This window comes from Sciurus carolinensis, chromosome 15, assembly GCF_902686445.1.
Source record: "Sciurus carolinensis chromosome 15, mSciCar1.2, whole genome shotgun sequence".
Taxonomy (NCBI): Eukaryota; Metazoa; Chordata; class Mammalia; order Rodentia; family Sciuridae; genus Sciurus; species Sciurus carolinensis.
Window position 1 is genome coordinate 54,132,646 of NC_062227.1, and position 144,179 is coordinate 54,276,824.

General features: G+C 39.7%; 2 protein-coding genes, 2 non-coding genes and 1 pseudogene across 8 annotated transcripts; 1 reads left to right on the forward strand and 4 right to left on the reverse strand.

Moving 5' to 3' along the window:
- Positions 1 to 15,621: 15,621 nt before the first annotated feature.
- Positions 15,622 to 100,856, forward strand: Ark2n (arkadia (RNF111) N-terminal like PKA signaling regulator 2N). Of its 5 annotated transcripts, XM_047526334.1 has the most exons (6): positions 15,803 to 16,384; positions 19,505 to 19,656; positions 59,467 to 60,251; positions 81,387 to 81,557; positions 92,889 to 93,015; positions 100,259 to 100,856. In XM_047526334.1, exons 3-6 carry the CDS (start codon positions 59,537 to 59,539, stop codon positions 100,446 to 100,448), a joined length of 1,203 nt encoding a protein of 400 aa, XP_047382290.1. In that variant the 5' UTR covers positions 15,803 to 16,384; positions 19,505 to 19,656; positions 59,467 to 59,536; the 3' UTR covers positions 100,449 to 100,856. The 5 variants fall into 5 exon arrangements, with proteins under 5 accessions (XP_047382291.1, XP_047382290.1, XP_047382289.1 ...); XM_047526335.1 differs by lacking the exons at positions 15,803 to 16,384; positions 19,505 to 19,656 and adding an exon at positions 15,622 to 15,791; XM_047526333.1 differs by lacking the exon at positions 19,505 to 19,656.
- LOC124965378 (zinc finger protein 133-like) lies at positions 48,947 to 51,192 on the reverse strand. The gene is made up of 2 exons (XM_047526226.1): positions 51,187 to 51,192; positions 48,947 to 50,215 (listed from the first exon to the last, which is right to left on the reverse strand). The coding sequence occupies exons 1-2, from the start codon at positions 51,190 to 51,192 to the stop codon at positions 49,109 to 49,111; spliced, it is 1,113 nt and encodes a 370-aa protein (XP_047382182.1). The 3' UTR covers positions 48,947 to 49,108.
- Positions 66,081 to 66,154, reverse strand: Trnaa-cgc (transfer RNA alanine (anticodon CGC)). The gene has a single exon. It is a non-coding gene; the product is annotated as a tRNA-Ala (tRNA).
- Trnav-cac (transfer RNA valine (anticodon CAC)) lies at positions 94,075 to 94,148 on the reverse strand. The gene has a single exon. It is a non-coding gene; the product is annotated as a tRNA-Val (tRNA).
- Positions 100,857 to 102,321: 1,465 nt separating the features above from the next.
- On the reverse strand, positions 102,322 to 107,164 carry LOC124965379 (magnesium transporter NIPA2-like; annotated as a pseudogene).
- Between the last annotated feature and the right edge of the window lie 37,015 nt (positions 107,165 to 144,179).

Here is a 144,179-nt window from a genome sequence, read left to right on the forward strand (position 1 = left end):
TGTGGAAGCAGTGCAGGGCAGAAGGCCCTTCCCTCCTTCCTAGTGTTTTCCATTCTCTGCTTCCCTCAGTTTTATCCTTTTCCTCTGGCCTCCTGGGGTAGTCAGCATGCAGTGCTTTGCTTCTTCAAGTTGTCAGTGGGCTGGGGGAGGACTCTTCCTGCTGGTCTTGACCTTGGCACTCAGATGGAAGTTTTGGTAAGGCTAATTGCCTATGGTACACACTTGTAATCCTGCATACCTAGGAGGCTGAGGCAGGAGCATCACAAGTTGGGGGCCAACCTCCGCAACTATCAAGGCCCTTTCTCAAATAAAAATTAAAAAGAGCTGGGGATGTGACTCAGTAGTTGAGCACTTTTGGGTTCAATCCCCAGCCGAGGGGGAAGTCTAAGTAAAAGTATCACATGCTGCTTCTCCACTAGTGCTTAAGAAAGCCCAGGGACCTGGCAGATGTAGCTCAGTGGTACAGGGCTTGCCTCCTGTGCTGCAAGGGCCTCGGTTCAGTCCCCAGTCCAGCACTGGAAATAAGAAAGAAAGCCCTGGGGGCTGTGGGGGTTGCTTCTGTGTAGAAGTCTTGCTTAGCATATGTGGGGCCTTGGCACAACCCTCAGTATCAAAAATGAAATCAAGGGCTAGGGTTGTGGCTCAGTGGTAGAGCACTTGCCTCTTGTGTGAGGCACTGGGTGTTGGCATGAAATCTGCTGTTTTGCTGGTGCCATTATTCTGCCTCCCCTACACCACTTTACAACCCAGGTTTTAGCCTGAGAACCTCTTCGCCAGCCATTGGTCTGTTGTTATTAGCCCACTACTTAAGAATAGCTCCCCCGCCATTCTCTCTCTCCTCCTCCTCCTCACTTTCATTCTCTCTCTCTCTCTCTCTCACCCTGTAGGCAAACACTCTGCCTGTCTGCTTAATGAAATCTCTTGCATGAGTCCCGCATCTGGAGTGGTTTCTGGGTACTATCACTGGGTTCAATTCTCAGCACCACATATAAGTAAATGAATAAAACAAAGGTCTACTAACATAAAAAAAATTTTTTTTAAATAAAATAAAAGCTGGGCCCACTGGCACACACCTCTAATCCCAGTGGCTCTGGAGGCTGAGGCAGGACGATCACCTATTCAAAGACAGCCTCAGCAACTTAGGGATGCCCTAAGACACTCAGGGAGACTTTGTCTCAAAATATGAAAAAGGGCTGGAGCTGTGGCTCAGTGGTTAAGTGCCCCTGGGTTCAATGCCTGGCACAAAAATAAATAAATAAATAAATAAACAAATAAAATGAAATAAAAATTAATTAGTTAAATAAAGCCCAGACTTTTTTTTTTTTTTTTTTTTGGCAGTGCTGGGGATCGAACCCAGGGCTTTGTGCTTGCAAGGCAAGCACTCTACCAACTGAGCCATCTCCCCAACCCAACCCCAGACTTTTTATGCTCACATTCAGACCCTGGACTTCCCTTCCAACCTTCTCTTTCCTCCTATTAGGGGATAGACAGGTATAAGTGAAGGGAACACAAGATAAAGGGAATAATTGCATAAAATGTGTCCTCTGTGCTGACCCCCACATGCTTTATTTTCCAAGAAGCAATTTACCTGCTGCCCTGCCGGGCTTAAGTGGACAGGATATGTTACATTCTTCAGCAAACTGGCCTGTAATCTGCAGGAGAAATGCAGACCGGAAATAATGTTTTTTTTTTTTTTTTTTTTTTTTTTTTTTTTTATTGTGAACAAATGGGATACATGTTCTTTCACTGTTTGTACATAGAGTAAAGGCATACCATTTGTGTAATCATACGTTTACATAGGGTGATGTTGGTTGATTCATTCTGTTATTTTTTTCCCCTTCCCCCCACCCCTCCCATCCCTCTTTTCCCTCTATACAGTCCTTCCTTCCCCCATTCTTGCCCCCCTCCCTAACCCTCACTCTAACCCTAAAACTAACCCCTCCCACACCCCATTATGTATCATCATCCACTTATCAGCGAGATCATTCTTCCTTTGGTTTTTTGAGATTGGCTTATCTCACTTAGCATGATATTCTCCAATTTCGTCCATTTGCTTGCAAATGCCATAATTTTATCATTCTTTATGGCTGAGTAATATTCCATTGTATATATGCCACAGTTTCTTTATCCATTCATCAACTGAAGGGCATCTAGGTTGGTTCCACAATCTGGCTATGGTGAATTGAGCAGCAATGAACATTGATGTGGCTGTATCTCTGTAGTATGCTGATTTTAAGTCCTTTGGGTATAGGCCAAGGAGTGGGATAGCTGGGTCAAATGGTAGTTCCATTCCAAGTTTTTTAAGGAATCTCCATACTGCCTTCCAGAGTGGTTGCACTAATTTGCAACCCCACCAGCAATGTATGAGTGTACCTTTTTCCCCACATCCTCGCCAACACCTGTTGTTGCTTGTGTTCTTGATAATTGCCATTCTGATTGGGGTGAGATGGAATCTTAGGGTGGTTTTGATTTGCATTTCTTTTATTACTAGAGATGTTGAACATTTTTCCATATGTTTGTTGATTGTTTGTAGGTCTTCTTCTGTGAAGTGTCTGTTCATTTCCTTAGACCATTTGTCGATTGGATTATTTGTAGTCTTGGTGTTGAGTTTTTTGAGTTCTTTATAGATTCTGGAGATTAGTGCTCTATCTGAAGTATGATTGGCAAAGATTTTCTCCCACTCTGTAGGCTCTTTCTTCACATTGCTGATAGTTTCCTTTGCTGAGAGAAAGCTTTTTAGTTTGAATCTATCCCAGTTGTTGATTCTTACTTTTATTTCTTGTGCTATGGGAGTCCTGTTGAGAAAGTCTGGTCCTAAGCCGACATGTTGAAGATCTGGACCTACATTTTCTTCTATAAGATGCAGGGTCTCTGGTCTGATTCCGAGGTCCTTAATCCATTTTGAGTTTAGTTTTGTGCACGGTGAGAGATATGGGTTTATTTTCATTTTGTTGCATATGGATTTCCAATTCTCCCAGCACCATTTGTTGAAGAGGCTATCTTTTCTCCATTGCATATTTTTGGCCCCTTTGTCTAGTATGAGGAAATTATATTTGTTTGGGTTTGTGTCCGTGTCTTCTATTCTGTACCATTGATCTACCTGTCTATTTTGGTACCAATACCATGCCGTTTTTGTTACTATTGCTTTGTAGTAAAGTTGAAGTTCAGGTATTGCAATACCCCCTGCTTCATTTTTCCTGCGAAGGATTGCTTTAGCAATTCTGGGTTTCTTATTCTTCCAGATGAATTTCATAATTGCTTGCTCTATTTCTGCAAGGTACATCATTGGGATTTTAATTGGAATTGCATTGAATCTGTATAGCACTTTTGGTAGTATGGCCATTTTGACAATATTAATTCTGCCTATCCAGGAACATGGGAGATCTTTCCATCTTCTAAGGTGTTCTTTAATTTCTTTCTTTAGTGTTCTGTAGTTCTCATTGTAGAGGTCTTTCACCTCTTTTGTGAGATTGATTCCCAAGTATTTTATTTTTTTTGAGGCTATTGTGAATGGAGTAGTTTTCCTAACTTCTCTTTCTGAAGATTCATCACTTATGTATAAAAATGCATTGGATTTATGAGCATTGATCTTGTATCCTGCTACTTTACTGAATTCACTTATGAGTTCTAAGAGTTTTCTGGTGGAATTTCCTGGTTCCTCTAAGTATATAATCATATCATCAGCAAATAGGGATAGTTTGAGTTCTTCTTTTCCAATTCGTATCCCTTTAATTTCTTTGGTCTGTCTAATTGCTCTGGCTAGAGTTTCAAGGACGATATTGAATAGGAGTGGTGAGAGAGGGCATCCCTGCCTTGTTCCAGATTTTAGGGGGAATGCTTTCAGTTTTTCACCATTAAGAATAATATTAGCCATGGGCTTAGCATAGATGGCCTTTACAATGTTAAGGAACGTTCCCACTATCCCTATTTTTTCTAGTGTTTTGAGCATGAAGGGGTGCTGTATTTTATCAAATGCTTTTTCTGCATCTATTGAAATAATCATGTGGTTCTTGACTTTAAGTCTGTTGATATGGTGAATTACGTTTATTGATTTCCTGATGTTGAACCAACCTTGCATCCCTGGGATGAAACCCACTTGATCATGATGCACTATCTTTTTAATACATTTTTGTATGCGATTTGCTAAAATTTTGTTGAGAATTTTTGCGTCGATGTTCATTAAGGAAATTGGTCTGAAATTTTCTTTCCTCGATGTGTCTCTGTCTGGTTTAGGTATCAGGGTGATATTGGCTTCGTAGAATGAGTTTGGGAGGGTTCCCTCCTCTTCTATTTCATGGAATACTTTGAAAAGTATTGGAATGAGCTCTTCTTTAAAGGTTTTGTAGAACTCGGCTGAGAAACCATCAGGTCCTGGACTTTTCTTTGTTGGTAGGCTTTTGATGACTTCTTCTATTTCATTACTTGAAATTGGTCTATTTAAATTGTGCATGTCCTCCTCGTTTAGTTTAGGCAATTCATAGGTCTCTAGAAACTTGTTGATATCTTCGAAATTTTCTATTTTGTTGGAATATAGATTTTCAAAATAGCTTCTAATTATGTTTTGTATTTCAGTCGTGTCTGTTGTGATACTTCCTTGTTCATTCCGAATTTTGGTGATTTGGGTTTTCTCTCGTCTTCTCTTTGTTAGTGTGGCTAAAGGTTTATCAATTTTGTTTATTTTTTCGAAGAACCAACTATTTATTTTGTCAATTTTTTGTATTGTTTCTTTCGTTTCAATTTCGTTGATTTCAGCTCTGAGTTTAACTATTTCCTGTCTTCTACTACTTCTGGTGTTGGTCTGTTCTTCTTTTTCTAGGGCTTTGAGCTGTAGTGTTAGTTCATTTATTTTTTGAGTTTTACTTCTTTTATTAAATGCGCTCCATGAAATAAATCTTCCTCTAAGTACGGCTTTCATAGTGTCCCAGAGATTTTGATACGATGTTTCTTTGTTCTCGTTTACCTCTAAGAATTTTTTAATTTCCTTCCTAATATCTTCTGTTATCCATTCCTCATATAATAGCATATTGTTTAATCTCCAGGTGTTGGAGTAATTTCTGTTTTTTGCTCTTTCATTTATTTCTAGTTTCAATCCATTATGGTCTGATAAAATACAAGGAAGTGTCTCTATCTTCTTGTATTTGCTAACATTAGCTTTGTGGCATAATATATGGTCTATTTTAGAGAAGGATCCATGTGCTGCTGAGAAGAAAGTGTATTCACTCTTCATTGGATGGTATATTCTATAAATGTCTGTTAAGTCTAAATTATTGATTGTGTTATTGAGATCTAAGGTTTCTTTATTCAATTTTTGTTTGGAAGATCTGTCCAGTGGAGAGAGAGGCGTGTTAAAATCACCTAGTATTATTGTATTGTGGTCTATTTGGTTTCTGAGATTGAGAAGGATTTGTTTGACATACATGGGTGAGCCACTGTTTGGGGCATAGATATTTATGATTGTTATGTCTTGCTGATTTATGGTTCCCTTAAGCATTATGAAATGTCCTTCTTTATCCCTTCTGATTAACTTTGGCTTGAAGTCCACTTTATCTGAAATGAGGATGGATACCCCAGCTTTTTTGCTGGGTCCATGTGCATGGTAAGTTTTTTCCCATCCTTTCACCTTTAGTCTTTGGGTATCTCTTTCTAAGAGATGAGTCTCTTGCAGGCAACATATTGTTGGATCTTTCTTTTTTATCCAATCTGCCAGTCTATGTCTTTTGATTGATGAATTCAGGCCGTTAATATTCAGGGTAATTATTGAGATATGATTTGTATTCCCGGTCATTTGACTCATTTTATTCATTTATTTGCTTATTTTTGACACGACTTGGTTCCTCTTTATTTGAGAGTTCCTTTAGGATATCTCCTCCCTTTGCTGATTTGCTTCTTTGTTTTTCATTTCTTCTTCATGGAATATTTTGCTGAGAATGTTCTGTAGTGCTGGCTTTCTTTTTGTATATTCTTTTAGCTTTTGTTTATCATGGAAGGATTTTATTTCATCGTCAAATCTGAAGGTAAGTTTTGCTGGGTATAAGATTCTTGGTTGGCATCCATTTTCTTTTAGGGCTTGAAAAATGTTATTCCAGGCCCTTCTAGCTTTTAGGGTCTGGATTGAAAAATCTGCTGATATCCGTATTGGCTTCCCCCTGAATGTAATTTGGTTCTTTTCTCTCACAGCCTTTAAGATTCTGTCTTTATTTTGTATGTTAGGTATTTTCATTATAATGTGCCTTGGTGTGGGTCTGTTGTAATTTTGTGTATTTGGAGTCCTGTAAGCCTCTTGAACTTGATTTTCCATTTCGTTCTTCAGATTTGGGAAATTTTCTGAAATTATCTCATTGAATAGGTTGTTCATTCCTTTGGTTTGTTTCTCTAAGCCTTCCTCAATCCCAATAATTCTCAAATTTGGCCTTTTCATGATATCCCATAGTTCTTGGAGATTCTGTTCATGATTTCTTACCATCTTCTCTGTTTGTTCGACTTTGTTTTCGAGGTTAAATATTTTGTCTTCAATATCTGAGGTTCTGTCTTCCAGGTGTTCTATCCTATTGGTTGTGCTTTCTATGGAGTTCTTAATTTGGTTTATTGTTTCCTTCATTTCAAGGATTTCTGTTTGGTTTTTTTTCAATATCTCTAACTCTTTATTGAAATGGTCTTTTGCTTCCTGTATTTGCTCTTTTAACTGTCTATTGGTGCGTTCATTCAATGCCTGCATTTGCTCTTTCATTTCATCGTTTGCTTCCCTTATCATGTTGATTATGTACATTCTGAACTCCCTTTCTGACATTTCTTCTGCCATGCTGTCATTGGATTTTATTGATATAACATCCAGATTTGTTTGAGGCATTTTCTTCCCTTGTTTTCTCATATTGTTCAGGTATCAGTGGACTGCAGAGATGTTGCAGATTTCCTCTATTGACTTATAATGTCCCTGAAGATTGCTAGTGTATCCCCTCTTATCCTTCAGTAGCCTGAAGTCTTAGAGGAAGTTGATACTTCGGTGTTCCCCTAGGTAGCTGCCTCTCTAGGGGTGGTGGTCTTCAGGTGGGGTATATTCCCTGCTAGAGGGCAGAGGTGCCTCTACTTGTTGACCAATGGTCATCCAAAGGGGAGCTAGACTGCGGGCTAAGGCAATGCCTGTTTGGGCCTGTGTCTCTGGTTTTACTGTCTTTGTGGGAAAACCTCACTCTGCGGGGAAGACCCACCCGGTGGGGAGGTCTCACTAGTCCGTTCCCCTCCTAGAGGTTCTCCTCAGTCCACAACTACCGCCTGTGCAGGGCAGCCTTCCCAAGCAGCGTTTCCAGGGGCCTGGACCTACCTCCTGGGCTTGGGAGCCCTGCCCTTCGCAGACGAGTCTCCTTTGGTGGCCCCTCCTCAGAGAAGCTGCCCACAGTCCTGGAACCTTCGCTCCACCCCTCAGCTGGTCTCTGTGTAGCTCTTTCAAGAAAAGGTGCTTAGATCCCCGGCTCAGACCGTGCTTTGCACCTAATCACTTGGCTATGCGACCCCTCCTCTGAAGAGTCACTTGGAGCCTCGTACATATGCTCCAAGCCCCAGTGACCCGTCACTCGTCTCTTCCTCCAGGCAGGTGTTCTGTGTGGGCGCTTGGAGACCAAGCCACTCACTGCGCACCTCCACCTCCTCAGGACAGCCCCCTCCCCGTTGTTCAGGCAGTTGCTGAATCCAAATAGTTCGCCACCCAACTCTTTCTCTGGCAGCCCCCGGAGCCCTGGCAGATTGGTCCAAAAAACCAAAAAACCAAGCGGTGTGCTGCTCGGCCTCCTCTGCAAGGTCTCCCACTTTCCGAGCTCACTGTTCCAATGAGGGTAGATGTGTCTTACTGCCTGGGCAGGGCAGCCTTCCCAGGGGCCCAGACCTACCTCCTGGGCCTGGGAGCCTCACCCTTCGTAGACGAGTCTCCTTAGGTTGTCCCTTCTCAGAGACGCTGCCTGAAGTCCTGGAACCTTCACTTCGCCCCTCAGTTTGTCTCTGTGTAGTTCATTCAAGAAAAGGTGCCTAGGTCCCTGGACCGGACCTTGCTATGCACCTAATCGCCTGGCTATGCGACCCGCCCTCTGAGCAGTCACTTGGAGCCTCGTACATATGCTCCAAGCCCCAGTGACCCGTCGCTCGTCTCTTCCTCCAGGTGTGGGCGCTTGGAGACCAAGGCACTCACTGCGTACCTCCACCTCCTCTGGGCAGCCCCCTCCCCGTTGCTCAGGCGGTTGCTGGATCCAAACAACTCGCCGCCCCACTCTTTCTCTGGCAGCCGCTGGAGCCCTGGCAGATCGCTTCAAAACCAAGCAGTGTGTCGCACAACCTCCCTTGCAAAGATCCCCGCTTTCCGAGTTCACTGCTCCAGCAGGGGAGGTGTGTCTTGCCGCCTGGGCAGGGGCATCCTTTGCAGGCAACGTTCCCAGGGGCCCGGACCTCCCTCCTGGGCTTGAGAGCCTCACCCTTCGCAGACGAGTCTCCTTAGGTTAGAGAATCTGCCCGCGGTCCTGGAAACTTCAATCCGCCATTTTTCGCTCCGCTTCGCTGTCCGTTTTTACCGCTCCGGCGGGGGAGGGGCGACCCGCCGAGTCACTGTACTTCACAAAGTTCTCTGCGTTCCAGGGCTACTGCCCCTTCGGGGACGCCTCCCCTATGGGAGAAACTCCCCGGGCGGCTTTGAGTTGGTCCCAAGTCACTATCTCCTCTTTTGAATCTTGAGTCCTGGAGCAACATGAAATGCAGCCGCCCTCTAGTCCGCCATCTTGAACCTCCCTCCGGAAATAATGTTGATAAGAGGAAGCTAAGTCCAGCTTCCAAAACTCAGGAAGATAAGGATGATTCCTCCTAACCACACAATCTGTAAGAATTTACGGTTCCAATTAGAACGGGTCAGTATGAACCAAAGTGACCTAAAGTTGTCAGGGCAGTGGGTATTTGAAAGTCTGACGTCACCTTGCTGTCAGTCAAAAGTTAAGAGGTGGTCCTGGGCAGGACACTGGAAAACTTCTCTAGGATCCCAATAAAACTGGAGTGCAGGAGAGGCATGTGGTCCCTTTCCTCTCTGAGAGGGTCCCTTCTTTCCCTTGAGAGCGTCCCCTTCCCCTTCTCCTAGCCCTTCAATAACTCATTCCTGTTACTCTGAGCAACACATCTAAAATCTTTCTGACTTGATCGCAGTAAATGGGGTTTGAAGGGGGATTCTTCGCTCTGCCTCAGTTTCTCTGCAGGTCCCAGCTCTGTAACACTGGCTCTGCTGCTCCACCATGGGCAGCCTGGCTCTTAGGTCCTTGTCCTCCAGATATCCCAGGGGCTCTTGCTGCCTCCTAAAGAAATCAGCTGCTCTGCACGTGTGTTCCTCCATCATGAGTTTAGTGTATCCTTTCCACCAGGTCCTGTGCTGCACACCTAGGGGCTGAGGAGGGCAGAGTCCCCTCCTCCTTTTTAGACACATTTAATCAGGTGGGTCTACCCACACTGCCCCCACCACCAGCTTCTCATCCACTTGACACCTGGCACTGTCTCCTTGCTTTGACATTCTTGGAGTTTCTTTTTTTTTTTTTTTTTTTTTTTGCAGTGCTGGGGATTGAACTCAGGGCCTTAGTGCTTGTGAGGTGAGCACTCTACCAACTGAGCTATCGCCCCAGCCCTCTTTCTTTCTTTCTTTCTTTTTTTTTTTTTTTAATCCCTTGGAGTCTCTTTTCTTCCTTCCTTTTTTTTTTTTTTTTCTTTTATTTTGCAGTACTAGAGATACATATCAGGCAAGGCACTACCACTGAGCTGCATTCCCTGCCGTTCCATTTTTATTTTTATTTATTTATTTATTTTATTTTTTTATTTTTATTTTTTTTGCGGTGCTGGAGATTGAACCCAGGGCTTTGGGCTTGCAAGGCAAGCACTCTACCGACTGAACTAGTTCCCCAGCCCCCATTTTTATTTTTGAGACAGGGTCTCACTAAGATGCCTAGGCTGACCTAGAACTTGCAATCCTCTTGCCTCCTGCCTCTGTCCCCTGCCGTGGTGCCTGGCTCCTCCTTGCAGGTTTCTGAATCTCCGACATATTTCCTTCACTCACCAGATGGCCACCTGTGTTCTTGGGGTCATGGTATGAAGGCCAGAGCAGGACAACAGGCTCTGTCTTGTGTGACTGTACCCTGGATGTCATATGCATGAGAAAGGGTATGCCCCCAGGGAACACACGAGGGGGGATGTTAGGGGATAAACACAGGGGTGCTGTGATGGGTAGTTGGGTGCTAGTCTGGATGGGACATCAGGGGTCAAGCACCTTATCACATAGGGTGACCCTTTCATTAAAATATATGAGAGGAAGCCAGTTACGGTGTTCTGCATCTATAATTCCAACTTCACAGGAAGTTGAGGCAGGAGGATCTTATTTGAGGCTATTTTGGACAATTTAGTGAGACCCTGTCTCAAAAAAAAAAAAAAAAAAAGTGTGTGGGCACTGGCAGTACAGCTCAGTTGGCAGACTGCTTGCCTGGCATGGACAGGCACTGGCTTCAATCCTCAGTACTGTCAAAAAAAAAAAGAGGCAAAGCCAAAAGAGAGGTGAATTCATACTTGTCGATTCATTTATAACTCTCCTTTATATTTATTTTTACCTTTATTTATTTATTTATTTATTAGAAATTAAAGACTTTTATTTATTTATTTTTTAGAAATTACAGGTGTGGCAAAAGTATGCCTGTAAATCCAACAACTCCAGAGGCTGAGGCAGGAGGGTTGCAAGTTCAAGGCCAGCCTCAGCACTTAGTGAGGCCTTAAGCAACTTAGTGAGATCCTGTCTCAAAATTAAAATATAAAAATGACTGGGGATATAGCTCTGTGGTCAAGTGTCCCTGAGTTCAATCCCAGTACAAATAAAAAAAGAAGAAGAAGAAGAAGGAAGAAGAAGATAAAGACTTTCTATATGTACCAGGAGTTAGGGAGATCCACTGATTGGAAAGAGGACATTGGAGCTGGGTCCCAGAGCACTTTACCCAAGAGAGCAGAGCCACCATCATCCATCCCAGAGGACAGGAGAAGCCCAGGGAGATGCTCTTTCCAGCCACTCTCAACCACCTTCTGGCTCCACTTTCGTGACATCTCTTTGCCTTGTTCCATTCTGGTTCTGGTTCTAAGGGAACTTATTGCTCTGGAAAAATGAGCCTGTAGCTGGGCACAGTGGTACAAGCCTGTAATCCCAGCAGCTTGGGAGGCTGAGACAGGAGGATGGTAAGTTCAAAGCCAGCCTCAGCAATTTAGTGAGGCCCTAAGTAACTAGCAACGTAGTGAAACTCTGTCACTAAACAAAATATAAAAAATGGTTGGGGATGTGGTTCAGTGGTTAATTGCCCCTGGGTTCAATCCCTGGTAGAAAAAAAAAAAAAAGAAAGAAAGAAAAATATGAGCCTTTGGGGATGGAAATGTCCCAGTATTGGGGCAATGAGAGTCTGTGTGCCTAGGTGGGTGATGTGGAGCAGTACCACCAGGACAGTCCCATCTTACAGCGTTCCCTCTGAGCCAGGAATTGTGGGAGCTCCCCACATGTGACTCATTGTACCTGCCCTCTCCGCAGAGTCTGCAAGGGAGTGTTAGGGGTCATCGCTGTTTGATAGGCAAGGACACTGAGGCTCAGTGAAGTTACAGAATTGCCTGAAGGTTACTCTACCAGAGTGAGGCACAACTAGGTCCAAATTCAGCTCTGTCAGATGTCAGGGCACCTGGTTCTGACCACTCTCTGACCTGCCACTACTCAGAATCCTTTGACTGATGTTGGGTGGTCTGAAGGAATCCTTTTAAGATTGAATACTTAGTCCACATTCATTCATTCACTTGCTTTAAGACTAACAATTGTGACTTTTTTTTCAGTGCTGGGGATTGAACCCAGTGGTTGAGATATATCCCTAGCCCTTTTTATTTGAGACAGTGTTCTGCTAAATTGCTAAGGTTGGTCTCAAACTTGTGATCCTCCTGTCTCAGCCTCCTGAGTAACTGGGATTATGCAGGATGCAGCTCAATTCTGTAGAATGACACTGTGAAGCAAAGCAAGGAAAGTCAACTCTGGAAGTGGTGACTTGTTTGAGGTGCAGAGGCTGCTGTAGTGCAGAGGTTCAACATGTTCCCAGAATCCACTGCCCTATGGCAGGGGCTGGGTAACTGGAGTGAATGAGTGGATGTGCGTCCACTGGTGTGAGCCTGTGTGTGTTACCCTGAGGCCAGGGGAGGGTGGTCCAGTTTTTAGCAATCTGAGAAGAGAATGGCTCAGAGTCCAGAGATGAGGGGCTCCACTTTCAATCAAAACAGCGGTTCTATGGGCTATAGTTGTAGTTCAGTGGTAGACTGCTTGCCTAGCATGTATGAGACATTGGGTTCGATTCTCAGCACCACATAAAAATAAATAAAATAAGCGTATTAACAAAAGTGATTCTAATAATAGCAGCCTTTTTTTTTTTTTTTTTTTTTTTTTTTTGCAGTGCTGGGGATCGAACCCAGGGCCTTGTGCTTGCAAGACAAGCACTCTACCAACTGAGCTATCTCCCCAGCCCAATAGCAGCCATCTTATAGTGCACATCACCATGGACTTCTGCTTGGTGAGGAAGGAACAGACTACAAAGTCAGAATCTGATGGCCCAGGCCACCTCGTCTAACTGGCACTTGCTGCAGCCCATTACAGATGGTGCATCAGGTGCACGAAATGCTGTTGAAGAGTGACTCTGGCAAACTTGGTTCTGACAGAAGTCGAGAGGACCATTGCCATGGTTCAGCAGTAACAACACAAACAGGTTAAGGGGTGGGTATTTTGTTGGAGGACATCTGTGGGCAGAAGAGTCTTGACAGGGCATGGGTAGCTGGGAAGGAGGGGGCAGCAGAGGTGGTGGGGTCAGGGGAGAGCTCCGTGTGGAGCTGGTTTTATGATAGAGATGACACTTCAGGAGCTTAAAGAGCTGAGTACTAGATGCACAGGAAACTCTAGGAAACAATTCCAAGGCAGAAATCGGATCAAATGGCTGGTCCTTCCTGTTCCCACAGAAGAGGAAGAAGGCGGCAACGATCTCACTTAATAATTGGTAGTAGGGCTGGGGATATAGGTCAGTGATCGGACCTAGCACGTGTGAGGTCCTGGGTTGGATCTCTGTAATAGGGATATTAGGAATTAGGATATTTAGTAGTTCCAGAAATATGCAGTCTATTCACTGAAGAGCACTAAGATGTTAGTATCAAACAGGAGAGGGAACCAAGATGGTTCAATGTCATCAAGATCCTACCTCAGTATTTCTGCATCATTGGTGAGACTCAAGGAATTCTTTTAAGACTGAATGTTTGTTTAGTCCAGAATTTACTCACTTCAAGACTAACATTTTTTTTTTTTTCAGTGTTGCGGATTGAACCCAGGGGCTGAGATATATCCCCAACCCTTTTTTGAGATAATGTGTTTTGCTAAATTGTCAAGGTTGGCCTTGAATTTGTGATCCTCTTGTCTAAGGCTCCTGAGTAGCTGGGATTGTAGGCATGGGCCATCAAGCCTGGATACAGCTGTGATTTTTGTAGTTATTTTCTTTTCTCATTTTCTCCTGAGCCTGGGCCTTTGTCACTACCCCACAACTTCTCAAATTCCTTGAGGACTAAGGCAGCAGAAAATGAATGAACAAATTCATGAAATAACACATAAGATATTTATCTGGCACACACTGGCACATAGTATGTTCTTAGTGAATCTCAAGAAGGCAGTTCATGATTGTAGTTTAAAAAGTGGGCTGTCTATGTTGGAATTCAATTCTGACATTTACCAATGTGTCATCTTGGGCAGGTCACTCAGTGCTTCAGTTTCTGTCTTTGCAAACTGGGATTAGTAATAGCTTCGAACTCACAGGGTTGTTATGAGGATTAAATGAATGAATTCTTTTTTATTGTTGTGGTAGTGCTGGGGATTGAACCCAAGACCTCAGGTGTGCTAGGCAAGTACTGTACCACTGAGTTACATCCCCATCTAAGGTAGAATAACTTCTAATGTTTTGTAGCACAGAAGTATAACTATGATTGACAACAAGTAGTTGAATATTTCCAAATAGGTAGTAGAAGCCAATGAGCAGGCAACAGGTAATCCCAGAAAATGGGGAGGCTAAAGCAGGAGGATCAAAAGTTGGAGGGTAGGCTGAGATGGTGGTCCACACCTGTAATCCCAGCAGCTCAGGGGGCTAAGACAGGGAAGATGGCAAGTTCAAAGCCAGTCTCACCAACAGTAGGGAGGTCCTAAGGAACTTACCGGGACTCTGTCTCAAAATCAAAAATAAAAAGGGCTCGGGATATGGCTCAGTGGTTAAGTGCCTTTGAGTTCAATCCTTGGTACTAAAGGAAAAGAAAGTTGGAGACAGCCTGGGTAACTTAGTTAGATCTTGCCTCAAAAAAAAAAAAAAAAAAAAAAAAAAAAAAAAAGTCTGGGGCTCTGGATTCAATACACAGTGGTGATGGGGGTGGCAGTGGTAGGGAAGGATCTCAAAATAGCTAGTGGCAAAGATTTTGAAAGTTCTCAACACAGTGATAAGTGAAGTGGTGGAGATATGATTTACCTGATCTGATCATGATATACTACATTTTGAAATATTACACTGTACCCCATAATACAATTATTATATGTTAATAAAAAATATACTTAGCTAAAAATATATTTAAATCCAGCTCACTGGGGTGAGATGGGGGTTCTGAAGGGGCAGGTCTAAAGGGGAGACTGTCAAAGGGGCTGTGGGACCAGTGTTGTGGAATTTTCACAATCTCCTCCAGGGAGTCTCCCACAAGGCTCCAACACAACCCACTGACACCCGGTACTGGGGATGAAACCCAGGCCTGCTCTATGACTGAGCGACAGTGCCCTTTTTATTTGAGGTACTGGGGATTGAACTCAGGTCCTTGTGCATGCGAGGCAAGCACTCTGAGCTATCTCCCCAGGCTATTTTTTTTTTTTTTTTTTTGAGATAGGGTCTCACAAAATTGCTCAGGCTGGACTCAAACTTGGAATCTTCTTGCCTGAGCCTCCCAAGTAGTTGGGATTACAGGCCTGGGCCACCGCATCAGAATCAAGCATAGCTATTTTAAAGGGAAAGATATGAATGTCGAAACAAACTTCACAACTATTTATAATTACAATGCACTAACAACAAAAATATCAAGGTAGGGATAATAAATGTAGCAGAAAAATATGAATAATAATTAAAAAAAAACGGTAAAGACTCTTGACATTTTCTCCTACAGTCTTTTTTTTTATTTTGTCCCCCTTTCGGAACCCTGCATTGCTAGCAGGGAGCCAGATCTTGAGCTGTGAGGTTGTGCTCCGCATCTCCTCCTCCTCTGGAAGCCCTCTACCCTCTAAATAGCTTGTGCTCGCCTCACCTTTCTCCGGGTCCCGCATCCGGAACGAATTTCTCCCCCGCCCTCCCACCTCCAGAACGGGCCTGGAGAACTCAAACAGCGCCGTTGCGTCACTCTTCCCAGGGCGAGCTGCTAATCCGAGGAGTGACTCTGCAGAGGTGGAATTTGGGGCGTTTGGAACGCGTGTAGGGGGCGGAGCGGGGTCTCCCTGGCAGACCCCGTCCTACCAGCAGGTGGCGCGCTATCTGCAAGGCTTGCAAGGTTCCCGGGAAGAAACTTGAACAGGATGTTGGTGCCACGGCACCAGAGGAGCACTGCCTGGTCTCCCCAAGCTGAGTTGATGACTTCCGAGGAAAAGTGGGTAGAGAAGGGAGCAGGCTCCCTGCTGGAGTAATTCAAGGATTCAGACTTCGAGAAAGGGAAACCTTCGGGTGGGGGTGAGTACTGAGCAGCGCGCGGGGAGGAAAACGCCGTTCTTGGCTTGCACTGATTGGCTTTTCTACCCGCTCGGGAAAGACGTTTCTGGAAGGGAGCTGCCTGTACAGAACGGGGGCACGTGGGAAAGAAGCCCAAGCAGCCGGCACCAGCGCGCCAGCACTCTGCAGCGGGAGGAGAGCAGGTTCCCTCCCGCCAGATGGCGCTGTCGAGCTTTCCCCTGGCCTCCTACTCCAGTCCTCAGAGGCCCCAGCCGCAGCGGCCGCTCTAGCCGACCTGCGCAGGCTCTGTGGTTCCGGGCGGAAGTGAGGCGCAGAGCGGAACGGCCTCTGGTGACATTTTCTTGGGGCGGCGCGGACGACTGAAGGGAATTGGTGGTAGAGGCTGCGGAGGCGGCGAGGTTCCCTTGGCCCCGGCGGGGGCGCTGACTGCGACCCTCTGCTGGTTGCCGGGGCTTGTGCCTAGGAAGAGAAGGCGGCGGCGGCCGACGCGTCCCTAGTCACCGCGACCGGGAGAGTCCCGGCCCGGTGTCCGTGCGTGCCCCGACGGGGCGCGCGGAGCGGGCGAGGAGGTACGGCGCAGCAGCGGAGTGCAGGTGAGGCGGGAAGGGGCGCAGGGCCGCGGCCTGGCTACTTGTCGAGCCGCTGCGCTCGGGCTGCGTCCCCGGGAGGGGTCGGCGCGCGGCGGAGGGTTGCGAGCGCGGGTGAGGGCTCTGCGGCGTCCTGGTGCGGGGTCGTGACGGGCTGGATTGGGGGACACCGGAGGCTCGCTCTGGGACTTGGTGGGAAACGCGGCCCGTACAGCTTGACCCGGTGGTTTGCCCACTGCTGGTGACCCTCGCGTCCTCCCGGCCTCGCCGAGTCGCCCTCCGCGGCCGCTGGGGCTGAGGGCAGGCGGGAGGGGGCCGCAGCCCCCGGGCCGCGTGGGGAAGCGACTGCACCGCAGGAGTTGTCTTCACGTAACTTTACGGCGCCCGGCGGGCAGGGGAAGCTGAGCCGCAGCTCCGCCAACTCCGCGAGCTGGAGTCTGAAGCCGACACCTGCCCCTGCCGCGAAGAGTCCCGCGGCCTCCCCGGCGCCGCGCTGCCGTGGCCTTGGAAGAGCGAGAAAGGACTGTCATAGGATTGGGGCTGCCTGCCTCTGGGCGCTTCCACGACTGTCGGACGACAGATGCCAGGGATCTGTGAGAGAGATATATCAGACTCCAAAATTGTCCTCGTCCTGGGAGTTTGTCGACTTTCTTTAAAAGCCGGTTAAGATGTAAACTGAAGATCCCCGATTTTAAAAACTTATTATCTTGCTGGGTTTCCCAGGGTTCTCTTCCTTTCCACAGTAGCATTTCATACTTTTTCTTATCTTAATGATCTGTGTATTGTACGGATTATCTAGCAGCCCCTATTGGAACCTATTCTCATTTTTAAATTACTCTGTCCTGGTTCTCAGGTTGAAGGAAAAGAGGGCTTTACTGGCCCTCTCAGATTCTTCACCACTTGGGCAGTTTATGCTTAAGTGTGCTTTTTAGTTTTTGGCTGAGGTTTTGCTTTCTGAATCCTTCCACCCCGTTGGATGAAAATCTTACTGATGATGCTTTATCAAGGTTGGACTTCTTCATACAAATGCATCTGGCAGTTTTGCTTAGGATATTATTGTGTAATATCCTTGGGCACATGCTAACTAACAGTTCGAATCACTCCCTTTCTTCTCTTGGGATATTTTAAGGATGGAGGCTATTAACTTTCTAATGTCGTTTTGCTGATCCTGGCAATCTGAATTTCTCCAGTAATCAGAGCATTGCCTTTTAGTTTAACAAGCATTTTTACAGACCAACAGGATAGTTGTTACATGATGTCCTGAGGAATCACAATGATAACTTTTTTCTTTGTAGTAGAAAGTATAATATTTTGGCTGAGTAATATGCCCAATACAATGTCTAGTTGAGTGCTTCATGTACAGTAAACATAGTTATGAATTATATTTGATTCCAGGAAACCAAGGTGGAATTCACTGTAATGAGCTGTATGCTACTTTAAAAAGAACCTGAATGAAGTTTTTAGGCAGATTCATTAAATGAGAAATAAAAGCACTTTAACAATTCATTAATTACCCCCCCCCACACACACACCCCAATACTGGGGATTAAATACGGGTGTCCTGCTTGCTATGTAAGCACTCTAGCCCTGAGCTACGGCCCCAACTCTTGCTTTTGTTTGTTTGTTTGTTTTGGTACTGGATATTGAACCCAAGGGTGCTTTACTACTGAACTACATCCCCATCCCTTTTTATTTTGAGAAAGAATCTCCCTAAATTGTTGAGATTGGCCTGGAATTTGCTATCCTCCTCCTGCTTCAGCCCCCTGAATAGCTGGGACGACAGGCATGTACCACTATACTTGGCTTAAATCTGGTTCCTTTGGAGTGCTTTTCACTGACACTGAGTTCTTAAGCTTCAAACTGTGTGTTTTCTAGAATGTTAATGTGTAGATGTAAAGTTCAGAATATCTGAAAGGCAAGGAGACACTAAGGTACTTATACTTAAAGGACCAACTAAATCGGAATTTTTTTTTTTTTTTTCTTTTTGGTACCAGGGATTGAAACCAGGGGTGCTTAACCACCAAGTCACATAGCTTGTTTTATTTTATTAAAAAAAAAATTTTTTTCTGGTGCTGGGGATTGAACTCAGGGTCTTGTGCATTCGAGGCAAACACTCCACCAACAGAGCTATATCTCCAGCCCTGTTTTATTTTTTTGTTTTGAGACAGGGTCTGGCATAGTTGCTTAGGGCCTTGCTAAGTTGCTGAGGATGACTTTGAACTTGCAATCCTCCTGCTTCATCCTCTCAAATTGCTGGAATTACAGGCATGTGTGAGTATGCCTGGTCTAAATCATATTTTAATGGGGATTTTTTTTTTTTCCCTGAACTTTTTTGTGGAAAATGGGGTGGACTAGATTTTGGAACTGGAAACTTATTTCCCATTGTTGGCTTCATATTAAGTTCATATTGTACTTGTTATGTTACTCGCCAATTCAGTTTATATTATTCTTTCATCCATTTATGTGAGAGTTACTGTCATAAAACTGTTTTATAGTTTTTATGATTTATTCAAGACCCATATATTGCTGGGCATAATGATGCACATCTGAATTGTAGCTACTTGGGAGGTTAAAGGAGGAGGATTTGCAAGATTGAGGCCAGCCTGGGCAGTGTAGCAAACCCCTGTCTCAAAATAAGTGAAACCTGTCTCAGAACCAACGTGCTTAAGGGCATGGTGGAGCATATCTTTAATCCCAGCAGCCTAGGAAGCTGAGGCAGAAAGATCAAAAGTTCAAGACCAGCCTCAGCAAGTTAGTGAGACGCTGTCTCGAAAATTAAAACGGGCTGGAGATGTGGCTCAGTGGTTAAGCACCCCTGGGTTCAATTCCAAACAAACAAAACTAAACTAAAAAATCAAGGGACTGGGGATTTTACTCAGTGATATGACACCCCTGGTACCCTCTCCCTACTACCCTCCCTCCAACAAAAGACCCTTATGTTAAAGATAAAATTCAGCTTTAGGTTTTAATGCAGTTCTGCTAGAACTGCATGCTAATGTATTTCTGTCAAAAGGTTGTTTGCTTTTAATATTTATATTGACATTAGTACTTTAAAATCTCTTTACCATATATGACTGGTAATTTCTTTGTGATTCCCAATCTTATGGGTGTTTTTTTTTTTTGTAGTGTGATTGAACCCAGGTGTGCTTAACTGAGGATCCACATCCCCAGCCCTCTTCTATTATTTTGAGATAGAGTCTCACTGAATTGGGTAAGACCTTGCTCAATTGCTGAGGCATACCGGAACTTGTGGTCCTCCTGCTGTAGATGGTATTAAGGTGTGTGCCCCCTTGCCTGGCAAATATTTTTTATTTTCTGGTTCTGGGAATTGAACCTATACTCTTGAGCTTGCTAGGTAAATATTCTACTCTAGAGCCGTATTCCTTGTCCTTTCCCTGTTTTTTATTTTTTGTGGTGCTGGGAATTTATTTATTTATTTATTTTTGGTGGTGCCAGGGATTTGAACCCAGGGCCTTGTGCTTGCAAGGCAAGCACTCTACCAACTGAGCTATATCCCCAGCCCCATCCCTGAAGTTTGGAACTAGTATGCACTAGAGACCCAAAACATACACACAATAACTTTGATAAATTAGCTCACACTGTCCTCATTTTCTTGCATGTAACTAGGGACATGAAAATAACATTATGTTGTGTTTGTGAATTGACAATGCTGAGAACACCTATAACAGTAAAAAAAAAAAATTGTATTTATATTATTTTTAAGGAGGCCTTTATCCTCCCTCCCCGAATTTCTTGCTTAGCTATAAATGTGTAAGCAAAATGAAATAGACATATGATAACTTCAGTAAAATGCTGTGAGACTATAGAAGGGGTAATAGCTATTGAGAAAGCACAGAAGACAAAAATATTCATGTGAAACCTCTTTATTTTCACAGCTCTAATTTATTGATTCCCTATTGTGTGCCAGCAGTGCTGTAGTTGCAAAAGCTATGGAGGAAATTAAGACCCAACAAGGTCCTGTGACTCCAGAAACTTTAGCATTTAAACCTGAGATTTGAGACCAGTTTCTGGATGAGCATTCCAGGCTAATGAACAACCTAGGTAAAGCCATGAATATAAAGCTTTTGAATAAGCCTTGTAGGGCCAGTGCCTTGAATTTTCAGAGGGGTAGATAGGGTAGATAGAGGTAGGGCCAAGTTGTGAAGGTACCTTAGTCTGATAACAAGTTTGAATTTTCTTCTTTTAGAGAACTAAAAGTCAGGTGGTATATGAAGGTTGAGATAGGCTTTTTTTTCATACTGGGTATTGACCCCAGGAGCACAAAACCACTAAGCCACATCCCCAGCCCTTTTTTATATTATGTTTAGATACAGGGTCTTGTTGCTTTCCATAGGTCCTCTCTAAGTTGCTGAGGCTGACTTTGAATTTGGGAGCCTCCTGAGCCCCTGTGTGTGCCATAGCATCCTGTGAGATAGGCATTTTAAATAGATTTTTCTTTATTCATTCTTATTTAAGTTCAATGAGTAGAAATTGTACTGGTCTTGTTTTTATGTAGGGAGTGTGTGTATGTGCATATATATATATATATATATATATATAATTTATTTTTTGTGGTGGTTGTTGTTGCTGGGGATTAAATTCAGGTCTGTGCATGTGCTAGGCAACTTATCACTGAACAACACTCAAGCCCAGGTCTTATTTACTTATTTTGATTTTATTTTTTATTTTTTATTTTGAGACAATGTCTCAGTTGTTTAGGGCCTCACTAAATTGCTGAGACTGACCTTGAACTGCAGTCCTCCTGCCTTAGCCTTCCCACTTGCTGAGATTACAGGTGTGCATCATCATGCCAGACTTAGTTGGATTCATGATCACCAGATTAAACTTGATACTCTCCCACCCTCCACTGTATACTGGATTGAATCCAGAGGTGGTCTATCACTAAACTATATCTCCTGTCTCTCCACCACCACCCCTGCCCTTTTTTTTTTTTTTTTTTTTTTTTTTTTTTTAAGATGGGGTCTAGCTAAATTGGGGAGGCTGCCCTTGAATTTGTTGTCTCCTAGGGCTGGGGAGATAGCTCAGTCGGTAGAGTGCTTGCCTTGCAAGCACAGGGCCCTGGGTTCAATCCCCAGCACCACACACACACAAAAAAAATTTGTGATCTCCTGACTCAGCTTCCCTAGTAGCTGGGATTAGTCATGTACCACTGTGTCCAGCATCTTTTATCTTTAATCCTACCCACTTCCCTTATTCTTTCAAAACTTTTATTGAGCTTAAGGGAAAGAAGCAAGTGTTTTCTGCTTCTGTGTGGGCAGCTTCTCTCTTAAGTGGGATTGATGTTTAGTCAGTCAGTTTTCACCACTTAGCCTCACGGGTCCTTGTAAAAGGAAGGAGCAGGGTGAAACCAAAAGGTGATTTGCTTGTTTTTAATCTATTCCTGAACTGCTTGGAGTGGAAACATTTTGTATATACTATAAACATTTATCAGTACATATTAGTAACAGCTGACAATAGTAAAAGTGATTTAAAAATACTCCCCTTTTTTTGTGTGTGCTAGGAATTGAACCCCAGGACTTTGTACACACAGGTGAGCACTCCAACACTGTTATATCCCCAGTCCTAAAAATATTTTAAAATCGCTAATGACTCATATTTAATTGGTTTTCTTATTTAGAATTTGTGCCTTTAATTTACAGTGTTTGTTGTAAATTTTGTTTTTCATGTCTTTATTCAAAATAAGGAATCTCATTTATGTTTGCTTAGTCTGTCACTTACAATAGTAGGTAAATGATGTAAATCCCTAAGTTATTAACTGGACTTTTTTGTTAGTGCACTTTAATTATACAGAATAATGGATTTCATGGTGGCATAGTCATACATGCAAATAACATAATTTTGATCATATCTATCCCTCAAAAAGGAATACTTTTTAAAAGTTTTTTTGTGTGTGTGAATACTGGATGTTCTGTCCCTGAGCTACATCTTCAGTGCCCCTCCCTCTTTTAAAAAGTTTTTTCTTTTTTTTGTGGGGTGTGGTGGTGCACCCCTGTAATCCCAGTGGCTTGGGAGGCTGAGGCAGGAGGATTACAAGTTCAAAGTTGGCCTCAGCAACTTAGGCCCTGAAGCAACTTAATGAGACCCTGTCTCTAAATACGATATGAAAAAGGGCTGGGGATGTGGATCAGTGGTTAAGTGCCCCTAGTTTCAATCCATGGTATTTAAAAAAAAAAAAATTTTTTTTTTCCTTTTTGAGATAGGGTCTTGCTGAATTGCCTAGGTTGGCCTCAAACTTGTGATCTTTCTGCCTTAGCCTCCCAAATTACTGGGGTTATACGAATGGGCCACTCTGACCTACAACATTTTTCTTAAATGAGTTCTCTAAGCTTAAAAGAAAATGACTGGAGACTTGAATGTGAATGTTCTTTTTTATACTGCCCATTCATTTCCAAAATACTTTTTTTTTTTTTTTTTTTTTTGTTGAACCCAGATTGAACCCAGGGATGTTTTACCACAGAGGTATATCCCCAGCTTTCTTTATTTGAGACAGGATCTCCCCAAATTGCTGACTCTGGCCTCAAACTTGTGATTCTCCTGCCTCAGCCTCCCAAAAGTTGCTGTGATTACAGCCATGTCTACTGCACCATCTCCAAAATACTTTTTTTTTTTTATCTGAAAATCAAGTCCCCATATTAGTTAATTAGTTCTGATTGTTTAAAGAGCAATAAAATTAAATCTGTTAAAATTTATGTATTGGGAATTGTTCAAGATGCTGCACACCTACTACTCAGGAGGCTGAGGCAGGAGAATTGCAAATTTGAGGCAAATCTGGGAATGTGACCAGACCCTATTTCAAAATAAAATTTAAAAAGGTGTTGGGAATGTAGCTCAGAGGTAGGGCATCCTGAGTTCAAATTTACATTTAGCTGTTATTCCTAAGAAAGCATATAAACTAGAATTGTCCTTAGGTAGTCTAGATATTAAATTTTTATTAGTGTGGTTAACATTTGAGAAACAAACTACTGACCAAAGGAATCAGAAGTTTTTTTTTTTTTTAAATTGTTTTGTAGTTGTGTATGGACAGAATCCCTTTATTTTGTTTATTTTTATGTGGTGCTGAGAATTGAACCCAGTGCCTCTCAAGTGCTAGGCAAGTGCTTTGCCACTGAGCTGCAGCCCCAGCCCAGAAGTTACCTTTTTATTGAGTTGTCTGGTTTTAAAAAATAATGTTCCTGATGTCTGGAGTCACTATTTTGTTAAGTTTCTTATAATTAGAGAAGAATATTGTTGGGGATAGGGAAGTTGGGTGTGGACTAACTCTAGGAAAACCTGTTTTTCTTTCTGTATTAAGAACAAAAACCTCATGCAGTTTAGTTTTAAGCAGCATCCTGTCTGCCTTAGTGTAAAGCTAGCATAGAAACAGGTTTTTGTTCTCTTTTTTTATCCCATGCTAAGGGTTGAACTCAAAGCCTCCACATGCTAGGCAAGAGAAGCAAGTTTTTTAGTTTTTTGGTGGTGTTGGGCATTGAACCTAGAGGCACTCTATCACTAAACTATATCCCCAGCCCTTTCTATTTTATTCTGAGGCAGTCATGCTAAATTTCCCAGGCTTCTCAGGTACTTCAGTGATGCCTGTAATCCAGCTGCTTGGGAAGCTGAGGCGGGAGGATTGCGATTTTAAAAGCCAGCCTCAGCAATTTAGTGAGGCCCTAAGTAACTCAGTGAGACCTGTCTCAAAATAAAAAATAAAAAGGACTAGGGATGTAGCTCAGTGATTAAGTGCCCCTGGGTTCAATCCCCAGTACCAAAAACAAAAAGAAAAAAATATATATATACGTGTGTATATATGTAAATATAAATATATACATATATATTGCCCAGGGTGGCCATAAAGTTGAATTCCTCCTGCTTTAACCCCTCCAGTAACTGAGGTTATAGGTGTGTACCACTGCACTCAGCTGAGAAGCATGTTCTTAAGTCAACATTTTATTAAGTGTTTCACTTTATTTTTTTTATTTTGCAATTTCTTGTGTGTGTATAGTGGATAGATTTTTGGCAACATTTGTCTTGGGTACTTCAGGTTCCAACATTTGGTGACCCTTCTTTATGTGAATTCTCTTCTGAGAGGATAGAAAATGACCAGAACAGAAATCTTGGAGAAATTTAGACCCTGCATCTTAAATTATTCTTGATTTACACTATTTTTTTTTTTTAATTTTTAAGTTGTTGATGGACCTTTATTTACTTATTTATATGTGGTGCTGAGAATTGAACCCAGTACCTCACACATGCTAAGCAAGTGCTCTACCACTGAGTCACAACCCAGCCCTCACTAATGTTTCTGAGTAATGGTTTTTAGAGGGTTGGTCATTAGTCACAATATACTTTTTTTTTTTTTTTTTTTTGCATTTAGTATAACTCACTTGGATTTTTTTTTTTTTAACTGTTTGAAGAATTTAATTCATCTGCATTTAAAGTAACTGTATGTAAGGACTCACTTGGATTTTTGACGTTAGTTTATTCACAGTCCTGGTGCTAGGCCAGGTACATGCTAGAAGTGGTAGTATCTGCAGTATGAAGTGATTTGAGCAGCCATTATCACTTTTCTATTTATAGAGCTTATATCAGTAGAGAAAAGGTTGGCTTGCAAAAAAACAAAGCTGCTCTCTTCTTATAGTAGCAGTCTCACAATTTATATTTCAAGTTCTTGGTTGGCCTAATCAAGCATATATACTGTGGGCAGATCCATTTAGCTTTATTTATTTTAGCATTTCCTTACATTGGCCAACTTATATTGTTATATCGTATGTGTTATATAATAACAAACTCTACTATTATGTACAACTGTAATACACCAATAAAAAATATGGAGAAGAAAGGAAAAAAAGTTTTTAGCATTCTCTTTATGTACTTTACCCCTTTAAACCTCTTCTCAGTCACCTTCATTCCTCCTCCCCCAGCCCCCTTTGGTACTAGGAGTTAAACCCAGGACCTCATGCATGAGTTCTCTACCATTGAGCTACAATCCCAGCCCTTTTAATTTTGAGACAAGGTCTTGTTTCTTTGCCAAGGGTGGCTTCCAACTTGTGGTCCTTCTCCCTTAGTTCCCTGAGTAGCCAGGATTCAGGTCTGTGTCTCTGGGCTGGGCTCAAATTCACTTTGTTTTCCAGTACTGGAGATTGAATCCAGGATCATTCCACCACAGAACTACACCCCCAGGCTTTTATTTTTTATTTTGAGACAGAGTCTTGATAAATTGTATAGGCTGGCCTTGAACTTGCAATCCTTCTACCTTATCTACTGAGTAGCTGGGATTACAGGTTTGGCTGCTGCGCCCAAGACAAAATGGTTTTAAAGTATAGGTACTTATATACAGTACTAGCTGCCCCTGGGGCTAGAGATGTAGTTCAGCGTTAAGAGTGTCTTGTCTGGGATGTGAGACCCTGGGTTCAGTCCCTAGCAATGGGGAACGAAAGTATTACAAGTCGATTAAGTAAGCTAATGTTTATATACAGACATTAGAAAAGAGATTTTTCCCCCCACCTGTTTCAAAAGATTCAGAAACTCAAGTTGTGGTGGCCTGCTTCAGCACCTTAGTGAGGCCCTAAGCAATTTAGCAAGACCCTGTCTCAAAATAAAAAGGGCCTTGCTCGGTAATCCCAGCAATTTGGGAGACTGAGGCAGGAGGGTCTCCAGTTCAGAGCCAGCCTCAACAACTTAGTGAGACTCTGTCTCTAAGTAAAATATAAAAAATGACTGGGGATGTGGCTTAGTGATTAAGTGCCTCTTGGTTCAATCCCTGGTACCAAAAAAAAAAAAAAAAAAAAAAAAGAGCTTTTGCTCAGTAGTACTCTTCACTTGTGTAGAACAATATTTACATTACATAGAATCGGTGTGATTTCTTATAGTGTAACTTCCTTTGATTTTACCTTTTTACATAAAACATAAGACAAAAAGTGACATAGTTGCTAATAACCTAGTAAAGCTGTTTCCTTACAACTAGAATACTATAAATAAAGTGACTGCATATTTACGCATAAAGCAGAAAAAATCAGATACCACAAAACTAAATACCTTAAGCCACATGGCACAGAAATAGGGTAAAAATAGTATCTTGTTAAATATCAAAGTGAAGTCCCTTCTTCTCAGGTTCTAGGGAGAGAATTCATTATATCCATAACTGCGATGGTCCTGAATCTTTGTACTGGGGATTAAATCCAGGAATGCTTAACCACTGAGCCATATCCCTAGCCTTTTTATTTTATTATTTTGAGATAGTCTCTCTGAGTTGCTTAGGGCCTCACTAAGTTGCTGAGGCTGGGTTCGAATTGGTGATCCTCTTGCCTCTTAGTCTCCCTAGTCACTGCAATTACAGGTGTGTGCCACTATGCTGATTGCAAACTTTTTTTTTTTCCATTAGTGGCCATAGTGTTTTCTTTTGTGTGCGTTTGGTGGTACTGGGAATTGAAACCAGGGGCACTCTACCTCTGAGCTACATCTCCAGCCCTTATTGTATATTTGAGACAAGATCTTTCTAAGTTGCTGAGGTTAGCCTTGAACTTGTTTTATGATCCTCCTGTGTCAATCTCCAGAGTAGGTAGGATGATGTTTGTGCCATCAAGCCCATCTGGTCTTGGTAATTTTTAAATGATGTTCATTTGATCAATTCAACAGATATTAAGTATTTATTATGTATTAGGAACTGTGAATGAACTGAAAAATAATATGATCCTTGTTTTTATGGGAGATTATAATGTATTGGGACTGAGGAGATGAGAAAAACATTAACACAAATAATTTGTTTCTTTTTAAATGCTTTTCTCATAATGTGCTGTTTATTTTCCTCCTCCCCCATGTATAATCTTTTTCCCCCCTTATTGTGGTTCTGGAGATTAAACCAGGGATGCTCATAACACTGTGTTACATCCCCATCCTCCTCTTTTAAATTCTCAAATAGAATCTCACCAAATTGTCCAAGGGGTTCTCCTGCCTCATCCCTTGGGCTTTGCCAGGTGTGGTAGCACTCACCTTTAATCCCAGCTACTTGGGAGGCACACACTATAGGATAGCAAGTTTGAACCTGGGCTGCACAATTTAGAGAGACCATGTCTCAAAAAAGGGCAGGGTTGTGTCTTAGTAGTACTAATGCCTAGCAAATTGAAACCCTGGGTTTAAACCCCAGTATTACAAAAATAAAATAACATAAAATGATAAATAAATTCTTTTTTTTTTTTTTAAGTATCTTCAGTGTTTGTATGTGTCTGAGTGTTGACATTGACCCACAGTAGCCATGTTAGGGTTTGTCCTTAGTCCTCTACAGCAGTGATGTACTCCTCTAGCATAGTATGTTCCAACTTTATCATATTCAACTATACACTGTATTTGAAGTTTTTGTTTTTTCCATTTTTTTTTATTGGTGCATTGTAGTTGTACATAATGGAGTGATTTGTTTTTATCTATTAGTACATGCACACAATGTAACAGTTCATTTGGCCAATTTAATTCCCCTGTATTTCCCCTTTCCCTGCTGTCCTCCCTGTCCCTGATCTGTTTACTGATCTCCCTTTGATTGTATTTGAAGCTTTAAACTTCATATCCCACCAGAACTAGTTTTAGGAGTCTCAAACCAAGCTGTCTATTTGAATGCTTCTGACACACTCCTCTAATTTTGCTATATCTGTCTCATCATTCCAAGGTTCACATCTGGTGGGAGGGAAGATTTGGTAAGAAGTGAAGTGTAGGGATTTTTTGGCTTTCTTTGACTCATGCTGTACAAGGCATTCTTCCTTTATCCTCCTGCTTCTTTGCTCTTCCTCAGATCCGAAGAGACCAATATCATCATCATCTCAACTGTCGATGGCTCCACATCTTGTGTCATCCAAATGGCAGAGCCATGCTTGCCTAAAGCTTTCTTCACTCCTGGAAGACTGACCTTTTCTTTTCACAAGATTTGATGTACTTATATCAATGTAGGCTGTGAGGGAAGTGAGCAACTGATAGGCTGGAAACGGCTTCAGATATTTCCACGCCTGCTTGTAATGGCACATACCCCTCTGTGTAGCTCTTGTCTGCCAGAGAATTGCTGAGTAACTGAAGGCTGGTAAAACTTTTCATGTCTCCAAAACCACTGGCTGTGGCTGTATCTGGGTGCTGGGTAGCAATGGAGGGAAACAGTGTAAGAAATCAGTGACCAGCACTAAGAACAAAAAGGTACTCTTTTTTTGTTTGCTTTAAAAGTAGCCTTGATGGGCATGATGACATACACCTATAGTCTCAGCAGTTTGGGAGCCTGAGGGAGGAGGATGGCAAGTTTGAGGGCATCCTGGGCAACTTAGTGAGACTGTCTCAAAATAAAATATAAAATGGATTGGGGGCGTAACTCAGTGGCAGAGTACCCCTGGGTTCAAATGAAGAAAACAAAACAATCCCTTTCATACAGTAGGCAGTGAAATATATTTGTGTGCTATGGTCAGAAAAATCAGATAATAATAGTTGTTAATTTTCTTGAGTGGTTACTAGTATTGTGAGTCTCCTGCACCATTATATTTCATAGTACTCATTCTGATAGCTAGCTTATCTAACACTGAAATAACAATAACTTTAAAACTTTTCAGGACAGTTGGCTAAAACCAGCAGGAAGTAGACAAACAGTACTGTTTGAAAGCTTGCATCTTTCTTATTTTCATGTTGCAATTTGTCTCTTGCTTTCCAGTCTGCATGTTTCCTATCCCTAGTTTGTTTGTTTGTTTGTTTGATTTTTTGGTACTGGGGATTGAATCCAGGGGTGCTCAACCCCCCACATCTCCAGCCCTTTTTATATTTTATTTAGAGACAGGATCTTACTGAGTTACTTAGGGCCTCACTAAGTTGCTGAGACTGGCTTTGAACTTGTGATCCTCCTGCCTCAGCCTTCCAAGCTTCTGGGATCACATGTGTGTGCCACTGTGCCAGACTATTTATGTTTAAAAAACAAAAATAGGTAGAACTTCAAAATGTTTTACCTTGGTTGTCCATTTTTTTTGTTTTGTGTTTTTGTTTTTGGTACTGGGGATTGAACCCAGGGGCACTTCTACCACTAAACTATATCCACAGCTTTTTTATTTTGTGTTTTGAGATAGGATCTCAATGCAGAAGTTGTCTTGATGCAGAAGAAAGAAACTGCCCTTGTTTGCAGTCTTTCTGCCTTAGCCTCCCTAGTTGTTGTGATTATAGGTTTGCACCCCTGTGCTGGACTTGAGCATCTTGAGCATCTTTTTTTGTTTTTAAGCATCTAGGTATAGTGTAGGCACAGTTGAGCTAAGAGTTTAGCTAAGGCAAAGTCGTTAAATAAGTGATTTTAAAGACCCACACCATGGATGTGTAGCTCAATGATAAGGCACTTGCCTAGTGGGTGAGAAGTCTTAGGTTTGATCTCCAGTGCTGCAAAAAGAAAAAAAAAAAAAAACCAAAAAAACCCCAAAAAACAGAATCCTTGTCTTCAAAGACAACTGATTGTTGATGGATTTCTTTTTTAAAAAAATCTTGATCCAGTTGGGTTATGGTACTGCATACTTGTAATTCTAGCAACTTGGGAGGATGAGGCAAGTTTGCAGTCCACCCAGGCAATTTAGTAAGATCCTAACTGAAAATAAAAATTTAAATAGTCTGGGGCTGTAGCTTAGTGGTAGGTAGAGTACCCCTGGGTTAAATCCCCAGTAAAACTCATACACGCAGTATCTGGGTCCCAACTGATAGGGAAATTACTAATTTTGAAAAATGAATTAGCAGTTAGCTGAGTGTGTTGGTGAACCTGTAATTTCAGGTACTGGGGAGACTGAGGCCACTTGGGCAATTTAGTGAGATCCTGTCTGAAAATAAAAATAAAAGAGCTGGGGATGTACCTCAGTGGTAGGACCCTTCTGGGTTCATATCCCCAATACTAGGGGGAGAAAAATCCATTCAAAATATGGATGTTGTGTTTTGGGAGAAAGTTATGAAATCAGCAGCATAACTTTTAAATTCATGAAGTGACTTGGTATTCGTTGTTAATATGTAAGTAGAGAGTACACGCCTATAATCCCAGGGACTCAGAAGACTGATGCTGGAGAACCGCAAGTTCATGATTTTTTGTTTTTTCTTAATTTTTACAACAGGGATTGAATCCAGGGGCACCTAACCACTGAGGGCAAATCCCTAGCCCTTTTTCTTTCTTTCTTCCCTTCTTTTAGTTTTCGAGACAGGATATTGCTGAGTTGCTTAGGGCTTTGCTAAGGTGCTGAGGCTGACTTTGAATTTAGGATCCTTCTGTTTTAGCCTCCTGAGTGACTGGGATTACCGGTGTGCGTCACTGCACCAAGTGAGAATCTCAAGTTCTAGACAAACCTTGGCAATTTAGTAATACCATATATCAAAATAAAATACAAAAAAAGAAGGACTGGGGGTATAGGTCAGTGGTAAAGTGCTTGTGGGTTCAATCCCCAGTATGGGGTGTGGGGGAAGCATTAGTAGATTGAGCCATAGATTTTTCCCTCTGCTGTTGTACTAGGGATTGAATTTAGGGGGTGCTCTACCACTGAGTATATCCCCTAACCCTTTTTAAATTTTATCTTGAGACAGGGTTTTGCTAAATTGTCCAGGATTGCTATTCCCTTGCCTATAATCCCTGAGTTGCTGGGATTATTGGTGTACACCACCATGGCTGGCTTGAGCCATAAATTTAAGCAAGGATATGGCATAACTATGTGCATATCCTGTGGCTGCTATTTTAAAAAATATTTATTTTTATTCTTTTTAGATATACATGATGATAGAGTGTATTTTGACATAGTGTACTTATATGGAGTATAATTTATTCTAACTAGAATCCTATTCTTGTGGTTGTACATGATACGGGGTTACACTCACTGTGTATTCATATACAAGCATAGGAAAGTTATGTCTGATTAATTCTGCTGTCTTTCCTATTCACTGCCCCCCCTTCATTTCCCTTAGTCTAATTCAGTGAACTTTGGTTCTTCCCTTCCCTACTCTTCCTTGTTATGGGTTAGCATCCACTTATCAGAGAAAACATTTGGCCTTTGGTTTTTTGGTATTAGTTTATTTTTATTTCACTTAGCATTATAGTCTCCAGTTCCATCTGTGTACCAACAAATGCCACAATTTTATTCTTTATGGCTGAGTAATATTCCACTGTGTGTATGTACACACACACACACACACACACACACACACCACCCTTTCTTTATCCATTCACCTATTGAAGGGCACCTAGGTTGGTTGCATAGGTTGTCAATTATGAATTGAGCTCCTATAAACATTGACGTGGCTGCGTCACTGTAGTATGCTGATTTTGAGTCCCTTGGGTATAAATCGAGGAGTGGGATAGTTGAGTCAAATAGTGGTTCCATTCCTGGTTTTCTGAGGAATCTCCATACTGCTTTCCAGAGTGGGTGCACCAATTTTCAGTCCCACCAGCAATGTATGAGTGAACCTTTTTCCCCACATCCTTGCCAACATTTATCGTTACTTGTATTCTTGATAATTGCCATTTTGACTGGAATGAGATAGAATCTCAGTATAGTTTTTGATTTGCATTTCTCTAATTCTGTGGCTGCTATTTTGGAAAAATAATTCATTTCTAAAGGCTTTTATCATTATTATATTCTTCTAGAAGGCTCATGTTATGTTAATAATGCATCTGTTGCTAAAGTGAGATAAAGAATAGCTGTTTACTTGTAGCAGAGTTTGTCTTTACAATTTTTAAGTAGTTTGGGAATTAATAAAGTGAATATGTATAATAATAGTCTAACATTTTGAAAAATGTCATCATAATATTTAAAGAATCAAAACATCATAACAGCTGGGCATGGTGGTGCACACCTGTAATCACAGTGGCTCTGGAGGCTGAAGCAGGAGGATCAGGAGTTCAAAGCCAGCCTCAACAATTTAGCAAGGCCCTAACTCAGGGAGACTCAACTGCTAAATAATATATGAAAAAGGGCTGGGGATGTGGTTCAGTGGTTAAGTACCCCTGGATTCACTCCCCTACCAAACCCCCCCCCCAAAACCAAACAACAACAAACCCCCACCACATCATAAAGAATCTCTTTTAATAAAAAAAATTCTTTTTATTTTTTTTTTCAGGGCTGGGGATAGATCCCAGGGCCTTTCCACACCCTAAACAAGTGCTGTAGCACTGAGTTACATCCTTAGCCCTAATTAAACATTTTAAAGAAACCAAATGTCTACCAGGCATAGTGGTGCATGCCTGTAATCCCATTGACTTGAGAGACTGAGGCAGGAGGGTCACAAGTTCAAGACCAACCTCCTCAACTTATTGAAACTTATCTCAAAATAAAAAATAAAAAGGTCCGGGGATGTAGCTCAGTGGTAAAGGACCCCCTGGGTTCAAGCCCTAGTATCAAAAAGCAAACAAATGAAAAACCAAATGTATGGTGCTTCACATCTACAAGGCGTAGCAGAATGTCTTATGTTTAATACTTTCTGTTGTTTGCTTGGGGTTGAACCTAGGGACATGGATTCTGTCACAGATCTACATCCCTAACCCTGCTTAATTAAATATATCTTGTTCATCAGATATTAAAGGGGTCTCTATCTGGGTATTTTTCAGTTGATTCAGATGAGTAATCAATGAGACAGAATCTCTGTTCAGTTGTATCTTATATGTTGCAAGGCATATAGAAGTAGTAAACTAATCACAAAATTATCACAGTTTTTATTTTGGGAGGGTGAGTACTGGGGATTGAACCCAGAGGCACTTTACCACGGAGCTACATTCCCAGTCCTTTTAATTTTTTATTTTGAGATAGGGTCTCTCTGAGTTACTAAGGGTTTTGCTAAGATGCTGAGGCTGACTTTGAATTTGTGATCTATCTTCCTCAGCCTCCTGAATCCCTGGATTAATAGGTGTTGTACCACTGTGCCTGGTTCAGTTTTAAAAACTTTTCAAAACTAGAGAATAATGGATTTTGAGCAAGAGGAGGCATTTAGAGTATTTAGAGAAGACCTTTAGCCTATGGTCTGAATATTTGTCTCTTGCAAACATGTATATTGAAATCCTAACCCCTAAGGTAAGATATCAGGAGGATTGGGTGGTGATTGGGTCGTAAGTGCCTGCCCAAAGAATGGCATTAGTGTCAGTGTGAAACAGTACTAAGAGAGATTTCTTACCCCTTCTACCATGTGAGGTTGGTCACAAGATTGAAGTCAGCCTTCGCAATTTATCGAGACCCTGTCTCCAAAGATAAAAAAGGCTGTTGATGTAGCTCAGGGATAAAGCACCCCCGGGTTTAGTCCTCAGTTAAAAGGAAAAAAAAAAAAGGGGGGGAGCAGTCTCTGAACCAGGAAGAGCACCCTCGCACCCTCAACATGAACCAAATCTACCAGTACCTTGAGCTCTTCCTAACTTCCAGAACCATGAGGAATACCTTTTTGGTTTTAAAGCTATCCAGTCTTTTTTCCCCCCTCTATACTAGGGATTGAACCCTAGGGTGCTTAACCACTGAGCTATAAGAGCTCAGCCTCAACCATTTTTTTATTTTGAGATACGGTCCTTTGAAGTTGCTTAGGGCCTCACTAAATTGCTGAGACTGGCCTTGAATTTTTGATCCTCCTGTTTCAAGTGCCCCCTGCAGCTGGGATTACAGACATGTACCATAGGGCCTGGTAGGCTGGAATTTTTGATCATCCTGGCTCTCGGATTATAGGCATGCAACCCTGTACCTGGTTAAAAGCTTATTTTTTAAGTGTACAGTCTAATTTGTCTTTTGTAAAGATTTAGATTTTGCCAGACTGGTGGCACACACCTGTAATCCCAGTGGCTCGGGATTGCAACTAAGGCAAGAGGATCCCGAGTTCAAAGCCTGCCTCAGCAACTTAGTGAGGCCCTAAGCAACTCAGCAAGACCCTGTCTCTAAATAAAATATATTAAAAAAAAAAAAAATAAAGAGCTGGGAATGTGGCTCAGTGGTTAAGTACCCCTAGGTTCAATCCCTGGTATTAAAAAAGAGAAAAAAGAAAAGATCCAGATTTTCAGAATTTTTATGTTTGGTTAAAGAAGGCTACTTTGTAGCATGATCCAGTCTTAGGCTAAGAAGCAGGCTGGAAATTCAGAAAGTGTTCTAAATATAGCTTTCTAAATATATCATGGCCATTGACCTACATATTCTTTTCTTAGAAATGAGAATTATTCATTTTAGGTTAACTATGAGCAGTAATTAATAAAAATAATTAAAATGTTCCTAAACGCTAAATAGAATTTTGTTTAGTTTTCAGTGTGGGTAGGCCATTTATCTTATGTAGTGCTTTGAAATTAGTTTTTTTTTTTTTTTTTTTGCGGGACGAGAGTGGGCAGTATATGAATTGAACCTAGGGCCTTGAACATGCCCTGGGCAAGCACTCTACAACTGAAGTAAATATTCAGTCCCTTTTTAAAATTTTTATTTTGAGGCAGGGCTTTGCTAAGTTTCCCATACTAGAACTTGGGAACCTCCTGTCTTCGCTGTACTAGTATCTGGGATTACAGATGTATATACCACCATGCTAATTTTTAAGTGCATTTTAAAAATGAAATTGCCTGTGTGTGTGAATATATATGTGTATGTGTATATATACATATTTAAATAATTCTTGGCACATTGAAAACATTGAGGTCTTGGCTGATTCATGATAAGATTATTTAGGTTGAACTGGGTGAGGTGACACATCCCTGTATTCCCAATGGCCCAGAAGTCAGTGGTCAGAGGATTGCAAGTTCAAAGCCAGCCTTAGCAACTTAGCAGAGGACTCTAAGCAACTTAGTGAGACTCTGTCTTTAAAGAAAAAAGGGTTGGGGGTGTTGCTCAGTGGTTAAGTACTCCTGGTTTCAATCACAAAAAAACGTTATTTATGCTGTGTTTGAAATTTACCAGGACAGGAACAGGCTACCAGAAGCTGATACCTTGTAGTGCAACTTGGAATCACGTTTTTTGGTACCACGGATTGAACCCTTGGGTGTTTTGCCACATCCCCAGCTCTTCTTACATTTTTTAATTTGAGATATGGTCTCACTGTGTGGCTTAGGGCCTCACTTAGTTACTGAGATGACTGCATATTGCTTTTGGACTTTATTTTCAGCCAGACTTTCCTTTCATGAGGCAAATTTGGCCCCCAGTAGATCCAAGGTAACAAGTTTCCTCAGCATTTTGCCCCAGATCCTGCAACTCCTCCTTCTGTTCTACTTCCCAAGGTGGTAGTTTTGTTTTTTCAGTGCTAGGAATTGAATCCATGACCTTGCACATGCTATGCAAGTACTCTGTCAGAGATGAGTTCTCATTAAGTTTTTCAGGCTGTCCCGGTACTTTTTTTCCTGCCTTAGCTTCCTGAGTTTCTGGGATTGCAGGCATGGAGCCATGATGCTTAACTTTTTTTTTTTTTAATTAGATATTATTTTATAGAGCAGTTTTAGGTTTATAGAAAAATTAAGGTACAAAACTCGTATTACCTCCTTTCCCCTGCCCACTTTGCCTTTTTATTAATTAATATGTTAAAAAAAATTTTTTTGGTACCAGCGATTGAACCCAGGGATGCTTAACCATCAGCCACTGCTTCAGTCCTTTTTAATTTAATTTTATTTTGAGACAGGGTCTCGCTAAGTTGCTGAGGCTTGTCTTGGACTTGAAATCCCCCTACCTCAGCCTCCAGGGTCCTTTAATTACAGGAGTGAGCACTACATCCCATACCTGACTTTATTGACTTCTTAACATTAACTTGGTACTTTTGTTTTAGTTCATGACCCAATATTGATACATTATTACAGTACATAGTTTACATTAGGGCTTGACTCTTTTTGTGTTCAATAACAGAGATTCTGTGTGGATTAACTGTTAGAGTTTAGATATGAGGTGTCCCCCAAACCTTCGGTGTAAGACAATGCAAGAACATTCAGAGGTGAAATGATTGGGTTATTAGAGTATTATTCTAATTAGTGTATTAATCACCTAATATGAATTAACTGGTTGTAACTGTAGGCAGGTAAGGTGTATGGAGGAGATGGGTCACCCAAAGGGTGTGCCTTTGGGGTTTATATTTTTTCTGTGGTGAGGGAAGTTTTCTGTAGGCTTCCTGATTGTCATGTTCTGAGCTGCTTTCTTCGTCCATATCCTTACCATCATGATGTGCTGCCTTATCTTGGGCCTAGAGCAGTGGAGTTGGCCCTCTATGAACTGAGACCTCAGAAACTGTGAGCACCAAATAAACTTTTCCTCCTCCAGAATTGTTCTTGTCAGGTCCTTTGATTGCCACAACGAAAAAGCTGACTAAAATATTAGCACTGAATAAACAGTTCTGTGAGTTTGGACAGTGCCTAGTGTCAGGTATCAACATCTCCCACCACAGTGGTGCATTTGTTACAGTCTGTGAGCCTACATTGACAAATCTTTGTCTCCCAAAGTCCATAGTTTATATTAGTTCACTCTCAGTATTGTATAGTTTATTGTATAGTCTTGGTATTGTACAGTGTGAAGAGGGCTATCATGACATGTATCTACCATTAAGGTATCATACAGAATAGTTTCTCTGACTTAAAAATGGACTCTTATCTCTTCATTCATTCTTTTCCTGTAACTGCTTGCAACCACAGATCTTTGTTTGACTGTCACTATATATATCTAGTATGGCATATAGTTGAATTTGTATAGTATGTAGCTTAAGATTGGTTTCTTTTAGCAGGGCACATGTCTGTAACTCCAGCTATTTGGCAGGTCGAGGCAGGAGAATTGCAATTAGAGCCAGCCCAAGCAGTTTAGTGAGAACCTGTCTGAAAATTAAAAAAAAAAAAAAAAAAGGGTTGGGATATACATCCATGGTTGGGCAACCCTGGGTTCAATCTCTAATAACTAATACACATATGTGCGTGTGCACACGATTAGTTTCTTTCACTTAGTAATATGAATTTAAGTTTTCTTCATGACTTTGTGACTGGACAACTCATTTCTTATCACTGAATAATGTTCCATTGTTGGGTTATTATTAGTTTATCCATTTACCAACAGAAAGATATCTTGGTTGCCTCCAGTTTTTGACTGTGTATTTTCAACATTTTTGATTGAAAATCACAGTCTTAAAAGAGAAGAATTATTTATAATAGAAACACCTTTTCTTTTGACTGTTATATCAGTAGCAAATATTTATTGAGCAATTCATGGTTGCAGTAAATAATGTTTAGTGGGATGCGCTGCAGAATGGAGTATGGTTAAGAATTTTGACTCTGATACCATTTTGGTTAAAATCCTGATTCTCTCATATTCTGGGAATTTGTACAGATTTCCTCACCTCGAATCTTTGGGTATTTAAAGTTACCTCAAATAGCATTTTGAAATCTTTTCTTGGTTGACTATGAACTTTCTTGTTTGTCTCTTTTTTATTTACAGTTTTTGGGATTGAACCCAGGGCTTCACCCATGCTAGGGAAGCACTCTATCACTGAGATATATCCCCAGTCCTTTTTTGAAATTTATATTTTGACCGGTTCTCTACGTTGCTGAGGCTGGCCTGGAATGCTAACTTAACCTCCTTAGCTTCCAGACTAGCTGGGATTTCAGTTGTATGCCACTTCCCCCAGTTCTTGTTTCTTTGATTTTTCTTACATCTCTCGTTTTGTAATAGAGGTTTAAGATTCTGTAGTTGCACATTAATCATTTCTGTTTGCTTATTTATTGCAGTGCTGGGGATGGAACTCAGAGCCTTATGCATGCTCTAGGCAAACGTTCTGCCACTGAGCCATCCCAGGCCTCACCTTCCTTTTTATTCTTTTCCACTGCTGACTCTCACCTTCATTTTTTTTTAAACTTATTTTTATTGTAAACAAATGGGATACATGTTGTTTCTGTTTGTACATGGAGTAACAGCATACCATTTGCGTAATCATACATTCACATAGGGTAATGAGGTTTGATTCGTTCTGTTATTTTTTCTCCCCTCCCACCCCTCTTTTCCCTCTATACAGTTCCTCCTTCCTCCATTCTTGCCCCCCTCCCACCCTCCCCATTATGCATCATCATCTGCTTATCAGTGAGATCATTTGTCTTTTGGATTTTTGAGATTGGCTTATCTCACTTAGCATGATATTCTCCAATTTCATCCATTTGCCTGTAAATGCCATAATTTTATTATTCTTTATAGCTGAGTAATATTCCATTGTATATATATATACCACTGTTTCTTTATCCATTCATCAATTGAAGGACATCAAGGTTGGTTCCACAGTCTGGCTATTGTGAATTGAGCAGCTATGAACATTGATGTGGCTGTATCTCTGTAGTATGCTGATTTTAAGTCCTTTGGGTATAGGCCAAGGAGTGGGATAGCTGGGTCAAATGGTGGTTCCATTCCAAGTTTTCTAAGGAATCTCCACACTGCTTTCCAGAGTGACTGCACTAATTTGCAGCCCCACCAGCAATGTGTGAGTATACCTTTTTCCCCACATCCTCTCCAACACCTATTGTTGCTTGTGTTCTTGATAATCGCCATTCTAATTGGGGTGAGATGGAATCTTTTTTTTTTTTTTTTTTTTTTTTTTTTTTTTGTGGTACTGGGGATCGAACTCAGGGCCTTGTGCTTGCAAGGCAAGCACTCTACCAGCTGAGCTATCTCCCCAGCCCGAGATGGAATCTTAATGTAGTTTTGATTTGCATTTCTCTTATTACTAAAGATGGTCTCACCTTCATTTTTAAAAGTTAGCTTAGTTAAGGATAAAGGATTTGCACTTTTGTACTTTCTTTTCTTTCTTTTTTTCTTATTTTTCTTGGTATGGGGAATTGAACCAAGGGTGCTTAACCTCCGAGCCCCATCCCCAGGCTCACTGAGGGTCTCACTGAGTTGCTTAGGGCTTCGAACTTGTAATTCTCCTACCTCAGCCTCTGGAACCTTGGAATTACAGGCATGTGCCACTGTGCTCAGTTAGGATTTGCACTTTGACTATGCTGTGCACAACTGTCTGGCCTTCTTTGTTTCTGTTGAAAAGACAGTTATAAAATTTTTGGGGTTCCCATGCAGGTAATGAGTCATTTTTCTCTTCCTGCTTTGTAAGATATTTTTCCCTTGTTTTTGACTTGCAGCCTCCCTTTGGTGGGTGGGTGGGGTCACCCATATTTGAGGATTGAGGCCAGTGCCTTGTGTGTGCTAAGCAAGCACTCTACCACTGAGCTATGCTGCCAGCCCTTTTTAAAAATAATTATTTTTGAAATAGGGTCTCACTAAGTTGCCCAGGCTATCTTCAAACTCTCGATCCTCCCACCTCAGCTTCCTGAGTCCTGGAGTTTCAGATGTGTGCTACCAAGCTCAGCCATATATATATATATTTTTTTTTTTTTTTTTTTTTTTTTTCCTCTCTCTCTTTTTTTGGGGAGGTGGGGCATACCATGGATTGAACTCAGGGCACTCAGGACCACTGAGCCATATCCCAGCCCTATTTTGTATTTTATTTAGAGACAGAGTCTCACTGAGTTGCTTAGCACCTTGCTTTTGCTGAGACTAGCTTTGTACTCTCCATCCTCCTGCCTCAGCCTTCTGAGATGTGGGATTACAGGCATGCGCCACTGGCCAAATGTAGTTTTTAGAGGTAAATTTTTAAAAAAATTATGAGATAATATAATGAGAAATGTCTCTTCTTCATATTCTAAATTTTTTATTTTCCTGCTCTCCACTATTGATTTCCTTTTTCCTTGTAATTTTGTAAAATGCACAGATACACTTACGTTTCCCTCCATTATTACACAAATGGGATATTGTACACACTTCATTTTCCTTAAAAATGAACCTGTGAGCTAGGCATGTTGGCGTGTACCTGTATTAGGCAGTTACTTGGAAGGTAATACAAAAGGATCACTTGAGCCTAAAAATTTGAGAATAGCCTGGACAACTTAGCAAGTCCTGTCTTAAAATAAAAATAAAAAGGACTGAGGATATAGTACAGCGCAGAGATCTTTCCTAGGATGTATGAGGTGCCCTGCATTTGGTACCTACCAGTGGCATAGATTTGAGAATGTCATGGGAGTTGATGAGATAGAACAAAATCCAATTTGAGAATTGCCTGTAGTTAGTATTGGTGATGTTCTTCCTTGTCTTGCATTTCTAGACTACACACCCTCTTTTGCTTTCTTAATATTTGTGTCATCTTCTACATTGTTGTCATAGACTTTTATAATGTGTCAGTTGACTTAGACTGTATTGCCTTTCCCAGAATTCCCTTTCCTGTTTCTAAAAAGGTTGGGCACATACGGATTAGTGTATGAGATTTGGAGGGCAGAAATGAAGCTGCAACGATTTTGTAGTTTATGCATATAGTGCCTGTCTGATGACTCACCTCTTTGTAATGAGCTACCTTCTATGATTGCAGCTCTTCCACCTTCGTCTTCCTTCCTCAGTTTGCCAGCTTCTGGGTCAGGCATGTGTTTTATCTGTTTGACAGGGTCTTAGATTTTCAGGACATCTATATTATCAAGGTGGCAGGGCAATAAAACCCACACAGATTGTAGTGGCACTTGTCTGTAATCTAAGCTGTTATGTGAGTTTGAGGCAAGAGGATCCCAAGTTCAAGGCTGGCCTGGGCAATTGAGCAAGTCCCTGTCTCAGGATTAAAAAAAAAAAAAAAAGCCTGGGGAAAGAGCTCAGTGGTAAAACCACTTGCATAGCATTCATGAGGCCCTGGATTCGACCCCCAGTGCTGCAAAAGAAAAGGAAAGGAGAAAAAAAAAAAAAGGCCCTCTTTTTTTGTGTGCAGTTTGCCAGAGCTAGCACTTTAGTTAAGGAGGGAAATAAAGTAGTCTCAAGTAACTGCCACATGAGTGATATTTTAGTGTCACTTTAGTGATTATAGAGAGGGAAGAGAATAAGTATATTTGGGTGGAGACATTAAGTTTGTTTTTCTGTTGGAGACTCTGAAATAGAAATATCTTGGACTGGGTTGTAACTCAGGGATAGTGCTTGCCTAGCATGCACTATGCCCTGGGTTTAATCCCCAGTGCCACAAAAAAAAGGAAATGCCTAGATTAGGGTTATTTTAGATCTGGTTATGTCTATTCAATAGGAAACACTCAGGGAATACTATTTTACTTTCACAGAATGACTAAATGATTAAAGCAAACACAAGAACAATGCTGATACTCATGAAGATGTGGGGTGCGGAATTTCTCATTGTTGGTAGAAAGACATATATATATATATTTTGGCAGATCTGGGGATAGAACCTAGGACCTTGAATATACTACACAAGTACTTTGCAAATGGAGGGAAGATTTATACAACCATTTTAGAAAAACTTCTACTGAACATTCTATATTGCTCATGGCAACACAAACTGAAAACCAAAATGTCCATCAGAATAAAATGGATAGATAAATTATGGTCTAGTCATACAATGGAATACATTGCAGCAATGAAAATGAATTACTGGGTAAAAGATTGAATGTATATATGAGATGTGATGTTGAGCTAAAGAGGTTTGACACAAAAGAGTATCTGTTATAGCATTCTCTTTAGGTCAAAGTCAGGAATAGGCAAAACTCGTCGATGATGATAAAGTTCAAACAGTGCTTGTTTTGGGGGGTGGGTAATTGTTTTCAGCAGCCTACCCCAAGGACCCTGCTGGAAGCCCTGCTGGTTGCATTTGGCTGTCCTCAAAAGAAATAGACAAAATGATGGAAAAGGAAAAATGAGTTTTATGTAGTTTGATCAAACTGGGGAGAAGCAACTCAATTGCTTTACCTACAGTCCCACAGAAGTGATTACAATTTATGGAAACAAAAGCCAGGTGGTAAACATATGTAGATCCACCTAGGCTGTGCTGAACTGTCTGTGGTGGGGACAATCTCCACTCAGTGTCCTTGGCATCCCCTAGGCCAGTAGGGGCAGCCTTCCAGCCTTTACTCTCAGTATGAGGAAATATGGGATGCAGAAAAAGTTACAAGGAAATTTTCCTTAATTTTAGTCTGTTTAGTCTGTTTTATAATGACTAAACCAGGCATGAGAGATACTTCCGGAGTGTTGGGAATATTCTGTATCTGTATGGTTATTGCATAGATAGTTCATTTTGGAAAAAAAAATACATCAAATTGCACAGTTTTGTAATATGTACTATTCTCTGTGATGATATTTCAAATTAAAAGAAAAATCTGATTGTTCTGATTGATTTAAAGAGCAGCAAACTCAGCCCCTTAAGTTTATTTTTTGATGGTTTGGCACTGCTTTTGAGAGTTTTGGCATAGAGTGTTTTGGGGGGAGGTTGTGGGTAAAGAATTTAAATGTTGAAAATAAGGATGGACTTACATGAAAGGTTATTTGTAGAGTTTTTCTTACATATATCTCCCCCCTCCCCTTACTAGGGATTGAACCCAGGGTTACTCCACCACTGAACTACATACCCAGTCCTTTTTATTTTTTGAGACAGGGTCTTGCTAAATTGTTGAGGCTGACCTTGAACTTGTGATCCTCCTGCCTCAGCCTCTGGAGTAACAGATTGTAGGTATGTGCTGTTGTGCCTGGCTTCTTGTGCTCTTTTTGTGTTCTGTATATTTTGGTTATAAATGTAGACAGAATTATTAGTATTGAGTTTAAATAAAATGAAAGACTGCAGTAATTTTGGCAAAAACAATCATAAGTTTACTCAGAACACATTCTTTAAGGGGGGATTGGTATAAACCATATCACTTGGTATTTGAAGTTAGAGTAGATAAAACAGAAGGTGTGTTGTATGGACAAGTCCTGCATTGAAAAGGCATAGACAGGATCAATTTTTTTTTTTTTTTTAAGTGTAAATTTCTGTGACAAACTTTGGTGATGGCACACATCTGTAATCCCAGGGACTCAGGAGACTAAAGCAGGAGTATTGCAAGTTTGAGGCCAGCGTTGCCAATTTAGTGAGGCGTGAGGCCTTAAGCAATTTGGTGAGACCCTGTCTCAAAATAAAATATATCAAGGCTAAAAGGACTGGAGTTTCAGTGGTAGAACACCCCTGAGTTCTTTCTCTAGTATGACAGGAAAAATATAGCTTCTTGAGTAGTGGGCAAAAACATTCTTATTTTGTCAGTAGAAAATTGGCTCTTTTTAAAGCTTTTTTTCCCCCCTGTCTAAATAGAATGCCATATTTAGTTTTGTGCAAAAGAGCAAAGCTGGAATTCCTGAATCTGTCTAATGCTGTAACTTAAACATATGGAGGAGCAGTAGTTAATTGGTTCAGGTAGATCTTGTTTGAGACAGTAGCTGCTTTTATTTCTTACAGTTCTAAAGTAATGATATATAGTTTCAAGAGGGCTAGCAATTAGAATGCCCTGTTTTATGACTGGAGCAAAATTTTGCCTAAGAAACCATATTGTTTGTTTATCGTAATGCTGGGGATAGAACCCAGGGCCTTGTGCATGTGAGGCAGATACTCTACCACTGAGATGCATTCATATCATTTAATGGTCTGTGCTTGTGTCAGCTTGTGGTTTAAACGGAAAAGTCCCTGTGGCAACAGTCAACTTGTAACACCAAATGATTTCAGTTTGCATTTTGTCACCAGAAAGAACAATAATACAGTTTAGTTTTCTCATTTATTTTAATGGAACTCTCATGTCATTCTTATGAAGGATGGTTAATGATAGTTGTTCATAAGGGTGTAAAATTGACAGGTATAAAAGGCAAGTCTTTTTTATGTTGAAGACTTAATGATTTTATACACTGCTATGTCAAAATCCCCAGGAAGGTTTCCTGTAGTAGTTGGTCTTGGGTAGGACTCCATTAATCATGGTCCTTTCTCACAATTCTAAGTCTACAGGAAGCTGTTAAGCATTGAAGAAGAGCATTTAGAGAAGGAAGGCTTCTCTGTGTTTTATGGATGTCTTTATATCTTTTTTTCCTCCAAACATAATTGTCTACCACCTTATACTTGAGAGCAACTGGTTCACATTTTTTTTTTTTTTTTTTTTTTTGTGGGCTTGGGGTTGTGGGGAAGGTACCAGGGATTGAACCCAGGGGCACTAACCACTGAGCCACATTCCCAGCCCTTTTCGTATTTTATTTATAGATAGGGTCTTGCTGAGTTGCTTAGGGCCTCACTAAATTGCTGAGGCTGGCTTTGAACTCATGATTCTCCTGCCTTAGCCTCCCAAGCTGCTGGGATTATAGGCATGCACCACCATGCCCAGCTTGCCATCTCTTTTCAGTGATATGTACTTAACTGTATGCTTCTAAAACATTGAGAGCACAACTTTCTAATGTTAATGTCTGTTAAAATTTATTTTTTTTGAAGGTTGTTAAAATTTCTTATTCTATGCTTTCTCACTAGACATTTTCTGCTATCTTGTATTGATGGTGTACAAATCTGTATTTCTTTATTTTTGCACTGTGCTGCTATTCAAGCTCTGTACCATTGAACTCTATCCCTAGCTCCATTTGGTTTTCCTTGAGACTTGTATTCTTGTGAGCTAATATCCAATTCAAATTCAAGGTGATTATTCCTCCACCACCAGACTTTTTACGTCTTCTGTAGGCTATTCATAATCACCCAGGGAATGGTCTTCAGTCCCATTTTTTTCTCATTGAAAAAACTATCTGTTATGAAGTCGTGTGTGTGTGTGTGTGTGTGTGTGTGTGTGTGTGTGTGTGTGTGTGTTGGGTTCTTTTTTTTTTTTTGGGGGTGCTGGGGATCGAACCCAGGGCCTTGTGCTTACAAGGCAAGTACTCTACCAACTGTGCTATCTCCCCAGCCCCTGTTGGGTTCTTTTTTATTCTTTTTGAAGCCTTGCTTTAACTGGGGATTGAACTCAGGGGCTTTTTATCACTGAATTACATCCCTAGCCCTTTTTGTTTTTTGAGACAGTGTCTCACTAAGTTGCTTATGACCTAAGTTGCTGAGGCTGGCCTTGAACTTGTAGTCCTCCTGCCTTTGGCCTCCATAGTCACTGGCATTACAGGCATGCATTGCCATACCTGGCAGTCTTCTCTGTCTTAAATCTCTCTCAAACCTGTCTTTACTGATATTGTTGTGATTCCATTTATGAATAATATGTCAATTCATTTATTAGACATTAAACACAAACAGAATCACTGTTTTACTGGGGATACTTAAAACATCTTTGTTTAAGGTACTCACAGTTTAGTATAAGAGATATCCTTTCAAAAATACAAGTATGGGGCTGGGGAGATAGCTCAGTTGGTAGAGTGCTCACCTCACAAGCACTAAGGCCCTGAGTTCAATCCCAGCACTGCAAAAAAAAAAAAAAAAACAAGTATGTATATGTATTCAGGGAGCATTTAGTAAGTGACGTGAAGACTGGAGTGTCCATTTACTTGAAAAATAGCTATTTCTTACATGGTTATGAGTTTAGAGAATAGTGGGAGATATTGTTACTGAAATCAGATATCTGTATTGCTTATCACTTGAAGTCATGAAAATTTGGGAGACAGGAGTTGGTGGAAAGGAATCAGGTTATTCAAAGCTGCTCTGAAAAAGAAAGAAGGACTATCTCTTTAGAGTTCTAACTTGGGAGTGGAGAGGATGGAGGGGTGAGAGAGGCTTTTATGGGAGGGAAAGGAGGTACAGTCAGGCTACAGACTGACTGGGTTCTTCATCAACCGTGGCATAAGTCTTGTCCAGAAGGTCTGGAATCAGCTTCTTCATTTTCTTTTCAGACAGACACATTATTCTGTAAGTTAATTCATATTCCCCTCAAATCCCCTCCCCCATGCTTTTGTTTCCAATACTGGGATTTGAACCCAGAGCCTCCCACATGGTGGTCAAGTGCTTTACCAATAAGTGGCCATATTTATTTATTCTTTGTTTGTTTGCATTCGTTCGTTTGTTTGTTCATTCGTTCATTCAGAGATGTCTTGCTGAGTTGCTCTGGCTAGCCTTCTTGAGTGGCTTGGATTGCACATGTGGGCCATTGCACCTTGTCTCATATTTTTGTTGTTGTTCCTGTATACCTCCTTTTCTGCCTCTTTTGGTGACTTTTTTTTTTAATACTAGGAATTGCACCCATGGGTGCTTAACCACTGAGCCACATCCCCAGCTCGTTTTATTTTGCAACAGGGTCTTGCTAAGTTACTGAAGCTGGCTTTGAACTTAGGATCCTCCTGCCTCAGCCTCCTGAGCTGCTGGGATTACAAGTGTGTGCTACTGTGCCCAGCTTGGGGGCTTGTTTTTTAATCTTTAAAAAAAAAATTTTTTTAAAGCTATTAGTGACTATATCTGTATCTTTATCACATTCTTTTACAAATTAATATTTCATTCCAGTAAAGTATGAAAGCATTTCTCCAGTATAATGCCATCTGCTCCCCATTTTTTTGTGCTGTATTTCATATATTTTACATTATGTATGTTTTATTTAAAATTTTTTTTTTTTGGTACTAGGGATTGAACCCAGAGGTGCTTTACCACTGATCTACATTCCCAGTCAGATAGATAGATGTGTGTGTGTGTGTGTACATGTGTGTGTATTTAGGGCCTCACAAAGTTGCTGAAGCTCACTTTGAACTTGCACTCCTTCTGTCTCAGCCTACTGAGTCACTGGGATTACAGGTGTGTCCCTGTGCCTGGCACATTATGTATATTTTAAAGCTAATAATACAGCATTGTAACTGTTGCTTTAATCTTACATATTTAAAAGAAAACAGGAGAATAAATAAATTATTTATAGACTTTTCTTTTTTGTTTTTTTGAATAGTTGGAATTGAACCCAAGAGTGCCTTACAGGAGCTGCAACTCTGACTTTTTATTGTTTGAAACTGAGTCTTGCTTATTTGCGTAGGGCCTTGCTAGGTTGCTTAGGTTGGCCCTGAACTTTGAATCCTCTTGCCTGAACCTCCCAAGTCACTGGGATTACAGGTGTGCACCTGGCTTATAGAATCTTAGGTTAACTACGTATTTAACAATTTTGTTGTCACTGTTTGTTTTTGTGAGTTCACATCAGAGTGTGATGTCACTTTCTTTCAGCCTAAAGCTTTCTTTTTGTATTTTTAAAATTATTTGTTTTTTCGTACAGGAGACTGAATCCAAGGACACTTTACCACCAGCTACATCCTCAGTCCTTTTTATTTAGTTTTTTGAGACAGGGTCTTGGTAAGTTGCTGAGGCTAGCCTCAAATTTGTGATCTTTCTGCCTCAGCCTCCTGAGTCTCTGGGATCACAGGCTGTTTTTGCTGTTTTCTTGTGTGTGTGTATGTGTGTGTGTGTGTGTTTATTTTTTTATTTATTGGTTTTTATTAAAATTTTTATTTTTACAGACTGCATTTTGATTCATTGTACAGAAATGGGGTACAACTTTTCATTTCTATGGTTGTATACAATGTAGATTCACACCATTCTCATAATCATACTTATACATAGGGTAATACTGTCTGTTTCATTCTATTTTTCTGTGCTCCCCCCCATTTTCCTCTACACCATCCAAAGTTCCTTCATTCTTCTCTTCCCCCTGCCACCCCCCATCGTTATATGTCGTCATGCACTTATCAGAGAAAACATTCAGCCTTTGGTTTTGCTTGGCCTGTTTCACTTAGCATGATATTTTCCAACTTCATCCATTTACCAGCAAATGCCATAATTTTATTTTTCTTTATGACTGAGTAATATTCCATTGGACTGCTTTCATTTTGAAAGAATAGCTTTGTTAAATATGAAGTTTTTGGTTAACGGTTTTCTCCCTTAGCACATTAAAGAAGTTTTTCTGACCTCCAGTGTTTCAGATGAGAAATCAAACTGAATTTTTTTTGTGTGTGTGTGTCTGTAGGATGAATTACTTTTGTTGCTTTCAAATATTTGTATTTCATTTGTCCATGATGTGACTGTATGGACCTCTGTGTGTTTATCCTGCTTGAAAATTTCATGAGCTTCTTTGATTAATTAACGTTTTTCATCAAATTTGGACTACTACTGCTATTTTTTTTTTCATACTGGGGATTGAACCCAGGTCCTCACATTGTTAGGTAAGTGCTCTTAGCACTGAGTACATCTGCAGTCCTTTTTTTTTTTTTTGCAGTGCTGGGGATTGAACCCAGGGCCTTGTGCTTGCAATGCAAGCACTGTACCAACTGAGCTATATCCCCAGCCCTGCAGTCCTTTTTAATTTTAGTTTGAGATTGGGGGTCTCACTAAAATGTCTGGGCTGGCCTTGAATTTGTGATCCTCCTGCCTCTGCATCTTAAGTACCCAGGATTTCAGGTGTTTGCCTTCACAGTGGCTGTATGATTGTATTTCTGATGTTGTCTCATTAATCTCTGAAGCTCTGTTCGTTTCTTTTTCTAAATCTTTTTCTCTCTCTTCTTCAGATGGGACATCAAGTTCATTGGTTATTCTGCTGCTTGAACTTACTGTTCCAGTGAAATATTTTGTGTTTCAATGTCCACAATATCTGTCTGTTTTGTTGTGGGGATTGACTCCAGGGGTGCTTTATCACTGATTTACATTCCCAGCTCTTTTTATTTTTTAGTTCCCCAGATTGGCCTCTTGTCTCAGCCTCCTGAGTTGCTGGGATTATAGGCATGAACCACTACTGCACCACTGTGCCATAATTTCTGTCCTTTATTAAGATTCTGATTGATTCATTATTGTCCTACTTTCCTCTACGTTTTTTTTTTTCCCAGATTTGTAAAGAAGCAAAGTTTATTAGAACAAAAGGCCACAAAACATGGAGATTGACGGGGGAGAAAGTACACTAAATTAATGTCCTTTGATCACTTATGGAATGCATTTTTCTATTCCATTACATGGAAGTGTAAAGATTTTGACCATTAGTCCTCTCCACCATCTTCACTTTCAAAGAGAATACAAGGGATCAGATTGTCCCAAGCAGGCCTCAGAGTTGGGCTGGAGTGTTGGTTTGTGGTGGACGCACTTTATCTTCCTGTGTCTCTTGAGCTGAGACTTCTGCCTAAAGCTTTGTCCACAGGCCTTGCACACATAAGGCTTCTCCCCTTTGTGTGCCATCTGATGTGAGGTGAGGTGTGACTTCTGGATAAAGCCTTGGCCGCACTCTCTGCACACACAAGACTTCTCTTCTGAATGTACCCGCTTATGTGTGATTAAAGCTGACTTATTGCTAAAGCCTAGTCCACACTGCCTGCACATGTAAGGTTTATCCCTCGAATGCTTCCTCTTGTGCCTGATGAGCCCTGCCTGGTGGCTGAAGCCTCGCCCACACTCCCGGCACACATACGGTCTTTCCCCTGAGTGTGTTCTCTGGTGTGCAATGAGGTTTGACTTCTGGCTAAAGCCTCGTCCACACTCCTCACACACCATAGGCTTTTCCCCTGAGTGTGTCCTCTGGTGTCTGATGAGATTTGATTGCTGGCTGAAACCTCGACCACAATCCTTGCACACGATTGGCTTCTCTCCTGAGTCAATGTTCTGATGTCTGTTGAGGTGTGACTTCAGACTAAAGCCCCGCCCACACACCCCACACACATACGGCTTCTCCCCTGTGTGCGTCCTTCTGTGAGAGATGAGGGTTGAATTCTGGCTAAAGCTGTGCCCACATACTCCACACACATAAGGCTTCTCCTTTGAATGTGTCCTCTGGTGGTTGACAAGGGTTGTCCTCTGCCTGAAGCATCGCCCACATTCCTTACAGGCATAAGGCTTCTCCCCCGAGTGTGTCCTCTGGTGGGAGATGAGGTTTGACCTATCACTGAAGCTGAGGCCACAGTCACTGCACACGATGGTCTTCTCCTCTAAGTGCGTCCTCTGGTGTCTAACCACAGCTGACTTCTGGCTAAAGCCTTTGCCACACTCCCGGCACACATAAGGCTTCTCCCCTGAGTGTGTCCTCTGGTGTATGATGAGGTTTGACTTCTGACTAAAGCCTCGCCCACACTCACTGCACATGTAAGGTTTCTCGCCTGAGTGTGTCCTCTCGTGATTCCTCTACGTTTTTAAACATATTTTCCTTCTGCTCTGTTGGCTTGTTTTTTTTTTTTTCCTGTGCTAGGGATTGATTCCAGGACCTATGTGCTAGGCAAGCACTCTGTCACTGAGTTCTTTCGTTTTCTTCTTTGAACATATTTTTAAAAGTTTTGAATTCTTTGCTCAGTCTAACACTTGAGGACACTCATGTTTTCCAGTTACAACTTTTTTCTTCTATGAGCAGGTCACCGTTTCCTGTTTCTTTGGAAGTTTTCATTTTTTATCATTAAAAAGGGGGCATTTAGATAAAGTATTGTAACCATTCTGAATTTTGATATTTTTCCCTTTGAAAGCGTTATTGCCATTTCTTCCCCTGAGATCACTAGGACAAATCTGTGAAATATTTCTACTGCAGTGTATATTTACTTGTTTTCTCTGCCCCGTTAATATATTTTCCCCCCTTCCTTTCTTCTTTTTAATCCTAAACTTTACTCTTTAGAGGTTTCTTCTCTAATTTTTTACAAAGTTCACTAGATTTTCAGAGCATCGAAATGGTTTGTGAATTTTAACTTGCTTTATGATAGTATTTTGGGGAGTTTTGCTGACCTTAGTACTTGCCCTTAGAATTCCTGCTCTTCCAATACTTGTGCATGTGGGGAGATGGTGGTGATGGTGGTGGTGGTGGTGGTGGTGGTGGTATATAGGGTATTGAATCCAAGGGCATCTTACCACAGAGCTACATTCCCAGCCCTTTTTGTTTTTTATGTTGAGACAGGATCTTGCTAGGTTGCCCAGACTGGCCTTGAACTTGAGATTCTCTTGCCTCATACTCCTGAGTTGCTGGGATTACTGGCAGTTTGCTGGAATTACAGGTGGGCACAACCACTTCCTGTTCTCCTAATACTTTTAAAACTCTATATTCATGATCTATCACAATTTCTCCACTTACGGGTAGCCACTATTCTGACTGACATTTGGGTACCGCCTCCCACCCCCATGGTACTAGGGATTGAATCCAAGAGCATTCTACCATAGAGCTACATTACCAGCTCTTCATTTTTTATTTTGAGACACTGTGTCAATAAGCTGGGAAGACTGGCTGGCCTGGAATGTGTGATCTTCTTGCCTCATGTTCCTCTTTACCCACCCCAGAAGCTGATGCTCCAGGCCTATGCTTAACCCACTGGCTTACCATTGTTTTTGAAATTCATCCATTTTGATTAATTGTTCTTCATTTGTTTCCCCTTTTTCATTCTTCTTCATTGTAGTAATGTACCATAGTTTTTCTTCTTTTTTAGTACATGTTTACTTTTGTTTATGACAAAACAAAGATGCTATATGAACATTATTTTACTTGTATGAGTTTCTTTTTTAGTACATGTTTACTTTTGTTTATGACAAAACAAAGATGCTATATGAACATTATTTTACTTGTATGAGTTTCTTTTTTAGTACATGTTTACTTTTGTTTATGACAAAACAAAGATGCTATATGAACATTATTTTACTTGCATGAGTTTCTTTTTTTTTTTTTTTTTTTGGTGGTGCTGGGGATTGAACCCAGGGCCTTGTGCTTAGGAGGCGAGTACTCTACCAACTAACTGAGCTATCTCCCCAGCCCTTGTATGAGTTTCTTTAGACAGTGTTTTCAAAGGTTAAGTTGCCACCTATTGGTTGTGAAATCAACTTACTGAGTCATGATCTGAGTGTATTACACATGTAAAGGTATGTTTTTGTTTCATTAATATCACCAGAAGCCCCACACTTTTAAGATACCCCCTTTTTCATGTACTGTAATCTCTAGAGAAAGCATTACACTGTCCCTATTGTATCTTTCTTTCTTTCTCTGATGCCCTTTCATGTTGCCCAGTGAAGTTCATCATCTGCAAAATCATCAATACTATATTTTCAACTTGTTCTCAACTTTGCTTTTACCTTCTTACGCTACTAACAGTGACCTAATTTCCCCTTGAGAACATCACTTAACTTGCTAGTGGTGATTTGTGTTTTTTTTTCTCCTGCAGTCTTCATCTCCTCTGGCCTGGAGGGGAGGGGTAAATGGTTTTCTTGTTTTTCATTGCCATTTATTTCCTCCCTTCCCTTCCCTTCCCTCCCCTCCCCTCCCCTCCCCTCCCCTCCCCTCCCCTCCCCTCGTTTTTCATTGCCATTTATTTCTTCCCTTCCCTTCCCTTCCCCTCCCCTCCCTTCTCTTCCCTTCCCCTCCCTTCTCTCCCCTTTCTTTTCTTTTCCTTTCCTTGCTTCCTTTCTTTCTCTGTCCTCCTCCTCTTCCTTTTCTTTCTTTCCTGTACTGGGGCTTGAACCCAGGGCAGTTTATCACTGAGCAACATCCCCAATCATTTTTTATTTTTGAGTGAGTTCTCACTAAGTTGCTGAGTCTGGCCTTGAACTTGCAGTCCTCCTTTAGCCTTCCCAGTCCCTGGGATGACAGGTGTGTACCATTGCGCCCAGCTCCTCCTTGATATTTTCTGATTATTTTTCTTTTGCTCTTTAAAAACTCTATTTTGAATCAGTTTGTATCATCCATTTGCCTTGTTTTTACTGTGATCTATTGATCACTGGTCTCCATCCATGTATTACCTGATTTCTGTTACTTGCTTATTATCATCTTGCCCTTTTTTAATCTTATATTAATTCATGGTAATTTTAGTACACATACAGATAATCCTTCTGACACTTCCCATGCAGTTCTGTGAACAGCTCTCCTGCAATAATGATGTTTGCCCTACTACCTCAGCCACCTACTTCATGGTCATAGTTTAGCCAGTGCTTCTTGAAGTATCCATTGTAAAGGACCAGTATATTTTTCTTTCCAACCCACCCTGGATTAATTCTTTTGTAAAATATAGTAAAAATCAGTTATTAGGAAATTGAAATTCTGTTCAGTTGTCACAGCCATATCAAATTGCTGTTAAATTACTAAACAATTATTCTCAATTTCTGTACTACTTTCATTGCAGATGGACATTCACAGATAAAATTCTATGTAGTGTTGTTTTAGATCCTACTGATCCTGTTGATTACCAATAACTGTAATCCTTCCCTAATCCTAGTTTGATTCACTCTTGAGTTCTATCTTTGTAGCTCATTCTCTGTAATACCCTAATTCTAGCTTTCTTTGACTTCACTGGGGTGTTCATTTCGTTGGTTCTACCACTTTGTTACTAGCCTGTACTTAACTGATGTGATATTAAATCATTTTCTTGCTGCACATACTCTTTCTTCTTTTTTGCTTTGTTCTACTTGCTTGATAAAAACTACAGTTCTGCTTAAGTCGAAATTCTGCCACCTCTGAACTTGGTTTTTATACAGCTGGAATTGAGAAAAACACATCTACTTGTATTAGTCTTTAAGTTCATGCTACAACTTTTAGAGTGAGCCTTTACTATTGCCTTAAAATCATTTACTATACTTTGCCTAGTTTATTCACTTTCCCACTACTGTTTCATACCTGGTTCTCTGATTAACCTTCATGCACCTGTGTTAGTTAGCTTTGTACCACTAGAATGAAATACCTGGTTGCAGACTACTTAGGAAGAAAAGATGTTTATTTAACTCACAGTTTGGAGTCTGAAAGTCCAAATGGCCTAACACAGACTCAGTCAGAGCTGTTCTTTGACTGTATTTCCTCGTGATATGGATAGCAGTGGTGGTAGAAAGCTAGCTAGTAAGAGTCAAGAGCTGGGTGGGACCAAATTCAGGCTTCTATAACAATCTTCTCTTGAGAACTACCAGAGTCCCAGAGAACTGCTTTCTGAGTGCTCACTCTCCGTGAACTGAGGACCTACCCCAGTCTCTCTACTCATAGCACTATCCTGGGACCAAATCTTAAATCGAGTTGGACCCTTAGGGAACTCTCAGACCATAATTAGACTGTAGCCCCACCTCCTCCATTTTCATCCTTAACTAATAATCTTGCTTTCTACTTTCATGGGAAATTTATAGTCCAGAGAAAATTTCTAGGGATTTCTATTTTGTTTATCATTAGGCAGTGAAAGATTAGATTAGGTTTCTGTTGGCTTGATAATAGGTTTTGCCTTAAGGCCTGCTTTGCTTGTTGAGTACAGAGGTAAATAAACTGGGGCAGGGGTTGAGTATACAGTTTTTTCCCTTAAAATTAATATATGTTCTTATAATTGGGTGATGGACAGTATAAAATTGTACCAGATGCTGTGAAGGAACATAAGGTGGGTAATATGCATATAGTAGGGGCAATAGTCTCTACTGTTCTGATTTCTGTGAAAAGTAACCACCAAGAGAGCAAACACAAAATGAGTGCAGAAGGCCAGAGATCTGAAAAAATAGTTTCTGTGACATTCTTATAGCTGGAGAAAGCTAGGGTGTGATGCCCCAGAGAAAACTGGAGAGGTGAGCAGGGGAAGCAATCACATTTCCCCCTTAAATTTATGTTAATGGTTCCTGTATAGTTTGAAAACTGAGTATTGTGAATTGTTCTTTTTGACTCTATATTAATTAATCTACTCAGCAGTTTTATTCTGTCAGATGTTGTGATTTGTCCCCTCCCCCCCTTTTTTCCTCTCCTCTCTGAGCCTTTCCCCTTTCCCCTCTCTTTTTCCCTCTCCAGTGTTGAAGATGGAACCAGGACCTTGTGCATGGTAGGCAGGTGTTCTTCCACTGAGATACATCAGGTTTCCTTTTTCATGTTTTACAAACCCCCCACGCCTGCTTTTTTTCAATTAGCCACTTTAAAAATCACTATATAATCACTATATAATTAGCTGCTTAAAAAAAAATGTATATTTGAACAGAGGATCTTGCTAAGTGGCTAAAGTTGACTTGAATTTGGCTCCTTCTGTTTCAGCTTTTCTGAGTAACTGGAGTTATAGGTGGGCACATGTTCTACTCAGCTAATAGATATATTTTTTGGTACTGGGTGTTGAACCGAAGGATGTTCTACCACTGACCTATACCCCCAGTTTCCCCCACATTCCTCTTTAAAATTTTGAGGTAGGATCTTATTGAGTTGTAGAGGCTGGCCTTGAATGCGTGATCCTCCTGCATCACTGTCCTGGCGATGTGGCTCAGTAGTAGAAACTTCACTTAGCACAGGGCCACAAATTAGATCCCTGTACCATACACACAGGTGCACGCGCACACACACACACACACACACACACACAAAAATGCTTGGGTTGCCTTTAACTTCCTCTCTTGGTCATTTCTCCTTCATCCAAATCTTATAGGCATTTATTTATTTACTCATTTATTTTGTGGTGTTGGGGATTGAACCCAGGGCTTCCTGCATGCGAGGCAAGCACTTTCCCACTGAACCACATTCCCATCTCCTTCTAGGACATTTAAAAATATCTTCTTATATAAAGATGTAATTCCTTGTGAAAGTATTGTCCTGCCTGTCTTATGAGAACAGATTCACAGGTAGGACCAAGATAGAAGGCGCATAGAGAGGGACAGAATATTACATCATTACTTTCTTTGAGAAATAACTGACAGAGGTTCTATCTAGGGTGATAAGAGTAGACATTTGATACTAGTGGACAGGCTAGAAAGCTATTTAGGATTAGTCAACTTGAAGCGAACATTAGAAACCCTTTCAAAATGGAGTTTATTTGAGGGTAGTAGGAAATTATATTCTGGATATATGTGCTGTGGAGGACCATAGGTACATCCAAGGGGGTGGTGGCAAAGAGGAAACTTTTAAAGACAGAAACAAGAAGTTTATGTAAACTGTTTTGAAACAGAGACCACTGGTTATAGACTTTCATTGTAGGAGTTGACATTAGCTCATTGGTAGAAACAGTATTGTCATGGAAGTATCCTTGTGAAAGGGCCTTATCTGGAATACTTTGATTTTTGGGAATTCTTTGCATTATTCCCATCATAAGCACATATGAAAGAGGGGTCTTCCTTTATGTCCCCACATAAGGGACTCCATTTTGATATTGATAACTGTCACATTTCCCCTTTTGATGAAGAAATTTCTCTGAAAGGATTTGCTGATCAACCATTCTGAAATTAGGTTTGATTGTTTTTGGGCCTGTCCTAGTTGTTCTTATCTTCCATTGGAGGCTAATGGCTAGCCATTAGGAGTTAATTTTAAAACACTGTCACCACATTAGAATAGGAGACTTCAGAAAGAGAAGCTCTCAGGCTAGTCTGCCTGGATTTTACTGTTAAGTTTAGTTTTATCTGTTCTACTATCATTGTCATTTGGCTATCATTATAAAGTGTTTGGCCATCACTCTTCTGTTAGTAGTTGTACTTCTTCAGAAGTTTGACAGGCAGCCAGGTACCATGGACAATGGTAGAGCACTTGCTCTGGCAATGTACCAGGCAGACCTTGAGTTCAGTCCCCAGTACCACAAACAAACAAATAAAAACAACAAAACAAAAGAATAAAAAAAAGATCAAGGGAGACTGAGACTAGTAGCTATGTGCCTTGTTCTTTTATTTTGTCTATTTGGGTCTTATCTGGCCTAAAGGAGTGATCCTATGTACAACACATAGTATTAGCAATAGCATAGACTTCACCTTGGTCAGCCAGTAAATAATCATGAGCTGTTCTGTTATCTGAATCCACTCTAGCAAGAGAATTGAATAAGTGCTGCTGTGCAGCAATAACCAATAACCTTTGCTCCAGATTCCTGGAGCTGGGTGCAATGTTGCACACCTTTAATCCCAGCAGCTCAAGAGGCTGAGGCATGAAGATTGCAAGTTCAAAGCCAGCCTCAGCAATTTAGTGAGGCCCTGTCTCAAAATAAAAAATAAAATAAAACTGACTGGGATATGGCTCAGTGGTTAAGCAGCCCTGGATTCAATCCCAGATAAACCCCCACCCCCCAAAAAAAAGATTTCCTGTAGTAACAAACTAAATTCCTTAATCATTTCTTCTTCTTTAGTTGCTACATCATACCATGGTAGAAAAGAAGCCTCTCTGCAGTTATATGCTCCATCAGGTAGATCAGGTTTGAACCTTTGTAGTGACAAAGGGTTAGTCAAATGATTACCCAGTGATCAGTTTGGGCTCTTTTATGTTCTGACAACAAAATACTGAAATATCTTGTGCAAGAAGGGAGTAGTACCCAGAGAAGGAGATATGAGATTGAACTGGTGGTAGGAAAAGAGTGGTCCAGTTGAGTTTAAGAGGTTTGTGAGAACCAAGTAACAATAATGTAAGATTGTAGGGAGATGAGAAATTGAACTCTAATATCCATAAAGGAAGGGGTGCTTCCTTTAGTTTGATGGGAAGAATAACATCGGAGAAAATGCTGTTCTAATAAGAAAGATGTTACATATTTAGAAATTCATTGTGAACATTAATCCAGAAAGTTTGAGAGCCTTTTATTCCATTTATCTGATGCAATTCCCATTTGATAATTTTATCACTTTCTGTTGCCAACTACTTGACTATCCCTTCCAAAAATAACTCACTCCCCTCCCCCCAACCAAAACTGATTTGTGCAATAAGTAGTCTGGTGGTTGGGAAAAATTAAACTTTAGGTATGACATCTTTTCCTCTTGTATTTAGGGAACTTCATTTGTATTGCAAACATACTTCACTTATGACACTTCCAATTTCTTGGTTTAACTTTTACTGCCTCTCCGTTGGCTTTCAGAAATGTTACATTCCTTTTGGAACAATGTTAGGAAAAACATTTATGCTTATTTTAATTTAGCTGAAAAATTAGTAATGATACAAACATGCTTATGAAGTAGGCTACCCACGGGAGTATTTTAAACCTAATAAACGTTCCAGTAGCTATGAATGTTCTTTTTTTCCCCGCAAATGTATTAAGGAAACTTATCAGAATTCCTGTTATACTAGCAATTGAGAACAGGACTATGAAAAACAAAATCAGGTATATACAATATCCGTGTTTGTATTAACAAAAAGGCTTAGCCTGTTAAACCAACAAAAAATTTTTTCAGATATTTTCTAGTTATCTTCTATTGTAAATTTAACCATCAGGTAACTTGATAAGTCAACTGATAGAGATGGCATAATGCACCTGACTAGCATTAGATTAATGTTTGTGTCTGTCTGTGATTTATGGAACATCTTGGTAGTTGCCTTCTGTAATGTTACATGTGCAGGGCAAGATATTGATTTGTGTTGCACATTCTTAGCATCCTCTTAAAAACTGCCAGTTAATGAAATCTGTACTGTATAGGTCACAGACTCTTGTGGTTAAAGATTATTCCCTCCCTTCTTGTTTCCCTGCCTTTCTTTCTTCCATTCCCTCCCCTCACTCCCTTTGGACTGTTTGCTCATGATTATTTAGAGTTGTATTGTTCACAGTGGTGGTGCGGATGTTAAATTCTAAATTGAGCATATAAGGTGTAAAACGTGTGTAGGATGCTTTCTCTTAAACCCATTAGCATAATTCAGAGAGTAGGGTTTCCTGGGTTCACAAAGTAGTTGAACTGTATTCAGGGGTCATTATTTATAAAACAAAACATTCCCCTACACACTGTATTCAACATTATGCATGAGAGAGCTTTGGGAACTAGGAAGGACTGAGGGAACAGCAAATCTAGCCATTCCTCTTAATGCTCCTTTTGAGCAATCCTATTGAGGGGGGATGCAAACAGGTTTGTTATGTACACTTTGGTCGCTCATTTGCCAAATGCATGTAAAACAATGGTTTACATTACTATTTCTTTTTTGAACCTGCCACCTGTTTTCTTGGAAAATTTGAGTATAGAAGTAATCAGTTAATTCAGTGCTTTCTAGACTACTTTTCTTAAAGTGTTCCTTTTCATTTAAAGTCAAATACACATATTAAGTATATCAGTGTTTTGAAGATCCCTTTCCTATTTAAAGTTGTAAACTTGAAAATCCTTGTTTATTTACTTGCTGGCTTTGTAAGTTTAGTAATAGAGGAATAATGTGCCCTTTTTAGTAGCTGAATCTGCTAGAACTTTGCTGATATTAAGCTCTTTGAATTTTCAATCTGTTTAAAGCAAGTGGATAAGAATATACAATATTTTAAAGGCCTTTGTAGTGGCAATTTTTGTTTAGAGAACCTGCTTAGAAAAGTAGGCATGTTTATTGAATAAATAATCTTCCATTCACTTGGCACAGATAGCTCTAGAATGTTTTCTGTGATATGTTCTATCATCACATAACGGAGCAGATCAATAGAAACACTGGGCTTATAATTTTGTGTTGCTACATATCCAAAGAGGAACAAAAGAATAAAACAGTTATACAATTAAAAAAAATAATAATAATCTTCCATTTTTTTGTATTGATTTTGTGTGTTTTTGTACAGGTTGCTTTCCTGTTGCATCTTTGATATCATTTCCTAGACACTGCTCCATGATTTAACTTGAAATTCTGAAATGAAGATGGAAGAGGCAGTGGGAAAAGTTGAAGAACTCATTGAGTCTGAAGTCCCACCAAAAACATCTGAACAAGAGACAGCCAAGGAGGAAGATGGATCTGTAGAACTGGAATCTCAAGTTCAGAAAGATGGCGTAGCAGATTCTGCAGTTCTTTCTTCAATGCCTTGCTTGTTGATGGAACTGAGAAGAGACTCTTCTGAGTCTCAGTTAGCATCCACAGAGAGTGACAAGGCGACAACTGGTCGAGTTTATGAGAGTGACTCCTCTAATCATTGCATGCTTTCCCCTTCCTCTAGTGGTCACCTGGCTGATTCAGATACATTGTCTTCTGCAGAAGAAAATGAACCCTCCCAGGCAGAAACAGCAGTGGAAGGAGACCCTTCTGGAGTGTCTGGTGCCACAGTTGGTCGTAAGTCTAGGCGGTCTCGTTCTGAAAGTGAAACATCTACTATGGCTGCCAAGAAAAACCGGCAATCCAGTGATAAACAGAATGGCCGAGTTGCCAAGGTTAAAGGTCATCGGAGCCAAAAGCACAAGGAGCGGATTAGATTGCTGAGGCAGAAACGGGAGGCTGCTGCAAGGAAGAAATACAACTTGCTGCAGGACAGTAGTACCAGTGACAGTGACCTGACTTGTGACTCAAGTACAAGCTCCTCAGATGATGATGAAGAGGTTTCAGGGAGCAGCAAGACAATCACTGCAGAGATACCAGGTAGAGGATGTTTTTTAAACTGACTGTAAAGCAACTGATGGCATTTCTCAGCTGTCAGGCTCAGTTAGATGAATGACACTTGAAAAAATCCAGGAGACCTGCAGCTCTTGAGTAAATTTGAAGACTGCAGTCTGTTAACAAGATGTGGCCAATTTAAAAAAACAAAACAAAACAAAAAACACCAAACCTTTTCTGAGGTTTCCAGTGCACTTTAGCACATCAGCAGAAAAATTACTTAAGTTGTTACTGGTAGAGACAAGATTATTTTTAAGTAATGGAATTTCTCACAAGTCTCTTTCTCTGTAACACATTACCTGAACTCCCATCATTGCCTTTTTAGCACGGCTTAGATTTAATACTCACTGTTCAGTGTTAATACGAAGTATGTTCTCCTCAGGAATAGGCATCTGGCTTTATTATATAGTCACTGCACTTATGGTGTCTAAAATGACACTATCTTTCATTAAAGTTTTCTAAGAACTATTCCTCCTAAAATGATAAGTTTGTGTTTTCCCCCAATTCAGTGAATGATAAACTAATTATCTTTATTGCTTACTCATATTGGACAGATTTTTTGTTTTTGGTTGGGGAGGGGGTCAAAATTTCTTCTTAGTCCTGAAGCTTTAAAAAGTTTGTTGGAAATTTACTTGTTCCAGCTGTCATTGGTATAAGGGTCTGTAATTTATTACATGTTTGACATACCTGCTTTCCCTGTATTATCACATCTGATACTGTGTACTGTGACAGAGAGAGTGTTGAAATTTCATAATGGAAGAAAGATGATATTTGAATGGTTCTTAAGTGGGAAATTCTCACTGGTGAAGACTCTTAATGATTAGGAAAATTTTGTAAACTACCTAATGTTTAATAGATCATGATAATATTGTTTATTGCTGCATTAAAGAGAGGGAAATTTTGGTTTTCTAAAGTTTTATAGGTGACTATGCTTTCCCTCCTAGTTTTGTGAAAGTTTTGTTTCTACACACAAAGACAGCATATTGCTGATGTACAAAGGATATTTCAAGAAAAATCATATTGGTTAATTAAGCCTATAACTAACCAAACTCATTTAAACTCATCAGTAAGAATGATTGGTTTTAAAAGCACTTTATAGGTGTTCAACTTACAAATGAAAGCCTCATCCCTATAGAATATTAAATATGAATTTTAAACAGTCTTTAGAAATGCTTTTTATTCTTTGAATATCTCGAATTCATTTGGTAGTTTCTTGTATTAAAATCACTGAGGGGATTTACATGAAGCTCACTAGAGAAGCAGACTTCAGGGTTGTTCTAAGGCAGGTTCTAGGTATATTTCAATTTTACAGTTAGTAGTATTTTTAAAGAAAGCCTTATTAATGCCTATAAACTTGTTCATGCATTCTTATAACCTGTTCTAATGTATTAATCAAGATCACGATGGCTCTCTTGAACAGTACTTCATTCCACTAACTATAGTTTTTATGTAACTACTCAATATGTGACCCTTTTATGGAAAGGGAGAAGATGGGTGGACAGAATTCTCTTTGAAGGTAGAAACTCATTGTAGAAGTGCCATGAGAAATATCTTCATGGGTAATTCTGTTTGGCTTATTTAAATAGGTTAGGTATTCTTTAGTCATATTTGGCCACCTTGACCGTTGTTTAAAACCTCTAAAATGCCAATGGTCTCTTTATCTATTCTGAATTGTATACTCATCAAACACCAAAGTAAATTAATTTGAATCTATAATTTAATTTCTATTTTTTGTACTATTTGGTGAGTTTTTGGCTTTTGGAAATATGCAGAGTTTTCTAAGGTAATGATGAAGGATCAAATGGCAGTTTAAGGTGCAGACCAGTGAGTATGACTATGTAAGTTGGGCACTGCATAGTTTTGGGGCAGTGCCATTCACATGAGACAACTGAATGATTTTTTCTGTAATTATGCAAAGCAGCAAAGATGGAACAACCTCGAGTTTAAATATTAGAAACTTCAGCTCAACTGTCTATATTGTTATTTCTGAAAAGAATGTGACATTGTGCATTTTTTAATGTAAGTTAGGTACACTTTAGTTTCCTGAGTCAATTATGACTTCGGGCAAGAGGAGAGACACATTTAACCGTATAGCAAGAGCGTTGTTGAAAAACTATGTTTTATGAACTAACTTGAGTGAATGACATGGACATTCAGGGAAACTTAAACTGGATGTGCCTAAGAGAATAATACCTTGGATGTTGAAATTTGCATCCAGCTGTTTACACAGAATGGAAACCAAGGGAAAAAGTAAAAACTTCTTACTCCATACTGTTTCTTCAAGGTACTACCAACTCGATAATTCAGAAAATGCTTTACAAGATTTTGGTGGCAGCATAAAAGTTGAAGGAATTATCCTGAATGTACGCTTATGCCAACTAATATAACAATTAGTGCATTTTCTTCTAAAAAGAGAAAAGATGTAGACTAATATTGTGCATGATCAGGCTTAATAATTTATTTTGATATCTGGGCAACATATGCTTATTAAGTTTTTTAAAAATATTATCAGTTAACTGACAGGCAGCTTATTATGAGCATTTTATCATTTTCTTCTTGAAGGTTTTGGAAATGTGAATGTTTAAGAATCTGTTTGGAGATATACAGATAATTTTGGCAGTACTTTCATTTGAGTTACTTAGAAATGAGCCAAGAGAGTATTTTATAGTAAATTTTGTAGTTTTTGTAGTGAATTAATGTAAAAGTGGTTATTTAAGACTTTTACCAAGTGTCTGATTTATCTTTATAGATTTTTTTTGTGCGTGTGTGTTTTATGTATTTCCTTTGCAGTTTTATGATTAGAACATTATTTTTCACGAGGTGGGGCAGTTTCTCTGTAAAATCACTTTTTAGCTCTATATCATCTGTTGGAGGGATTTTGATTTTTTAATATGAATAATGGGCATTAGACTTCATTCAGTTCAAGAAAGTCATTCTCTGAATAGACACGTACATCAGTGTGCATGGACAACAGGAAAAAAGTTTTCATAATTAACATAGGGTGAACCCCAGGTAGCTTTATCTTGTCTTGGCTATAATTGCTTGCTTTTGTGTGGTCTAATGGTCTGCCAGATAAAATACCTAGAGTGGGGTTCCAAAAATGATACCCATCATAATGGTTAAGTCAATTGTCTCAGTTAGTTTCCTCTTTTGGAGAATGTCAGAGATATTGTTGAGGACAGCTTTTTAAGAATATCTGAGTTCTCAATCCACCTGACCACATTAGAGTAGCTCAGTCTGCTGAAGCTAGGATACCAGCACCTATTATTCACCAGACATACTTAAGTACTGAATGTATCATGACAAGCTTTCGTCTTACCTTGCAAATTTTCCTGTGGTAGAGATTATTATACTTGATCAATTAACTATGCTTGGAAGTTAAAACAAACATTTCTTTCGAAGTGATAAATTCTTTGTAGAAAGTTTTGGGAATAGAAAACTGTCAAGTAGAATATTAAAGTCACCCATAGATCCACTTTGGTCAACATTTGAGTATGTTTCCTCCCATAATATATAACAAAATTTGTCACTAGGTATGCTTCTGTTTTCCTTTTCCTTTTAAAGTTACATTTTGAATCTTTAACCAAAATTCCGTTATCTAGGATATTTGGATTTTGAATAATTGAGCTAACTATAACTTCTTTACTGTTGGTTATTTGGCCCATTTTTACAGCTTGATGTCATGAGTAGAAGTATGAACACCTAGGGCTCTTGACCTTATACTTCCATACTGCTTTTTAAATGTGTATCAAGTTTAGGACTGGGAATGTGGATCAGTAGCAGAGCATTTGCGCAGCACGCATGAGACCCTGGATTCATTCCCCACTATCACACAAAAAATAAATAAATAATAAAATATATTTTATCCCATTCAGGAGTTTTGGGTGTTTGTTCATCATATTCTTGCTATTGAGTATTTATTTTTAGAAAATCGTGCTGATGAAGTAGAAGAATTGTATCTTATAGAAATTTTGGATTTCTTTGGTCAATATAGTAAAGTTCAAAAATCATGTTTGGCCATTTGTATTTTTTTCATAAACAGTCTATTAATGTTCTTTTCACATTTTCCTCTGGCATGTGGTCTGTTGTTGTTTTTTCCTTATGAATATTTGAGGGTTCTTAATCTATTGGATATTTAATTGTTTGAAATAATTTAGGCAATGGGGACTCATAAGACCCTAAGCCCATATAGGGAATTCCATGAAGCACGTTAATTGGCACTTTCCTAGATAGACTATGAAGTTACTATCTTGGTGACTAAAAGCTCCATGTCCCCATTGTAGGCCTTTTGTAATCTGATTATATTTTGATAACTTTAAGATAATCACTAAATAAATACACTGGTAACAAAACACTGAAACAACAGTCAGATAAGAACTGTCTATTTTCCACTTAGTAAATGCAAACCAGGTGGATAAAATCCATCCACTTTAACCTGGCTGTATGTTAAAATCACCAGGGAGGATATTTAAACTTCTGATATTCACTGATCCCATGCATTAGCATTTTTAAAGCTCCTCAGGTGGTGAAAATAAGTAGCCAGGACTAAGAACTGCTCTCAGTTAAATGAAAGGTGAGCTGGGCACTGTGGCATGTGCCTATAGCCCCAGCTGCTTCGGAGGCTGAGGCAGGAGATCCCTTGAGCCTAGGAGTTCAAGCCCAACCTAGGCAACACAGCAAGACCCCATCTCAGAAATTAAGTAGAATGAAATAAAGTGATATGCCAAGTCCTCTCATAGCTAAAAAACCATTGTGAAAGTGGTAGTCCGGTTTACTTAAGTTCTCTTACTGCTAATGGGTATCAAGTTCTAAACAACAGTCTTGTTTTTTGAAATCATATTGATCATAAACTATGCATTGTTCTATATTAAGAAGCATGAGCATCTTTTGATTCTATTTTAATGAGTATTTTAAAAGCATGAGTTTTTTAAATGTAGTTTTCTGTATATTAAAACATGGATGTTAACTTCATTTACAAGCTTTTAAGTCTTACTGATGGGTATCCTACCTTTGGCAGTTTGTTGTGTTAAAGCACTTAAGATACTATTTCGATTTACTTTTCCTACCTTATTTTCTAAAATGAGCGCCTGTATTATTTGCATATATAAAAGCATAAATGTTGCTTTTAATATGTCTTTTTCTTAAAATAAGATATATCACTTTAATAAAGTGACCTGTGTGTCTTTAAGTTGAGAATATGGCCCCTGTAAATTTTTAATAGACCTTTTAAGAGCAGTTTTAGGTTTATAGCAGAATTGAGCAGTTTCTGTATTCCCCTGTCCCCCATAAACAGCCTTCCTCACTAGCACAATCCTGAACTAGGGTGTACATTTGTTACATTGTCACCCAAAGTCTGTCCTTTACTGTTTGGGTGCCCTCTTGTTCTGGAATCTGTGGGTTTGGGCAAGTAAGTTCCTCTCTTTAAAGTCTCAAAATGTCTTGGTTATCAGTGTTTATTGCTGGTAGTCATCTTTATGAGTCTGCAACTTATCTCACTGCCCCCAGCATAATGTGTTCTTATACCATTTTCTGAATTCAGCAGGGTTTTCTATTTGTTTGTTTTAAAGTCAAGACAACATAGAGTAAGGAATAAAAGTAAGAAAAAGGAGTAAGGTGAAGTTAGAGAGGCAGTAGGGACAAGGCTTTCTTGAGATTTTTTTTTGCTAGATATAATTGGGCTAAACAGTTGTGCCATAGCCTTTTAGGTACAGACAGTGGGTGATGTGACTGATTAAAATATTCTTTTTGTCCCTAGCTATTCCCCCCGACCCCCCAGTACCCATACTTCCATCTGGGACAGATTTTTTTTTTTTTTTGCGGTACTGGGGATTGAACCCAGGGCCTTGTGCTTGCGAGGCAAACATTCTACCAACTGAGCTATATCCCCAGCCCGAATATTTTGGTTTTAAAAAATTTTTTATTATTTAAAATTTCCAGCTTTATGTTTTGATATTTAAAAATTTTTTTCATACATGTATATAGGTTAATAATGTCTGTCTCAATCTACCGTCCTTCCTATTACCACTGTCCACCCTTCCCCTCGCTCCTCTGCACAATCCAAAATTCCTTAAACCCCCCAACCCCCACATCTGTGTATCATCATCTGCTTATCAGATAAAACATTTGGCCTTAGGTTTTGGGGGATTGACTTATTTCACTTACCTAGCTATTCTCAATAATAAAGAGGTTGATATTAAAGCGTTCTTTTTTATCTTTGTAAACAGCTACTGTGTGATAAATAAGTCATCTTTTCAAAAGTACCATGAGGTAAATACATTAGAGCATTTCATAGGACAGTTCTTCATAAGACTTATTTCTTGCTGGGTGTGGTGGCACACACCTGAATCCCAGCCACTCAGGAGGCTGAGGCAGGAGGATTTCAAGTTCAAAGCCAGCCTCAGCAATAATCAAGGCCCTGAGCAACTCAGCGAGACCCTGTCTCAAAATAAAAAATGAAAGGGTCTGGAGATGTGGCTCAGTGGTTAAGAACTTCTGGGTTCAATACCCGGTACCTTCTCCCCACCCCCAAAACAACTTCTTGATGTAAGCAGGTAGTATAAGGCTAAGACTGATTGTTTCCATTGATCATTTATTCATTGAATTTTTGTGTACCGAGTGTGCAGCATAGGGATTGACTGGGAACACAGTGGTCAAGAGTGGTCTGAGGAATGAATGCTTTTAATAGGTCCCTGACAATGAGGAGTTTAATGTTAATTTTGTTAGGAACCTAAACCAAATATGATCTAGCCTAGCTCAAGGATAATAGTATGTGCTTAGGATCATATCCTAAATTAGAATCCTATGAAATCACTCCTCTACTCGATGTTAATAGCTACATACATATTTGCATATTTGGAACATGCTGCATTGTATGTAAACAGGTTTTCTTTTTACAGGACAATTCAGAGCCATACCTCTCTACAGGGGTAGGATATGATTTGTATCATATCCCAATTAACCATAAAGCTTTTTGATGGCATATAGGGCATATAGTACCTTTAACATATTGCACATAACAGGACTTCTGTAAAGCTGACCCAGAGGTATACATGGATTCTGTATGTCTTTTATGTGTTTTTTCCATAGGTTTTTAAAAAATTTTAAATGGAACTTTTGATGAGAATCAGTCAGCTGTATAATAATTTGTTTACAGGTCAGTTGCCAAAATAATCCTTAAGAATTTCACAGAGCAGTTAAATATTCAGGGATATAGTGGTTCTGGACCAAGACAGAACATTAAAATCATCTAGGGAGCTTAAAACAAAACAAACCTCAGATACCTTGGATCCGTCTTAGGTTTTTGTATTGTTAAATCACTCCAGGTTTTGAAGTTCAGCAAAGTTTGAAAACTACTATTATAGATTAAGTCAGTTGTATAGTAACAGAATACACACTCCCAGGCCCAATCACTGAAGCTATGAAAAATGGTAATGTCATCTTAGTCTTTTTATTATTTCACTTGGAATTGGTTACTTTCATTTGTCTAATGAATTAAATGCTATTTATCAGTGCTGTATTTATCAGGCTTTTCTTAGCAACGTTTATGCTTTTGTTCTGAGTAAGCATGTTTTAATAAAAATACACTTTACAGAATTAATACTGTTTTATCACATGACCTCAATGTCTTTAAAGCTGACTTCATTTGTGCTGGGGAAATTCCAGGATTACTTGATGTGGGGGATACTATGTGTGATAGGAACTGCATAGGCAGTATCCTAGAAGAGGCCACGCATGAGCCGTTTTTCCAAGATGCAGAAGCATACAGAAGAAATTCTGCATATGGATGGAAAAACTAATTCATCTTGTCGCTGGTGAAGAGATCAAGCAGCTGCTGGAACCCAGGGTACCTAAAAATGCAACTAGTTGGTCAAAGTATTTCCCCTATCATCCTTCAGGTGACATCCACTTACGGTGGATGCATGGTTCCCAGTACAGCACTAACAACCCTTTGTTGATTTATATGATTTGCTGAAATGTGACACTAACATAAGAATTCTTAGTGACACAACAACTCTCCCGTTAACATTACTGAAAATGGGAATATTATAGAACAATCTAAGGAGGGTCTATCACAAAATTGTTAACTATCTGCTTTTTAGATTGTATGAGAAAGAATATGCTTTTGCCCGTTGTGAGTTTCATTTCATAATGTTTTGAAAACTAAGGTAGTAAACGGTTTATTTAAAGCATTTTTAAGGTAGTCTCACTATGTTGCCCAGGCTGGCCTTTGAATGAGATCCTCCTTCCTCAACTTCCTGAGTAGCTGTGGTTATAAGCATATGCCACTGTGCCTTGCTAAGAGTTTCTTTTTAAAAAATCAGGTATTCTCTTTCTCTCTCTCTCTCTCTCTCTCTCTCTCTCTCTCTCTCTCTCTCTCTCACGCACACACACGGTGCTGGGGTTCAAACCTTGGGTTTCATCCCCAGTCCTCAATTTTAGTTTGAGTTTGTTACGTAGGTTGGAATGTAAAATCATACTTATATAGTAATCAGAGTGATTCTCACCTTTGTACTTGTTCATGCAAAAAAAAAAAATTTAAATTGGGAATTTATTAAAGTCAAATAGGAAAACAGTTAATAATATGAGAATCTTTTAGCATTAATTCTCTACATACACTGAACTCCTTTCTGATTCAAGTCTTATAATTCTGTAAAGATGAATGAACATTTTTATCAGTTTTACCAGTGTCATTAATGAACCTGTTTGTTGCCAGTCTTTAAGAGTTAAAATATAAATAACATTTGTACATAGGAAGAATATATTACATTTTTGAGCAACTACTGACTGTACCTACTGTGTAAGATATTGTAAGGAAAGCAGATTAGATTGCAGTGTGATTTCATGTATAAGAAAAATAGTATAGTGTAGTCTTCCCTTATTGGCAGAGGATTCCAACCCTCCCAGTAGGTGCCTGAAGTCGTGGATAGTTAAAAAAACAAACAGACAAAAACAAAACAAAACCCCCACAAAAAATAAAATCATATATATACCATATTTTTAAAATTATTTTTTGGTTATATACTATATTTTTTCCTATACCTATTATGTTAATTTCTAAATTAGGCACAGTAAGAAGTTAATAATAGAAAAATCAATATACTGTAATAAAAGTTATGTGAATATGTTCTCAAAATATTTTTTATTGTACTCATCATTCTTGTGATGACATGAGTTGATAGATAAAATGCCTTCATGAGGCAAGTGAGAGGAATGCTGTAGGTGTTGAAGCCTAGAGTTGGACTACTATGTAAGGGTGATGTGAACAAAAAAATTGTGATACCAAGTCACTCAATTTTATAGCCAATATTGCTACCAAGTGACATATAGACGGGTAGCATATACATTGTAAATGCATTGGACAAAGTGATGATTCATGTCCTGACCTGGATAGCAGGAGACATTATTATACTACTCAGAATAGTGCACTATTTAGAATTTATGAATTGTTCATTTCTGTAATTTTCCTTTTACTATTTCTGGACCATGGTTGACTACAGGTAATTGAAACCATGGGTGAGGGGAACTACTGTATTTTTCATTGCTGGATGGATTAACTAACTTGAGCTTAAACTTAAAGCCCAGTCAGTACCTGAGGTAATAACCTAGCAGACATCATCCAGTGGAATTTTCTGGTACCATACTATAAAGGTACCTCCAGAGGATAAAGACAAAATGGTTACTCTATCAATTGTATGTATTGAATGGGTTTTTAAATTGCTGATGACTAAATTTGTTAGCTTTCAATCTCTGTACTGAAAATAAATGTCCCTTAGCTATGTTAAAGACGTATGGAGTGTGACAAAGGAAAGAAATATCACAAGATTGAAAGTTGCAACATGATATGTTTTTATTTGTGGCTTATAATTGAGAAATATTGGTATTTTTTTTTTCAGGATTTGTAGGAATGTCATAAGAAACAGCTAAATTAAAATGAAAATTTTCAATTAGCATATGTAATTTTGCAAATGCTAAACTGGCTATAAGTTGTGCTTTGTGCTAATTTTACTTACAAGAGAAACTTGGCCTTTCTCTTTGCATTTGTAATTTAATGACAGTATGAAAAACATGTTAATTTTATTACTTGATGAAGTTGCAGTTACTGAAAAATCTAAATTGGTGTTTATAAGAAGATAACTGGTGTATTTAGAGTGTAATGTAAAAAGAAGTTTTTAATTTTTCTTAGTATTTTTTAGTAATTGTACTCAGGAAAAATGTCAGTGCTTTATTTCTTTCCTCCTGAAGTTGAACCGACCACCTTTTATGAATGCTAAGCACATATTTTATCACTGCACTATCACAGTCCTGTCACTTTTTAATTCAGTTCTATGTCCAAATATTCACAGGTTGTAAATTAACAGTAATAGACTAAGCCAAGTTTTTTCCTCTTCTGGTTTTGAATTGAAAAATAACTGTGATTTAGTTTTTTCTTTTCAGAACTCGATGCATGACAATTGGGAGTTAACTTTGGGGAAGACTTATTAATGTGCTCACTTGTTTAAAATATATGCATAAATTGATGAAGCAGACTGGTGGTCTCTACTTTTATTGTGTAATGACTTATCATATTTGACCAGTAGACATAAGGTTTTAACACCAAGACTTTTCACCCTAAAAAATAGAAGTTATTATAACGGATGGGTTTTTAATGATAATACAATCCCTGTACTCTATATCAGCTCGTTTATATGTATTTTAAGTTTTACATCGAAAAGAGTATACGGGTTTTGGATGGACTGATTTTTAACTAATCTGCCATCTTAAAGTTGAGATGCTTTCAGGAATTTACCTTTCTCCTGGGATCACAGATTTTATTAGACATGAACTTTAAGACATTAGAAAATATTACTTTAATTTCAGCATGTTAGTATGACATTAAAATGACTTTTAACATGCATGTGTAAACTGCTTCAACCACTTAACAGTTGTTTTTTTTTTGTGATAAAATATTTAATATATTAAGCATGTCCTGAAGTGCTTTTTATTTTCAAATTATAAAGATAATTCATCTTTTAAGAATAACCTGAACAAATTATTGCTAATATTGTATTAATGATATATTCTAATTTTTGTTATTGCATAATTGGGCAAGAGTTCTGTAGATTCTTTTTTCTTTAAGAAAAAAATGAATACAATTTCAGTGGAATGAAATTTAAAACATTTTAATATTAGATATTCCAGGTAAGAATAGCATTTTTAATATTTTACAAGGTTAGTGAATACTTGGAAGCCTTTTCTACACAATTTTGGGTAAAATCTAAAAACAGGTTTCAGTAGAAAGAAGGAGCATGATAATACATTGATTTTTAATTAATAGAATATGTGTCAAAATATTAAAAATTTATTCTAAAGTAAAATTGACATTCTGTGGTTTGGAGTTTAACCTTAAGAATAAGTTTATAGCAGAAACATATAAAAATTCTTTATATATATATATATATGAGAAATACAACCCTTTTATATACATAAAATAATTTATTATTTCATTTTGTACAGTGCCTTAAAGATAATGTTATTGTTTTAAAGATTGTTGTTTTGAAAAACGGTACACTTTGCTTAAAAATGATAACACTTTTTCCAGATTGCACAATTAAAAATTTTTTTTCTGCAAAAATTTGTTCTTGTATTATGGACATTTAAAGAGGTAATGTTGTATATTATCAAATTCTCCTTCACTGAGGCAATGTCTGTATTCCTAAGATTACAAGTATACTACTCTTGAGAAAAACTTGCATTATGTGATGAAGACTCTTTAATTTAGGTATTATTTAAGTGACTAGTGGTCCTTCCTTCATTTCTCTTGAATTTCTTTAGTGTTTCTAGAATTTTAAGTAGGTTAAAGAGTGTTTCCTGTTTGGATTTATTTACAGTCTATCAAGGGCTAATACTGGCAGGAAACATCTTTTATCCTACACACTAATCTGGACATGGCTGAAGTGCTTTCTATTTAAGAATAAAATATTGTATTCAGAGTGTTTCATCTCTCTAATGTAAGCATATGGAATTTTCTTTAATCTATCAGAAGATTATTTTCACTTGTAGCTTTTTTCCCCCTCATGGAATAGAGAATTAAATGACTTAAGTTGCAGACTTAATAGAGTTGCTGCATTAAAAAAAATTACTGAATTTTTAAAGAAATGCTTGAGAGGTGTTTGGAAAAAAATATAGTTATAACTGTTACTGGCCGTTAAAATTTATGGATATTTCCTTGTAGTATTCTTGTAGTATTTCTCTTTAGTTGGTAGTATTTAGATGGCATTATCCCCTCACCAAAGTTAAATATATTTTTGCCTAGTTTTTACTAATTTGTTGTTCTAGAACATTAGATACTTAATCATCTTAATAGACTTTAACCAGCAGATTAGAATGCTCTGGTTATTTGAGCTACTTAAGTATTAATAACTTTCTTAATCATATTAATGCATATTTTATGTGCATTGTTAAAATGGAGTGTAACTTCAAATGCTCAAATAAATGTAATTTAGAACACAAAATGATTAAATTAATAGTTTAAGACTGAATATTTGTATATATTTTTTAAAATTAGAAGCTTATCTGTTGTTGTTCTCAAATCAGAGAAATGAGCCTAATCTCAGGGATTTGTATATGTGAGTCTGTATGCACTTGCATACCCATGATCAGAAATCTGAAATAATTGGCATTTGCTGTAATGTTATGTTTGGCAAGTACTGTACGCTGTTAACTATGCTAATGGATTCAGGTCACTAGCATAGTATTCATTCCCAAAGGTATGTGGGTAAAAAGAATTGCCCTCATGTAAACCTAGTTATGGTAATTAAACATGAGGAAAGGGTTGGGGTTGTAGCTCAGTGGTTGAGCAATTTGCCTGCATGTGTGAGGCACTGGGTTTGATTCTCAGCACTGCATATTAACAAATAAAATTTAAAAAGATCCATTGACAACTAAAAAATATTTTGAAAACAGGAGAAAAAAAGGGCTTTTAAAAAACCAAATATTTTGAACTTAAAAAAATTTTTTTTATTATCAGATTGAATAGAATAATATACGAGAACCAATTTATTTTCTTGTGTTTTTCATTTCCTTCCTAATTACATAGACTTAACAGCAGATTTATAGTTGTCTCAGTTGACATGTAAAAGCTGTATGCAAAATCATTATTTTATTTTGAGATAGGATCTTGCTCATCTGCCAAACTGGCCTTAAACTTGTGATCCTTTTGCCTCAGCCTCCAAGTAGCTTGGATTACAGAAATGTGCCAGTGCACCCTGGCAGTGATATTTCATTTTTAATATATAGTTGACTTTGCCTAATGATATAGTTAATTTAAAATTATAAGAGAGAAGGTAAGCAGACTTAATGTTATCACTTTGTTTAGACTAGAAAATTATGACAAGTTACTTTAGTAAAATGACATTTTATTTTGGTTGTAGTACTGAGGATTGAATCCAGGGGCACTTTATCACAGAGCCTCTTTAATTTTTTTAAAATTCTGAGATTGTGTGTGTGGGAGGGTGCCCCGCAAAATTGTTTAGGGCCTTCCTGAATTGCTAAAGCTGACCTTGAATTGGGATTGAAGCGGGAGCCTCCTGAGTCAGTGGGATTACAGGTGTGTGCCACCACACCCAGCACAAGGTGACCTTTTAAAGTAATCGTACCTGTTATATTTTATTGAGCTCATGTTGATTTCCTTCTTCTTAAAGTTATTTGTATAGTACATTGTGGGCATGGTTAAAAAGCTTTTGCAGAGTGCCACATGTCAGAAACAGCATCAAAATAATTCCAGCAAGTTTATTAAACTTATTCATTATATGTTTATTAATGTTTTTTGAAAATTTGATTATTCTTAAATTAAAATTCTTAAAGTCCTTTTCAAAAATGGCATATAGGTGCATGCCTGTAATCCCGGCAACTCAGGAGGGTAAGACAGGAGTATTTTAAGTTCAAAGCCAGCCTCAGGCAGATTAGTGAGGCACTTAGCAACTCAGTGAGACCCTGTCTCTAAACAGAACATATTTTAAAAAGGGCTGGGGAACGTGGCTCAGTTGGTTAAGCGTCTTGGGTTCAGTCCCTGGTACCCAAAAAAATAAAAAGGCATATATACTTTAGTCATTTTTTAGAGATAATATGTCATTTTAATTTGCTTGGAAGTTTTATGAACTTTTGAGTTGTAAATAACATGAAAAGCTTTAGAGTTTCTGTACTTTTCATTTTTTTTCTTGCTTTCTGTTCTTATTTCCTCAGAAGTTTAGGATAGTTAGTGGGAATAGGCACCAAACTAGTAGTTTATAATTACTGAGTAGATATTTTCATCTTGTATTAAATTTCTACAGTGTAAAATAGAGGATGTCATAAAAAAACGAAGGAATGGTCCATTAAGAAGTGTATTTGGTGATGAAGTCTTATTACAACTTTTAAGATCCGGGAAGCATTATCAAATTACTGTTTCCTTATATCTTCTACACATCTGTGCATTTGAAGTGTACCTAACCTAGATAAATAAAAATTTTGAAAAAGAAATGTTTCTTGTTATTCTGTTAAGGACAATGTCTTTGTTTATATATATTATATATATATATTATGTGTATATATATATATATATGTATATATATTTATTATTTTTTGGTGTGGTGCTGGGAATCGAACCCACAGCCTTCTGCTTGTAAGGCAAGCACTTTACTGACTGAGCTATCGCCCAGCTGTCTTGTTATATTAGTGATTTCCTAAAAGTAGTTAACATTAGGTGTTCCTGAGTAAAGAAACCTTTTCTGTAATGAAATAAATGGCATTAGTTCATAATTAGAATAATGGACAATTGATTTAATGTGTGTTTTTAGGTTGATTTTCAGTTTTATAATTTTTATATTGAAAAAAGAAATAAAGCCTGGCATGGTGGCGCATACCTGTCATCCCAGCGGCCTGGGAGGCTGAGACAGGAGGATTGGTGAGGTGCTAAGCAACTCAGTTGAGACCCTGTCTCTAAATAAAATGCAACATAGGACTGGGGATGTGGCTCAGTTGTAAAGTGCCCCTGAGTTAATCCCCAGTACCAAAAAAAGAATTAAAAAAAAAAAAAAAGAAAATATCACCATAAACATAGAAAGTCAATATTCTTTTCTTTTAAAGTATATACCCTACTAAATTGTCCTATTAAAATTAAGGAATATTAGGAAAATGGCAAAAATTAGACTATGGTTACTTCAAGGAGCAGTCAGAAGGCTGGAAAGGATGAATCTAGCAATGTCATATACACAGGAATGTGGTTAATGTCTGATTTCTGTGCTCTTAGGTATATGGCAATGCAGTGCATTTCACTTTTTTTTCTCTGTACATCATAGTTCTCAAAGCAATAGGTCATGGATAGTGATCTCTTCAAATGCCCTATTTCTGTATTTCTTATATATCCAGATATATTATTTAGTTTTCTTTTGAATAACCACTTGATTCAGAGCTTTTCTAACTTTGTAGCTTAGTGGTGAAGTATGTTAAATTGTCTTTTTCTTTTCATCAACTTTTAACTACTCTGAAAATCTTGAGTCTTTTCATTTTACTTATTTGATCCTTTCAGAATGGTAAATGAACACTTCATAGAGATCATAGCTTTTCTGGGTATAATAATCAGTTATTTACCATTATGACATAAGAACAAATGTGATCCTAAAACTTTATTTCCATGTTGGAAACTTGATAAAGTTTAAATTTTTAATAGTTGAGATAAGTATAATGGAAAAAGTAGGAAACACATTGATTCGGTGTTATTTTAACAGTGGCTTAACTCCTAAACATGAAGTTTCAGTGCATATTGTTGCATTTCATTTTCAATTACACCTTTGTTCTTGGACATTTTTCTTTTTACTAAAATAGCTTTATGATGATGTTCTGAAGAAAGTATATGCATGTAGTTGGTATTTAAGATTGTTTTTTAGGAGATGGCACTTTTTATATAATAATGTCTTCAGTTAATGTAATTCATTGAGATGCTTTGACAATGACTTCTATTTTTCAGATTATTATGCATGTATTTTCTGTTTGATTTATAGTACTGAAAATGTAGCAGAAGTATTTTTTCCATTTGCAAATATAAATTTTCATTTTACTAAGTATTCTAGTATGTAATGGAAATGGCGTTTTTTTTTTTTTTTTTCTTGTAGTTTTTTCTAAAATGTAAATTCCCTTCTGCATCTCTTGAGATTTGCCCGTTTCCCTCTGTGCTTATGCCCACACCTTGGCACCAGTGCACACGTTTGCACATGTTCCCCCTTCTTAGGTCTCTTGGTTAGGTAATTTCTAAGAACCCTTTTTTGATTAACATTTTTGAATCTTACTATCTAGATGGAGACTGAGGATGATGTCTTTCTCTTGATGTTCTGCGGATAATTAGCCCTGGGCTTAGTTCGTTTGAAGATTAGGGAGGATGAGCCTCTGTAGGGTTCTTCAGCAGCAACAAGATCACATTTTCATTTCCTGATGAGGGGATGGGAGAGCTCATGTATTGCAGAGAGGAAAAAAGGAATTTTCTTGTGACTTTTTTGTACGTTATAGCCATAGAAATGAGGTCAAAGGAACAAACCATTTAATGGTGCATTGCACCACCTTTCCTTAAGCCTAAGATATAGCAATAGGGAAGGAAAAGTGGTGTTCCTAAGTGCCTCTGTGATATAAGAGGAATTCCCATTCTAGATCTAATTAGATTTTATAACAAGAGACCAATAGCTCTTACGTTAGTGAAAGTGTTCTGTAGACAAGGATGATGCTAAATATGAACAAATGCAAAATGGTTTGCTTCTGTTTTTTGGGTGGGACATAGTGTTAATGGGAATTGAACCCAGAGCCTCAAGCATGCTAGGCAGGTGCTCTACCCTTGAGCTACACCCCAGCTCTTTTTAGTTTGAGACAGGGTCTTGCTAAGTTGCCTGTGCTAGCCTCGAATTTGCCATCCTCCTGCCTTAGCCTCTTGAGTAGCTGTGATTTGGGTTGTGCATCAGCATTCCTGGCTTCTATTTGGTTTCCAAGTGCTGGTGCCCCCGCCCCCATACCCACCCCTGTGCTGGGGATTGAACCTTGGTGCCTTACGCATGCTAGGCAAGCCACATCCCCAGCCCTTTAAATGCTTTTATATGACTACATATAGTCTGCCATTTCATTTCAAACAAAAATGTCATATTTGTGATGACCTCATTTTGTTTAATCCTAGCAAAGCATTTATTTAACAAGTTGGGTTTGTGAATGAGCAGTGTAAAGCACCAACCCAAGCAGTGATGTTTCCTCAAGCTTTATGCATGTAGGCTGTATTCAGCAGAGTGTACATGCAAAAGGAAGCAAATACTGAAGTGGGCAAGCTCTGCTTGTAGTGGCTGGAAAGGTAGGGCAGTAGATCCACTATTTGAACTCTGGTTGATCCTGGACTTTCTTAACCCTCATCATAACCTGTGAAGAAACTGAGGAGTGAAATAATTTATCAGAGTCACACAGCTAAAGTGAGGGGACAGGGGAGGGCTTTAATCTGCATCCAGAAATCTGTAGCCCCTGTGCTGTACTTCCAGGCTTTTCCTGTATATTATTTTTCTTTCGACAGCGTGAACAACTGTACTGTTCTGGTTCTGTCTAATTGGAACTCATGTTGCTCAACTGTACAATAGGAATGGCAAATTGTATCTTATGTAGTTTTAAAAGCTATACTTCTGGTTGTCAGACTTGAAAAGAGAAACATGTCATGGATAAACATAGTAAAGGAAAAGTTAGGATTTGTTTTGCTTTGTGTTTCAGGTTTTTTCCACATTAGAACATATTCGATAAGGTAACTGATTTCACTAAACATTTAACATTTGATGGCAATAATGTAGGTTTGAGGTCACAAAAGAGGAACACTATAGGAATGTGTGACAACACAGACCCATATTAGCATTTTGGTATTTGAAAAGTTCAAAGGTATTTTGTAGGCTAGGAGATTAGTAAGAGGTTGCAAACATATGTAATATAATATGTATGAATTGATGTTCTTAAATAAAAAGTAGTTGGTAAATTGCTTGACCCGCCCCCCTATACTTTGTAACAAATAGCAAAAATGATTCCAATTAGAAAACAGTGCCTGGATTAACTATAGATTGAATAGTAATTAACTAATTGTGTTAAATTTACCTTTAGAGAGAGGTGTTTTTAATGATTTAGGAAAGCTAGTAAGTTTATTTACATTTAAGAATTGTGATACACATCAGAGTTGGCAGCTGGGAGAATGTGCAGATTGGGTAACCTTAAATGTTGTAAGCCTGGAATGTGTTCATGTTAATGACTAAATCTTAAATTGGACTTATTTCCATGTAAAATTTAAATGACTATTTTTGATGTTCTTGAAAATCAAAACAGTCTGTTAGTAGCAGTACCAATGTTTTAACAGTATAGAGGAATAATCAAGTGAGAGCAAGGATGGTATCCTCATGTTTGTTCTATCCTGTAATGAACTTAGAACTCCTCCTATCAGTGCTGAGTTTTCCTAGTTACTTCTTTGGGTTTTTTTTTTTTTTTTTTTTCTTTTTTTTTTCCTCTTTTCCTTTAAGAGATACTACTTCTTAAAGGAAGATGAAATCATTACAAAATATTACCTGTGTAGCAGGAATCACCTTTCAAAAGAATGTCACATCTAGGTATGGCACACACCTGTAATTTCAGTTACTCAGGAATCTGAGCCTGGAGGATGACAAGTTTGAGGTCCTCCTGGGCAGCATAGCAAGATGCTGTTTCAACACGCACACAATTTGTCACCTTTAGTTAACTGGTGTTCTCTTACTTGTTCAGAGTATAATTCCTGATGCTAAGTGCTTTAAACATATCCTATTTAATCTTGGTTTGCTAATGATTGGTATGAGATGACTTGGAGTACAGGATCATTAATTGTGGTTTTTCTTTGAAAGTTGGAAAGATAATCATTACCCTTTCAGTGAAGTTTATATAGTATTGACTTGTCATTGTTTGAATATATTGGAAATGAAAAATGACAGTGGTCATAATTTAACTTTTACATGTATTTAAAATATGAAAATTTTGCTGTCTTTGTTTGATAAATGCTAAATTTAAGCTAAGTTATAAGGTATGCTGTTTGGAAATATGGAAGATACAAGAATGAAGCCACATAACAAGTTTTTGCTTGTATTTTCTACTGATGAAGACTTTCAGACAAGTTATTTCCATGGGTAGGTGATGTCACTCTGCATGGATATATACACTTAAACCTTTTTGCATGATTATACATGTAGGAGTGGTACAATTTTGACTTGACTGTTGACCTAGTGCCTCAATTTGGGGTGGAGGTGGGGAATATGAGGACAAGAAGTTCAGAATGGTATTAGTGATAAAATTTAAATCACTAAATAATTTATTGCAAATTCCTGAAAAATCCACAAAGCCTATTTAAATAGAATGCATGGTCAAATAGTCAATATTGTACTTGGCCCTCATATCTTTTGCACCTAAGTATTTGGACATCACGCAGTATCTTGATCCCATAATAATCATTTTGAACTCTGACGAAAACTCCATGAATCATGAAGCTTTCTTTTCTTTCTTAGAAAAGAAAAACCTCAAACAAAAAGCCCAGTTTTTTTCCATTTGAACTAAAATCTATTACCAGCCGATACCAAGACCACGTTGTATGGTCTTTGATGAACTTGATTTACCCTATCAGGGGAACTGGAAATTATTTTGAGTAGCCAACTAAAATTACCATGATCGTCAGAATTTCATATTGTGACATGTATGTTCTTTATACAGTGGCACCTAACAATTCATTTGCTTTATGTTTGGTCACTTTTATTTTAAAGATGTTGCTACATAAACCTATGGTTTATTAGGTGCTTAGTTCGAAGTAATAAATACTTAAGATGTGTTCCATGTTCTTGTACAGTGACAGTTTACACAATGGATGTATGTATTAAAAATAATTCTTCATTGTGTTATATTTTTATAATTCATTGGCATACATTTCTCAGACAAAAGTTTCATAAAGTAGGTGTGTTTAATATTAATTTTTTGGATGATATTAAAAACCAGAAATAAATGGTTTGCTTGCACTTCATAAAGTAGCTGTTGGGGAGGGAAACAACATTCCTTAATTTTAGCTTTATTCTAAATGGGGGTAGTAGAGGGATTTCTTGAATGCAAACTACTTTTGCTTTTGCTCTCATGTTAGGAAAAGGGTAGCATTAGCATTTTAAAGCATGTATCTCTTTTACAAGCATGAATATTGAGTTATGTTAGCATGAATTGCTGCAGTGTAATTTCTTTGAAATTCAGCTGGGTTTTTCAACTAGTTAGGGTGAATTGGGGATGGGAGAGATCTCTTACTTTTCCAGTAAGAATTTTTATGTCTTTTTCTAAAATCATTCATAAGATTGCATATCATTTACTTGGAGTGTGAGCTAGTTGTCTTTCTCAGGAGCTTTATATAGGTATGCGTGTGCGTATTTTTTGCTTTAGATGAATTTTGCTTTAGATGTCTTGTAAGGAACATCTGTTATTATTAATATCTCTTATCAGACATCTAAAGCAAAATTCAGAAAATGAATTGTGTAGGTATTGCCTTTTTGTAGAGTGTTGTAGAGTATGTATCATCCCGTTACTATAAAAGTGCTTTACTAGATAAGGAGCTGTAGTGTTAACTTTATTTCTTTAGTAAGTCGGAAAATATATATTGATTTTCTTCACTGAATCTATTAGTGTTTTAACTACAAAGAGAAAGAACGAGATTCATTTTCTTAAAATAATAAATTGTGTTTTAATAGTTTACACCAGATTTTTCCTTTAAAAAGTCAGTATCACTTTCTTTGTGGAGTCATCCCTTTTTTCTTAATCTGTTGCTCTTTAGGAGTCTGACAGGAATTCAGTGTAACATTGTTCAGTATAGTCTTGTCTTCTGTTCTTCATAATAACACTCCTTTTCCTCCTTCCAAAATGTGTCCTTCATCTTTGTAAACTTGAATTATCTTTTTCACTTTCACATCATGACAAAATATTAGATGTGTAAAGTTTAGCTTTTCTAGTCAGATAATAATACGTTAAAGGTAATTGACATTTAGAGGATTCTTGTTTAGTTTCAGAAGTGTTTTTCTCCCCACAAGTTAGATACAAGTATACATTTTCTTTCCTCCCTAGATGGACCTCCAGTTGTAGCTCATTTTGATATGTCTGACACCAGCTCTGACCCAGAAGTGGTAAATGTGGACAATTTATTGGCGGCTGCAGTAGTTCAAGAGCACACTAATTCTGTAGGCGGCCAGGACACAGGAGCTACCTGGAGAACCAGCGGGCTGAATGCTGAGGCAGGTTGGTCTTCCCCCTTCTCTAATGATGTAACATGCATGTGTCCTGGCAGCTGTATCTCCTGGTTTTGGATCCTGCTGAGGAGAGCAGGCCATACCAGAACCATCTAGCATCAAATGTTTGTGACTAACCAGGCTGCCATTGATAACTGAAAAGATTGGGTAGCATATCATCTTTTGTAATCAGAAGGAAGTAAAAATAAAAATGTATAAGATGTTAATTATAGGCATCAGTAGATTTCAGTAGGCATATTTCTTGAGTTAAAAATGCCCAACATATGTAAAAAAATCCGGGTACTCTTATACTCTTTGGCTAGTCTTTTCGTCACTTAACTCTGGATAGCAACCTGCAACATTGGTAGGAAGCTTTTCATCTGCAGTGCTATCACCAGTTCTTCTGTTTGATGTTCTGTTTTGTCTTGTCTAACCCTTTCGATTTCTGCCTCTGTTATTTCAGGAAAAAAAATTTCTTCTCCTTGTCCTTGTCTTAAATTATTTATCTTGGTTCTGTATTATTATTAAGAGTATTTTTCACTAAAAAGCCCACTGCTGTTTCCTTTGGAAACTTCTCACAGTGCCTCCATGGTTCCTTCAATATCTTCCTCAAACATTCATTCTAATTTAAACCTTTTAAAAAAACGTTCTCGTACTTAAGTTTAAAAAGGGGAGGGAATGAGAAAACAGACTGCTTATATATAGTGTGTATTTTCTTCAGTGCTTTTGGAGGATTATGTGCATTGATTTATGTACTAAGTCTTTGTTAGTTTAATCATTATCTAAAATATTTTTATGGAAAATGAGTTTTATATTTTTACCCCCAAAATGAGTAATAGTTTGGAATGCTCTATATCGTAACAGTATGCCTTTGATCATTGTCCTGAATTCTTCCTCTTATAATCTTTGTTGACCTTTTGATTAAGTTATTGTGTCCGATTTTGAACCGGCACCCAGATTTAATTTTGGTTTTGTTTTGATTGCTAACTTGCTTGTTTGATCTTGGACCAATCATTTCTTCTCTGGACTTTGGTTTTTATATGTATAAATATTTTTGTGTCCAAGAAGGGTCTTTTTAAGGATTTACTAATACAATGAATACATAGTACTTTGAAAAGAATTAATAATACTTTACGTCAAAGGACAGTAGGTTGACTCACATTTTGTACAATGTGTGTTTGTAAGCTATATAATTTGTTCTGTTTAGTAGATGGTTTATTTTTGTTCTTTATCCATTGATGATTCAGTCAGTTTCTTCTTCAGTTTTATGTACCTGTTCCCTTAGTTTGTCATTTAATATGGACCATGTTATAGTAAATTCTTGTAGGAAAAAAAAAAATGAATGATTCTCAGCTGGGTGCAGTGGTGCATGCCTGTAATCCTAGTGACTTGGGAGTCTGAGACAGGAGGATTGCAAGCTCAAAGCCAGCCTTATCAAAAGCAAGGCACTAAGCAACTCAGGGAGACCCTGTCTCTAAATGAAAATACAAAATAGGGCTGGGAATGTGGCTCAGTGGTCAAGTGCCCCTGAGTTCAATCCTAGGTACCAAAAGGAGGAAAAAAAAAAAAGAAACAAACAAAAACCAAAGTGATTCTCAATGTTTTGCTTTTCATATAGAGAATTTTAATAGTAAGTTGAACCAATATGGAATTATTTTGATCTATTACAAACCTAGCAGTTTCATTTGCTTCAACCAAATAGTGAAGGTTTGAGGTCTTAAAACATCTGTAAAGTTACCATTATCAGGGATAGCATTTACATTTTCAGATTCAAATACAGTCCTTTAGTATCTATAGGAAGTTGGTCCCAGAACTTTCATGAATCTCAGAATCCAAGGATGCTCAAGTTCTGTATATAAAATGGTATAGTATTTGCATATAACCTGTGCATAATCCTCTGTATACTTTCAGTAATTATAATCTCTAGATTACTTAATACATTATAATACCTAATACATTATAAGAACTTTGTAAATAGTTTTTATAGTATATTGTTTTGGGAGTAATGATCTGAAAAACATTTGTATGTTTAGTACAGTCACAGTCCCCCATCCCTCCAACATTTTCCATTTGCATTTGCTTGAATCTGTGGATGTGGAACCTGTGGATATGGAGGTCACACTGTAATTGTTAGCTTGTTTATTTAAAACATCCTACCCAGGGACCTACCATTGTTTTTAAGAACTGTACCATTGCAAAAGTGTGTAAGGAGGGAAGTACCAATGTCTTTTTTTTTTGCAGTACTGGGGATCAAACCCAGGGCCTCATGCTTGCAAGACAAGCACTCTACCGACTGAGCTATCTCCCAGCCTAGAAGTACCAATGTCTTGAACTCTGTTCTTCCTTTTTCCCCAGAACCATCCTAAATTTGACATTTAGTGTTTGACATTCTTGTGTATTTCTTTGTGTATTTTTACTTTGTGTGTTATGAATCTGTAAACAAGTGTGTTTTAAAACTACTTGGTATTCCACTCAGGTAATCATTTGAAACTTTCTTTTAGTTCATCATTTTGTTAACTTTGAGCTTGTTTTATGTGGATCTAGTTCATTGGGTTTTCCCTGCTATTTAGTATTGCACTATATGAATATATCCCAATATATCTCTTGTTGGATGTTTGGGAGCTATTTTAAATGATGTTGTTAACATTTCTTGTATGGGTCTTTGATATATGTTTGTGATAATTTCCATAGGGTATAATATAGAGCACATGTCTATATTGGGCCATTAATTGTGTGTAAATTTTGTTTAGGATATAGGATGTAGCCACCATTGTTCGTAGGTCCTAGTAATGTTTTCTAATGAAGGCATTTATATGCTCTTTCAAATAAATTGAAATCTGATGATGTAGGTATGTGAATAAAATAAAACTGGATATGTTGTTATTCACAGTGAGAATCCATCTTAAGAAGCTGAGTATACTTAGTCTTACAACAAAATGATTAGAATTTATGCTTGATTGCCAGTTTATAATTTCAGTATTTGGCCTATTCTTGAGGTTTGAATTCAATATAAATATTCTAATGCTTAGTCTGGATCCTACCTTTTCCCTTCACAATGAAATAAAATCCTAGTCACTGAACAGACTATCTGTGGGTTCATTTTAATCCATAGCAGCATCTACAGCCTGCTCCGATAGACTAACTTGCTGCTTTTTCAAAGCAATTGGATGAAGTTTTTATATCCAAAATAGTTGCAACTACAAAATAGTTTTAATTTTAACCTAGGCCAAAAAAGTTGAATAACAAGCAAATTTATAAAAATAAGTTGAAATCAGGGAAGCACCTGATCAACAAAAGACCTAAAGTTTCTGTTTCAACTCTTGCCATCTGTATACTTTTTCTTTACTTGATGCTAGACTTGTATGGTGTAGGGTGTGGTTTTCAACAAGCAGCCACTTAGAAACTGTGTGACCTTACTTAGGTAAATTGTGTGCAAAACTGGGATAAGGGGTTCGGGATATAGCTCAGTTGGTAGAGTGCTTCCCTTGAATGCACAAGGCCCTGGGTTCATTCTCCAGCACTAAACAAACACACAAACAGAAAACTGGGATAAAACTAGTATCTATTCCAAAAGATTATTGTTGCTGTTAAGTGACATAATGTAACAGTGTACTTAGCATGGGGACTAGTACACAGTAGCAGCTGAAGCCCTCCTGAATGCTAACCAGCATTAGGTTAATAAATACTATGCTGAAGTAGAGTGAGTAAGAAAGGGATCGATGGGTCAGTCAGTAGATTTCTAGTTCACTCCCCTGCCCCGGCATGAGTTGTTCCTGCTATAGTATTTTTTAAGTTTTGCTGGAGCCTAAAAATTACCCAGTATTCTTTAAAAAATTCAGAATCTTTCTCTTCTCCCTGAAGTTTTTATTAGTAGATATGAAATGGAATCTGGGAATCTCTTTAATGATAATCCCCAGGTAACTCTTGTGTTTAGCATGTTTAGGTAATATACCTGCATCTCTGAAAAATAGCTTTATTTTAATTGTTAGTAATGGCCTGCTATAAACATAATTGTAGTTGGGGCTACTAAAAGGAGTCAGAGGTACTCTTGGTAAGAAAGATCTATAGTTGTGATAAACAGAATTTGTTGGTTTTTGTCCTGGAAAATTATAAATTCTAAATATCTCCTTTTTTCCATCATGCCTTTCTGGTCAAAGTTAGGTAGACTGTGAGCATTTTTCTATCCTTAAAATAGGGATGGTAGGTAATCTTGGCCTGTCCATAACAGAAGCACAATGGCAGAGAAACAAATCTTGAGTTACCTGTCCCTAATGTAGGATTTTTTAATAGTCTGACCAAAATGGCCCTGTTTTTGTTGCTAGCAGATCAGAGACACTGTCTTGTGAAGGAGGTGATGTACTCAAGCCCCTTTTATTTTCTGGCTCCTTCTTAAAAGTAAAAGTTTAGGTATTCATTTCCCCTTATCCCATCTTATAAGGTTGTGTTTAATGTTCTTGTTGAAAGAAGTAAGCACATAGTAATAATTTGCATGTTTTTAAGACTGAGTAGTGATTTAAGGTTGTAATCTTATTTTACCTAGCCTGCCCTGTCATCCAGTATTTTGTAATGCTTTGCTTTAATGTGATGCAAACAGGCGAAGATCTAGTGCTTATCCATTAGACTTACAACATGAAAAGTAGCTGCATTCTTTCTTTTGAAGACAAAAAAGTGTTCAGTTCACCATGGTATTTTAGTTACTACTTTTCTTTGCTGTTGCTGGTGCTCTTTTTTAAACCCTTTCTTAGTAACTTTTATTTATGTCTGTAGTGGGAGGACAACATTTTAGAATCTTTTCAGAGTGAAAGAAATTCTTCCAAATATCTACAAAGGCAAAGTCCTATAGGGAGACAGCCAGCTGCCACAATAAATATGAGTACTCTGCTTTTTTTCAGTTTATTATATGGTAATCATGGTATTCATATTTTTTGCTACAGGATTTATTCCTGTCTTAGAACTGGAAAAGATAGTACCACTGGCAGTATGTGCAGAACCTCATAGAATCTTTGTTGTACTTTTGTTTTTGTGTATGCTCTAGATGCTCTTCTGCCACTGAATTCTTGAGATAACCTACAAGGGAGTTGGGTAGGGGTGGAAGCAGAGGTAACACAACAGGCTCCATGCAGAGCTCCCAAAGGAATGTGTTGCTTGCTGAAGAGGGTTATGTTGGGAGAAAATAACTGTTGTTGTCCCAGCTCTGAGATAGAACAGGGGAGACATCCCTGAATGCTTTCCATGTTTTATAGAGATGATATGTTTTTGTTAAGTGAATTAAACACAAATTAATGATTATCATTTTTTAACGCTAGTACTATTTTTTTTTTTTTTTAAATATACCTAGCAGTCCGCTATTGTGGTTTCCAACTGACTTGTCATCTGTGTGGCTATGTGGCTCCTTATATCTAGTGATTGTGATGAGAAGTGTTGCAAAAATCTTGCACCATTAGTCTGGGGGTTCCTTGTTTAATTATTTAAATTTTGTTTTGTCAGTACTAGAGATTGAACCTAGGGTTGCTGTCCCACTAAGCTACATCCCCAGCCCTTTTTAGTTTTTATTTTGAGACAGGGTCTTGCTAAGTTGCCCAGACTGACCTTGAATTTGTGATTTTCCTGCCTCTGCCTCCCAGTAGCTGGAATTTCAAGGCCTGTGCCCACTCCCCCAGCTTAGTCTACCAGTTCTTAACATTGACCAAGAAGTTTGTATTTAACACCATATCACATTATCATGTCCCTTATTTTATTCTCATGATATTTTGACTAAATAATAAATTAGCAATAAGAGACCCTGATTTTAAGTGATCAGTTTTAGAGCATCATTAGACTTGCAACAAAAAGTAACTGCATAATTATATGTTTTGTAATAATTATAATAATTATTTTGACAGGTTTTGTAATAATTATAAATACCAGTGGTATTGGGTTGTAATTCTGTGGTCAAAATTACACTGCCAGATTTGCTTGGATTGATATAATAGTGGGAAAAGAATGCATAAATTATTGTTTTTGGATATGTAATGGATAAAGTTAGAAGAATCTGAAATACTGGTGATGGGTACCTTGTTTTCTTAAGATAGTGTAAAATCAATAAACAGTGTAGTGACTTTTCTTTTCCATTCTTTAAAAGGAAGAAAGAAAAATTAAATAGAGTCATGACAATTCCAGCTCTGGAGTGAGACTTTTGGGATTGTAGGGTCAGGGTTGAGGGGCCTACTCAGTGAAGATTGGTTTTTCAGAAATATTGATGACTGATACACATCAGAAAATATTCCTACCAAACAGGTTAGAATTATGAATTAGAACTGTGGTGCTAGAACTGAGCATAGAAATACTAAATCCTGTTGTATCCTTGTGTTTACCTAGTTACTATTGTTAAGCGCATTGAGAAATCAAGAAGGAAGAGTTTGGTTATAGCAACAGTGACTCTTAAGATTTACCTTTTAAGTTTGGTTTGATTCAGTTCACATCCTTATTTTTACGATCAAGACAGACTGAACCCCTGCAGACTGAACCCCTTGATGTGATTGTTCTACAAGTGACTCTCTCTAAGTGGCTTTTGGAGCTTAGCTCCTTGCTTCTTAGCGAGTAGGTACCAATAGTTTTGAAGAGGTTGTCCACATAAATAATTATTCACGATATCTGGACTGAAAAGTGAAAAGAAAGACCAAGTCAGGTACCAGTAATGTTTCAAGATCAACTAAAACTGTCATGGGTCAACATATGACAGTGAAAGGTAACACTCTGGAGCATTTCATCTGCTAGTATTGGCTCAAGAGAATGGAGGACAGTTATTTACAAGTGATGCCAATCTCAGATTGGGTGTTAGAAACAGCTTCCTCTTCATAGGACTGTAGAAGAGGCAGCATTTTCAGCAAAAGCAATTTCCACAAGGAGGTAGAAAGTTTAGTTGTTTACCATGGACCTGGCATTCCAGAGGGCAATAGAAAAGTTGTAGGTGTTCAGAGCAAAGAACAACAGAGCGGAAGGGAAGACAGGAGAAAAGGAATGAACCCATGGCTTACATTTTGTGGGTAGGTAAGAGGGTGGAAATATGGTGTTTTTTTCTCCTAACCACTGGTTTTCCTCCTAGCTCTCCTGACTGCTTTCTTTTTTCCACTGGGGGGCTTTTCTGTACTCTCATACTTTTATTTCCACCATGCCATTTTTACTTTTTCTGTATCTCACTGCACCTGTCCCTCAAGTCCTTTATTAGTCCCCTCCCAGCTTCACTTTCTTCTCTGTCAAGCCTGCGTTTGGCTCAGCTCTGCTCTAACAGTATTCTCCTTCACCTTTCTTTTAGAGTTGATTTTCTAGGTGTATTCACCTGACAATCTGATCCGTTGATGAACTTTTAGAGTCTGTATCCCCACTGCTAAGCTTAGCTGGAGAAAATCACATATCTGTAGCTTCATCTTTATTCTCAGTGCTGCCCAGCAATTCCCGTTCCCCCTTTCCTTAGGAGCATCTCTTTTTAAAATGACTCTCTCACTTTTCTAATCCCCTGCTACCTTAACCACATCTGTGCTTTGTAGATAGTCTTAACGCATTCTTCACAGGTGAATATCACTCCAGCTTTCTGCCATCAAACCTGTTCTCTGCCTTTATTCTTATAAATATGACCAGGTCTCTCCATCTTTGTGTTTATGTGTGTGGGGAGCGGGGAGGAGAGGAGAGAGAGATATTTGGAGATTTAACCCAGGAGTGCTCTTACTCTGAGCTACATTCCCAGCCCTTAACCTTGAACTTGTGATCCTTGTGCCTTAACCTTCTAAGTTGCTGGAGTTGCAGGCATAGACCACTGTGCCTGCCTCACTCTCCCATCTTTAAAAACTGTACATACACACACATCTCCTTCCCTCAAACCCACATTCCTCATTTAGTACCATGTTTCTCCTTTCCTCCAAATCAGACTTAAACTTCTGCTTTTCAGCTTGCTTTGCCTAGTTAACTTTGGGTCCCATCACTCCTGAGGCTCTGCTTGTCAAAGTTGTTTATGATTGTCTTATCACTGATTCTAGTTAGTTCTGCTAGATCTCTTTTCTTACCTGAGTTCTCAGTGGGTATTATATTAATCACTTTTTCTTAGACATGCTCATGTTATCCATGATATCATCCTTGGGGTTTTCTTTCTTTGTGATTTCCCTTCCTTTGCCCATTTCTTTAATTATTGGTGTTCATCAGTGTTCTGCACTAGGCTTCCTACAGTCCTGTGGATGAAGTTTCTCTTTCCACTGTTACCAAGGACTTATCAAGTCTCTTTTCCCTCTCTCGATCTCTGACCTGAGCTTTAAAATAGTCTCTCTAACTGCCTGCTGAACATCTTTTAAACACATATTTAGCAGCCACCCTTAGCTTTCATTAGTGCACTGAATAAATCAACAACCTAAAGCATAATTTTTCATTTCCTGCTTTCTTCTGTCATGTGCCCAATTCCCAACATCTCTAACCCTCTGAACATATACACAGTTGTCTTCTCCAGTTCAGCCAGTCATTTGTACCCCTGGAGAATGCGGCAGCCTAGCTGGTTCCCTTGCCTTCTGTTTTGCTGTTAGTTTCATTTCTGTGCTCCAGAAGGAGACTCTTTAAATGCAAAAACAGATGGTGTTCACTTCTCAGCTTAGATCTTTTAGTGACTTCTCAAGATCAAGCCCAGAATCTCTACCATGCTGTGATCTCTGCTGACTTTGCCAGACTTGTTTTTCATTACTCTTTTTTAGTACCATTACCCCAATCTTAATAAATTTTTGAACCCTAAAGAACAAAAAAGTGTTCCCTGGGCTACTTGCCCTCACCTATGCCTAATTTCCCTGAGAACTTAGCTTCCCTGATAGCCTTGAACTCTGGGTAGTGTGCCTTTTATCTTCATATCAGAGCAGTTTTCAAGTCACAGTGCAATGATCTGCTTTTACTGTCCCTGAATGTGTCGTAGGTTCATGGAGTATAGAGATTATGCCTGCTTTGTGCCCTGTAGTATTGTAGCATCTGGAATAGTGTAGAGCATGTCACAAATAAGTGCTTTTTGAGGAACAAACAGGTGAAATAAACAGTAAAGACCATGGAGTGTGGATAGGTTGAAGGCTTGACAGAGAATTATCAATTTGAATTCCTCTGTAACAGTACATTTGGAACAGTTTGCACAGTGTTAGCTATAAACGGTCATAATTAAGACATTGAAGTAGAAATTGGATAAGACTTGGCTGTTTAGCAAAGTGTTGGGAGCCAGAGCAAGAATCTAGGTTACCAATTCTAGACGTAACCAAATTCCATTTAAACAACCACACAGTTCTAGATATAACAAACTGGGTGTTTTCTGGTATATCATTTGTATGCTTATAGGGTTGGAAGATTTGGTGTACTGCCTGTGCCACTGTACAAGATCTGATCTAGGTTACAGACCTATAAATCTCAGTCTGCAGGAGCCATTTTAAGCTTTCCAGTCTTCTATTTTCTCATTTGTACATCTTTGTCAATCGAAGAAAAACAGGTAAATATAACATTAAAGAATTGTGAGCTTTGCACAATGGTGAATACCTATAATCTCAGCAACTCTGGGGGCTGAGGCAGGAAGATTTCAAGTTCAAGTCCAAACTGGGCAATTCAGTGAGACCCTGTCTCAAAATTAAATAAAAAGGGCTGGGGAAATGTAGCTCAGAGGTGGAGTGCTGCTGGGTTAATCCTCAGTACCCTGGGGCGGGGGCAGGGAAGAGAATTGCGAAAAAGACCCAGAGTCTCGTTCATTTCTTTCCCCAGCTTTACTCATCATCTACACATATTTTAGTATGTGATAAGTTGTATTTTATGTATACTATTCTCAAGTTTCCATCTAGTGTTATAGTGATTATCTTTGGATGTCTTAACTTTTTTCTTATTTAAATCTTTTCCCTTGGGGTAAATTCTCAGGGATGGTTTTATAGGGTCAGAGAATGTAAAAATTAAGTTTGCTTTGAGACTGTCTGTACTTTTCCAGAAGGGTTATATTGAAAGTTGACAGGAGAAGTATGAAAGTACAAGATTTCTCAGTGACCTTGAAGCATTGTAAAAGTGCAAGGAAGTGAAAGGGAAAAGTTGTATGGTAACTTTTATTTTCTTTACGTTGGTATAGTTTATGTAAGGTGTCATGAAGTTGTTTTTTTTTTTTTTTTTTTTTGCGGTGCTGGGATTGAACCCAGTGCCTTGTGCTTGCAAGGCAAGCACTCTACCAACTGAGCTATCTCCCCAGCCATGAAGAGTTTTTTTTTAAACATGGAGAAATAGTTTTGTATCAGTTAACAATATATTTAAATATAAATGCTCTTTAACGGAAGTGAAAATTCATACCTGTTGCAACTGTTTATTCCTGTTTACTTCTAGGTATTTTCATATTCATGTTTTTAAGTTAAAACATTCCAGTGCTAGGTTGTAAGCTGAGTTATTTTAACTAGAATTGTTTGTAGAGCCACAAATTTTGATTTTTATGTCATTATCCTTTATTGAGAGAGATCTGTGAAGCTTGTGCTTCTGTGATGCTGGAGAATGTGTTTTATTGCATCATATAATAGACAACTCTATGAAGACTCTTGTGAAAAAGTCTATATGTACCAATGCCACAAGCTGTTGTGCTTTTCTAGTGTGTGTGACTTAAGTGTAATGAGAATTGTCAGCAGTATACAATTTGTTTTAGTTGCTCAGAGCCAGAATTGTGATCTACCTGTAGCATTGCCTTTTAGATGTAGTTTGGGGTCAGACTTTTGTCAAATCTGCATTCCTTTATTACAGAGAAAAATGTTAAATCTTTCACAAAACATCCTTGTCTAAATGTGGTATTAAGGAAAACTTGTATTATTCCATTTATGCCTTTGTACTTTCTGGTTTAGAATTTTATTCTGTTACAATAAGCAGCAGAGAACTACCCAGCTGCCCTCTTGGTGGTTATGTAGGTCATTTAAAAGCAGGCTAGAGTTGAATACAAAAAGCACTGTGAAAATTACATATATTTTATTTTATACATGTATAATTTATATATATTATATATATATTTTATATATTCAGAGACATTAACCAAAGTACTGAAAGTTCTTCTCCTAAGGAATAGGAGTACAGAGTGAGTGACTTTGAGTTTATACCTTTATGTACTGACAAACTGAATATATATGATGAGCTTTACATTTTGTGTAAAACAAATTTTTTAAAAATGGCAGAACACTGCCCAGTTTATTTGACATGCATAATAGTTTTGCTGTGGCAAAGATATCAGGATTATAGAATTACTATTTCTGAGATTAAAACTGTTAAGAAATCTGTCAATAAGTTGTGTCTGCCATTTGTAAGAAATTAAACTGTAGTGCTTTTCTCTTCCTTTCTCTCTCAGGTCATTTGGATCCAGGATTCCTAGCGAGTGACAAAACATCTACTGGCAATGCACCACTTAATGAAGAAATTAATATTGCCTCTTCAGATAGTGAAGTAGAGATTGTGGGTGTTCAGGAACACGCGAGGTAGGTTACTAATTGAAAAATTCTGGTGTCCTATGTCGTGAATGTTACTTTAACCAGAAAATAAGTGATAAGAAAATGGTAGACCTCAGAGCATGGCTGGCATGAACATGGGCCTCTCAGCTTTCTTTGGTTTAAGGAACACTTTTTTTGGTTTGGTTTGGTTTGATTTTTGAATTTTAAAACATTTTTAGATACACATGACAGTAGAGTGTATTTTGACATATACATACATGGAATATAACTTTTTCTAATTAGGATCCAAGAAACACTTTTTGTTGAGATATGACGTGAGCTTCAGAATGTTGCATATCACCATTGCAGACCTATGTGTGTGTTGAGCTGATTTTCTTTCTCTTATATTTTAAGCAAATGTCTAAATAATTTGACAGGTTTTTCTCTTAAGGCAGAAGTATTTCTGCTTTCCTGCCCTCTCATTTCTATTTTCTTTCACTTTTATCTTGATATAAATTGGGAACAAACATCGGGGAAGCATGCATCTGATATCATTTTTTTATCCCCTACATCTTGTGGTGCTAGAAATGGAACACAGGGCCTCATGTATGCTAGGCAAATCTTCTCTCACTGAGCTATAACCCCAGGCTAGTATATAGTATTTGCACAAAGTTTGGCATTGTGTAAGGTAGGGGTCAGCAAACTGTGACCCACAAAGCCAAATCTGGCATGCTGCTTTGTGTTTGTATGGACTGAGTGCTAAGAATGGTTTTTATAGTTTTAAGTAATTGGGGAAAAATTACATTTTGTGATATGGAAAAGTAACACAAAAACTCAATTTTCAGCATCCATAAATAAAGTTATTCTAAAAGAGCTATGCTGTTTTGTTTCATATATCATCATTGTCTGCTTTTTGCACTCCAGAGGCAGAGTTGAGTAGTTTCAGTAATGTGTGACCCTCAAAACCTAAGATAGTTATTGTCTGGCTTTTTGCTAGAAAAACATGTGCTGACTCCTGTTTTAAGGTGTATTCATAAGAATTGGTTATAGTCCTCTCAGAGATATTCTTCTGGAAAAAAAAAAAAATATATATATATATATTTAATTTTGTGGTACTGGGGATTGAACCCAGGGCCTTGTGCTTGTGAGGCAAGCGCTCTACCAACTGAGCTATATCCCCAGCCCTCTTCTAAATATTTAACATGTACATGTACATACAAATGAAAAATTTCAACTTTAGCTTATTGTACTTTATGTAGCAAATACCTTTTCTTCCATGATGCAAGGGTTAAGGTGTGATTTTTCTAATAAATAGGCACATAATACAGTAACTCTATTACTTTGCTCTTTGATTTTACTCTTTGGTTAGTAAATTAATAAAGCATTTAGCAGCATATCTTCCATTGCTTACAAAATAGGTGAACATAGGCATGTAGAGTGGGAGTGAAATACAAAGTGCATATAAATTGAGAGTATCTTTTTCTTGTGACATCAGGTTAACTTTCTGAGACAGATTATACTATCTTCAGTTGTTCTTGGAGCACATTTTCTATTTACGTACTTTCCCTTAAGTTATATTTCAGAGTATTTTCCAATTAAACAAATGGAACTTGAAGAATATAGAGTTACCTTATAATTTAAAATGCAAATTCCCCAAGTGGCTAATTCTATCTTTATTGGAACTAGTACTGTTCTAGTACTGCATCCTCTATTCTATAACAATGCCAAAAGTATGCCTGTATAGCTTCCCACCCCCCCATTTTTGTATTTAATGTTTATTCTTTTTTTCTTATTTTGATGGGGAAGAATTTTTTATTGTTCTGTGTGTGTGTGAGAGAGAGAGAGAGAGAGAGACACACACACACACACACACACACACACACACACACACACATGGGATTGAGTCCAGGGTCACTTTACCAGTGAGCTACATTACTAGCCCAGCCTTTTTTTCTTTTTTAAGATAGTCTCGCTAAGTTGCTGAGGCTGACTCACACTTGTGATGTACCTGCCCTCAGGTTTCCAAGTCGTGTACCACCATGCCTGGGAAGAAGTTTTATTTTTTTCCTTAAATATTTTAGTCTTTATTATTAGAACATTGAATCAATAACCACTAAATTGAAATTCCTTATAATTATTGTGTCAAATGTTAAACATTGATTTCATAATATATTGAAAAATAAAAATTTCTTAAAGTTTTTTATATTACTTTAAACATTAGAAAGATACACGCCAAATTTACTATCCTATAGCATGCTATACAGCCCAGTACATATATTTTGACAAAATCCATGAGGATTGATACTCAAAGAAGTTTAAATATTTTTAGTTTTAAATTTTTTAAGATAATATAGAAATTTTATGCACAAATCATTAATATCAGCTATTTCAGCAGTGTTTTTCCTACAGTGTATTATTGGTATGAAAAAAGATTTCCTCAGTAGCAGAAGACTTTTCCACAATCTAAGCTACTCTGATGTGATTCTGCCTGTGGGTTGTTGATTCCGTTGTTGTTGACCTCCTTAAATTGTTACCATTACTGAAATTTTTTCTTTTTTGGTACTTAGAGGCACTTGATCGCTGAGCCAAATCCCTAGCCCTATTTTGTATTTTATTTAGAGACAGGGTATCACTAAGTTAGTGCCTTGCTTTTGCTGAGGCTGGCTTTGAACCTCCCATCCTCCTGCCAGACTCCCTAGTGACTGGGATTACAGGTGTGCACCACCAAGACCGGCTGTCATTACTAAAATTTTAATACCATTTGTTGTGAGAGAATTTAGGTAATGAAATATTTTGTATTTAATTAGCTTTTATGGATTTTATAGTTTAGATGACAAATCAAAATAATTTTCACTGTCTTTCCTTTATCTCACTCTTCCCCCACAATTAATTTAAAAAACTTTTCTCTGTTCTTTTCCATTTTTTAAATCTGTTCTCTTCAAGCTGCCTTATCCATCAAATGAGGAATATATAACTACTAATTTCTTTCTTCAGCCTTTAATTTGCCTTTATTTCACTCATTGCTTTTTACCATATAGAAAACATTATCCTTTTAAGTCTCATCAGGATCTTTCTGGAATACAATGTATTTCAGAATTTCAGGTTCCCTGCTATTATACCTTGTTGGCAAACTTATGTAGGTAAATTATCTTCAATTGTTGGCACATTTTCATTCACCAGCTTCCTCTTGAGTTTCATTTCAAATTTTAATTCATTGTATTCATGTCCTCCAGAAGTAGGAAAGAATAGGTAATAACCTGTGTTGTTTATCTAATTTCTATATATATATTTTTTTTTTGTGGTGCTGGGGATCAAACCCAGGACTCTGTACTTGCAAGGCAAGCACTTTACCAACTGAGCTATCTCCCCAGCCCAAAGAAAGAGGGTAGAGGATTCTGAATCCGTTCCTTTTGTTTGTTTGGAATTTCAGCAATCGACCAGTGCTGGGGATTCGAACCGGGGTCTTGAGTTTGAGAGGCAGGCACTCTACATGTTGGGCTATATCTCCAGCTAATTTCTGTGTTAAGACATGTCATGTGGTTCAGTTCTCTATTAACTTCTACTGTGTAGCCCTTTATCATTTCCTTATGCCTAGAAATTTTGTAGTACCTGTTTTTTTTTTTTTTTTTTTTTTTTTTTTTTTTTTAGGGGGGGGGTTCAATTTTTCTTCCATTATGATTTTTTTTTTTTTTTTTGCAGTGCTGGGGATCGAACCCAGGGCCTTGTGCTTGCAAGGCAAGCACTCTACCGACTGAGCAATCTCCCCAGCCCCCCATTATGAATTTTTGAGCTTCCTTTTTCTTATCAGTATTTTGGTATTTGGTGATAAAATTATCATTATATTTTTATGAAAACTTGGAAGTTAAAATTCTGTTCCATTTCTACCTCTTTCTTTCTCTACACACATAAACACTGCCCCCCCCCACTCCTTCTCTGAACTTCAGGTGTTTTATCCAAATTGTCATTTCATTCTATAGACATGTTTAGTCCACTCTTGATCTAAATTAGGTTATTATGGCTACATTTTAAATACCATGCTATACCTTGACTTTTAAGGACTTTTTCTTACATGCCCTGGGTCATAAAGCTATACTTTATTCTGATCCATTGGTTTGAATCTTCAGGAAATAGTATCTTATAGGTGATAAATCCATTTTGAAACCTCATTGGTAGCTGTTTATACAATGGAATGTAGAATTTACAGATTCTGTTGGAGTATTTTTAATTAAATCCTCTATCATTTTGAGGATATATTTTATGTTGGTCTTTGGTTCTAGGGCTGGGTAGAGGCTCACGGACTGTTCTTTCTAAATTTTTTTCCAGCAATTTCTTTAGAAGCTTGATAATCTTTCAGACATTGAGATTCAAACACTGGGAAGCAGGTTGGGAAGAGGCTATCTTGTTGGTGGCTTCAGAATCATTCCTTTGGCTACCTTTGTCTTATCTGGAATTTATTTCTTTCATAGGTCTCAGGTTGCAGTTATGAAGTATTGATGTGCTTCTGGCAAGGCTTTCTCTTGGAAAAAGTCTTAGGTTTTGATCCACGTCTTTTTGTTCTCATTTGATTTGCATGTATAGATGTTTTATTTGGATTTATTTGCACTTTTTCTTTTGATATTCTACATTGTTGTGGGCTTTCTGAACGTTTTAAAAAAACTCATACTTCGTCTTTGTTGTTTTCTTTAGAATTATATTCTCCGACTTGTGTTGGGTCCACATTAGAAGAATTTTTTTTGACCTTTAAACTCAATTCTAGTTGTGATATGCATCCCCTCTCCCCAGTAAAGTTTTTCTTGTATGCTGGTATTGTTCCCTATTCTTTCATTTTAGATTTTGATGTGTTCTCTTGTCCCCTGTGTTTTTCCTAGTCATAGGTGAGAAGCAGGCTTTCTGAATTAATGGTTGAATGCATCTTGTATATCTGCCTTATATTGCTGTGGTGACCTCCTGACATCCAAATTGTTATTTCTAGATGTTAATTTTCAAAAGATGTTGCTAGAAAAATGGAGACTTTTCCAGTATCTCTAGTTGTTCTCTCTAGTGCTTAGTTTTGCCAGAAGTTTATGATCCTCATGCCAATACTTTCCTTTGTGCTTTTCTTCTGTTAGCTTTATTGGTAGTTTTCCTAGGAAGATGAATGCATATGGCACAGATCTTTGTCAGGGAACTGTTTCAAAGCAGTTCCTTTGATACCTGTTCTGAGACTTTTGTGAATAATCAGGCTGTAAATTTATTTGTCTATTAATCCTGTGGTCATCAACATTAATGTTGGTTCATCCCTTAGTAAATTAATTGGTATATTAAGCTTTTGCATTTAAGACTGATTGCTTAACAGAACCAGTTGATAACATTGACACTAAAAGCTAGAAGGAAAATGAGCTTTCCCCCAAAGATACAAGAATTCATTTCATTTCACTTAGTAAAAATAAGTAGGAATGTTATCCAAGAGGTCACCTTCAGGATCTGTAAATGAAAGCAAAAATAATCAGTTCAATTAATGCATGCATGCATGCATACATACATACTGGGGATTGAACCTAGGGGCACTTTACCACTGAGCTACATCCCCAGCCCTTTTTAAAATTTTGAGACAGGGTCTCACCAAGTTGTTTAGGGCCTTGCTAAGTTGCTGAGGCCAGCCTCAAAACATGCTATCCTCCTGCCTCAGCCTCCCAAATTGCTGAGATTATAAGTGTATGCCACTATGCTTGGCTAAATATAATTAATTTTTAACATTTATTTTTAGAATGGTAAGCTAACTATGTCAAAAGTTGACCATCATCTGTAGCTAATTAGAGGTAGGAAAACTTTGGTCCAGAGTTGGGATCATTTCTCCAGAGAATCTAAAATTGTAAGGAGAAACAGATTTGGAGCTCATTCTGTCATCTTTAAGTTCTTTCAGGTGCTCCTGTGTCCTTTTAATAAACTCCCCTTTTTGTTTAAGAAGCCTAACCAAGGTGATTGCTGGTAACTGCCACCACTTGTTGCACAGCTATAAAAGCAATCCGTTTTGATAGTCGAAGAAATGCTTCATCTCTTTATTTTTCCCTCCTTCATCCATTCCTCGGTAGTAAATACTGTCTTTAAAGCTGTCATTCCTAATCATTTTCCTACATCAGGTGCTTTCTGGCATCAATTTTGCTGTTGTTAGATGCCCCCAGGACCTTGCAGTGCTCCTCTCAGTCATGCATAATAGAGTCCTTTAAGCTAAGTCTGAGGAAAGCATAGTAATTTAGTGGAAAACAGCCTCCTGAATGGAGACATGATTTTGTTTTGAGTTTTGTGGTTAACTTGCTTAAGATCTAGGGCAGTTGTCTTTTTGGTCTTGTTTTTTTCTTCTGTACAATAAACAGATTAGATTAGATTCTTTTTAAAAGCACTGTTTGATATTACATAGTGCAGTTACTTGGAAAGCAGTGCAGAGTAACAGTTGGGACTTTATATCTCTTTTGCTTTGCAGATATTTCTAGGAATTCTGCCAAAGATAACATTGATTCCCTTGGTAGCCACTTATCTTTGACTTCTTACTAGGTTTCTGGATAATTTGACTTGAGTTATGCTTATGCAAGTGAGCTTTTGAATTGTTGAAAACTTTATATTTTTAAAATTATTAATCTGGTGGATGGGGATGTAGCTCAGTGATAGAACACTTATCTACCATGTAGCTCAGTGATAGAACACTTATCTACCATGTACAAGCCCTCGGTTAGATTCCCCAGCAGGGCAGGTGGGGTGGGAGGAAAAAAACATTAACCAAAAAAATTGTTAGTCCAGGGGCTGGCGTTGTAGCTGAGTGGTAGAGCACTCGCCTGGCATGTGTGAGGCCCTGAGTTCGATCCTCAGTACCACATAAAAATAAAGGTATTGTGCCCATCTACAACTAAAAATATTTTTTTAAAAATTTACTTTAAGGACAAATTTTACCTATTTTTCTTCCTGTTTAATTTGTTCCAACTAAGATTGTTTGGGCATCTTAGTTTTGTTGTGGATTTATATATTGTCCCTTGATGAAGACCCCAGAGATTTAAATGCATCCAGAGAAGAAGCATCTTACCCATTGTTAGTTAATTTGGACACAACTTGGGAGTTTCTAACTGAGAGAGGGACAGAAATGGTGGAAAGGGTGGAGAGGTAGGCTGACGTGGAGGGAGGAGAGATAGAAGGGCATTGATTGTGGGTTTCAAGAAACTTGCGTAATAGTAAAAATATCAGTACAACTACAGTAATGTTGTCTTCTGGTTTTCCTTCAGTGTGGGGCTAACCATGCTTTTATTCTTCATCTTTGTTGCAGGTGTGTTCATCCCAGAGGGGGTGTGATTCAGAGTGTTTCTTCGTGGAAGCACGGCTCTGGCACACAGTATGTCAGTACCCGGCAAACCCAGTCATGGACTACTGTGACCCCCCAGCAGACTTGGGCTTCACCAGCAGAAGTTGTTGATCTTACCTTGGATGAGGATAGCAGGCGTAAATACCTACTGTAATACAATGTCACTGTGTTTCCTCTGCACTGTTTCCTTCCACTTCCCACTTCCTTCTCCTCTTTGTGACACAGAAGTTCATTGTCATAGCTTCAGCTTCAGAAGCTGTTTGTGGCGTTTGTAGAATTGAAACTCATGGAAACCTCCCCACACTTTTTTTTTTTTTTTTTTTTAAATTAAAAGAAGTCACTTAGGAAAATAACTTATCACAGAAAATAATTTTTTCTTTCCCTCAGTAGGAATATGAGAATGATGAATTTCATTAGACAACTTCATTTTACTTGGTGACTTGTAATCTTAGGAAATTTGCCTTCCTTTTAGAATAATAGTTCAATTACCAAGTAAAATGGATTTCAGTTTTCGAATCTTGTATTTATTTTTCTGTATAATAAAATTAATATCTAGACTTGACCACTATCTGCCCACCTCATTGTCACTCCTACCTTAGGGCATTTGCACACATATCACTTGGGTCCTTTTTGGCACCTGATAGGGCATGTGTATTTTAAAATCTGTCCTTAAAAATAGAAGACAGAAGTGTATTACAAGTGTTTTTCTTTCTTTTTCTTTCTTTTTTTCCCTTTTAGCTTTAGTCTTCTGCCTTCTTTCCTGACTTTACTCCTGGTTGACTTCCCACAACATAAATAATTGATACGCCTCTTTGTATTTCTAAATACTATTAAGGTGACTTAGTTGGTCTCCTTCTTGTTGCAATAATTCATAATGTTCTGGAGAATGTCTCTTTTGGAACAGAGGCATTCTGGATTGGTAATTACCATGAGGTTTTCTGGGCATGTGAAGAGTATTGAGAGATCAGTGGGAAAATCTTTTCCCTTAACTTTTCCCCCTGGTTTATTAAATAATGGGAGAACTTATAAAAGTATTACTTAGGAAGACTATGAAAACCTGTGTGACTTCTGAGTCTATAGGCACTTGCAAATCTGAAAGAAAAGTGCCTTCTTTCAAAGCTGGTCTCTCCATAAGGCATGTTTAACAACTGTTCAACACCTATGCTGAACTTGACCTGATACCATATTTGGATATTTTTTCCCTCTACTTTCTAAAAAAAAGCATAAGAAAAACCAAAATATGTCATAAGAAGTCAGTGCAAACCATATTAATGGCACTGTAAGCCTCACAGTATCTAAAAGTAATAATAGCAAAAGGTAGTTGAAACTTCAGGGAATTCAGGAAATGCCAGCATTGGAGTTTTGTGGCATTAGTTACTACCTTTTTTCCTATAACACGTAGTTACTAGTGAATTATTTTAAAAGCAATACCTAGAGTTAGAACACTATGTTTTGTGCACAGGGAGGTATGAAGTTATATTGGCTCAGAAGACTTCACCTTTTGTTTTTCAAATTTTTTTTTCTTTTTACATTGCTTTTTGTTTCCATTGTTATGGTATGAAGTTGCTGTGCCCTTTGCTTCCTTCCCCAAATGCCTTGATGGCTCTTACTGATCATAAGAGCACTAGATCTGCCGTTTGCAGTTTCCATTCAGTGAACACACATTTACCAAGTGCCTGCTCTGCATCAAGCACTGTGCAGGGTGGGTGCATGGAGGCCCTGAGATGAATGAAGGCACAGCCTGCATGTGCATGCATCAGAGTCTGCTTGGCTCTACCTGCCTGGCCTTTTCTTCTTTTTTAATATAAAAAAAAAGTTTATTCCTTTACCCTACTTTCTGTTACGTGAGTTCCTTCTTATGCCCCTTTTACTACAGAAATGTACTCTAGCATGTGTTATTTTGATTTTCTGTTAGCATCTCATTTGTTCTGGCCTCTATTCTTCTCCCAACTTTTAATTTTTTTCCAATCTACTTTAATTGGTCAGGCCTTTAAGATCATGAACCTCCAATTCTAGCACTTGGTGTATCATTCTTTCACATGGCCATAATCCTAGACAAAAACCAAAGACCCAGAGGCCAGAGCGAAACAGGACCTTCTAAAGATTCACTACTGGTGTATCCTTGGACCTTCACATCTTCCTTTAGGATTAATTTATTGAATTTTACTGTTACACATTTTTTTTTACTTGAATTAAAATACTAGACAAAGCAGAAATGTACAATTTCTGGTCTGTGTTTTCCAGGAAAATCATTGGGAAGAAAGTAGAATGGAGTATATGACTTGAAGTTTTTGCAACTTATTTTCCCCCTAGTATCAGGTCACAGCCCCATTTTGAAGAATGTTTTTTGTATAACCCATTTTGATGTTAATAGTATGTTTTGTCCAGTTATTTCCCATGACCCATTTTCTTTGGTTCCTAAGAGTCATCCTATAAGGAGAGTACTTTCTCATGTGCTTTGTGCACCTTGGACTGGGGAAAGATTTGGATTGCAACCAAACCCTTTTCTGGCCTTTTGCTTTTACATTAGGTTGCAGTTTTTTCTCACTTGTTCTGTTTCCATCTCCCTTATTATCTGACCTAATGTCAGAGACTTAGGCATTAAGATGCATAAAGGGAAAGGGAAGGGATGTTAAAGGCAGTCAACTCTTTCCCCAGCTATTAGGTTGGGACTCTTCCTCCTAACAGCTAGAGGATGTTTCAAATCTTTATTCATTGCTATATCTAGAAGAGTAGAGATGTGGTTTCAGGCAAGGTATTAATGATAAAATTCTGTGATACACAACTCACATGACATTAGAAATTTATTTAAAGGAATTGATTCTTTTTTTTGGGGGGTGGGGGGTGCTGGGGATTGAACCCAGGGCCTTGTGCTTACAAGGCAAGCACTCTACCGACTGAGCTATCTCCCCAGCCCCAGGAATTGATTTCTTAACCAAACATTTGCATTTGGTATCGTAAGTAGTTCTTTATGCTTTACAGGACATTGTTCAAAGTATTCTCTCTATTACATTGGTACAGCTGAGTCATAGATTGACTGATCCCAACAACTTGGTTAAATTCTCTGCCCCTCCAGTTTGGAAAAAACAGATCAGTAATCTATCCATTGCATCATCATGACTGACTGCCCTGTAATTTTTAATTGTTGCTCACCAGTAATTGTCTTTTCATTTTGATGGTGGGGCCAAACCAAATGAACTTCAGTATTTACAATTGAGCATCCCATAAACTCTGTTTTTGTTGTTACCAGTTGCAAACATGAACCATCTGATTTGATAATTTAGTCATTTGTTCATATTTACTTTTGCAGATTATCACCATACTTAACTTAAAATAAATGTGTTGTCTGCTTTTTTTTTATACCATGTCACAAGGTTTTTGAAAAGCTTGGGACACAGTTTTGTTTTTTAATCTTTTTGTTTTCATAAAGGCAAAGACAGAGCCCCTAATCCCTGTTCTCCAGTATGTGTATGATGTGACTTCCATGTATATATAAAAATAATTGCACCCTAACCAAACTTCCTCATATTGTGCACTGTTTGTTTAAAATAATCACGTATTTTAGTCCATTGCTGTTGTATTTTTTCATTTTATTTAAAACACTACTTCTTATTCTTTTAACAAATTTTAAAGGGTAGTTGATCTTAAAAAAAAAAATCACTGGATAACTAGGAAATATTTTTGTTGTTTTGTTTTAAAGAGTACAAGGTCATTGAACCTTTTACTCCTCTTACCGTGAACCTGAAATGTCAGCCATTGTATGGCTAGGAACCAATGCACTTGGCATTAACAGATCTGCTGTTGCTGGGGTGTGAGTGTGGACTTGATGCAGTGACGACAAATCATTGCGTAGAAGTAATGTTTTCAAATGTGCAACTCTAGTTTTTAAAATGAAATTTGGTTCGTTACATTCATTATTTAGTTTTTGTTTCCATTTAGTATTTAATGGTCTTTGGAGAAAAATAATAAAACAGAGTGTTATATATATATTTTTTGGTGCAAGATAAGATTTTCTGTTTTTTGAAATAAGTCTGTAGCATAAAGGTTAAACTATTTTAAGACAAAATAAAATAGAGTGTATTTAAACAATGATATTTTCTGAGAATTTTTTTTTTTCCCCGTTTGCTTCAGTTAATTAGGTGGTTCCTGGAGCAGCTCCTAAGTTACCTTTTGGATGTGAAAGTGGATGTTTTGTTAATAGATCATTATAAGATGCTTGATATATATATATTTTTTTTTCCCAAAAGCAATCTGTATACTACCTGCCAAGATATTTTGTCAGGTATTCTGTTGTGTACCAGATCTAGATAAAAATAACTTTACAGCTGCTTTCCTATAGCCTTTACCTCCCTCTCCGGCTAGGACCGGGTTTTAGAGAGGGCTGAAAACTTTGCAGTGCTGGGGCACCTGTGTGCATGGGAACTAAACTCACCTGCTGATCACTTCCCAGAGATGGGTATATCAGGGTAAGATGCATTACTGCCTGTACTTGCCATACCAGTAGGCTGTTTCAGAAATAACCTCATGAACTTTTCCCCTAGTATGGTCCAACTTTCAAATTTTTGATTTGCTTATTAAAATGATAGGAACTAACGTATTAATATCTCATTACTCTATGCTACATCCAGAAGAGTGAAGATGTGGTTTCAGGAAAGGTATAAATGATAAAGTTCTGTGAATACATAACTCCTGTGACATTGGAAATTTCTTTTAGAGGGGCTTTAACTTTATGTGAAGGAGAATTAGGAGGCAAGGAGAATGAGACCTTTTTATTAAATCACCTAACTCCTGACTCTTTTTATTTTCCTCGGGAATTTTTAGTTCTTCCTGCACTGAATGAGATTGTTAACAATTAGGAAATACACTGTTAAAAGTAGGAAATGTTTTCAGTTTTTTTTTTTTTTAATGCTTCTTTTGTATTACTGCCTTGTATTTGAGACCTAGGTATGTTGGTGCCTATGAGAAACTCATCTTTGACTCTAGAAAAAAATTGTTTATCTAGCCTCTTACTTTTGAATCTTTTCATCTTTGAGAACTGCCTTTGAAGGACAGGATTAAGTAAGTAAAGTCTGTGGGTAGTTCTTGATCTAATTTGGACTTCTTCCTTCTATTCTGTTGACTTTGGGCTTTCCCTTCCCTCAATGACTTGTTTTTTTCACAGTAGATGCCAGCTATTTATAACTTCAGTCTAAAACAGAAAAAAATTACAGATAAAACTTTACCAATACATACATCTCTCTTTAGCTTCATTTTTGCAACCAGAGTAAGGTGAATTTCTTCTAGGTTTTATTTCAACTGTGTTATTGCTCTGTGAAGTAGTGGTCCTTAACTTCATTGGTAGGTTTTATTTTCTTTATTTTCCTGACTCCATCTTTATTTATTTATTTATTTTTGAATAGGTAAGGTAAATCAGAGGATAATGTATTGGGATAATTTTGTTCTTGTTTACAGTCAAAAAACCTTATGTGATCAGGGATTGATGGGAATGGGAATGACAAATGTACATTTCAGACTTTCATCACCAATGAAAAAGCATTTTTGTAGACTCAAAACTTGTCATTAGTGCATTTAGATTTTGAAGAAAAAAATAAAAATGTAAAATACCCCTATAATAATACAATGTTAATAGAAATCGGCCACATACTGAGACCATTTTAGAGAGCTACCATTGTTTAAATATAAGAAAAATTACTTCTTGGTTCAAATTAGTGAAAACTTTGAAAGATTGTCTTTAGAGAACATTATTTGAGGACAATGCTTTTTCAGAGTCTGATATTCAAATGTCACTTTATAACATAATTACAGATTAACCTTTAAATCACATCTTTATTAAAGTGTCAGATTTCCATTCTCTGGGACATATTCTCACAGTATGTTGTTCAGTTACACAGGATAAGCTTTCTTCATTATTTTTAAGAACTTTGTACATAGTAGAGTGATTGCTATTCATTGCTTTATCATCTTTTCAAAAAGACACAGACTTGCTAGACTAAAGCTGACATCTTTTTTTTTTTTTTTTTTTTTTTTTTTGAGGTACTGGGGATTGAACCCAGGGCCTGTGCTTGCAAGGCAAGCACTCTACCAACTGAGCTATCTCCCCAGCCCTAAAGCTGACATCTTTAAAGGTGCATGCAGGAAGAATATTCCCATAATAATTGTGAAGAAGCTGCTCAGAGTTCCAATGATATCATCAGCAGGCATATCTTGCCAGTCCTTAAGAAATACTGAACAAGTTAAAACAGAGGTTGTAAAGAAAACGTAATATATTGGCATCATCCTGGACGTGTTGAATGTGTCCAGGGCCAGGTTTAGGTAATTGATCTGTGTGTTCACACAGACTATGAGGCTCAGCAGCAGAATCCAGGCCAGGGGATGCTGCAGCACAGGCTTTACAGACAACAGTTTTTTGATGGCAATGTCCAAGCCCTTCACACAGAAGACTGAAAACACTCCACAGAGCAGATTGTTACATACACAAGAATGTTTGTCCATGGTGAGGTGCCACCACAGAGATTAATATCAAGGACACAATGACCACAAGTGTTACAAATACCCCCAAACCTGGATCACCTAACTTGTGTGACATTTAATTTAAGGTGTCAGTCTCCTCTTCCTTTGGAGCATGGATGACCATAACTGTAGCCCCTTGCCTCCTTAGCAAACATTCAATTTTCCCATGAAGATTAAGTCTTTCATTTAGAAAGTGTGAAGACAAAATGGCACTTATGAGGATGCTGAGAGCTCCTAGTGGTGTCATTAGTGAGACTGGTGCAAAGGCATATGCAGCAAGGTTGGCGACCCCATTGATAGTAGTCCAGCCCACCACAACCATTTTTTAAGATATGCATGGCCACCTTGACCTGTTCTCATGGAGCCTTTTCTGGCAAATCACAGAAGGCCTCCCCCCCACCCCCCACCCCCAAATGAAACTCCCTCCTATGAAAATGGTGGAGGTCATAGCCAATCCCAGGCCAATATAGAAATCATATTTTCCATGCCCTGGGCTCATTTCATTTGTCACTTAAGTTCCTATGGGTCACATTGATCACAGAACCAAGAAACTGCTGGTACTGAAAGGCAGTATGATGCAGTCTTCACATATGTACGTTTAACATAGTCTGATTGAAAACCAGGGATGATTTATTCATTCTCATTTCCTTGTAAGTGCTACACTTTATTCCAACTTAAAGTTTTAAACTTTACTGGCAGGGTAGTTCCAGCCCCATCCAGCACACGGGCCCCAGGAACCTTGACTTGCCCCCTCACAGGCTGCTCCCTCCAGCACTCCTTGCGGTCACTGTGCAGCGGGAAGTGTGAGCATCCAGGGCTGCTGCTGTGCCAGCGGCCTCCTCCATGGGAGCACTGAGATAAACCTGCCCGGACAACCTCCAGTCCTGCTGCGGGGACTGAGGGCCACAGCCCAGGAGAACCTGGGCGTACCCCTGACTTTGAGAGCAGTGATGCACAGAATTGGAGAAATTCCCAGGTTATAGTGGAACTTTGGGAGAATCTGCATGAAGCAAAAGAAGGTAGTAGGAAGTAGTAGAAGGAGCAGTGAGCTCATTAAAAGATGCAGGTGGTGGTCTTGAGTATCTCAGAGATCTGGAAAGAGCTCTTTTTTGCCCAGGAGGTCATATGACGCGAGCTTGTTTGCTCACTCCAGTACTGCCATTATATAACTCCACAGGTGACATACACTCTAGGTGGAAGTAGTATAGGCAGGGATCCCCCCCCCCCTTTTTTTTTTTTAAGAATAAAAAATATTTCATATTTATTGAGTATAAAGCAATGGTTCTGATGTAAATGCATCTTCACTGAGTTAAAAAAAAATGAATCAATACTAAACATGATTTCTTTTTCATAATGAGAGTAGGAGGCAGTGTGGGATAAACAGCACAAGTTTTGTAAATGTCAACTGTGATTCTCGAGACAAGCACCTTCACTTTTCTAAGCCTCAGTTTTTTGATCTGTAATCAGGGATGGTTATATTCACTTCCTAGGACTACTTCTTTAATTGAGAAAACATAAATATCTTGCATTAGATCTAGCACATAGTGCTTATTTCCCATCCTCTCTCCCTGTATTTAATCTCTTTGGAATTCCCTGTGTTTTATTTTATTTTTTAATTAAAATATTTTTATTTTTACAAACACATTTTGATTCATTGTACACAAATGGGGTACAACTTTTTCATTTCTATGGTTGTACACAATGTAGATTCACACCATTCATGTAATCATACCTATATATAGGGTAATACTGTCTGTTTCATTCTACTGTTTTTCCATCCCCACCCCCTCCCACCCTTTTTTCCTCTACACTGTCCAAAGTTCCTTCATTCTTCTGTGCCCCCCAACAACCCCATCGTTATATATTGTCATGCACTTATCAGAGAAAACATTCGGCCTTTGGTTTTTTGGGCTTGGCCTATTTCACTTAGCATGATATTTTCCAGCTCCATCCATTTACCAGCAGATGCCATAGTTTATTCTTCTTTATGGCTGAGTAATATTCCATTGTGTATATATACCACAGTTTGTTTAGCCATTCATCAATTGAACAGCATCTATGTTGGTTCCACAATCTGGCTATTGTGAATTGAGCTGCTGTGAACATTGATGTGGCTGCGTCACTGTAGTATGCTGATTTTAAGTCCTTTGGGTATAAACCGAGGAGTAGGATATTTGGGGCAAATGGTGGATCCATTCCAAGCTTTCTGAGGAATCTCCATACTGCTTTCCAGAGTGACTGTACCAATTTGCAACTCCACCAGCAATGTATGAGTGTGCCTTTTACCCACATCCACGCCAACACTTATTATTGCTTGTGTTTTTGATAATAGCCATTTTAATTGGAGTTAGATGAAATCTTAGGGTGGTTTTAATTTGCATTTCTCTAATTACTAGGGATGATGAGCACTTTTTCATATATTTGGTGATCACCTGTATATCTTCTTCTGTGAAATGTCCGCCCATTTCCTTAGTTCGTTTATTGATTGGGTTCTTTGTATTTTGGGTGTAAAGTTTTTTAGGTTCTTTATAAACTTTGGAGATGAGTGCTCTGTCTGAGGTGTGTGTGGAAGATTTTCTCCCACTCTGTGGGCTCTCTTTTCACATTATTAATTGTTTCCTGGGCTGAGGAAAAACTTTTTAGTTTGAATCTATCCCATTTTTTGATTCTTGCTTTTATTTCTTGCACTATGGGGATCTTGTTAAGGAAGTCTGGTCCTAAACCAACGTAATGGAGATTCAGGCCTACTTTTTCTTCTGTTTGATGAAGGATCTCAGGTCTAATTCCTAGATCCTTGATCCATTTCGAGTTGAGTTTTGTGCAGGGCGAGATAGGGGTTTAATTTCATTTTACTGCATATGGATTTCCAGTTTTCCCAGCACCATTGTTGAACAGGCTATCTTTTCTCCATTGTAAGTTTTTGGCACCTTTGTCTAGTATGAGGTTACTGTACTTATGTGGGTATGTCTCCATTTCTTCTATCCTGTACCATTGATCTCCCTGTCTATTTTGGTGCCAGTACCATGTTGTTTTTGTTACTATTGCTCTATAGTAAAGTTTAAGGTCTGGTATCAGTGATACCTCCTGCATCACTCTTCCTGCCCAGGATTGCTTTGGCTATTCTGGGTCTTTTGTTCTTCCAGATGAATTTCATGATTGCTTTTTCTGTTTCTATGAGAAATGTCAGAGGGATTTTAATTGAATTGCATTAAATCTGTATAGTGCCTTTGGAAGTATGGCCATTTTGATAATATTAATTCTGCCTATCCAAGAACATGGGAGATCTTTCCATCTTCTAAGGTCTTCCTCAATTTTTTTCTTCAGTGTTTTGTATTTTTCATTGTAGAGATCTTTCATGTCTTTGGTTAGATTGATTCTCAAGGTTTTTTTTTTTTTTTTTTTTCAGGCTATTGCAAATGGAGTTGTTGTCCTCATTTCCCTTTCGGATGTTTCATTGCTTGCATATAAAAATGCTTTAGATTTATGTGTGTTGATTTTATGTCCTGCTGTTTTGCTGAATTCATTTATGAGGTCTAGAAGTTTTCTGGAGGAGTGTTTTGGATCCTCTAAATAGAGAATCATGTCATCAGCAAATAGTGACAGCTTGAGGTCCTCTTTTCCTATTCGTATTCTTTTAATTTCTTTAGTCTGTTTAATTGCTCTGGCTAGTGTTTCAAGTACGATGTTGAATAGAAGTGGTGAAAGAGGGCATCCCTGTCTTGTTTCCATTTTTAATGGGAATGCTTTCCATTTTTCTCCATTAAGAATGATGTTGGCCGTGGGCTTAGCATAAATAGCCTTTACAATGTTCAGGTATGTTCCTACTATCCCTATTTTTCTAGTGTTTTGAGCATGAAAGGGTGTTGTATTTTGTTGAACGCTTTTTCTGTGTCAATTGAAATAACCTTATGATTCTTATCCTTAAGTCTATTGACATGATGGATTATGTTTATTGATTTATGGATGTTGAGCCAATCTTGCATTCCCGGGATGAACCCCACCTGATTGTGGTGCACTATCTTAATATGTTTTTGGATACGGTTTGCCAATATTTTGTTAAAGATCTTTGCATCTATATTCATCAAGGTAATTGGTCTAAAATTTTCTTTCCTTGATGTGTCTTTGCCTGGTTTGGGTATGTGGGTGATATTAGCTTCATAGAATGAGTTTGGTAGGGTTCCCTCCTTTTCTATTTCCTGGAATACTTTGAGAAGTATTGGAATGAGTTCTTCTTTGAAGGTCTTGTAGAACTCGGCTGAGAATCCCATCTGGTCCTGGGCTTTTCTTGGTTGGTAGGCTTTTGATGGCTTCTTCTATTTCATTGCTTGATATTGATCTGTTTAAATTGTGTATGTCCTTCTGGTTCAGTTTGGGAGGAGCATATGTCTCTAGAAATTTGTCAATGTCTTTGGTAGTTTCTATTTTGTTGGAATACAGATTTTCAAAGTAGCTTCTCATTATGTTCTGTATCTCAGTGGTACCAGTCTGTCGTGATATTTCCTTTTTCATTACGAATTCTAGTAATTTGAGTTTTCTCTCTCAAAAACTAAGGGTTTGTGGCTAAGGGTTTGTCTATTTTGTTTACTTTTTCAAAGAACCTTTTTGTTTTGTCAATTTTTTGAATTGTTTCTTTTGTTTCAATTTCATTGATTTCAGCTCTGATTTTAATTATTTCTGTCTTCTACTACTTTTGGTGTTGTTCTATTCTTTTTCTAGGGTTTTGAGCTGTAATGTTAGGTCATTTAGTTGTTGACTTTTTATTCTTTTCTTGAATGCGCTCCATGCAATGAATTTTCCTCTTTGTACAGCTTTCGTAGTGTCCCAGAGATTTTGATATGTTGTATTGTTGTTCTCATTTACCTCTGAGAATTTTTTTATCTCCTCCCTGATGTTTTTATGTTATCCATGTTTCATTCAATAGCATGTTATTTAGTTTCCAGGTGTTGGAGTAATTTCTGTTTTTATTTTGTCATTGATTTCTAAGTTCATTCCATTATGGTGTAGAACACAAGGCGGTATCTCTATTTTTTTACATGTACTAAGGGCTGCTTTGTGGCATAACGTATGGTCTGTTTTCGAGAAGGTTCCATGTGCTACTGAGAAGAAAGTGAATTTGCTCGTTGATGGATGGAATATTTTGTATATGTCTGTTTAAGTCTAGGTTATTGATTGTGTTATTGAGTTCTGTGGTTTCTTTGTTTAGTTTTTGTTTGGAAGATCTATCCAGTGGTGACAGCAGTGTGTTAAAGTCACCCAGAATTGTGTTGTGATCTGTTTGATTCCTGGAATTGAGAAGGATTTGTTTGATGTACTTGGATGCACTGTTGTTTGGGGCATAAATATTTACAATTATTATGTCTTCCTGATTTATGGTTCCCTTAAGCAGTATGAAACGTCCTTCTTTATCCCTTCTGACTAATTTTGGCTTGAAGTCCACTTTATCTGAAATAAGGATGGAAACCCCTACTTTTTTACTGAGTCCGTGTGCATGGTAGGTTTTTTCCCATCCTTTCACGTTTAGTCTGTAGATGTCTTTTTCTGTGAGATGAGTCTCTTGAAGGCAGCATATTGTTGGGTCTTTCTTTTTAATCTATTCTGCCAGTCTGTGTCTTTTGATTGATGAGTTTAGGCCATTAACATTCAGGGTTATTATTGAGATATGATTTGTATTCCCAGTCATTTGGGCTTATTTTTGGTTTTTAACTTGACTTAGTTTATCCTTTGAATGAATTTTTCTTTAAGCTAGTTCCTCCCTTTGCTGACCTACATTGTTGTTTTTCATTTCCTCCTCTTAGAATATTTTGTTGAGAATATTCTGTAGTGCAGGCTTTCTATTTGTAAATTCTTTTAACTTTCGTTTATCATGGAAGGATTTTATTTCATCTTCATATCTGAAGGTTAGCTTTGCTGGGTATAAGATTCTTGGTTGGCAACCATATTCTTTCAGACCTTGAAATATGTTGTTCCAGGCCCTTCTAGCTTTTAGGGTCTGGGCTGAGAAATCTGCTGATATCCATATTGGTTTCCCCCATATGTAATCTGATGCTTTTCTCTCGCAGCCTTCAAAATCCTATCTTTATTTTGTATGTTAGGCATTTCATTATAATATGCCTTGGTGTGGATCTGTTGTGATTTTGTGCATTTGGTGTTCTGTAAGCCTCTTGTATTTGATTTTCCATTTCATTCTTCAGGTTTGGGAAATTTTCTGATTATTTCATTGAATAGGTTGTTCATTCCTTTGGTTTGTATCTTTGTGCCTTCCTCAATCCCGATAATTCTTAAATTTGGTCTTTTCATGATGTCGCATAGTTCTTAGGTATTCTGTTCATGATTATCATCTTCTCTATTTGGGTAACTTTATTTTTAAGATTAAATATTTTATCTTCATTGTCTGAGGTTCTGTCTTCCAAGTGGTCTAGTCTTTTGGTGTTTTCCATTGAGTGTTTTTATTTGGTTGATTGTTTCCTTCATTTCAAGGATTTCCATTTGTTTTTTTTTGAGAATCTCTATCTCTTTGTTGAAACGATCTTTTGCTTCCTGCAATTGCTCTTTCAACTGCTCATTGATATTATCATTCATTGCCTGCATTTGCTCTCTTATCTCATTCTTTGCTTCATGAATCATTTTAATCATGTATAATCTGAAGTCCTTTTCTGACATTTCTTCTATCATACTGTCACTGGATTCTATTAATATAGAATCTAGATTTGATCTGGGGTATTGCCGTTTCCCCCCTATAGGCTTATAGTGACCATAGGTTTCCAAAATCTTTTCTTTAAGGGGGAGATCAATATTAGCATTGTCCAGTTCAGATAATATGCAACCCGAAAATAACCCCTATGAGGACGTTAACAATATTGTCATAATAAACAGAATGAGTTCATTTATTATCTTCAGTATAACAAATAGATTTGCAATAAGGTCTACAGTTTCTAATGGAGGACAAAGAGGATGTGGAGGGTTGTAGGATGTAGCTGTTAATGTGATAAGAAAAGAATATATAGAAGTTCTAGATCATAGAGTTGAGAGTGTAATCAAAAGAAGTCAGTTGTTAGCATGGGAAAAGGGAGAAAGAGACTCTGAGGGAACAGGTAAACAAAAGGAAAAGAGCGAGAAAAGTAAAGAAATAAAAACTTAAAGTTTTTAACAAGGAAAAAAAGAAAATCTACCCTAGAACAGTCATATAGTATTCAAACCTCCCAGTCTTCAGTAGCCTGATGTATGAGAGGTACCTGACAATGAGCTTCCAGTATCCAGCAGGCATCTCAGGATGGGATTTGCCCCACCTAAAGATGGGAGATACAGCTTCCAGGATTATCCAAGATGGCTGCTCTGGCTTTCAAATGTGTCGGCAAATGGAGAGCGCAGCTTGGGGTATTGGGTGTGGTTGGCTGGAGGTCCTGGGGGCGGGGGGCGGTTGGTCGGGCAGGGGTCCTGGAGGTGGGGTACAATCAGTCAGTCTGGGGGTTGTGGTTGTAGGGCGCAGTCAGTCAGTCTGGGGGTCCTGGTGGCAGGGAGCAATCAGTCTATGTGAGGGCCCTAGAGGCTGGGAGTGATCAGTTGGGCTGAGAGATACTAGAGATGGGGCTCAGTCAGTCTGGCCAGGGGTCCTAAAAGGCCTGGCTCTTGTCCCAAAATGGTGGCAGCCATGTGTAACCAAACCTGCAGGTACTGTGACAGTGAACTTCCAGGCAACAGCAGGCTTCTTGTGTTCCACTGGCGGTCTATGGTCAGTCTGCTGGCAGCTGTCAGTCAATCGGGAGGTGAACCTCGGGTGGTGGGTGATGGGTAGGTGAAAGGCAGGTGATGGACAGGCAAGCAGCAGGCAAATGGTGGATGGTAGGCGCCAGACAGCAATCTGTACTCAAAAAGTAGTTGATATGCTGGCAGACTGCAGGTGATTGCAGTAGACAAATGGGGTAAACAGCAGGGGATCGATAAGCTGCAAAAACTGCCTCACCAAGAAACAGATACCCTCTGCTTGAAATCCGAGTTATGGAGTTACAAGGAACGCAGCCTCCCTCTAGTTCGCCATCTTGGATCTCTAGGCAGGCGTCCCTTTGTATGCTAAGGCTTTACTGTTTCTTTATGTCAAACCTTGAAGTCCCATTTTGTAGGGTGGATATGCGAAGGACAGCAGTGAGTGTGAACAGTGAAGTCAAACCTCAGTAAGGAGGAATAGCAACAGTGATTGATGTGATCTGTTCTAGATCCTGAGAATATCCCTTAGTTGTAAATTTAACCCATCTAGCTTCTTACTCTCCAGTGAAAGAAGTTATTTGATACCAGGTTTGTCCTATATGCTTTGATAAAGGGGCAGCAGGTCTGTTCCCTTTCCATAACTTTTTCATCCTGGGAGTGGGAAAGTGAGATGTTGAGGCCCTGTTCATGTGGCTGATTTCCAAAGCAAATCTGACTTTAGGGTGGATCTTAATACTGTAGTAGAAGAGAGTCAGACCAGAGACGGTGGGTGAGTGAGCTATAATAGGCCTTAACCCGAGGAATAGGAGTCCCCAGAAAGGCCATGTGTTTGCTAATGGATTTAGTTTGTATACCTGTAAAATGGAGACTCTTAGATTTCTTTTCTAGACTGAAATTTCAGGGTGTTATTTTAGGGGCCAATTCATTGTTCTGCAGAGCCATTAGGTATTTTAGGCAGGAACTCCTCCAAAAAGCTGTTCAAAGGACTTCGTTTTGCTCCTTTCACTTAAACTTTTTTTTTTTTTTTTGGCTTTTTTTGCGGTGCTGGGGATTGAACCCAGGGCCTCGTGCTTGTGAGACAAGCAGTCTACCAACTGAGCTATATCATACTCAGCCCTCACTTAAACTTTTGGAAGGCATTGGATGACTAACACCCACACAACTTTGAGTTTCTGTGAACTTTTTATTTTCAAAGTTCTAAAACCTTTATTTCAGAATTTCCATGTGTGATAGAAATGTTACAGATTGTTACCTGATTTTATAGATTGGAAAACTGAGAACTGGAAAACTGAAAACTGAATAACAACATACCCCCTATGTAAGGCAGATTTTTTAAAAATATATGATTTAAGTGAGGACTTCTTAACTTTAAGAAAAACAAAACCTCACTTGTCTACCTGTTTTTTCATATTTTAGCTGATTTTGCTGCCTTTTGGTTTGAGAAGAATCAGAAGTCTTTCTAAGTAGGTAATGCTTGATTAGTTCCTTTTTCTCTTGGACAAGTGATCATGATTTGAAACATCATAGATCAGAACTTCACATCTGAGTGTTTGTTCCAGCTCTGTCTCTGGAATAGTCATGGAAACTTTCCATAGACAGATTCCCTGTCTCATAGTTTATGGAACAGGAAAATACAGATGATCAATAAAAACAGGAAAAAAACGTTTGGACTCATGATTAATTATGGAAATACTTATATTACAGGATGGCATTTCACATAGGTAGTAGGACTACATTGAAATCCAATAGAAGACAGATTGATGGCAACTTGCTTGTCTGTTGATAGCAGCACAATTTATTTCAACAATTAGGAAAATTGGAATTGTCTAGTCAAGCTGAGTATGTGTAGCCCCATAATCCAGCATTTCCACTTCTTGGCATAATAACCATTGGGCGTTGTTTAACTTGTGATTGCATCCTATATAGGGGAAGTCATGTAATCAATTCATCATCTATAAACCCACTTTTGCTTAAGGAAATGGAATAATAGGAAATAATATTATATGAAACTTTTGTTACTGATATGCATCCATATAAAAAGATAACGTGTGTGTGTGTGTGTGTGTGCATAGTACTGAGAGGTAAAATAAGATTTAAGCTTTGGGTTGCAGTTTAACAAAAGTTGAAGGCCATGGTTTTAGGGATACAACATGCTCAAAATGCTTGATGTTATTTTTCCCAGTTTTTGGCAAATTCAGTGTGGATCCTTCAAGAGGATAGATACATAAAGTATTTATACAGTGTTAAGCCATTGTGGAAGTCAATGAATTAGAGCAATATTTATACATCTCCATGGATTAATCTCATAAGGTAGACTGGAGAAAAAGCAAGTTGTAGAATATGTACTATTTGATACCATTTATATGAAATTTCAGAAGTCAAAATAATACTACATATTGATATAGGATACATAAACATCATAAGAATATAATGAAATGCATGAGAAGAATAAACACCAAATTAAGGGTAATGGTTACCTTTGGGAGGAGAGAAATGGAGGGGACACAAAGGCTTCAACTTTATTAGTAAAATTTTTAAGTTTGATAATAGGAACATAGATATATGTTATTCTTTTTACTTTTCTATATCAATTATTTTATCATAAAATCAAGTTTTTTTGTTTTAAATAAAGAATAAAAATCTTTTTATGACTTTCCCAATACATTAGTGGAAATGAATAAGATCTGAAATTGATTCCTTAGCACTTCATTGATGTCACCAAAAACTTGTGCAACCACAAAAATAAGTTTGACAAATTGGACTTTATCAGTTTAATATTAAAAGCTTTTGTGCTTCAAAGGATAGCATTAAGAAATTGAAAAGACAACTCTTAGAATGAAAGGAAATATGTACAACATTAATTTTATATATTAATATATTAAGAACTCTTACAAATCAGTAAAAAGAAAGCCTAATTTAAAAAAACAGACCAAGGATCTGAATGGAAATTTCTTCAGGGAAAATACATAATTGGTTAATAAGCACAGGAAAGAATGTTCAACATGAGAACACGTCACTGGAGAGATGCCAATCAAAACCACAGTGAGATGTCACTGCACCCTCAGTAGGATGGCTAGGAGCAAAAAGTCAGGTAAAAGAAAGCATTGGGGAAGCAGAGAAATTGGAACCCTCATACACTGCCAATGGGAACAGAGGGGTACAGCCACTTTAGAAAACATTTTGACTTTCACAAATGGGTAAGCAATATTATTTGGCCAGAAATAGTACTAATTATATGAATGATCCTTGAAATCATGTTAAATGAAAGAAACCAGTTATAAAAGACCACATATTCTTCCATTTGTGGGACGTGACTGGAACAGACAAATCAGTAGAAACAAGGTAGATGAGTGGTTGCCAGATGCTGGGGGAAGGTCAAAATGGAGGGACTGCTAATAGGGGGTTTCCTTTTGGGGTGATGAAAATATTCTATATGTAGTAGTGATGATCATACCCCTCTAAGTAAACTAGAAAATATTGAATTGTACATCGTGAAAGAACAAATTTTATAGTATGTGAGTTATATATTAAGAAATACCAACAACATTTTCAATTGAAGTTACTGTGCTTTAAGCTATTAATATCTTAGCCTAAGTGCCACACACTTTCCTGAATGTAGGTGTAAATAGCGGGGACAGAAAGGATAGTAGGAAGGTACAACCTAGTTACATCAGACCCAGAAGACTAGGATGACTGTAATGGAAGGCATGACAGCTTCCTCACTGGTCACAGACTACCTTGGCCCTGATATGAGACTTTAGGTGGAGACCTACCCACTGTGAAAGACACCTGACCTTTATTCCCTGATGAAACGTGAGTACCAACCAACTTGCAGCAAAGGCTTGGAGCAGGCTTTGTGTGGGAGGTGGGTTGATGGGTATAGGTGTGTCCACTTCAGGGACAACCTGTGAGCTCCTGGGACCTGCCTCTAGCTCAGACCCTGGCTTTTCCTAGAAAGTTCTGTGGTCATTCTGAGAGGGCCCATTATGGTTTGGGTGTGAAGTGTTCCCCAAACAGTCATGTGTTGAAGGCTAGGTTCCCAGTGCAGCAATGTTCAGAGGTGGGAATTTGGGGAAGTGACTGGATATTTAGGACTCTGACCTTATCAGTGTGTTAATCCACAAAGGGATTCATATTTAATGGCATTTTTGGAGGGTGGTAGAAGCTCTAGGAATCAGGACTAAGTTGAGGAAGTAGGTCATTGGCAGTGTCGTCCCTGACCTCTTCCTTGTTCTCCCTCTTCTTCCTGGCTGCCATGATGTGTGCAGCCAGATTCCACCATGCCCTCTTCACCATGATGCTTTGCCTCACCATAGCCAGGAGACCATGGACTGAAACCTTTGAAGCTATGAGCTGAAATAAGTCTTTCCGCCTGTAAGTTGACTTTCTCAGGTATTTGTCACAGCATTGAAAAGCTAACACAGGACCATAGGTGACGGCTGACTATAACTGCATCCATTGGACATTAGATAGGGGTGGAGATAATTTCTTTCTATACTTAACCCTCCCCACTCGAAAATTCTGCAGTTTCCCACTTCTCTTGATTGTAAGCTCTGGAAGTCACTGATACCGAGGAGAGTTCATGGTACCCCTCAGGAGTGCTGAGGCAGAAAACAGGACATTGACTTTAGGCAGTGTGGATACTTTCCTTTCATCTAGTTAGTGGTCTTCCACATCTCCCTTAAGTCTTGGCTGAATTCTGCTGATTAGCTCCTTGGGTTCTTGCCAGAGAATTTGTTTGTCGTTGTATTAAAAATGTATAGCGTTAATGCAAACTGGTGAGATATGCAAAATCTTTTGGATTTTTTGGGGGCGTGGTTTTGGTGGGGCTGTGGATTAATCCCAGGGTGCACCCCTAGCTCACAATTCTTTTAGCATCCTTTCAGGCACCAACTAGTTAGAACTAACACTGGAAAGATGGCTGCCCCAAACTCATGGGACCCAGTGTATGGCAGGTATGATACCAACCTAATCACTGTTAGACTGTGACCAGTGGAATAGGGAAGGCACTTCAGCAGCTTAGGGTAGGGGCTGTTTGCTAATAGAATTGAAGTGTCATTTTTTTTTTTTTTTTTTGGGTGCTGGGGTTCGAACCCAGGGCCTTGTGCTTACAAGGCAAGCACTCTACCGACTGAGCTATCTCCCCAGCCCCAAAGATGAGAGGAGGGAGGTTAGGCATATTTGAAAGTCTTCCTGTCCGAAGGCACGGGGAGGGACTCGAACCAGGGTCCTCCTGATTGCTAGGCGAGCGCTCTCCTAGAGGAGCCAACGCTGCAGTGTTTGAAGTATCATTATTTTGATAACCAGTACAACCACACTTGTGCATTCACTTGACCTCTTTGTGATTCAGGTTTCTCGCTCAAAATGGGAATAATAGTAATCAACTCCTTGGATTGTCATAAAGAGTACATGAATGGTAGGCACTGTGGCACACGCCTGTAATCCCAGCAACTCAGGAGACTGAGGCAGGAGGATCACAAGTTTCAGGCCAGCCTCAGCAACTTAGCAAGACCCTGTCTCAAACAAAAAGGACTGGGGATGTAGCTCAGTGGTAAAGCACCCTGGGATTTAATCCCCAGACTGTTGAGGGGGCGGGAACCAGAGTGGAGGTCAGGTCCATGCCATTGGTCTTATCAGCCTTGCACCAGTCCTTGTTTGGCTAGCTCAGCTGAGAAGCAGTTGAAACTTTTTGACCTCATTACATGTGTTCTTGAAACATAAGTGAAATACTTTAAAGGAAATAGCAAGTCAGAGTCTGGGATTGTGATAACTGGCATGAAGTAGTGAAAAAAGTCCCCAGAATGGGGGCCACCTTCATTACTGATGAGCTATGACCTACAAGTCCAGCCATCTTTCTGGATCTCACCTTCATCTGTGCAAGGGGCTATTTGTAGGCCTCCCAGCATCCCTAGATTTTGAGGGGATAAGGTAATGGGATAGCATAAGATAATCCACAGCATTACAGCACTTTAGAAGTTGCAGACACATGACTACAGAAACAAGGCTTGTAACAGATGTAACGCATTGGGCCAGACAGAAGAGGGGTGTGGCAAACTCTAGAGAAAGCACAAGTGTGGCCAAAGGGAGAAGCTTCAGCTCTTGCTGGGAGCCAGTATAGTTCAATGTTGTCAGATCCATGACCTTTTCCAAAGAAAATGGAAGTCTGGATTTTTAAAATTGTAAATATGAAATTTCTGACTTAAGATGTTTCTATGTGACCATGGCCAGGCCTGCTTAGAGGTACAACTGATAGACTCGTTGGTTAGGAAGAAGTAAAAATAGGGTGGACCCATCACTGACTTGCCATCTGCCCAACTTCCTACCCTCAGGCCCTCCTGGTGTGGGGTAAAAAGCAATGAGCCTGGGGTGGCCTGCTATTCCAACCTTCATTTTGTGTAGGCTGCTGAGGTTTTGAGCTACAGGTGAGCCACTCCAGCAAAGGACAGAGTGTACCCAGAGAGTTATGGCATCTTGTATCCTTGGTTTGATATATTTCCTGAATACATCTTTGTATTCAGGGGAGTGGTAGCGATTCAAGAGTTGGGTGAAGGTCTTGGATGCATTTTGAACAACCCACAGGTACACTGACTATGGAGACTGTGTTTATTATTCTGGAAAAGCCTAAATTTAGAGGTAGGAATTGAACTTCAAAATACATGACTGCCATAACTGTATACTTAAGAGCACTAGGAACATTGAGGCATTGTATGGAAGGAGAAACAAGAGCAGCGAATGAGAAGACAGTTGATATTTGAACGTGGAGGATTTTATTAGGAAGCTTCTGCAGGAATCAAACATAAATGATGAAGCTGAATCAAAGTAGTGAGGGGGAATGGAAAGGATAGTAGAATGAAGAAATATTTGAGAGGTTGAATCTACAGGACTTGTGATGTGCAGGCCGGGGAGAGGCAGAGCTGCCAGGTGTTGCATCCACCAAGTAGGAAATTAAGAAAAGGGGTCAGGTTTGGAGAGCATCGCTGATCCTTTTGAGTGTCCCATTCGCAGCCCTCTAAAGTGAGGATAACTTATTGCCTTTTGTACCTTCTACTTTAGGAAGACACTGATTGTCCCCCCTCTTTTTTTTTCTTTTTCTTTTTTTGGCAGGGAGTACTGGGTATTGAATCGAGAGGTGCCTCACCACTGAGCACATTCTTAACTTTTTTTTTTTTTTTTTTTTAATTTTGAGTTGCTGAGGCTGGCTTTGAACTTGCCGTCCTCTGGCCTCAGCCTTCTGAGCCACTGGGCTTACAGATGTGTGTCACTGAGTCAGGTCAGTGAGTGCCCTTTGGCTTTGGAGCATAGCTCATACCTTACAGAGAAGTACTGCTCTAACCCATTCACTGGGTGACTTGGAGCAAGGAAGGGCTACAGCACAACCCAGGCTACCAGCTACTTGGACCACATGACCCAGCAAATTCACTGGTGCTGTAGCATTCATGGTGGATGTTATGGTTTCAATGTGAGGCGTCCCCCAAAAGCTCGTGTGTGAGACAGTGCATAAGGTTTAGAGGAGAAATGATTGGATTATGATGAGTCTTAACCCAGTTCGTGAATTAATCCCCTAGTGGAATTAATTGAGTGGTAACTATAGGTAGGTAGGGTGTGCCTGGGGAAGGAGGACCATGGGGGTGTGCCTTTGGGGTATGTATTTGCATCTGGATAATGGGGTCTCTCGCTGCTGCCTGATCATGTGAATAGCCTTCCTTCACTACACTCTTTCGCCATAACATTCTGCCTCACCTCAAACCCTGAGGAATGGAGCTGGTCATCTGTGGATTGAGACCTTTGAAACCATGAGCCCCTAAATAAAACTTCCTCCCCTCAAATTTTTCTGGTTGGGTCTTTCAGTCATAGCAATGAAAAAGCTGACTAAAACAGTGGACAAGGATGCAGAGTGGAGTCTGGACTCCTAAGGACTTAGGAGCAAGGCTATGCCTTCTGCTGCAGAAAACTATTTACTTTTTGAAAAGCAACTCCCAGCATGCTTTTTGGTCCCTGATAGATACAGAGCATCTGACCATTCGACCATGGGACATTAGTTGACAAGAACATCAGAGTTGCTCATTGTGGACTGGATTATATACCACTCAGGTCATAAAATTCAGGCAGACCCAAAAGCAATTCATTCTAAGATGGAAGAGGTATATCTAGGGTTGGGCATGAGCAGGTTCAGAAGGCACAAGTAAACTGCATGAACAGATTTCGTTGAACATGCCTCTCCTTGGCCTACAAGGCCCTTACCCTGTTGAACTGAAGACTCACCTTCAGATCATGCCAAGGGTTTTGTTTTTTTTATACCAGCTGATGGAAAAAGAATAACCCTAGACCTGGTTTGTTATGTTGATACTGGGTGAATATGAACTATTGTTTTCACTTCAGGCCAATTAAAGTAGCCCTGAGAGGCAGTTGTTAGGGGAAACCCTGCCTGTGGGCAGAGTTCAAAACCTGCTCAGGTATACCTATTCAACTCAGTGTAGACGGGAAAGCAGCCATGGGAACAAAAAGAAGTCTCCCTACGCCAGCTGGTAGGATGGTTGAATAAATGATGGACAAGCTCTTGCAGAAGGCTTTCATAAGGATGCATAAGGAGTCTGGGCAGTAAGTGTTTGGTCAGGGGCCTGAAGGAATAAAAGAAGAGAAGGGTAACAAGAAGGTACAGGGAAGTGGGCTGGGGAGATAGCTCAGTTGGTAGAGTGCTTGCCTTGCAATGCCTTGCAAGCCCAACGCCCTGCGTTTGATCCCCAGCACCGCAAAAAAAAAAAAAAAAAAAAAAATACAGGGAAGAGGCATGTGGATTGGCCTATGGGCATGGGCACAAATGCCTACCAGAGAGCATCCACCACAGAAGAGGTGCCAAGTAACCATGTAGACATGAGTCACGCTTGTCCTGTAGCAGTCAGCCTTGTCCTCAGGACTTAAACCTTGAACCTATGAATGCAGTAGCCATGGGACAGGGATGGACGTTAGACAGAGGCCCAGGGATTAAGCTACTGCCACTGCTGACCGATCTGTCAGCATAGACAGGCCCTGAACCCTTCATCAACCAGCCACTGGAGGCATGGTGATTACATTAGGCCCCTTCCACCTTGGAAAAGGGAGCCAATCTATTTCCTAGGGTTGAGAACTCCTCTGGTGTTAATCTGAGGGTTTCTTTGGTGTTTTGACTTGTCTACATATTATGTCTCCACCACCTCAGGTCAGGAGGCCCATTTTATGGTAAAAGAGGTGCAGCAATGGGCACCTGACCACGGGAACTGCTGTCTGGTATATGCCAGATTGGTAGAAGCAGTGGACCTTCTAGAATGAGGGGAGATCTCATGGACAACAACTCAGGTACCGACTCAAGAGTAACCCTAAGTTGGGTATTGTCATCCAGCTGATATGTAGTACTGTGTCCCCAGTTGCCTGAACACACAGGTTGAGGAAGCAAGCATGGGTGTAGGACTGGTCTCTCTCGCCATTGCTCTGTGATCCACTTGCCCCAAGTTGAAAAAAAATGCCTGGAACTCAGGGAATTTACTCAAAAAGTATGTCTGAAACTCAGGGGAGTGTCTTTTGGGGCTTCCATGACTAGTGATAGTGAGGAACAGGTCCTTGCAGCAACCATGGTGTGATTGGACAAGACCAAGGAGGGCTCAGTCTTCTTGGGGAGGTAGGTCTGGGTCAACCCACCCAGCAAAGCAACCTGGATCAGCTGAAGTGCTAGCTGACAATGAGGAAAACTGAGAATAGATGGCTGGGAAAGGAAGATAATGAACAATTTCAGCTTCCGGACCGGCTGCAGCAGTGAGTGGGGCTCTAGCTTGTCCCTGTCTTTCTTGTACAGAGCAGTTTTACTAGATTATGTCTGTAGCACATCAAAGACTCAGTGACAGGATGAACTTCCTGTGGGTCAGGAGTGAACCATCTGGGGTACCTGCATTGCATCCCCTCATCAACTCCAGATTCCAGCTGCAGCTGTACTATGTGTGGACTTGGACTCAAGGCTGGTAGCACTCCCATTCAAGCACATGGAGTATCCATCCAATTTCTGTTCAGGGCTTTCTTCAAAGCCACAGGAATCTGTTTGTCTATTGTGGCTCAAACCCAGAAGTTAGGGGAGTTAATGGCCTTGGGACAACCTCCAACAGTGAAGGATGGGATGGGAGCCAGATGGTGAGTGTCCCAGCCTCACATGCTCCAGTGGGGGGACAAACATCCTAGTCTCTCTTGGTTGAACAGTTCTGGAAGGCATTCTGTATGCTTGTTGGGAGATCGCAGTGGAATTGAGCCCTCAGTGTGCATGGCCAGGACCTCAGTGACGGACCTTATATCGACTTTACTCCTTCAGTTTTACATTCTCCTCAATTCCTCACTTTTATTTCCTGAGGCCATCCCCCAGTTAAACCACCTACACTTTAAGTCCTTGCCTTAGGCTGGGTGTCCAGGAGAATCAAACTAAGACAGGGAGGAAGAAGTCACCCTCACTCTGAGCTTGACTGGCTGAAGAGTGATCCAGTGGAGATGGGTGGCAGACAGTGGCCACATGACTTCTGGAGATGTAGAATTAGCATGTGGGGCAGATAAAAACCACACACCTAGGAAAAGCTCATCTGTAAGAGGCTAGTGGAAATGAAGAAACCTTCCAAGACACTGGTTCTCAACCAGGGGTCATTTGTCAGTGTCTGAAGACATTTTTAGTTGTCACAAGAGGGGAACATCTGCTGCTGCTGGCATCTAGTGAGCATAGGTCAGGAATACCACCCAATTTCCCCAACACAATGTACAAGTAAGATCCCATAACAGAGAACTTATCCAGGCAAAATGCCTATTATGCTGAGGTTGAGAAATAGCTGCTCCAGGAAATTATAAAGGAGCAGCAGGAGTGGCACTGTGAAAGCCAGAGTCCCTGGGGCCAGAGGGTCAGCAGGGTGTGCTGCAGAGGACTCCAGGGAAGTAAGAACCAAGAGCTGTCCATTAAGTTAGCAAACCAGACCTTTGCCAAAGCAGTTTCACTGACTCTATGGCCAGCTTGGAATGGGAGAGGCCATGACTGGAAGGCAGTTAACGGACATGAGGACAGACTCTTCCCAGGAGCTTGGAGGTAAAGGAAAGAAGTGGGTGCCGGGATCAGCTAGGAGCTACCACGTCAAAGAAGAGTTTGAAAAGATAGTGGAACAATAAACGTCTTGGATGTGCTGATTATAAAAGGACACAAGAAGAAGGATGATTGATGGAGAGAGAGTCCAGGGACATATATGGTACCAAGAAGCAGAGTACAGGCAATCTGACTTGGACTAAGGAAGAAACACTTCCCCTGAGGCTAGAAGCAGACGGGGGTGAGTTTTATCTATGGTTGTGGGGACCGAGTGTGGACTTGAGAGAGTTCACTGCGGACCCTTTTTTGTTCTCTGCATGTCCCAGAGTAGGGGTCTGCAGGACACAGGGGAGAAGGTTAGAGCAGGAGGCCTGTTATTAATAACTGCTTGTTGATTCATTACACATGGTTGTTTACTGTGCTGAGATTTTTATTGCTCTGTTCTCCCAAAGGGTCTCCAAGAAGTCTGTTCTTTTTATTGCCTGATGAGTTCCAAAGGCGAGCACAGGGCTATTGGTGGAAGCTCAGGTTTCCCCTGAGACATTAGCTGAAACAAACCTGCTTTGCAACGTGCCCCATGACAATTCAGAATTCTCTCCAAGATGTTTATAAACTCGGGGTTTAGGTTCTTGGGGTCACTTCTGCCTTCTGGTTCCTGGGTCTGCATATGGAGTTCTGCCTTATACTTAAAACTGGGAACAAAACCCTGTTCTACAGAACCCCCTTTCTGCTGGGCTTGGTGGCACATGCCTGTCATCCCAATTACGAGGAAGGCTGAGGTAGGAGAATTAAAGATCAAGGCTAGCTTCAGCAATTTAGCAAGGCTGTCTCAAAATAAAATAAAATATAAAAAAGTGCTGGGGATGTAGCTCAGTGGTAGGATACCCCCCAAAAGAACAGCAAAACAAACCCCTCCCTCCACAGAACTGCCTCCTGCCTCTAAGCCTCCTGGTGGGGGTGGAGGGGCCTGGGGTCTTGGAGTCCTTTTGTGAGCACCCTGCCCATCCTCTTTCCTTTTCCTCAGCTCCTCATCTGTTTCCTCTATTGCCTCATCTCCAAATCCTCTATTTACCCAACCCTCCTGATTTCCACACCTTGAAACAGGCTTCACTTAAATCATTTGCACAGTACACAAGATGGCCTCCTAATAGATTCATCACCAGTAGAAGGCAGTTATGGTTAAAAATATGACAGTGTGCTTTCCATAAGAAATTCAGCAGTTGGGTTTTTGAACCTTTAAAAGTTATATCCAAATCTACTGCAGCTACTCACCAACTGGGAAGGCCCCACCCTACCAAGACCACCATCTTGTCTTCTAAGTCCCTGTGAGGGACTGTGTAGGGAGGGATTGAAAGGCAGAGCACAACTGGGAGAAGGGTCCCACCCCATCCCAGCCCTCCTCCTGTCTCCAGTGGACTGGACTAGAAGTTCCCAGCTGCTCAGACCTTTTAAAGGGACCTCAGGCCTGGCATTTGCATCCATAAAAGGAAAATAGGGAGGCAGGAATGAGGGTTTAATGATGAAGGAGCTTGAATTTCCTGCCTCATAGTAGCTACCTAATATATTCTAGAGATCACATTCCTTCCTTAGCTTTTGCAACATAAAAAAGACACAAGCCTTCATATTTCCTGCCTGGCGGTTCAAAATCATCAGCTAGGTGATTCTCTGTGATTAGCTCAATGATTAGCTCAAAGAATGGACAACTACCTTTCTCAGTGCTGGTGGTTAGTGGCCACAGTGGGAATGTAAGAATCCATGATGCCCCTCAGGACCTTCCGCTGAACCTGGGAAGGTGAAATGTTAATGGACAAAGCAGTTGTGGACAGACCACAGTGAAGACTGTGGGACTGATAACCAGGGCATTATTTATTTTGGAAATCAAAATGAACATTTTGATTTAAAGTTTGTTTTGTATTTTGATATTCTGCCTCGAGGAAATTGGTACACTCGTACCCACAACCCCAGCAGCCACAGGTGCGGTGGGGCAGGGCCTTCCCGCCCAGCTTTGCTGTAATGTAATGTAATCCCTCCTGGATTTGCTGTAGTGCTGGAGGCGTCCAGAAGAGGGCAACCTAGCTCTTTGCCAGCTCCTGCCAGGCTGGAGAACCGCTGACTTGTGTGGAGATCTGGTGGAGGCTTTTTCTCTAAGGAAGTATTTAAAAATTTTTTGACGGTGACCCCAGTAAGACATGCATTTTACATCATGACACCCCCATGAGTTTAAGCTCATGCTTACTCTTACTGCTTGGGTGCACTTGCCTGTTTCCATTCAGAACTTTTTGAGACTTGATCATTCAAAAAATTGCTGCAAGTCATTCGCAGTGGTAGTGGTGCAAGCCTGTAATTCTAGAGACTCAGGAAGTTAAGGAAATAGGATCACAAGTTCAAGGCCAGCCTCAGCAATTTAGCCAGACCCTGTGTCAAAATGCAGAGGAGGGGTTTGGGGAGTATAGCTCAATGATAGAGCCTCTCAGTAAAAGTGAACACTGATCATGATAATGGCTTCTTTCCACTCAGAAACAACTATAGAGGAGCACATGTCTTGCCTGGGTGTCTCATGGATTCATTGATCTGACCTGTGTCAACACCTGTTACCAAAGATAGCAACTAAGTAGAAAGCTCTGGCCCTGGGCAGTGTTGGAGGAATGCACAATTACAATAGAGTGTTAAGGATTTGGATGTGATTAGCACTGTGTGCTCTGGGAGCACATGAGCACCTGGAGGACACCTTAGCTTCCTGGCTCAGGGTGTGGTTCCTGAATCCAAAGCAGCAGCAGCCTTACCTGGGAACTTGCCAGGTACACTTTCTGGGACCTTAACCCAGGTGTACGGAATCATGAACTCGTGGGATGGCCCAATAGTCTGCGTTTGCATGACCCTCTCAGGGATCGTGATGCCTGCTCCAATCTGAGTGGACTTTGCTGCACTGCCATCTGGGTTTTTTTGTCCAGGATGCACCCAGTATCAATTTAGTCACGGTATCCAGGAGTGGGAGTCAGGTATCAGTATTTTTAAAAAGGTTCCTAAGCGATGCCAATGTGCAACCAAGCAGGGAGACCTCTACCCTCACTCTGACCTGAGGTGGACTATCAGCAAGCTTCCTGGAAGAATGCCATATAAGCAGAAATGGAAGTCAGGTAGGGGCTAGGAGTGAACCTGAGGTGGAGAGGAGAGAGAGAGGAGCTTCTGTGCCCACAGAAGTTTCTGAAGAGGCTATGATTTAGTGTCCATGAAGCTGGGCTATGAGCTACTCTTCCAACAGAGGATTAATATCCAGAATATTTAAACTCAAAACGCTTGACACCCGCCCCCCAATAACCTAATCAATGAATGGGCAAATGAATTGAACAGACACTTAAAAGAAGTACAAATAGCCATTAATTACATTGAAAAATATTCAACATCTCTAACTTTCAGGTAAGTGCAAATTAAAACTGTACTGAGATCCCATCTCATCTCAGTCAGAATGGCTATCATCAAGAACACAAAAAAATGGAGGTGCAGTGGCGCATGCCTGTAATCCCAGTGATTTGGGGGACTGATGCAGGAGAATTGCAAGTTTCAAGCCAGGCTCAGCAACTTAGCAAGACCCTATTGGGCATGTAGCTCAGTGGTAAAGTGCCCCTGTGTTTAATCCCCAGTACAAAAAAAAAAAAAAAGTATACAAAAAACAGTAAATGCTGGTACAGATACAGGGAGAGGGGAAGGGAGGAGCACTGTTGGTAGGGAAGTAAATTAATAGGAAGTCACTATGGAGATTTCTTAAAAAACGAAAACTAAAACTACCATATAATCCAGCTATACCACTCCTGAGTATATACCTGAAGGAATATAGAGATACCTGCACACCCATGTTTATCACGGCACAATTCACGAGGACCAGGTTATGGAATCAGCCTAGACACCCATCAGCAGACAAGTGGATAAAGAAGGTAAGTTTTATATACATAGGAATTTTATTCAGTCATAAAGAAGAATGAAACCTTGTCATTTGCAGGAAAACAGATGGAACCAGAGGTCATCCTGATAAGTAAAATAAACCAGGCCAAAAAAAGATGATATGAAAGTGAAAGGGAGACTATTACAGAAGAGGGGGTGGGTATGATCAAAGAAGTTTCCATGCACATACGAATATACCACAAAGAAACCCATGGTTCTGTCCGATTAATGTGCACCAATAAACTGCAAAAGAAGCTGAGCTACGGAGACAAGCCCAGGGAGGGAATCCTGCTCCATCCTCACTAGTTGTGTGAGACCTGGCAAGTCTCTTACCCTTCCTGTTCCTCATCCACCTGGGATTGAGGATTAAGCACATCTAAGAAATGGGATGGGGACAATAATAAATTGAGCAAAAGGCCCAGAACTAGGCCAAAACATTTGGGGATCTCAGTGCATCAAGAGATGGCACTGGAGAGATGGGGGATCAAAGCCACAGAAGACTCTGGACCTGAAGGCACTAGGGAGCCACAGCAGTGTCAGGCACACCTCCCCAGTGCTGAGAGCAACAGGCAGGGGAGAGTGGTGGAATGGGGGTGGGGGTGGGGCTCCAGGGACAGCCTGCTGGAGAAGGAATGGCGAAACAGCAGGGCTGGGAGAGGCACTGGATGGGGTGTGGGAGAGGGGACGAGGAAGTGCCCCCATTTCTGGGTTGGAGAGACCTGGTGGCTGTGTCCTGAGTTGAGGAGCAACCCTGTGCACCCAATCCTAGCTCCAGGATTTCTCTTTGTTCTGGGTGCCAAGGCTGGGTCCTGGGCATAGTGACAGTGGACCTTTGGCACACCTCCCTCCACCTTCTGGGGATTGTGTATTTTTGGAGTCATTTGTCATTCTCTGGTTGAAGGCAGTGAAGAAGCGTCCAGGCAGGGTCACTTCTTACTGCTTGAATGTGTCATGCTTATTCCCACCTCCAGGCCTCTGCCCATGTCTCCCTTTCTCCCTATCTAGCAGGGTCCTGCTGTCAATCATCCCCCCTCCTCCAAAGACACATCAAGCCTCACCTCTTTACAGCCCTCCTGACCAGGGGTTGTCCTGGGGATGGACAGCAGTCACAGAGGTGATGCTCAATTGCATGTCAGTCCCTGTGCCTGTGGCACCTGAAATAGAGGCTCATCAAGCTGAAAAGGGCCTCCTAGGACTCAGTCCCTCCCAAGATGCCTGACCCAGTGTTTTGTGAAGCAGATGTTGGGTGAGGTCCCCTGGTTGGGCTGGGAGGGAAACAATTCAATTACCAGTCAGGAAGGCCTTGGTGAGAATTAGATTATCAGAATTGTCAGCTGGGGCCTGGCCCTCCAGGGGCTCAGTGGGAGAGAACAGAAGGTGGAAACTTCTCACAGTGCCATCCTTCATCCTTCACACTCCTTAGGGGGTTGGGTACATCCCTCCAACAGGCTTCCTCTCCCATCTTATCTTCCGAGGTTGAGACGGCCCTGTGGGCTTCTGCCCAACCTCTTCAGTTGGCATCTCCCAGTTGGCATCGCCTGGTACAAAGGTGAAGGATGCCAACAACCTAGACCAGGTCCAGTGCTCAAGAAAAACTATGGAGGGTCACTCACTGCATGCATGTGACTGTGTTAGGTCTTGCATAGGAGAGACCAGAAATACTATCATGGAAACCTCAGAAACAAAGCCATGGTGGGGGTTGGGTGGCAAGTGTGTTAACTTTTTGTGACAGAAACAAAAGAAACTTAAAGGAGGAAGAATTTTTGTTGGCTTATGGTTTCAGTCCATGGTCTACTGGTTCTAAGGCAGAAACATGTCAGAAGGGCAGGCAAAGGAAAGCTGCTCGGCTTGTGACAGCCAGGCAGCAGAGAGAGAGGAAGGGTCCAGGGACAAGGGCATGCCCCTAGTGATCTACTTCCTTCAACCATGCCCCACCTGCCCAGTTTCCTCCTCTTCCCAGTAGTTCATTCACATTATTAATCCATCAAGTGGATTAATCCACTGATGAGGTCAGAGAACCTCATGCTCCACTTCTGGACCTTGTTGCATTGAGGACCAAGCCTTCAAACATGAGCTTTTGGGTGACATTCCAGATCCAAACGGCAACAATAAAGAAGTAAGAACTTGGACTTTGGACCCAGCTAACGCCTGGTTTGGAATCATGACCATTGTTCACTGGCTAAGGGTTGGTTACAGTGCTGAAGTGAAAACCTTTTTGAATCTCAGTTTCCTCAACTGCTAAATGGAGGTAAGAATATCAACTTTCATTCAAGCATTTAAAACCTTTGTTATATATGTTTGAAAATATGATACAGTGATAAGTAGTACGTGAGTTAGAGTCCATTAGCACAGTAACTGGCAGAGACCATGAGCTGAGTAAGGGGTGGCTTGTGGGTTGCTATTCCTTTGTTCTGGTCCTGGTGACCTAAAGGAGTTCCAGAAAGGATGAGTCCACTGATCCTGAATGGCCTGAGGAGGAGACGGGACTTATAGAGTGGGTTAGAGAAGAGAGGAAGGACTAAGCAGACACAGGGAGCAAAATGTCCCGATTTTCAAAAAGAAAAGAATACAGTTCTTGGCATGTAAGCTTAATGTCACTCAACAGCATTCTAGAATTATTAAACAGATGGTCTGGGAGCACTTTACAAAAAACCATACTCGTTCCAGAATTAATTCATTAAATCATGTCAAACCAACCTCCCAGTGGCTTTCGTTACCAAAGGAATTTTTTTTTCATTCACTCGACGTATTTATTGCCAGCATGATAGGAAAGGCAAAGGCTCTCTTGGCAAGGAACTGAACACAATGCCCCATGCTGCTGTGTGGACCTGAGGGACAGATGTGAGCGGGGAGATGCTCTGCTGGGTGAGTCTGTAACACGGGGGCCATGGGGCTGCAGCCCAGTCATTGAAGAGTCTGCATGGAGTGGGGAGAGTAGGCACCTCAGAGTACAGTGGGTCTGAGAACGTAGGGGATGTGTTCTAAAACTCCCCATGGATGCCTGAAGCTGTGCCTAGCACCAAACACATATAGGCTGTATTTTTCCTATACCTACATACCTATGATACAGTTTTTCTTTTTTTCTTTTTCTTTTTTTTGCCGTGCTGGGGATTGAACCCAGGGCCTTGTGCTTGACAAGCAAGCACTCTATGAACCGAGCTATATCCTATATCCCCAGCCCCTGTTTTTCTTTTTTGAACCCAGGGCCTCATGCATGCTAAGCACACTATACCATTGAACTGTATAATGAGTCCCATGATAAAATTTAATTTATAAATTAGGTAAGTAGGAGATTAATAATAATAATCCATAATAAAATAAAATAATTACAGCAACAAACTAGTGATAATTATTTAAAACTTATGAGTGGTTTATTTCTGGAATTTTCCATTTAATATTTTCAGAATGATGTGATAGGTAACAGACACTGAGAATAAGAGATAATTACTGGGGCTGGGGAGATAACTCAGTTGTTAGAGTACTTGCCTGTCAAGCACAAAGCCCTGGGTTCCATTCCCCAGCCCTGCAAAAAAAAAAAAAAAAAAAAAAAAAAAAAAAGAGAGATGATTACTCTGTGTCTTTGCACTTAAGAATTTACCGTTTTAAGCTGGACATGCTTGTCTGTAATCCCAGAGGCTCAGGCAGGAGGATTGTGGGTTCAAAGCCAGCCTCAGTAGTGGAGCGAGGCCCTAATCAACTCAGTGAGGCCCTGTCTCAAAATATAAAAAAGGACTAGGGATGATGTGGCTCAGTGGTTAAGCACTCCTGGGTTCAATCCCTGGTACCAAATAATAATAATAATAATAATAATTTACATGTTTAAGCGCTGGGGATACGGCTCAGTGGTAAAGTGCTTGCCTAACTTCACGAGGCCCTGGTTTCAATCCCTATCAACCCCACCACAAAAAAACTACTTAAGAGCAAAAAATAATTTATAACAGAAAAAAAGAGAAGTAACATTATACATTAATTTTTTTTTCTTTTTTGGTATTGGGGACTGAACCCACGTGTGGTTCATCATTGAGCTACTTCCCTAGATATATTTTTTTTTAATCAGCATCCTGCTAAGTTGATGAGTCTGGCCATGAGCTTGTGATCCTTCTGCCTCAGCCTCCTGAATTGCTGGGATTACAGGAGAATGCCACCATGCCCGACTATTTTTTCCCCCTCTAGTAATGGAAATAATGTAAGTTCATGGTAGAAAATTTGAAAAATATAGAAAAGCATAACAAAGTAACTAAAAGTCACTTATAGCTTTACTGAGTGGCACAGTTTAATGGCATGACTTAGAAGAATGGCAGTGGCAGTGGATTTGGGGGATATTTCTTGGCGGGGGTTCAGAATTATTGAACCTAGAAAAGGAGCCCTACTGTCACTCTCCGAAGAGTTGGTAGGCAGAATCCATCCCGTACTGTTTAAGAGGGTGGAACTGGAACACGGAGGCTCCAAGGGGCCAATTTTAGCCCACAGGAAACAAGGGGGCCTTCTAGGAAGGAATTCTGCAGGACTTGAGAGGGAGGAAATGCTCATTTGTTGCAAAAATTCAAGCAGAAGTGGGTTCTTTGTCACTTTCTCTGAATACTGCTAGAGATTCCCTGCTCTGGCTCCTTTCAACTCTAATCTCTGTGCCTCTGCAGGTGAAGAGGGAAACAGGAGGAACTATTTGATTATCGCTGAGAGAGATGAATGTGTGGCAGAACAGTGTGATCTCAGTGTTTTAGAAGCATACGGTTAAGTACATATTCATTGAAAAGAGATGGCAAGCTGGGCGAGGTGGCACACGCCTATAATCCCAGTGGCTAGGGAGGCTGAGGCAGGAGGATTGCAAGTTCCAGACCAGTTTCAGCAATTTAGCGAGGCCCTAAGCAACTTGGTGAGACCCTGTCTCAGAATAAAAAATTTATTAAAAGACTGGGATGTGGCTCAACATTTAAGTGTCCCTGGGTTTAATCACCAGTACCAAAAAAAAAAAAGAGAGAGAGAGAGAGACGCCAGAGGGAGGGGTTGTGGTTCAGTGGCAGAGTACTTGTCTAGCACGATATCAAGGACCTGAGTTCAGTCCCCAGCACTGAATAAAACAAAACACATGGCAAAAAAATGAATATGAAAACTTGGACTATGGGAGCTGCTTTACATTGTTGGACTGTTTTGATTTTTCCAACATTTTTATAAATGACTTACTTTCAAATCAATGTGTCATCCACCCACAAGTGTGAGGATGCTTCCTTTACTGAAATAATAGTTTAGGGTTGGGGCAGAAGGGGGCGTTTTCTAGATGGATCCAGAGAGTGGGGTTGACTTGGACAAGTAAGCTGTTTCGATTTGATGGTCATCACAATGACAATGATAATGACCTTATTTGCTGAACCAAACTCAGGATGGATAATTTAAAAAAGAGCAACGTGTTTATGGGAACACAATGACAGAATACAGTAAGCGAAGTTTAGTCAGCTCAAGCTGCCACAACAAAACATCACAGGTGGGGTAGCTTAAACAACAGAAATTACTTTTCTTACACTTTCTAGAGGCTGGGAAGTGCAAAGCAAGGTTTGGCAGCACCCAGTTTGTGATAAGGGCTCTCTTCCTGCCCTGCAGAGAACCTTCTTCTCCCTGTGTCCTGACATGGAAGAGAACAAGGACTCTGGTTTCTCTCCCTTCCCTTATGAAGACATATCCCACCAGAAGGACCCCACCTTTGTGACCTCATCTAAACCTAATTACCTGTCAAAGTCCTCACCTCTGAATGTCATCACCTTGGGTGTTAAGGCCTCAGCACAGGAACTTCAGGAGGACACAAACATTCCGTGAGGACAATCACTATTACAGTTGGGAGGTTCGTGGGATTAAGGGAGTAACATTTATTTGCTTGTTTATTCCTTCAGGTGGATAACAATTCCCAAGCCCCAGCTCTATGCTAGACACTCCTGTGCACCTGATGCAATAAGGTCTTGTGGGACCTGAGCGCAGGACACACTTGAAGGTGCTGGAATGGTTAGGGCAGTTAGTGGGGACCTGGAAATCCAGGTAGGAGGTTCTGAGTCTCGGGAATAGGAGCAATAAGAATGGAAATTTCAGTGATATTTAAAGAAGGTCTTTACTTGCTTCCCAGTAGTGCTAAGGGTTCTTTTCAGGGCTTGGATTAGGGCAGGGTGCACACAGGCACTCAACAAACATTAGACTGGTAATAGGGATGCTACTGAGAATACAAGACGGGCTTCGAACTGAGCCTCCAATGCTGGATGATTATTTACTCAATCAACACTTTATTGCAATAAACATTTACTAATGTTTGCCATATGCCAGCGCAATGCCAAAGCTATGAGTTGAGATGCCGTTATTACCCTCAAATGATTCCACAATAGGCAGTCTGATTGAGAGAGGTGCAACTAGAGGTAACGGAAGTGCTTAGAGTAGACTGGTGGACCTGGAAGTAAGGGAACCAGAGATGAAGGCAAAATCCATTCAGCTGTAGGGTCAAGGAAGGCATCAGGGAGGAGGTGACATCTGAGTTGGTATCTTGAGGCCCAACCCAGTTACCTGGAGTACAGCCCCAGCACAGGGTCAGTACCCCAGCCCCTCACTAGCCTGCCGACATCCTGGAAGTGTTTATTTCACAGTCCTTTCTGGTGTTTATTTCACTGTTGCTGCAACACACCAGTCTGTCCCCTCACACCCTCTGATTGAAAAGTGTAGTGCCCAGAGGGTGCCAGGACTCGAGCACTGGGTTCTTGGTAAATGAATGGGATGAATGAAGAGCAGGTTTGCCGGAAGAGCGCCTGGAGTCCAGGCCAGTGAGAAGGTGGCTGTGGTCATTTCAGACATGATTGTTGTGTTGGGGGGACCAGGGGTGGGGGGAGACAGGGACAGAAGGCTGGAAGGGGGAGCACTTTCTTGCTGATTAGATGGCCCCCAGGGCTACCTAAGTGGCTTCTATGCTACCCCTCACTGTTACTTGGAGCAGCAGAAGCATGTGCCCCAGACTCTGTCCAAGCACCCTCCCCAGTGACCTGGCCTGCAGGACAGCCTGTTTGGGTGTATTTTTCATCCCTTATGATCAGAAGACCTTTTGATAGTCTCTTAACAAGAGCAGGTCACACCTGGTTCCTGTGACCTCTGCTGGCTGACCTGCCGTGCTGTTTTCCTCGGGGAATCCTTCCCCGCCTGTCCAGGATCCCTCTTCACTGGGGTGTTTTGAACCTGCCTTTCAGCTCCCAGGTGCTCTGAGGTAGCTGGGAGATCCCCACCTGTGCACCATGCCTTCTGCCACATGCCCTCTACCTCCAGGAGTGGGAGGGTCCTCTTCTGGACCACCACTTTCCATGAACCATGTTCCTGGCCCATTTCTACCTGCTCAGTGGCTGGGGTTGTGGCTCAGTGGTAGAGCACTTTCCTAGCATGTGTGAGGCACTGGGTTCGATTCTCAGCACCACATACAAATAAATGAATAAAATAAAGGTCTATCAACATCTAAAAAAAAAAAAAATGGTATCATCAGTGCCCATTTACAGCTTAGGAACCTGGGACCTGGCAGGGAGGGGTGACATGGCAGATGTGAACTGGAACCCAGGATTCCTGAAACCAATCCTCTGAAATTTTCACTCTTCTGTAGTATCTCACTGAACACATTTGTGCCCTCCCCTAAGTATGAAATGTTCAGGGGCTGGAGGTGTAGCTCAGTTTTAAAGCATGGGCTTAGCACGCACAGTTCCTGGTTTCAATTCCCAGGATGTGCACACACACACACATACATGTGCACTCACGTGTGCAAGCAACCCCCTACCAACTCTAAAGGTGGGCTTGGATATTAATTTTTCAACCTTCCCTCATGTTGCCCAGATGGCAGTGTGTGCTTGACAGGGCAATGGAGAGAATGTTTGCTGAATCAAATGAGGGTCAGAGTGGATTTAATGTGGAAGGCCCCCACTTGGAAAGAAGTGCTGGAAGAGGCCCCGGCAACAGGTACACATGGCCTTATGCTTTTGTAAAATTTACAAAATAAAATAATTTTAAATGTAATTGGCTAAGTTCATTGTCACTTTCCTCTGATGGTGCCCTGTCATACTTCTCTTCATGACAGATGGTGTTGAAGTGGCTCTGTGTATTTGGGGATCTAGCTAAGGGGAAGTTAAGTTGGAGGTACATTGAGTTAGGGTTAAGTGGAGATCATTTATATGGCTTACAGTCACCCCCATGTGCAGTTAGCTTATTGCTCAGTTGTCCCAGTGTAGAAATGACTTCAGGGGATGTTCCTGTGACTCATGGTGCTGACTCCACCAATTGGGATGTGGAGGCTCTGGGCCAGAGAGATTGTGTTGTGCTATGACTGCATCTCAGGAGGCTGATGATGGAATATGCAGCAGTATTGGAGAAGTCTTTCTAGAAGGAGCTAGAAGCTAATTGTGGGAACATTCTTCTGATGGTTGAATGCATGAAACCAAAAGCTGTGTTTCTCATCAATCCTTTGCCAATGTGGAAATTCAATCCTATAATGCATGCCATGCTTATTTTTCTCTCTCTCTCTCTCTCTCTTCCCTTGGTACTGGGGAAAGCCCTTAGAGGGGCTTTACCACTGAGTTACATCCCTAGTTCCCCTTTTTTAAAAAAAAATTTATTTTGAGACAGGTCTCACTAAATTGCTGACAGTCTCAGTAAGTGACTGAGACTAGCCTAGAATTTGAGATCTGAGCCGGGCATGGTGGTGCATACCTGTAATCCCAGCAGCTCAGGAGGCTGAGGCAGGAGGATCTTGAGTTCAAAGCCAGCCTCAGCAAAAACATGGCTTACTAAGCAACTCAGTGAGACCGTCTCTAAATAAAATACAAAATGCGGCTGGGGATGTGACTCAGTGGTCGAGTGCCCCTGAGTTCAATCCCCAGTACAAAAAAACCAAACAACAACAACAACAAAAACCCAAAAAAACAAAACAAAACAAAAACCTTGAGATCCTCTTGTCTCAACCTCCCGTGTTGCTAGGATTTCCAGTGTGCACCACCATGCTTGGTTGTATTTGCTATTTTTTAAGTAGAAATCATGTGAAAAGAATTCATCAGTTTTTTTTTTAACCTCATAGCAGAGATTTATTTAAATACATAAGTGAAACAATAACTCAATTAGCTTCCATCATCAAATTGGACTCTTTTTTTAAATTAATTTTTAAATTTGTTCCAGCCAGTCACAGTTCTAGTAGAATGCATTTATACACCCTGACAGATCATCAATGGAGTGTAATCTCCCACCCTTCTGATTATACATATTGGAGGATCACATGGGTCATGCAGTCATACATGTACATAGGTAATGATATCTGTTTCACTCCACTATCCTTCCTACCCTCACAACCCTTCCCTCCCTTCCCTCCCTCTACCTAATATAAATTAATGCTACTCTACCCTAGTCATCAGTTTTTTTGTTGTGTGTTTAGATTTCTTTCTGCCTTAAACAAGAAAACCTGAAATGTCCTGAAATCTTATGGGTCATATACAAAAGTCACTGATAGAGGTTTTTCCAAGCTTAACAACATTTTTTAAACATTTACATGACCATACCAATCATAATTCATGAATATAAACATTTTCTAAACTAACCATAATAAAAACCAAATTTGGATCAACCATGTTAGATGCAAGAGTGAAATATCTTTCTGTATTCTCTATGAAAAAAAAAATTGTCACAAGAAGAGGTAATCAAAGCATCTGCAGCTCAAAAACTTGAAGGGAAAGTATAGCAGGCATGGATCAACTGTTAGTTACTAAAAGTGAAGTGTTATTTTTCTAAAGTTTTTGGTATTCATGGTATTTATTAGTTTGTAAACATTGTAATTTGCTATGCTTTTTTTATTCCAAATAAATTTTCATATTTGTATTAATTTTGCATTTGATATTTTGTATTTTTTAATAGTCACATACTACATAAGCTTCAAACCCCTTTACCCTGCCCTGCAGATCTATGGCTTGGCCACTCCTCTTAGGTCTCTGTGTCTCTTCCTAGTCAGGGAAGGATCCCTGATCTTCCATCAGACCCTCTTCCAGGCAGAATTAGAGATGAGTTAATCCTGCAATCATCCCACGCCTGCAGAGGCAAAGCCCAGAGTGTCCATGACGTCATTTGATCCTCACTGCAAATCATTAGGAAAAAACTCCACTTTTTCATTGCAGCAATTTTCTAGTGTAAAGCCTATGTTGATGAGGTCACATAGCACAGGGTCCTGCAGTGAGGGCCAGAAGTTAAATCCCTGTGGTCTGGATTCTTTCTGCTTGCTGCCCCCACACTTCCTGGCACTTGGCATGTTTGATTGTGTCGTCATATCTACCTCTTCTGCTGGCTCAGAAGTGAGCAGAACTCCTGATCCCTTGGATTGGGGGCTGGAAAGCAGCAGCAGCCTGGGGACTGTCACCACTTAAGGTACCAACCTCCTTCTGAACATGAAGAAGGACTGAAGCTATTTCTTCTTGAACTGATGGCCACAGGTCCATGGATGGCAGGCCTTGGAGGAAGTGGGCATAAACAGTCATTTGGGGGAGTTTTTACCACGTAAGAGCTGAGCAGATCACCCTACCTACTCTAACCTACAAGAGGGGTGGGAAGAAGATATATGCATTTTGCAAAGTTTCCTAAGCAAATCTGATACCCACCTACTTTCAGGGCCAGAACCATGATTGCAGAGACTCATGGGAGTACTAGAGGGCCTGTGGGGATGAGATCTGCTCAGAGATGAATGGAGCCACCTGCTCCCAGTGGAGTGTGGAGCTGGGGCTGGGGGCCAGACTGCCTGCAGTGAGTCACTAGCCCACCCCTTCACAAGCTATTTGACCCAGAACAAGTCACTCAATCCTGCTTATCTATAAAATGGAATTAATCAAAGCCTTTACTAAATGAGATAATGCACCGAGCACAGAATCTAACCCATAGCACTCAAGAATGTTGCCACAGCTGTGATTTCCTACGCTGACATGAGACAAGGGCGAAGGGGAAGCAATAGCCTCTGCTGAGGCCCATGCCAGCAGCGGATCCTCTCCCTCCTTTGCTGGGAAGAGGTAGAACGTCAATGGCCAGAGGCTCATCTTGAAATCCAGCCCAGCCAGATCTCCTTTCAGCCTGGAGCTGGGACCACCCCGCTTTGTCCAGAGCTGGGGAGACGGGTTAGGGGAACCGGAGAGTCTCTGGTATCACCCGGGCCCTGTCTCTTCTGAGGGCTGTCCACAGTGCAGACAGTCTTTTCTTTTCAGCATGAACAGGTGGGAAGCATGGAACCAGAGAAGGCAGCTGGGGAGGGGTCGGAGGGCTGGCGCCAGGCAGGGGAGGCTGTTTCCACAGGCTCCCCAGCCTCCCCTTTTCCACTTTGCAGGTTGCCCTGGTCCCCAAAGTGCTCAGGCATCACAACCAAAGCGCCCTCCGTTCAGGGGCAAAGGGGTTTGATAAACTCATTTTCATGAAGGTGCTGAATGCATTTGAATCCAGAGGGGGCCATGCTTTGACCAGGTCTTCCACGGGCACCAGAGCCCTTTCTTCACCTGCCCTCAAGGGGAGGAGCCAGGGCCTTGGTGTCCTGAGCTCCACACAGCAGCAGCCCAGGACACTGTGCAGGCTGCTGGGGCTGGGGAAGCAGGGCCATACAGCAAAGGAGCGAGGACTCTGTCCTGGGGACTCCTCAGCCATGAGCCATGGTCCACCCTGTCCCTGTCCCATGCCCTGCAAGCCAACTCCCTCCCAGTCCTGGAACCTGGTCAGCACTTGAATTCAGAACTCTGTTCCCCAGTTGCTGCAGGACCCTGGGCAGGGACACAGAAGGAGCCTCTGGGCCACCTCCTTAGCTCTGGGCCTGCAAGGCCCCCATGGGTGTTCTGTGTGTACCCAGCACCAGACCCTCCCTACCCTAAGATGGGGTCTGCAAGCCTTTCTCTGGAGGTTTCCTGTTCTATCGTCTTGGGGGCTTGGAAGAGGGGAAAAGTGAGTATCTAACCCAACTCCAGACTCCCTGGCCCCAGGGTGGGGATAGACAGGAGCGCTTTAGAAGCGGTTTCCCAAGCGCAGCTGAACGGATGAGATGAGCTTTCACCCCACGTACCCCTTCTGTTCCTACCTCCCCTCCCTCCAGTCCCCTGAAATGTGTCTTGGAAGTGCCCCAGTCTCTCTGTGCCACCCACCCCCAGCAAAGGCCAACACCTCTGAAACGGATGCAGCCAGGCGGCAGGGTCAGCCCCAGCACGGACACTCGGGAGCACAGCCTCCATTCGGCGACTGCTGGGCGGGTCGGGGGCCGGAGTTCCGCGGCCTGAGCCCTGCGCTTTCAGGAGGCGCGGACCGCACGCTCGCACCTCCTGCGTCCTGGACGCCAGCTTCCCTGTTCTATCCTGGGATCGGCCTGACGCCAACGCCGGTGTTCCTTCCTCTCCACACGGCAGTCAGAAGTAACAGATTTGATGTACGCACGGCCAAATGGAGGAGCTTAAAACAGACAGAGAAAACAGTCACAGGGAGATCCATGACACAACCCATTTACATGAATTAAGACGATATGCGCCCTGAACAAGCGTGTGCAAGAATAAAAAGTCTGAAACCTGTGGGGGAGTGCTTCCGACGGGGAGGAAGGCGGGAGGAGAGAGGCTGCGGGCTGGTCGAGGGCGGAAGGAGGGCTTCCAACCACCTCTGCCTGTGTTTTCTAGGAATAAAATTTGGATTTATTTAACATCCATATATTTATTATTATTGTTGTTATTTTTATTTTTACTTTTGGTATCGAGGATTGAGCTCAGGGGCACTCAACCACTGAGCCACATCCCCAGCCCTATTTTGCATTTTATTTAGAGACAGGGTCTCACTGAGTTGCTTAAAGCCTTGCTGAATTGCTGAGGCTGCTGGCTTTGAACTTGAGATCCTCCTGCCTCAGCCTCACAAGCCACTTTGATTACAGTTGTGTGCTATTGTGCCCAGCAATTATTATTATTTTTAATTCATTCATTTATATGCAGTGCTGAGAATAGAACCCAGTGCCTCACACATGCTAGGCAAGTGCTCTACTACTGAGCTACAATCCCAGTCTCTATATATTTAAGAGCATAAAGCCTATACTAATATTTAGTATACATATAAAGCCATTCAAAAATGGGAAATGGTATTGGTTAATAATTTTTTAAAATATTAAAAAAATTTTTTAGAAAAATTGATAGACCTTTACTTTTATTCATTTATTTATATTTAATGCTAAGAATCGAACCCACTGCCTCACACATGCTAGGCAAGCACTGCACCACTGAGCCACAACCCCAGTCCTTAGTTAATAATTTTTTAAAAGCGACTTTTCTCCCCTTTTGTGTAAATTCCATTACAAGGAATGCAGCACAAAGGACAAAGGGAAGATAAAATGTTCTCTTCTAAACACCAGAGAAGCCAGGCACGGTGGCGCACGCCTGTATCCCCAGCAGCTTGGGAGGCTGAGGCAGAAGGATCTCAAGTTCAAAGCCAGCCTCAGCAACTTAGTGAGGCTCTAAGCAACTCAGTGAGACTCCATCTCTAAATAAAATACATTAAGAAAGAAAGAAAGAGGACTGGAGATGTAGCTCAGTGGTTGAGTGCTCCTGGTTCAATTCCCAGTACCCCAAACAAAACAGAACAAAACACCAGAGAAGCCAAAAGAGAACCAATCTGCATGGGCCACAGGACCCCCCTCAGTGCCATTCAAAGGGCTCTCAGTGAGCTTCCAGCTGCTGCCTTAGGCTACTATGTAGTCACTTGTGTGTCCTTCTACCCTGCGATGGCTGCAGGCGTAGGGTCCATGGCACCCACTCTAGCACCCAGCACAGAGGAGTCTCCCAATACAGTGATAATAGAACGCTATGTCCCCAAAATATAAAGAATACTTAAAAGCTGCAGAAGAAAGATTACAAACTCCATACAAAAAATGTGCAAAAGATATGAACAGACATTTCACACACGGAGACAAAAATGATGCAAAAGCTGCCCTGAAAGGAAAAGATGTTCAACTTTACCCAAAGTGAGAGGAAGGCTGGTTAAGAGCACACCGAGACACCATTTCTCACTGGTCAGATGGCAATCACCGGACTCCGCGCTGTGGTAGTTCTGCGTGGGGAACACAGAACGGCCTGCCTCATGGAGGAGACTCTGCCCACACCTGAGAACCACACAGACCAGTCAGCGCCTATCCAGGGATTTCCCCTGAAGCCACACCTCAACAACACGCGAAGAAACAAGTACACCTGGTTCACGGCAGCATTGTTTGTAATTGCTAAACATAGGATCCACCTAAGTGTCAAAGTGTCTGAGATTGGTCAAACATACCAGGGGACATCTGCACAGCCAGGCCATGCAGCTGAAGGATGAATGAGGACACTCTTGCTGGACAGGCAGGGAGGAATTGGTGGGATATGTTGTTAAGCGATAAAACAAGATGCAAAGAGAACTCAGAGTGAGTCTATTATCTTTCTTGGAAGAAACAAGGGAAAGAGGAAAATGGGCCTGTGGCTGACTTTTCCTTTTTTTTTTTTTCCCTCCAAAAGGAAGCAGAAAGAATAAACTGGAAACTAATGAAACAGGTCAGCTACGAGGCATGGGGAGGGGAACAAAGACAGAAGGGAAGATTTGTGACAGTGAGACTTCTCTGACAATACTTTTTAATGCAGTTTCGCTTCGGGAATTATGCTA

Coding starts and splice junctions, on each gene's coding strand:
- Ark2n (XM_047526335.1), top strand. CDS start 59,537: ATGAAGATGGAAGAGGCAGTGGGAAAAGTTGAAGAACTCATTGAGTCT. Junction 60,252..81,386: donor AATCACTGCAGAGATACCAG/GTAGAGGATGTT, acceptor TTTCCTCCCTAG/ATGGACCTCCAGTTGTAGCT. Junction 93,016..100,258: donor GGTGTTCAGGAACACGCGAG/GTAGGTTACTAA, acceptor TCTTTGTTGCAG/GTGTGTTCATCCCAGAGGGG.